Consider the following 121,896-nt stretch of genomic DNA (forward strand, 5'->3'; position numbering starts at 1 on the left):
GAACAAACCGTGCACACACTTTTCGCAAGCCCAAATGTTCGGTCAAATTGCGATAAATCGATGTTCTGGAGATGTTCAATTCTATTTTCATGAGTTTCAATGATGATTTCGGCTTTTTTTTAGATGAATTCAGGCAGTTTCTATGGAATTTCCGTTGATCACGGATTTTTATTGGGCCACATGTTGATCGTTATTTATATCTTCACGACCACTTTGAAAACGTAAAACGTAAAAGTTTTACCAATTTTAAAACAAAATTTATTTCTTTGTTCGAAGCTCATTTTCGCACCGATAACACAAACATACTGACACTTAAAACGCAATAACTTCACTTCCAATCAATGAAATGCCATGAAATTCTCACTGGACTATCGATAAAAATAGCAGATTCTAACGCACCAGTCGACATATAGATGGCTCCACCAGGCGGTCCTGTTTACTTTGGAACCCACCTTGTAATATGTACAAAATATATTTTCAATAATTTTTTTTTTAAATTTTTCTATAAATGCGGGTTGAGAGGAGCTGTCTTTCTTGGATTCTCTATACTCCAACTTAAAAAATTCTGAAATTATTAGAATCATAAAAGAACTTAATCCAAAAAGGCGCCAGTGCATGATAATATTACCCCAAAAATGCTAATTGAGTTACCAAATGTTGCTATAGACGTGCTCTCTTTGCTCTTCAATGCAATACTGAGTTTCGGATACTGTACAATTTTATGGAAAAAGTCGCAGATTAACTTGATAGATAAACTCGGGAAAGACATAACACAGCCGTGTTCGTACAGACCAATAAGTCTTCTACCCTGCATTTCCAAAATATTTGAAAAAGTGTTACTACCAAAATGTCTCCTTTCCTCCACGAAAATAATATAATACCTACGCACCAATTCGGATTTCATGAAAAACATAGTTCGATGGAGCAAGTAAATAGAATTACTAACGAAACAAGAAAAGCTTTTGAGAACAGAGAGTACTGTGCAGCTATATTTCTGCCGGAGCATTTAAGTTCTATCGAAGAATGGCTAGCGAACTGGCCTAAATATGAATGAACAGAAGTGTAAGCATATTACATTTTCGTGAAGACCAAAAATGTGCCGGCAGTAAAAATGAACAATATTTTAGTACCCCAAGCGAACGAAGTAACTTATCTTGGTATTCACCTAGATAGGAGACTTACGTGGAGAGAACATTTATCTAGTAAAATAACTTGCATGAAAATAAGAGCTGCAAATTTAAATTGGCCTTCAAATAAAAACATTAAACTAAGCATAGACAACAAAGTGCTTTTATATAATGCGGTCATAAAACCGATGATGTATGACATGATGTGTGGCATATAACTGTGGGGTATGACCTGTACAACTAATATTGATATTATAAAAAGGTTCCAATCGAAAATGTTAGGAACAATCCCGTGTACTCCATGGTACATGCATAATGAAAATATCCATAAAGATCTTGGTATTCCTATGCTAGAGAAATAAGTAGAGGATAATATAATGAAATATATAGCTAATGCTTTAGTACATTCCTATGAATGATCAAAAACACCTTCAAAGAAGAGATATGTATGCCTGCGTACTAAATAGCAATTTATAACTAAAACAGTTCAATCACTTGCTTGAGCTTCTCCAGCTTTTAAATATATTTAACATACTACATTATAGCTTATTGTTAGGCTTTAAAAAAACAAAAAGCAGGTTCAATAAATAAAGAAATATTGCAAAAGAAAACTTAAAAGATGTTAGGTAGTTAGGATGGAATAAGGCATTTTGTAATCCACTGAGTTTCTGAACACGGCTAACTTGTTACAACTTGGGATCACAATAGGTCTAATGTGGACTGTCCTAAATTCGGGCGTTCAAGCAACCAACCAATGAAAGTTGATGGGATATGATTTGAAATGAAGTTTCGCAATTTTTGCTATGCATTTTGCATTGTTAGATGTAATAAAGTAAGTTCTGTCGATCTCAGGATTTCGTTTTCTAAGCTCCAGCTCCACCAATTATATTCGATGTGTTAGTTAATCGTAGTTAAGGTTTCCGGACGGCTGTAGACTAAAAAAAATATATATAAATGCCGTTTTGTTGAAGAATGCAAGTTATGTGATATCTAGTAATCTGGTAACCTTCCAGAGTTTAACTCCTAGTAATAATAGTAGAAGAAAATAATATAATTAACAATTCTTTTAGAGAGGACTTTGTAAGCGGAATGAACTTCTACCATCTTTGTTGCAAAAAAAAAAACAAAAAATACAATAAAATTGGACTAACAACCATAAAAGTTACAAGAACACAGTTCACAGAATTTCAAAATGTATTTGGATTCAAAACCATATTTCTGCTGAACTCGCAGCAAAGTAATGTTTGCGTTAGCTAAGTGAATGCGTGCCAAAGTCAGTCAGCAGTGAATGAATGACGATTATTCCGTTAGTTTCGAGGAAGCCACCACAAACCAGACGGCGCCAGTGTAATTCAACTTGTTTGCAGTGATCATTTTGCGTGTTGCTTTAAAAAAATGTTTTGTTTTATTAAAGTATTGTAATAAAGTTATAGTTACATTTCATTCATATAGCAACTAGTGAAAAATGTAAATTAACAAGCAATATTTTTTTAAAAAGTAAACTTTGTTTTAAAAATTAAAGATTATAATATTTGTTATTTGCTTAGAAGGTCATGAAACGTTGTTTTTTTGAGTATGTGTTGATTGTGGATTGTTGAGATATAAATCCAAATTTATTAATTGGTATAAGGTATTTTTCTTCAATTATGTTCTGAAGTCTTCTTATAGTTACAGATCCAGGTAGCTTGGAGAAAACAGGCAACAGTGAGATTGGAAGATATGACGAGGACTCATGTGGGATTTTGCCATGTTTTTGTACCATAATGATTTCAGATACCTTCCATGATAATGGGACGCATCTGAGATTTAAGCAAGCATTTATTGTCAATGTAATCTTCGTCTTACTGCTTTTCGCGTTAGTTTTTTAGTACAGTAGCTGTCACCAAGTCGAAGCCGGTTGGCTTTTTCGGTTTAAATCAATTTTTAATGATATTTTTTACTTCTTTATTTGTTGCTGGTTGGATTTCATCTACGTATTTCGATCCATTCAGCTGCGGTAAAGTGCCATAGAACACAAAAAACTAAAGGTTTTAGTTAGTTTCTATGAACGGAGTTTAGAAGAAGTAAGACTTTCGCTTTTTCTTCTTCGCTTTTGGTCCAGGATCTCTTTGGCTTTCTGAGGGGTGTATTCGACAATATTAGTTTTCTTACATTTCTTACAGCTTTCCAAAGGGAAAAACTGTATTTTGTTTGGCGCTAGTTTTCTCTTTTTTATGAGATCTGAAATGCTTGGTGGATAAAGTATAAAGTTTTTTTTTAATATGAGTACTTTTCCAGGCCGATTCTTCAATAGTTATCGTAAATATATGAACTTCATCTTCTAAAATATCTTGAGTTTATATGTATTTATTTTAAAATCAAAAGTTTTGTCGAGAATAACTTTGTAATACTCCCAAACCGTATGTCTATTAGAAAGATAAGGCGGTATGTCGATTCCTTTTTGATGGTCTTTTAGGATAAGATATACTGGCGAGTGATCCAAACTTAACTTCAATCCATTTTCCATGGTAATGAAGGTCTTGGTATATATCGAGTGATAAAAAAGTCGACCACGTCAAGTAATGTTCTTACGCCGGAAGGCCAGTAAGTCAGCTTACCAGTATACATGGATTCATTCAGATTTTTTTCTATGTTTAAGCAAGCCATTTGCATACGAGGTCATAATTTGAATGGGTTTAATTTTTGTGCCTTATTTTCTATTTTCTATTTTCTGTTGTTCTAGTTGACGTTCGTGGGTGAGTCTATTTTGCTCGTGCAGCTTATTAAGCTTGTTGAGAATTAACGAGAAATTACCGGCAATATCACACATGTTTCGTTTACAGACATTTGTTGTTGAACTTGGTTAGTACCTTTAGTTATGCTGGCAAATGAGGGTTCTGCAGATTGCTAGCTTACATTAGTAACTTCCTTCTGAGGAGCAGTTGAAGCGGTTGTACTTAAGAGTTTTGGTAGATGGTTTTGTTCCTTATTTTTCTCGGTCATGTTTTTATTTTTCAAGTTGTTTTGCCACTTCGTGTGGCATATATACATAGTTCGCAGGGTGATTCTGATTGCAGCTACAGCACTGTGGCGTTAGTTTGGCTGGTTTTGTGCAGATTAGAGTTGTATGATTTTCGACGCACTTCACACACCTTGGTGGCTTACAACAATAGTTTCCAGTGTGACTGAACGTATGACAGAATTTACACTGCAGCACAATATGAGTGATTAAGGTGTTGCTTGCTTGTCCTCGTACGAGTACCAGGAAATTTGCGATTCGTTTAATTTCCTTGTGAGTTTTCTACAGTCTGAACTATCTGCGTTTATCAGGGAACGCATCAAGGGTTGATTAAAATTTTCTGATACAATTGGCCGAGTGAGCGTGGATATCGCTGCTTTAAACTATTCTAAATTTTAACTCTGGGGAACCTCCTCACTGCCTTCTCCAAATATTTTTCATTTGAAATTAAGGCGTGTTTTCAAGTATACAAAATTAAGAATAATAATACCTCTGCCCCATTTTATAAACCCTTATGTGCAATGTGCGATTTAACTCCAAGTTTACATAACTTCTCTTCTGAAATATTGAAGTGATAATACTTAAAAACTCCTAATTCTACAAAAACGGCGAAATATCGTAAAGTTGTAAGTTGAAAATCAAGTTGCGCAGTCACGAGCTCTTTCCATACTTATTCTTGTTTTGCTGCCAAAAGTGGCTGACGATGTGTTCCGCATCCGAAATGACACAGTAAAGTTTGGTTAAACAAAACGCCCACACTTAACAAGTCTATGCACGCACACACTTAACTCTGCATATTTGTATGAATTTGTGTGCGATTAATATGTAAAGCAGAAGCGTAATATTGCTCTGCGTCTGGGTGTGCTTGCCACTACTTGGTCCACAACGGCCAATGTTGCTGCAGTTTCAATATAAAAGTATGTGTGTGGGTCTCAGATACGTGCTCATATATATATATTATTCATACATGTGCACGTACACACACACACATTTATGTATGTCAAATGGTGTAATATGAATTTGCTGTCGTGATGTTTTCTTATCTGTCCGCTTGTTCATCGCATTACCCGCCTTGCTGTCTGGGTTTCTCTGCCACGCGTGTTCTGAGTAACAACAATAACATGGAAAATTAAAAAAAAAGTAAATATCACACTGAATATCTACAACAACATGCAAAACAGCATTAGTGACTTTTCAGCGTACAATGCGAATGAATGTCCAACACCACAGTGTCGCATCGTGCCACTGGGATCGATTGTAAGATCCGTGCGACCAAGGCAGTGTTTTTGGCCAGAAACAGCAAGTTGTACTCTGGGTAGTTAATATATTTGTGTATTAGTAGTGGCACGTCCTTCGTAAATGTTTAATATGAAACAAAGGTTAGGTTCAACGAAGCGCTACAAAACCAATCTTTGTTACCGAGTTGATGTGGGTGTTCGCTTTCTGCTCTGATGGAGACGCCTTTCATAATAAATGCTGCAAAGAGAGCTTGCTTACAACGACGGTGAAACCCACGTCCATTACTATCGATTCGGATATTGGAACACTGATTATTATAAGCTGCATCTGCGAACATGTTTGTGTTCAACTGATTTGTATATTGAAAGCTACCGTTATTTTTAAGTTGGCGAAGTTATCTCCTAAACGAATAATCTCTATTATATATTAGGTAATGTGGGTTGGGTGTCGTTACAAATACTTCTTATTTTTGCCAAATATGTATTTTTTCATATGATTTCCTCAAATATTAAACCCAACGTATGCCCTCCATTCCAATGATAACCGACTGGGGGCCTTAAACATGAGAAAATAACTAGACACTGATCCATTTAGCAGTTTTATAAAGAATGTTAGGCCAAGGTTCTCCTAATCATCTAGCATATGGAAGAATATTTAACTCAGAATACTATCGGTATGCGAACTTTAAAGTAATACTTTGTTAGACGATGGTGGTACAATCAGGCATATTCAAAGAAGGCCACTGCGGAAGGAGAATTGATCGGACTCTCCTAGTTTGTTGTACTGTGGACACCTGGGCCTCGCAAGAGCTTTTGGCAGCGCTGGAATCGATCGGAAGAGATCCATTGTACTCTTCGTTTTCAGTAAGGTAATTTCTCCCTAGTTGTGGGTTTTAGTGGATACCAGCTGCAGAAGCTGTATGAAGGAACACGAGGCGGAAAATTTCAACACTCCTTCCTTCCTTTTTGTTTGTACAGCGTTTGTGAAATCAAGAATTAAATACTTGGGAGCACACACTTTCAGATATTCTATCGAGCTGATGGAAATATAAATTAAACGTCTGAGTAAATTTGTTTTGGTCATAAGACGCTTTTCTGATCTATATAATCGAATATAAGTGTTTTGTTTTTTTGTGGCTTCCCAAGCGACTTTCTCCTCTTCCTAAAGTGTGATTGTTCCTAACGTTTCGGCTTTATAGATATCCGCGTTGTCGACATTACAACACTTGAAAATCCTTTTCGCACCTTCGTAGGACTTTTTTTTCAAAAATAGTGTTGAGGAATCTTGACAATCGAGTGTAATACTTTCTGCTACCATAAATTCTGCATAGGTGGGCGTGGAAGCCAAAACACAAAAACAAGAAAAAACAAATTACAAACACAAACAAATCGAGTATTTTCTGCAATGAAAGGTATGTGTCCTTTAGCTCTTTCGTTTTTCGGTTTTCCTTCTCCCCCTGGTTTTTTGATGTTCACTACATTTAAGATTGCTCTTATACCGTTAGTTTCTTGTGAATTTTTTATGCTTCACTTGCAAAATTTAAAAGTTACTTTTGTCGATTTTGGCAAATGAACTCGGCGTGAATATGACATTGCTTGGCGTTGCCGTTTTTTCAACTTATCGCCGGCGCTGTGTGATTCGCGTTTATGGAATTTGAAATGAGCACATGCAGGTTTAATGAATTAGGACGACACCAAATTTAATATGAATGCACCACGGAAAACAAAAACAACAATAATGAACACCTGTGGTCACCGAACATTTGGGTGTATGTAAAACGTATTAAAAAAATGCTTTCTCAGCCATCGACGGTGATCAAAAGCAAAGGTCCACTATGGCTGAAGTGATTTGTTATTCCGGCTTCCTTAGTGGGGGAAGTCTAACAAATATAGAAAAAAACCGGGAAAAATATAAACTTTGGTTGTGACGAAACTATAATATTATTCACAAATATATTCCATGTAAGAATTTAATTTCGAGTCTGCTTGTATGTCCGTTATATGCTATAGTGGTCCGATTTGAACAGGACGTAAATCGTTATGAGGACTAGACCCAGTCTAGACTAATTGAAATCAACATGGAAAATCATTATAAATTAAAAAGTATATGGGTGTACGGTTGATGAAAAGATTTCATAAATTCTCGGCAACAAAGAAAATGTGCCCAACTAATTTCTTTAAAGGGCTATACCAGTGAAACCCATGAAAAATTAGCCGATTTTCGTTAATTTTTTAAAAGGAAGTACGCGATCGAATGTTCCGAAGTTATTTGAACAAAATAAGGCATATTTTCAGCTATATTTTAAGATCTTTTTTTTTTTAATATTGAAAATCAAGTAAGAAAGGGCTAAGTTCGGGTGCAACCAAATATTTTATACTCTCAAAGCCTGAGAAATACTTTATAATGTAAAACCTCAACCCCAGGATCGGAAACCAAGCAATTTTATATATACATTCACCATATATGTACATATAACTTATACACTAACCTACATATGTATATATTCAGAATAAGATTTATTAGAAAAATCAAAATCATTATACATAGTCACTTTACAAAATCAGACGAAAAAATCAACTTTAGGCACTGGGGTCCCCATATTCTCTAGCTAGGGTCTTGAACTGTTTTGCTTGGATTTGATTTTGTTTTTAGTGGCATGTATAAAGGCATTAATCGTGCAAAGTTTAATCCCATTATATTAATAGCTTCTTGATTTGTGTACTGGAAAGTAAAATGATCAAGAGGGATTTAAAAAGTGGTGCCACGCCCATCGTCCAATTTTTACCACGGCCCCTATAAAGCCTCGTCATACTATCGCGGTGGCAAATTATATGCTTCTGCCGCATTTAGTTATTGTTTTTTTGCGCTTTTAGTAGTTGTGAACAATACCGTTATTTGGGGAGTGGGCGGGGGTTTTCATCCAATTTCATAAATTTTTACACTATCGGTAGGAACTCTTGTAGTATTCGTGGAGGGCAAATTTAGTTGTTGTATCATTAGTGGCTTAGGAGATATGCACGTTAAACGTATTAGGGGGCGGGGCCACGCCCACTTCCAAAACTTTTTATCCACAAGTGTCCCTTGCTACTGCGATCCTCTGTACCAAATCTTTACATTTTAAGGAAGTGCTTAGTTACGGCACCTTAAATCTTTTTGGTTAATGGTGATTTGTGGGCGTGGTAGTTATCCGATTAAGCCCATCTACGAACTCGAAATATTTTTTTGTACTAAAAAACCTGCACACCAAGTTTCATACAGTAATCTCAATTTATACTCAAGTTACAGCTTGCACGGACGGACGGACAGACGGACGGACAGACAGCCCATCAACCGGATTTCAACCTTTCTCGTCATTCTGATTATTTATATATATATATAACCCTATATTTATCTCGTTTAGGTTTAGGTGATACATACAACCGTTAGGGGAACAAAACTATAATACTCAGTAGCAACTGGTTGTAAGAGTATAATAACGGTGTCTTCGGAAGTGCCAAAAAAATGTTCTGCAACTGCTGACACGATTCTGGCCGAATGAGTAGCTGAAACAATGAAATTCATAAAGCTTATTAAAGTTGAAGATATTTCCTATACAATGACCCACGACTTTGAAAATATCAAAAATTAATAAAATGGCGTAGTTCTGAAAATTTTTTAGGTTAAAAAAATGGTGTTTTTTTTTGGCATTTTTCCACGAATCAAAAAGATCATAGGTTATTGTATGGTAAATGTATTTAAGTACACTAAGTTCCAATTTAAAGTCGATCGGTCAAATTTTTCATTGACTTATGATGTCAGCAATTTTGAAAAATGCCGTTTCGGGAAAAACGTGTTTAAAGTTTCAACCTCCTGCGAAATACCTGCGAGCGGTTGCTTTTTAGAACGCTGCCATTCCAAAACAATTCAAGATACGACTTGCCGATTTTAAAGGATTTTTTTTAAATATAAACTGTCGAAAAAGAAAAACAAATCAATTTTTTGAAAGGTAAAGTTCCTTAAAGTCTTAAATTCTTGAAGGAAACTAACCCGAATTCTTCAACCTTGCAGTGGCTTGTATATTTCATTATAAGAAATATTGATTTTCTTAATTACTTGCCTCTCTTATTAAAAATATTACATTTTCATACATCAGCCCATAGATTGGTATCAGTCTGTAAATAACCTAAAGGAGTTTCAGAAATGAATCTAAAAAATCTAATTAAATATGAAAGTTTTTCTGTATCGAATATAATAATTCGGCATAATAGAGACCTGTAACAGTGTTCGCAATCTTTAAAGCGGATTCCTTGGGCCTCAACCCTTTCAGCAGAGGCATCTCCTAGTGGATCTTTCATAATCATCTACGATCACGAGACGACGCAGAGTTTCTTTCATATTGCGCTTAAATAACGCCAAGTACTACTGGAATGGATTTTTAAGAGATGAGTAAATACAGCACCATCGCGACTACAGCTTTCCCTTTTCTATTATTAAATACAGTGTTTGACCAACTCACGCTGCCTACTGGCTCAGGTATTTTTATAGCTTGAACAGAATATGTTAAGTTTGCCACTCTGTAAACGGTCAGCGTGATGAGGTAAGTCGGCTTTGCCATGCCCTAACGAAATCGATTCCAAATTCTGCACCCATCTTTTTCTCTCCAAGATGCTGATTCTTCGCCAGAATAGCCGATATCAGACCACTATAGCATATAGCTGCCATAAAAACAGAATAATTGGAATAAGGGGCTTTTATGAGACGCTTCTTCCTTTGGCCGAGATATCTACAAGAATTTTCGTTTATTGCCTGAAGTAATGGAGCAATCTCTGAAGAAATTAGTCAGACCATACCACTGTAGCTCGTAGCTGCCATACAAACTGAACGATCGGACTCAAGTGCTTTTGTGAAAAGCTTTTCATTTGACGAGACATATTCATCAAAATTGGCAGGTGTTATTGTCTAAAGCAAAGGGGTAACCTCAAAAAAATCATTCAGATCGAGTCAAACTGTGCTTAAGCTTAATACTTTTGGACTTACCGATCAGATCTGATTTCACTTTTCAAATATAAAATACTCCTTACATTTTATATTTGAAAAGTGAAATCAGATCTGATCGGTAAGTCCAAAAGTACTATGCTTATTTAACAAACTATTTCTGTATTTGCTCTATAGACGAGTGTAGATAATTTTGGAAAATAAAAAATCATAGTAAGTTTTAACCTATCCTAAACGAAAGATAAAGAAGTACATAATATAGCAAAATAGTTTGCGAGTGATCTAAAGTCGGGAAAGGGAAAGGCGTGGTTGATTTTTAAGGGTTCAGAATGGTTTATCTCGATCTCCGGCAGCACTACCAGCCCTAAAGAAAAAGTTGTATCGTAATGTTTTAGATAAAGAAAAGATTTATAAATTTGTTTATAGACCTTTTCACTTAACCCCAAAATTTTTCTGAAAAAATCACCAAGTTTTGGTTTTTTTTTATTTTTATCTTGTACAAAATTGTATTCTTTCATGAAATTTGGTATAAATTTAAGGCAAGAAGGTTATTTGCGTTATTAATGGGTATGTACTGCCAAAATGTGTAGTAAAGTAAAAAATGCATTACTTCTCCTGCCAAGAAAGTTCATTACCTTGGATTTAAGTACATTTACTGATTTGTATTACCTCCATTTAATTTCTAGGTAAAAAAATATATCCTGAAATTTAAGTACTGTTTGTGATATTGCATATTAGTAGCACTTAACTAATTAGTTTTAATTTAATAAAATCGCGAGTTTCTGAGCAGTCGCCGCCGGCCTCCACACTAGTCTACAAGCCTATGTATTATACACAGGATTTGCTTGTACAAATTTTTGTAACAGAGGAAGAGTTAATTCCACATCGTGGTCTAAAAATTCAACTTTTACGATATCTTAAAAGTTAACAGAAGAAGGAAAACCAATATAAAATATAAATTATTCATATTGAAACAAATTTAGCTATAGTTGTATAGCTATATGAATAGTTGATAATATTCGAAAGCAGAAACTTTGTACATAAACATAATATACACATATATACAGTCGTGCACAATCAACAAAAAACTAAATTCAATTTTTAAAGTTGCGTTTTGCTTTTTATCTGACAACATTGTTCATACGTACAGATATTATTATGGTCTCTGTTATTTATCAAATTGATTTTTTTTCCAACCACCCCTTGAATTTTCAGTTTTTTCCCAAAAGAAAGGTTTCAACGTAAACCGTCTCTTTATTTTTATTTTAAGCCGTGCCAAAATTATTTTACATTATTTTCATATTTTCCAATAAATTTTTAAGGGAATTTTTTATCTTTTGCAATAGATTTTTTTCGCCAAAGCCAACAAATCTGCAACCTTGAAAAACTGATTTTCTAATACGAAATTTCCCCTATCTTTTTTGTAAAAACATTATTTTAGTGGTTATACTCAAGTAATATTATGCATCAAATTTACCATATGGACATAGTACACCATGTCGTATGAGCAACATATTTTGTATAAATCACTTGCATGAAGGCTAAGGTTTTATATACTACTAGGTCATCCGGCCACGCGTTGCTGTGGTATAAATTTTATACTATTATTCATGTTATAAACTATTCAATATAGTGAAAATTCTATTTACGAATAAAGGCGTAAAAGTTTTTGTCGGTAGAAGAATCCAAGGGATTGAGATTTTATTTTGAATATGTTCATAGAAATAAATTTGATTGGAAAAAATAACGAATTTAAAGCTGCTTTCTTAATGGTTACCAGCGTTTCTGTCAGTTAATAGAGTTGTCCTCTTAAAAAGGCGTCCATTTAAGAGAGCTTTCACGGAAACCTTTATTTATGAATTGTTTTAACTATCCTTTCTTCTAGGTTGGTTCGATCGTTTAGGTAGATTAGGAGTCCATCGCGGACAAACAACGTGATACGTACTTTTTATATATAAAGATAACTGTGTATAACCTTTAGAAGAATTTTTTATGACAAAATCTCTGCGACCTTTTCTGTAGAGTGGAGACTTTTGCATTAAAATGGTATGATAGATAGTACCGTCAAAATTAACCAAAGCGGTCAATGCACTAGTGAGGCCAGTGCTGGAGTATGGATGGGTAGTCTGGGATCCAATCTATAGTTGTCAAATTGATAAATTGGAGTCAGTACAAAAAAAGTTTAAGAGACACTTAAAATATCGTCACAATATGAGTAAAGACTCAAGAGTTGCAACTGATGCACTAGAATCTAGTAATCCCACACTGGCCAATAGAAGAAAATATCTAACTTTCTGCACCGGAGTTAATATCATTAATGGACATTGGGATGTTCCAGAGTTGGTGGAAATATTTGAGTTCGTTGAGTACAAAGTAAACTTGCGAAAGTCAAAAGTTATTGAAGTACCAATAGTTAGATCGAGATACAACACTCGTGCACCGATCTATAGGATCGCGAATGTAATTAATGAGTATGCTGACCGTAAGAATGTTTTCGACATGTCTGCAGAAAAAATTAAATGTGAGGCTAAACGTTTAATTATTACCTGATATTCTGATAAATAAATAAATTAATAAATAAAGAAGTGATATTGCTTAAGGTTTTCTGATTCTGATCTTAACTAATTCTAACATTTGTTATTTTTTTCTTTTCTTCAAAGTATTGTTATTTTTCGAAAATTTCTCTCTTAATACTCAATATGTAAAAGAAAAAAAAATCTATGTATAATTGCTGAGTGCGTTAATAAATAAACAAATAAATAAATAAATAAATAAGAAATTTTTAATTTTGTATTAGACAGATTGAAATATTGATATGGTATAAAGTTTTTGAATGTGTAAGATAGTCAACCAAAACTCTAGAGTATTGAAGAGGATGGCTCTGTGCGAGCCTTAGTCCATAATAGTAAAACAAGAAGTGCGCAATCGCGGAAATATAAAATTTCGAAACACTTTATTTTCTATAATTTTTATTTGCATTATTCTGATAGTAATCAACCCACTACTTGGGATTTGAAATTTAAAAACTACACCAGCTTACAGTAGGTAATTTTGTGAATGTGATCGCTGTTTCTTGGTTTTTTTGGGTTGCTAAATTCGAAAATGATAGTAAAAATTTGCTAAGACGTAGAATTTGTCAAGAGGTGTAGGTGTCAAACGAACACTATTTACTAAAATAGCAAAAACAGCTGTATGTAATTAGAAATTTTTTACTCAAGTTCGTAATCAGGATACCTCAAATACATCCTTAGCATATCAGTCGCCAATGTTTTATACAAAAATAGGCGTCATAATATAAGCTTTAACTATCATATAATAAATAATAAGATCTCATTGCATCGTTCCATTTTAAATTCCATGACATTTCTTGGTGTTATTCGAGAGAGGTTTTGAGTTATATACAAATATATAAATGATTAGGACGACTAGATTAGTTGAAACTCGGTTGTCTGACTCTCCGTCCGTCAGTCTTTGTAAGCTGTAACTTGAGTAAAAATTGAGATATCGTATTGAAATTTGATACAGGAATTCTTTGGCAAGAGAGCACGGGTTCGTTGATGAGCGTAATTGAAACTTTGCTACGCCGGCAAATGCCATTAAAATAAAACTTATCAAATATCATAACTAAGCTCTAAATTAATATACAAAACTTGAATTTTATAGAGGAGATCACAGTAGTAAGATGAGCTTGTGAATTGAAAAATTTTAAATAGTGAGCGTGGCTCCGCCCTTTAAATGGTTAAAGGTACATCTATCAGGCTAAGTTTTATATAGTATGTTGGGAAAATGGTTACAATCATCCACGTCCACTCCTCAGATAACAGTTATTATGAAAATTATTAAAAGTGCGATAACTCACATGAGCCGGGAAGACAAGGAAGAGCTAAATGAGAGCTTTTGTAAAGATTGACCACTTTGAACCAATATTAGTATGTAATAAGTCATTCCTATCAAACACTGTAAAAATGCTCGAAAATATGAATATGAATGAATGACATCATGACGATACTTTTAAATTCAATTTCAACTTTTATCAATAACTGAAGATGTTCTCTTTGATTCTTGCAAGTCGCACGAATATGCAATGTTTGATTACACCCGAACTTAACCTTTCCTTATTTGTTGATTTTAAATTTCAGCAAAGTATAAAGCCAGCCTCATTACCATTGGTTCTGATATTTGATATGAACGCTCTTGAAAAGTGGACTAATTACGAGTTTTGCAGCCATGCAAATTTCTTTTGTGGATCCCGACCAAGAAGAATGACCCTACTGTGCGAAAATTATAATATCTTCGTAATATTGATAATGTATAATTGAAAAGTTTAGAACCAATTACTTCAGTTCTTGCAAAAGCCGTATTTTTACTCTTCCAATTTAAGATATGTACGTAAAATGAGCAAAGTCGTTCTTCAATCCGAGTTGCTGGAAACTCCGCCGAATCGGCTCTTCACGGTCTTCTTGTACAGTTTCTGCCGGCTGTTATATTGTCTTCAATGCGTGCTGATCGTGTTCTTTTTGGTCGAATAATGAATGCTAGGTCTCAAGATGGGTGATGGTGTTGCGAAAAGTACGCTCATTAGGCCGACAATGTTGAGCATAAGTTGAGCGAAGCCCGTGAAACACATGCTTTACAGAACGTGAATTTTCTTAATAAAGTCGAACGATTTGTAAACGTTGTTCAGACATAAGTCTTTCCTCGATGAAATGATAAATAATACTGAACAGAAATAACATAACAGCTACATATACACGATTCACGCGTGATCAATCAAAAAGGGCAATTGGAAAAAGTATCACTCTTCATATTTATAATAATAAGTATAAGTACTTGAAATTACTAATTTTGGATTGAGAAATACATTATATATATATTTGTATAACATGTGGCTTTAAGACAGCTAAACGTGCGACTGTAGTAAGCATGCGTGATTTCTAACAAAAACTGCTACAGTTCAGCTACTTAAAGAATGTATAAACGAATTAATTTAATTGAAAACGCAATCCAGTAAATTTATTTGGAATTCGCAGCTTTGCGGCTACAATTCACAGTGGAGGACATTGTGTTTGTGCAAACGTGTGCGTGAGCATTTCGCTGTCGTTGCACATTTATGCTTCAATGGCGAATTTAATTGCTGCGGAAAGCAGTTGGCAAGAACATGGTAATCCTGCCACTTTGCAGGTCACCAATGTTGTATATATGTATATATGCTATATATATTTATTAAGAGTACATGGACACATATGAATGTATATCTGCATGTCGGTATGTCCGTGGATGTAAAGTTGAAAATGCATAAAAGCGCAAATATTCATTTGTTGCTGTGGTTGAAGCTCTTTTATGGGCATTTTTGTTGTTTTTTATTCGTGTCGCTAACGGTTTCTCAGCCTTACATTACATCTACACATCTTATTCAAACTGCATATACTCGTACATATACATACATATATTTGTATATTAGGGTGTCCTTATTTCCATGTTGAGTAATTTTTTGAAAAATGTCCTTGAAGTATAAATTTTTACCCTAAAGTTATACATTAAGGGGCATGACGCATGAAAAATTAGGCGATTTTCGTGATTTTTTTTTAAAGAAAGTACTAGATTGAATGTTTCGACATTCTATGGACGTAATAAAGTATATTTTTAGCTATATAAGAAACATTTTTTTTACAAAAATATTGAAAAACTAGCTAACCCCGCAGCCGTTGTCCTGCGTGAAATTATGTGTTTTGAAATGGAAACAAGTTGAAATTATATTGTGTCGAAAATGATTTATTTATGATTTTTCTACTTTTTGTTTAATGTAGCGCAGCTTAATAAAAATAATTTTTTGATTTCTGTTCTGGTACGTAAATATACAGGGAAGAGGGATTTCCAACTCGTCAACACGCCACATATATCTGGCCGTGTGAAAAACATAGCATTTCCCGATTTCCTTGTGTCCTGTTGATTGTCAACGCAAAGGCAATTTTCCCTGGAAATTGAATACGTTTGAACTGAAATGGCTGTCCCTTGTATTCGATAACTGCGTCATAATCAGTCCGGTTCCATTACACAGTTTCGGCGCATGAAGATTGTGAAACATAATAATGACAGATCCAGACACAAATGATGCTGGGGCATACCAATCCTCTTCAAAGAATTTGGAAATTCCCCTGTATAATTCACGACGTCGTCTTCATTGTCAAGACGACCGATCGATTTATATGAGCGCGAACCTCCCGAAATTTGACTTTGAATGTTCAAGTTTAAGTCATTAACATTGGTATTTTTGGCAGCTAAAATTGCGAGTGCACGCATTCACGCGCACGTCAAGCAAGCATTTACGATAATATGGCCAATGTTCGGATAAACATTCGTGATGAGTTCATCTTCCGTTGAAGTGAATTGACAAACGGGAGGTGAAATTGATATCAAACCACTGGAAGTATCAACCGAAATTTGCCCATTTCCAATCCTTAGCGAATACAATGTAAAATATCATCGGCAATGTCATTTTTTCGTATCCCATAATTAACGCGAATTTGAAGGCTGATATGTCGAAATGATCTTCGCGAAAAGTATGCGAATTTCAGTGGCATGCGAAGTAATTATTGGATTGTCTTTTGTCTGTTTCCAGTGATTATCATGTTCCAGCAAATGCAACTGCTGGCATGCTTCTCAAAAAGTTGCGCACACTGTACCATCCACAATACGCAATGACTTAAATGAAGTTGAACCGCGAGACGCACAACAGTCGGAGAACTTTCATGAATTGCAAAAGTAAATATCCTACAAAGCGCTTTATTGCGCTTCATTTGATACTGCTGATCTCATATCGTTTAAGGCCAATAACCGCTATGTTGCTTTCTTTGGTGACGTACTTGCAAACGTATTTGATCGATTTCACCAATCTGCAATATTCAACATTGACATGAGTTTTGAATGTGAATTAGACAAAAGTGGCGAATATGGTACGATCCATGCGTAGTCAACTTCGATGTGTTGTTAACGTCGATATTCACGCCTCTAAATGCTAAATGTGCTGCCATTGTCGTCTGGTGAGCGACGCCGATACAGTGAATATCCATCATTTCCCATTTCCGTTTCCGAAAGAAAAACACATCAGTAGTGTTTCGTGAATTTATTGTCAGACATACAAACCAATGTGGGATTGTAAGGTTCGCAAGGTCCATGAATCATATTGGTTTTCACCACTTCGTATAATTCTGAATCTATCTCTGAAATGATTTCATCAATTTGATCTGGTGTAATCACCATCCGCATCCAAAGAAGAATGTGTGCGTGCGGCAAACCTCTTTTTTGCTACTCAACCGAAAATATTCAGCATCTAACAGCACCATATATACCATAGGTTGCTTCAAGATAATGACCATCAAACATCGCAGCAATTGTTTAATAAGTCGTGCTGTGATATCGTTACGATCGCTAGCTGATTGACCGCGATCCATAATTCCGCACATATGTCATCGCATTTTGGGTGTACTTCTTGCCTTTCCTTGGGCTGCCATATGTTGATGGCAAAAAGAACGCCGACCGATATTACGGCGAGCTCTTCGTGGCTTCGCAACAAATTTCAATCTGCAATTGATCACATTGTGTGAAACACACATAAAGTTTTCACTGAATAATTTTCAATAATTTTTCCTTTGGATAGCTGGAATAAAAAAGCAAGCGACCGCAATTGAACGATTCAAATAATTTAGAAATCAAAATATTGAAAAACAAAACAAACAAAAATTGAAAAAAATGTGTATGGAAAATGTTACTTTTTGGAATTGTCCAATTTTCCGACTTCTCCTCATGAAAAGTATGAGGTATTTGTTTCTAAACCTTTCCCGATCCACAAAAAACAACCTTTAAAAATTTCATCACGATTGGTTCAACCGTTCTCTTAGTGTTACTAACATACAAACATTCATTTTTATATACATATGTACATACATACATACATATGTACATATGTGACGTTTGTATGGGGAAAAGAAAAGGGCTTTTTTTAGGGGTTTTCCGGAAACTATTCGAATTTTTCTCGCCGTAAAAACCATCTCTGAACTTCAACGAACATTTTAGAAAAAGAATTTACCAAATTGGTCCAGACGTTATTGAGTTATGCGCGTAAATACATTTTTGGTATTCATTTTTATTTATATAGATAACAGAGTTATGTGCTGTCTGCGGAAGTGCCGAAAAAAAAGTGCCTCAACTGCTGGCATGATTCCGGTCGATTGAGTAGCTGAAATAAAAAAATTCAAAATGTTTATTAAACTTACATTTTTTAATGCCAAATTGACAATTTTCAACCAATCAAAAACATCGTAGTCTATTGTATAGCAAATGTATTCAACTATATCCAGTTTTAATTTGAAGTCGATCGCTCAATTTCTCGCTGAGTTATAATGTCAGCAATTTTGAAAAATGTCGTTTCGAGAAAAACGCGTTTAAAGTTTCACTTATGTATTCATTCAAAAACTATTTAAGATACGACCTCGCCGATTTCACAGGATATTTTTGAATATATAAACTATCGAAAAAGCAAAAAAAAAAAATTTTTAAAAGTGTCCCACTGGTATAGCCCCTTAAATGATTTGAGTATTCATACGAGTGATTTACTCATTCTGGGTTGCTCGGTTGCTCATGCGACATGGAATACTATAAGAATACATACAGTACATTTGATGTATAACTCTGACTGCGTATAACTTTTAAAGGAATGTTTATATGAAAAAAATCAATAAAATCTTTTTTGTAGAGTGAAAAATTTTGCATAAGAAAATATATAAAAATCCCATATAAAATTTATCGAGAAATTAAAACTATTCAGGTCCAGTTTAAATTGAAAATAAATGGCTTTCTTAGGTAGTATCCTTATTTTTAGGGCAAAAACTGAAACATCAGAGATTGTTTGCCAAGGAACAATGAACTTAGCAAATAACGGACACCCTAATATATATGTATATACCGCTCTAGTAATAGCGCCATTGTCGTTGCCTTTGCTGTTGCCACACTTCCTGCCATTCGTTTCTTTTCATTATTTGCCTTTGTTGCTATTGTTGTAACGTGGACAATTTTTGCTGATTTATGTTAAGTGTAAGAGTTTGAGCGGAGGAAAATGGTTCCCACATGTGTACGCAGTGCACACAATGAAACCACCGTTAGTTAGTTGGTCAGTCGGGCGTGCAGTGAGTTGGTAGGTCAAACAGATGGCTCTGCACTTAGCTCAAACAAACCGAACTGACCTAACGACCGGCTGACCGAGCGTCCACACGAACCAAACAGCCGATTGGCACCGCGGCAGTGGACCAGCAGCAAGGCAGCTTCATCGTCGCTTCCGTTATGCCTTGTCTTCTCTCAGCTCTACCGCCAACTGCCGCTATGGCAGTGGCCATCGTTTGTCGCTGTCATCGGCAGTGTGGCTGCTTTTAATATCCTTTTTCTTCGACTCCTTCGTTTGGCTAGCCACTCTTGATTGTTATCAACCCTTCGCTCGTATAATGGCGCGTATAGTGTTGCACATCGTCACGAAATATAAATATACTCGTATAAGCTCTGTATATAACGAAGCACACTTTTCTTTGGGTTCTAGTGTTGTGCACTCAGTTTTCAGTTGGCTGGTAAACGAGCGGTTCCTTGAGTGCACATAGCAAGTTGTTGTGACCGCTCTCTTTACGTAGACCTGCGCTAACAACAAATAAATAGCGTGTCTGTAGTTTAGTTGAGATAAGATCTTGAGTAGTTGATGAGTGCGATAGATACAATAAAAGTTAACATGAAAGTGCATTTATGGAGAAAAAAGTCCTTGCTATCATATATTTTCAAAATTCAAATTGCTGTTTTTTTGTAGAACAAAGTAACACCGAAAAGAATATAGCGCCAATACAAAAAATATTGATAATCATATTGATACCAATTAATTAAAAGATTTTATGAAAAATTAAAAGTAGAATTTCAATTAGAACATTCCTTCCTAAGCGTTTGTCTTGTTTTTGAATAGCATTAATTCTAAAGCGTTTTTAGATTGATTATTTATTATTTTGGTGCTAATTTCCATTTCGTTATTTACGGTTATCATCATCGTTATCAATATATAATATTTTTATACTTTAATACCATGTTTTAGCTTCGCCTATATAAGCCTAAACAATAAGGAAAAAGTTGAGAAAAGTAGATGATTAGATCACCGTGCATTAGTGGTTATATTCGCGCGTATAATAAATAAAAAATGATGATTTGCAAAAATACATGTACCTTAATAATCGGTGATTCAGTTTTAAAATTTTTGGTTTGCCTTGTTTTCTAGATGATGTACAGGAGGACCTTTGAAAAAAGATCACAGGCGGCAAATTGTCTGCTGTAAATTAACTTAAATTCAAACTAAGTAAAAGATATAATTGTCACATATTATACTATAGGTTTTGAAGGACTAGGCATAAGTTTGATTCTTGACAAAATGGCGGCTTCCCTAAAAAACACGGATTTGATTCTGATCGGTTAGTTTGTATGACAGCTATATGGGATATATATTTCTTTGAAGTATGCAAGATTGCTATAGGTAATAATCCATGCCGTATTTCGTGAAGTAGTTTCGCCAAATGAAAAAGTTGGCCATATAAGCACTTCATTCTTCGTGAAAGTGTACATGATATATTTTACGAATATATGCGTATGTGGAACGTGGTTGTCGCGCGAACTTTCTTTTGAACAAAAAACATCGTGGTGATTATTCGGAGCAGTGTTTGGCACAGTATTCAATCGTAATAAACCCGACTTTTTGCGTCAATATGTGACAGTGAATAAAACATGGCTCCATCATTTTACTTCGAAGTCCAATCGACAGTCACTCAGATGAACGCGCTCTAATGCATCATTAACAGCGAAATCGCCGAAAAACGTTTGAAGAAAAATAAAGTACTGCAACTAGACAATGCAATGTGTCACAAGCCAGTGAAAACGATGGAAAAAATATATGAATTGGAATTCGATTTGATTTCGCGTTAACCGTGTTCTCTAGGTGTGACCCCCAATGACGATTCTCTGTTCTCAGATCTCAAACTAAGTTCATTCGGAAGAAATCTGGTGCAATGAAGAGGTGAATGCTGAAACTGAGGCCTATTTTCAAGCAAATGACAAATCGTACTACAAAAAGGGTATCGAAAAGTTGGAGAGTTGCTTTACTTAAACAGTGTTCTATATCAACCTTGAAGGAAACTATGTTGCTTGAAAAAGGAACGAATTTTGCAAAAAAATAAGTTTTACTTTGTTAGGCCGAGAACTTTTCAATTTCACAAATCCATAAGGTGCATTCCAAAATAAATAGGACTTAAAAAATCAGAACAAATGGTTTCTTTTCGGCAAAAACAATTTATTTTACTCAAAATAGTCTTCTTCTGCTTCAATACGGAAAGTCCAAAAGCATCTCGAACGAGTGTTTTAGCTCGATGGCCGGTATGCCGGTGCAAGCCTTTTGAATGGCCTTTACGTCTGCATAACACTTTATTTTCATGGGCAAATGCATTTTTCCGAAAAGGAAGAAGTCGCACGGTGCCATATCAGGTGAATACGGGGGGTGGTTAATAGTTAAAATGTGATTTTTGGTCAAATAATCGTCTTTCGAATGATGAATTCTGAGTAATTTTTGGTCGTCAGTCAGTTTGTACTGAACAAACCGTACACACATTTTTCGTAAGACAAAATGTTCAGTAAAAATGCGGTAAAAGTTTTACAAATTTTAAAACAAAATTGAATATTGGCTCGTTGTTCGAAGCTCATTTTCGCACCGATATGAAAACATACTGACACTTCAAACGTAATAACTTCACTTCCAATCATGAAATGTCATGAAATTCTCACTTGACAAGCGATAAAGATAGCGAATTCTAACGCATCAGTCGGCATATAGATGACGCCACCAGGGGCGCTAGATTCAAATAGTTTACTTTGGAACGGACCTTGTATATCTAAGAATATTCCTTGAAAATTCAATTTGATCGCTTCAGCGGGAGAAATTCGGGTCATTCAACCAATATTTAGGCGGAAAATCTATTTTTTTTTATTATTTCCATTATTCCTTAACGATTTGCAAATAGGGGATATTTCATTGTCTTTTTGAATATAACAAATATTCTGAAATAGGGAATGGCGTTTAAAAAATTTTCCTCCCTATCTTATGATTGCAGGGCGTCTACCCGCAGGTATTTGTTGCGTTCAAAACATATTCCAGCAAAAATTTGGTTGAAGGTAAAGAGTAAGAAAGGAAACGGTTTCCGAAGCATGCTGGGAATCGATGCGGGTATTTAACTTAGATTGTAAAATTAGGTGCTTGCTAGAAAACTCATCTGTGTAAATTCAAAATTTGAGCAATGAGACGAGAACTTTCTAACAAATGAGAAAAACATGAGTTTAGAAAGGTTTAATTTAAACGTGATTTATAAAGCGTCTAAGCGGTAAAACAAGTTTTAAACTCAGTTTGAATTCAAAAATTTGAAATGGTTGGCAATTCGGTTGTTATCTCAACAACTCAGCTGGTATTTCATATGCCGAACAAAAGTCCAGGAGATAAAATCGCTGACACCAATACAAATAAAGAGTTGTATAGGCAAGCGAGAGAGCACGCTTTTTACGGTAAGGAGACTTACACATATACACACTTATGCAAACACATAACCGAGTATATTGCCGTATGGCATTTGAAATTTTGGCTCCTCTTTACTGCCTACTCTTTGTTGCTATTGTTGTAACGTAGTATATTGTGAGCCGACCAGCATACGACTAGGTACACGAATATGCTCGCCAACCATCGTTATTGCTGCTACGGCAGCAGCTGGACGCACCCTGAATTTTCTTCGTGATGTAAGTTCTGGGGCAGTCGGTCTTTGCATATTCGCTTGTATTACACACTAACGGCTGGTCGTGCGCTCGAATCAAGTGAAGAAAAAAGTTTCATGGAAAAACTTTGGATTTTACTATGAAAATTGATTTTGCAATGCAAAAATATGGAAAATTCTAATTGCAATCAAAGCAACAATATACAAATTAGTTAAATTTTCTACTACGGCAATAAAAAAGTAAAGGAATTTGTGTTAAACTACCCGTTTATATAGCTACATATATGCCTACATATATGCGCTGTGCAAAACCATTGATTTGAAATTTAGTTTAAAAGTGTACTTATGATGAAAACCTGTCGAAAATTTATAATAAAATTGGTGTTATTTTGTGGAAAATGGATTAGTGAGGAGAATTAAAAAAAAAATTGAATACAAGTGACCATTCAATATATATTTTGCGATTCAACAGAAATTTAATAACTGGCGTATCGAACAAAAATTTATGCAAACCCCATATATTAACCCGCAATCGAAGCCTTGGCAGCTTTTGAGAAAAAAATTAATATGTGTTAATGCAAAATTGAAAAAAAAAACAATTGGTGCTTTTCATGGAAATTGGGCGTGTCTTATGCTGCATTGAAATTAAAAATAAGCGTTTTAATATATTTTTTTCAAGAATTTGTTTTAAAAATAGCACTTTAGCGAACTTACTTATACTTGTGTGTGCGTATGTACCAATAAAATTCTATGTATGTGTTCGTATCCAACGGCACACATACTCGTCTATTTTTGCATACGAATTTGTGTACTCCTTGTTGCCTACTCGGCCAGTCAAGCCAGATTTTTGTTGTTGATTTGATTGAAAGCGCATAACAAAGCTTCGATACTATCTTCATGTGTATATATTTATGCATATACATACATACTTTTAGGCACCCAAATGCGTGTATGTATGTGTATAAGTGATAAAGGACAAATTCGACCATATACCGTTGTAAAATGTGAATACGCTGCAGTGCATTGTCGATCGCTTAGGCAAAGCGTTCCAGATTGAGGCTATATGCACACATACATACTTGTACATACCAATACATATGTGTTCATGCATGTAGTACACGTATATGTGTGTGTAGATATTTTCCAAATCACAAAGGCAGCGTACACCTTTGCCAGACAACCATTTTGCACACACAGACAGTCTGCTGCATACGTATCCACAAGCTGTTCGTTTGGCACAAAAAACGCCTTACACTCAACGGGAGCACAAGCAAATCATAGCTCTCCAAATTCACACTCAGCAGGCACTCATTCGGGTCACAGCAGTTGCTTTTCCACTGTCTCCAGCACATTTAGCAAGTGTTTATTTTCTTGCTTATCGCCTTCTCGCCATTCCTTTGTAGTTGTTGTTGTAGTTTTCGGTTGGGTTTTGTTTGCAGATTTATTGTTTTTTGTGTTTTTGTCTACATCGGCGACGACGTTAAATGCTTTCAGAGGTTCATTCAGGTTTATAGACACACGAACGGGCGCGCACTAATACCAGCGCCCATAAAAGGGAAACGTTCGTTAAACTTGTAGGCCGTATTTTATACACTACTGTGCGTGCGTATGTGCGCATTTAAGTATTTGTATTGCTTTGGTTTCCCGTATGTGTATCAAGGAGCGCTTGCTCTTTCACTTGTACGTGTCAGCAAGCAATCGGCTGCCCTAGCTGACGGCCTCTTTGCATTCGGTAGACACAATTTTGCTCCGGCGTGCAATCAAACTCTCAATTGTTTGGAAGCCAGTCAAAGTGAGAAGTAAAGGAGGAATTTTTCGTTTATTGCCTGCTTTATTTTCAACTGCATTGTTTCGTTCTTACTCAACTTGATTTACCAGTAAAGTTTTGTGGTACGCTTTGTAGCGCACAAACCAAGTTCTGTCAGAAATTGAGCTCAAAAGTTGTCAAATTCCTGGCATTAATTTTTTAAATTCTAATTACTTTTTCACTTTTATTCAAAACTTGAATTTTTCTATATTTTTGGTATAAGAACCAGCGTTCGAAAAAATTGTAATAAAAACGCCTTTTGAGTTAGTTTGTTTTTAAAACCGGATAATTGATTTTGTTTTTTTCATCTTGGTTTTATGTAAAGCGGTTTTCCTTTTATGAATTATCAAGACCCTAATTTTTGGAATTGAGAAGCACAGTCCTCTCTCGACAAACAAAAACCAAACTCTATAAGTCACTCATAATTCCCGTCCTGTTATATGGTGCAGAGGCTTGGACGATGTCAACAACGGATGAGTCGACGTTGCGAGTTTTAGAGAGAAAAGTTCTGCGAAAGATTTATGGTCCTTTGCGCGTTAGCCACGGCGAATACCGCATTCGATGGAACGATGAGCTGTACGAAATATACGACGACATCGACATATGTAGTTCAGCGAATTAAAAGACAGCGGCTACGCTGGCTAGGTCATGTTGTCCGGATGGACGAAAACACTCCAGCTCTGAAGGTATTAAACGCAGTACCCGCCGGGGAAGCAGAGGAAGAAGAAGACCTCCACTCCTTTGGAAGGACCGAGTGAAGAAGGACCTGGCTTCGCTTGGAATATCCAATTGGCGCCACGAACTGGCGCGCTGTTGTTAACTCGGCTATAATCGCTTAAGCGGTGTCTACGCCAATTAAGAAGAAGAAGAATTTTTGAATATTGGTTCTCCGTCCTAATTACATAAATCAAGCTTGATATAATGCAGAAGTCAGTAAACACAATGGAAAAAATATATGAATTGGGCTTTGAATTGCTTCCACGTACATCGTACATTCCAGATCTGCTCCCAGCGCCTATTTCCTGCTTTAAATCTCAAAATATGCTCACTGTGAAGACATTTTGGTCTAGTGAAGAGCGGAGCACTGAAACTGAGATCTATCAAAACAAATTCGACGAGAGCGCTGAGGTCGACTGACATAAACAGCTGGTGTAAACACACTGGTTGGCAGATCGCGCTAATTTTTGGCATAATAGTAAAGGACAGTTGCAACAACCAAGAAAAAAAATTTCCTGTCTTCCATGAAAGCCGGAGATGATAGGGAGAAATGAAAAATTACCGATATTTTCTGGATAGGGTGTACTTTGTAGTGAATTCCAAAGACAGGACTTAAAAAAAAGAACAAATGGTTTTTTCGACAAAATCAATTTATTTTACTGAAACGTTTCGGTAAAAGTTTTACCAATTTTGAAACAAATTTCAATGTTGGCTGGAGGCTTATTTTCGCACCGATAACACAAACATACTGACACTTCAAACGTAATAACTTCACTTCCAATCATGAAATGTCATGAAATTCTCACTTGACAAGCGATAAAGATAGCGAATTCTAACGCACCAGTCAACATATAGATGTTGCCACCAGGGGGCGTGGGATTAAAAAAGTCCTGTTAACCTTGGAACGCAGCTTGTATATAGAGTTATGTAAAGACGACGAGTTGAATTTCGAGTGACTATTCCATCGTATGCGATGACTTGTGTCTAAAATGAAATCTATTTCGCCCAGATACATGATACACATTTCTACAATTATTATGGCCTGAAACAAAGCTACATCATTATGACATCGCAGTATATAAAAGCGTTGTTTCCTGCCCCTAAATAAGTATAATGCATATGCCTCATGAGCAATTAAGGCTTTCTGTTTCTCCTCCTACAATGTAAAATCGCGTTAGAATCGCACCTATCTCCCCCTATAACTATGTTGAAAACTACTAAAAGTACCATAACTCTCTAAATAAATACGAGAAGCATTAAATTTCATATTTAAGATCGTTCGTAAAGGCTTAATTGGAGCGGTTCTAAACATTGATCAATGGACATGGCAGCATCTGCCCTCAGGTGAAAAGTGATCTACTAATTTCAATCAAACTTGGTGCCTAACATCACTTTAATATTCGTTTGTTATGTTGTGAAAATTGGTGATATCGGAAAACTGTGCCTGTTATATGTGTATGGGTATCACATTTGGAAGTTTCATCTGATTCTTTCGCCTAACAATAAGCCACCTTACGGATCAGTGAAGTATGCAAATAGAGGCGCGAAGGTATGCCGTCTCGCGTCTTAAAATGATCGGAATTGGACGATAACTTGTCAGTCTCTTTCATAAAAATTATATTAATTTTAGTACTTCTGACTGAAATTTTTCCAAAATTATGGTACAGTCTTTGCGACAGATTTTTCCAATTCATATACAATGCTTCCCGATACTAATGTATTGATGTTTAAAAGTGGGGCAATACTTACCCGAGCCACATCATAACAAGAAAACAATTTTTAAAACCGCCGGTTTGCCTTATACAGGAATTTTATACCTTATATGTAAGATATCTTATAAAAATTAAGCAAACTTAAAAATAATAGGCTATATTATAGTTTATTGCCAAGAATGTTTGCAGTTGAACCTCGAATCACCCTAGCTCCCATATTACATATCGTCATCTGAAATGCAAAATAAAGTAGCATCACTTTTCATAATATGACAAACGAAGGAAAAAAGATATAATTGAAACCACTCATATTGAAACTAAATTTGAGTTGTTGATGATGTGTTGTTTCACATTTTAGATGACGATATAATGATATATATGCCGAACATATCAATTTGTGTACATGCACCTAAAATTGTTTTAAATATTTTGTATTGATTATTTTAGTTATTTTGATTTCTTCTGCTTTGATCCTTGAACGTTGCGAGGGTATAAAATATTCGGTGGCTCTGGAACTTAGCATTTTTTTATTTTTTTGTATTAACATAAATGTTAGCTGGTTTGTCGGGGTACACACGATTTCTCATAGGCAACGCGGGTTTTCTGTTATATGTATAAGCTCGATCGAAAATGTTATACACCATTAAAGTAAAGGGAAAGCATGTTACTTAGACCTGACTGTCGGGGGAACGGAAAGTCCTCATTATTTTCACAAGAGTAAAGACTAAATTAAGTGCAGTACCTGCAAATGCTATTGTTTAATTCTTGAAACAGAAAATTAAAAGCATTTCTGGTCGATACAGCCTTTGGGCGACTTTAATTAATCATTCTTCTTCTTCTTTAATGGCGTAGATACCGCTTACGCGGTTATAGTTGAAAATTAATCATTATAATCATAATTACAATAAGACTTATGCACAAGCTTTACTATTTAACTACTTATATAATATAAGTTAACATCTGTTCCATATAAGTAATATATATATATATATACATATATTTATATGCGCATATATGCAATGAGAATTGCTTAAAGAAGACAGTATATATATGCATACACATGATGATATCAATACAACTATTTGACGCTTTCATGCCGTGCACATCTGTTCGACATAGTAAATAGTTCTTCCAATGCCTCAAAGTATGCTACACTTGATGGTCATGCAACGCTATGATGTTGCCATATTTTCAAATGCTCACTTGCATAATTCACTGCGTCATACCTGTCTTCGTTTCGCCTCTTTAACTTACGAAATCCGTTTTGTGTTAATATATTTGTTTGACACACTAAAGGTGTGCTTGCAAAAGAGATTTACTCACACCTTACAACTGAGTTAACAACAAACACAACAACGCTGAGCAAAACACTGAGCAATTGCAGAGTATTGTAAGAGAGGACAAAAATACTTGTAAATGTGTATGAGAAATTGAGCAAAGAGTATTAAAAGGATATATTAGTAAATGAAACTTTTGCCGCTTACTCAATTTCTCTTGAATAACTGCAGGGCTCTCTTCATCTTCGCCTAAAATACGTGTGAGTACTCACCGTTACCATTGTACTGCCCCAAGTTGTTTTGCACTAGAGTCGATCACACTGGTTGACGATGACGGCGACGACCTCGCCAAGCATATTGTTATAGTGCGCGCTGCTGAGTGTACTACTTGCTGTACGTTACGGTGGAAATCCTGCGCGCAAAAGTATACTTCCAAATTGTGCTGCATTTTTATTAGGGCCTGTGCAAAGGTGGGGGTATTTTTAATACACAACATAAAGATTATATGCAAAAATTTAATATAGGTTTAAAATAATTTAGAAAAAATAAATTGAAAAGTGGTAAAACTGTGGCATATTAAAGTTGCATTTATAAAATAAAAATACAAATTGTTATTTGCTGCTATAAGGCGCGCCCAGATTAATTGGTGTAGAAAACAACAAAAAATCGAGAAAATAAACCGTACTTTCTTGGTATAGCTTTTCAATAGCAAAGATTTTAAATTGTGAAAATAAAATACTACCAATGTGTTGTTGAAAATAAATGTGTGCATAAAATACACGCAAAACCTGAATTTATAAAATAAAATATAATTCGTGGTAATACAAAAAAATGTCGTAAATAAATGTTATTGAAATTAAAGTATTTTGAAGAAAAATAAAGTAAATTTCAAAAAAAAAAAAAGAAAAAATTTTGTTCAAACAAAAAATTACTAACCTGATAAACTGAGTTTGGGTTGTTAAAGCCGAAAGTGAATTTTCCTAACACGAAGGATTCTTTGGGTTGTAGTCAATGATTGGAGGGGTCAAACCTCAACCAAAATGATAAAAAGATAAAAATATTTATACGTGACGAAAAATTTTTGAGCTCAAATTCGTAATCAGGACAACTCAAATTAGTGAAGAGTCATATCCATTGATGATTTTGATGACACATAGCTTAATTTTGATGCCTCGAATGCAGCATGATGGATGATATTTTCTATGCCTTGATGTTTTTTTAGATGCAACCATATTTTTATTGGATTATATTACTTATTTTATGCAATGGTTGGCTAAATAATTGTCATACTAACAACATATTGCTGGTAATAGACTAAAATTTTTGTGATGTGACAGCTCAGTTTTCAATTCTACAAAAAAATTAGAGCGGCAACATGTACAATGTTTTAGTCCCATAGTCCCAGTGTGGTTTTTATAAAACTGAAAAGACATTTAGTATTAGGACATATCATCATTAGTTATTGCAAAAAAAATGGAAGATAAACAGGAACAATTTGTTGGACATGTCACATAAGCTATCCATATATATATGCATTATAATTGGAAAGCTAGCAGAATTTCTGTAGGTACTACGGAAGGGTTTACAAACACAATAACTTTGGTTATATAAAATGCTTTTCAAATACTTCAGTTCCATCCTAACGTTAAGTTTGGAAAGCTAGTCAGACAGTGAGCAAAGAAAAATAGAATACAAAAACTTAATCAAACGAAAATAATTTAATACGAAATCCGTACACAGATTTCTAATACAAATTATTTCCGGAAATTTAAGAAAAATTGTAATTCAAGCCTCTCGAACGCTTTGTTTTCATGTAAAGCAATAGTTTTAATATTGAAAACACCGCCTACTCAGAGGTAAGGTATATACATACATGTAGGTACATGCAAGGAAAAAAAATTATAATATCGACAGTCAGATTTTATATATAATTGCTAAACGCTGAGTATAATTATGATCAACTTTATATTATACTAAAGGTATGGAAATGGAAATTTAGTGATTTTTTCAGTAAAATAACTCTACGAACTAATACTTATATAATAATCAATATGATTTTCTTCTTAAAAACAAATAAGAAAAATACGAAGATTTAACCTAACCAATTTTTTAACATCAAATTTTTTTCTAGCATCTCAAAATGATATTTAGATAACAAAATTACGAAATATTTAAATTCATAAACATGTCATCAATTAGCAAAAATAAGAAAAAGACTGTAGTGAGAAATAAAAAATGTGGACTTCAACAAAAATGTGAAACTTGAAGTGCGCTAAAAATCAAGAGACACCGTGTACCGTGGCGAATGTAGAACTTTTATAAGTACCGAAAAAGAGAAGTAGCAAACAAGCAAATCGAAAGTTGAGTGGTGCAGAGAAGCGGCGCAAGTGAAATAGATATTGAAAATAAATCTGAAATTATAGGAAAATAAAAAACCCAAATAAAAAATAAACAAAAAATATCTACAAATAATATGAGAAAAGTGTAAAATTGTGCAGTTGAATAAAACATAACTGCCACTAAAAAACACATATTAGGACTCAAAATTAGCAGCTCGGTCGAACGAGTTCACAGGCAAATAACTGAAGATGAAATTAACCTGAAAGCACTGCACGCACACGCAACACCTGCAATTATAATAAAACTAAGCGACACCGTTAAGGCGTGGAGTAGCCAAGAAATTTCAGTCCAACAATGCGCAACAACATACAGAAAAGTCTGCGAAAAGAGTAATTAAATGGAAATGAAGCAGGAAAAGTAAACTGGAACTGTGAACCGAGGTATTTGATAAAAATCTGTAGCAAATGCGAAAAGGTGGTCAAACAGAAAGCCAAAAACAAAAACAAAAATAAAACAACTGCAGTCTTTACGCAAAATTGTCGTTGGCGCTTGCGTATACGCAACAACAAACGAATTGTGCGGCGCTAGCCAGCGGGCTGCTAATGTCAAGCCACGCCAGCAAACTTGTGTAACACAAACAACAATTAAAATTCGAAGGCAAAGCCTGACTGCGTGTAGTTGCGTTTGTGCTTGTTGCTGTTGTGTTATTAATTTTATTGCTGTACCCTAAAAACGTTTTGACTTAGCACGCACTCATTCCGCTGACTGCGCGCAGCGAAGACAATTGGCAGTCGCACGTCTGTGGTGGTCGGAAGACTTGCACACGCGAGTTGTGACTGAAAGCAAAACGAGCGTTTAGTTTTGTTTCAGTTTCAGACAACTTTTTCTTTTATATTATTTTTATATTATTTCGTTCTTCTGTAATCTTTTCATGCGACGCGTGGTTAGAAGCGTAAAGCATAACGCACGCCGGCAAAGCACGAATAACAGTAGATAAAAAACACATAGAACAATATGCCAATAAGCACGCACTTAGTAACGAAAATAATACCGTAACAAAATAAAAAATAATAAGTTACAGTGGAAGAAATAGTTGTGGATATATGCGACGAAGGACGCGCTCCAAGAAGCAGCGAATGCATGTGTGTGACATATTTGTAGCTAGCTAGTCAAATAGTTGAACTGTAGCGTTAGAACCTGAACCTTTAGGGAGGACACCAACGCTTGCAGTGACAAACGGAAAGCAAGATAATATTTTACCGAGCACTATTTGCTAGCGAGTACCAAGCGAAGCAATCAGTTATCCTGCCATTAAAATAAAGCACGTGCAACAAACATAACAACAGCGGAAGAAGAAGCACCAATATTACTGCTAATACAACGGCCGCAGATTGGCAAATATTTCCTATTTTTGCTGTGTCGCAATCACAAATAGGCAAGCGTTATAGCGTTGGCAAAATACTTTTCCTTTAGTATGCAATATCTTGACGCTGACGACAGTATCGTGAGGGTCTTGCGGCATAATAGAAAAGTAATATAATACGATCGTATCCCCACAGAAATGAACAGATAAAATTGTGCTAAATATTCATAAGCACAGCAGAGCGAGTGCATAAAGCAGACAGCGTCAGGGCGCCAAAAGGAAAGCGATAAAAATAGTAAACGGAAGCTGCCAGCGTCACTGCAGCAAAATAGACCAAATAAAATATATATATATACATACGAGACAACAACAAGACTTGCACATCGACATCATCAATAAAGCTAACTAATACTTGAACAACAAAGAAACAAACACAAAAGGCCAGAGCACAGCAAGTGGAGCAGCAAAAAATATTATAAAAATTCATAATCAAAGTTATAAAATACACAACGCCCACAGCAGCAGCAGCAACAAACGTCAACAACAACAAACAATAGCAACAAACGCCAATCACAACAACTCATCCATCATCGGCCAGCGTGTGCGCGTACATGTGTGTGTGTGAGTAATATGCTGTAACAAGTAAGCTCCTCCTCCCTCCACCCCGACATCACAAGCAAACGTCGTCAACATCCACAGCTTTAACTTTATTAATACAAGCAATTGCCATTTCATTCCGTTAGAACGGCAATATCGGGCCCCTCGTTATTGGTTATATTGGTAAATATAGCGTCGTAATACTTCGATTCGCATCAATATGGCCTTTAGCAGCAGTAGTAGTAGTAGTCGGTACGGTATCAGTAGTGGCGGCGCTTACGGCAGTGGCAGCATATCAACGTGGGATAGATGCACAACAGCGTTGCTATTGCCGCGAGCACGTCTCATCACCCTCTGGCTGGCATTCAATTTAGCGCTGATCGTACAGGAGCCAATGAAGAAAATCGCCTCAGTCGATGCAGCGTAAGTACTCACATAAATTTATAACCGTACATACATACATATGCATGTATTCACCAACATTTATGTAGTTACGAGTCATATACTGTTATATGTGCGCGCTAAAATAGTTTAATAAGCGTTTATGGGTTAACTACTACTGAGCATTTATAGCATAATTAAGTCCCCGCTGCACACATGCTTTATTAAGTTATGCAATTTTCTAGGAGAAAAGTGTGGACTTAATAATGATTTAAGGGGTCAATAGGGTAATCTGACCTGTTTTTTCACACTTTTTTTCATAGACATTTTTATTCTATAATAGAATTTTTTCACATATAATGAGGTATGTATGTATATCGTGGAGTGTATAAACAAATTTTTTCGGAATTTTTTAATGACATCTGTCGGAGAAATGGATGGGTGAATGAGATGCGTTTTTTCATTGGCGGACGCGATTTCTCATGTTTGGCTCATCTGAAACACAAAAACCCAATTCTTAAAAAGTACGTGAATGGTTATCGTCCCTACTAAATGATACTCATGAGAAAATGTTGATAAATAAAAAAGTAATTAACGTTTTTTTTTGTAATTTTTCCCCATATTTTTGCACAAATTTTGTCAATAAATTACAAAAAATTATGAATCTAGTAGCGGCATTGAAAAAAAAATTTAGCAAACAGTTGAGTAGTTCGACCCGAATCATGTCCGACAGTTTAAAAAAGTGTGTGTTTGAGAAAAACGCGTTTAAAGCGCCAGGGGTGCGCTCCGAGCGCTCCACACGACGAGCGGTATTATTACTTTTGGGCATTTTTGAAACTTTCCAATGGTAAAGTGGGTTTCTACATTAATTCTAAGGGTATAAGGGAACAGAAAATGCAAATTTTTGAAAAGAGATTACTCTACTGACCCCTTAATAATAAAAAAGTTAACCATGCTCTGAACAAATGCAGATTTTGAAATCATTAGCAGTATAAGATGAGCTATAATATCGCCACAATTTGATAGCGGCTTAAAAATATAATACCTTGTTTAGTGTTTAAAATAATCAATATTTTGAAAAACCTGTGAAAAAAGTCTAACTAATTAAGATAGAGTTATATCTTCTACGAAACTCTTCCAAGAGCAGTTTACACAGCCGTAATAGTTTTGCGAACTACTTGCTGGACGGGCAATGGAACGTCTGCTCTTCGTAATCGATTGGGGAAGCGGTTTTACCATCTCCAGGTGTTATGCTTTCACTGCCTTTTCTGCTGGAGATGTGATCCCTCCATAATAGCATTATATTCTGGGCATCAATCACCAGATCAGCTCCGAGGGCTCTACAAAAGTATGCTCAGGTCTTGAAACCTTCTATTAGTCGCCGCATGTCTTCGTAGAATTTTCGAGCATTACTCCTGGTCAGCTTGCCAAACTCTTCGTACTTATGCATTTCGGCCTCTCTTTTTTTTGTCTGCAAATGCGTCTCGCTTCCCTCTTCAACTCTTGGTATCTATCCTATCCCGCATCTGTTGTGGTCGATTGTAATGGCAGTCTGTTTTCTATCTCCTGCGATACAGCACTCCTTATCGTACTAGATTTTCTGTTGGCTTTTCCGAAAACCAATGGTTTCGGTTGCAGCTGTGACTTTATACAGAGTTGCTGATGAGTGCTCTCTGTGAACAGGAGTGCAAGTCGAGCAGAAAATCGTTTGGCTGTCTGTTAGGATTGCTTCTTCTCGATGTCGAACCTTGTCCTTGTATTTGTTGACGTGCGTGTTTTGATGCACAGAGGCGGGTGCGTATCTTGGTCTAAGTCAATGTTAGGACCTCGGAGTGTACGCACGTACAAAACACTGGAGGCGAGTCTTCCGTCTATTATAACATGATCGATGTGGTTGTTGGCTTTTCAATCCGGTGACATGTAGGTAGCTTGATGTATTTTTCAATACTGGAATCTACTACTACAAATAACTATATGTGGTATACCGGAGAAGTCGATCAGCCTCAACCCATTTGGGGACGTTTCATCATGAATTTAATGACTGTCAGAACAAATATACCTTATTTGCCCACCTTGGTGTTAAAGTCGCCAAGCACGATTTGGACATGGCTCTCATATGTGAGCTCTAAGCACTCATAGAAGGCATCTTTGGTCACATCGTCCTTCTCTTCCGTCGTGGCGTGGGCGCAAATCAACGATATGTTCAAGAACTTCGCTTTGATGCGAATTGTGGCTAGACGTTCATCCACCGGAGCGAATGATAGTACTCGGTGAAGAAGTATCTCTCTCACCACGCATCCCACACTGAATTTGCGCTCCTTTATGAGGCCACCTTAGTAAATGCCACCACGTTCTACTCGTTTCAGTACTAGTCCATCCACTTCCTGCACGGCGTTGATGTCAACCATTACTCTTACGAATGCATCTATCAGCTGTGCAGCGGTACCTTCCCAATTAAAGGACCGGACATTCCAAGTGCAAGCCCTTATATCGTAATCTTTAACATGTTTGCAGTGGTTGTCATCAAATGGGGGTGTCTCATCCAAGGCTGTTTTAATACTTTCAGTTGGAGTATTTTTTATGTGGCTGGTCACAAACCGAGCGCACAAACCCGGGGAAGGATGATTCGCCTTCTCACTTTGGTTCTCCTTCAAACGTTTTTTGGCGACCCAGAGGATAGTTGAACTAAGACCATAAGTCGTGAGCTGTTTGTGCCATATGTAAAATAATCGTTTCTGGCCACTTCAAAGTAAATGACAATCAGAAAACTATCCTCATTTGCGTGAATTTTTACACATGGTTCAGTCCTTATTGAAGTAAAGTATCTGCAATATTGAGTTCGTTTCGTAGTGTTAGGGAGATACTTAAGCTTAACGTATCGTCTCTGGCCGTACATTAAAGAAAAAAAAGCATTTGTCAGGATTATTAAGCAGTATATTCTCTAATAATGTTTGTTTCAGTGTATGATTGTTAAATTAAAGTTAATACATATTTCATTTTATTATAAATTGATTTAAAAGAAACGGAAAAATATTAGATTATATCGTGGTATACGTGTCACGGCGTCGGTTGTTGATTGGTCACCACCCTTCTTCTCGTTGACGTTCTGTACATTCGGTTACAGTACTCACTGCTCTTCTTCTTACTGATGTTTCTAACATTCATTTACAGTAGATATATCAAAACTTTGTGATGTGAATATGAATATATTCCATGCTGATACATAATGCCACATACTGCCGACATAATGCCGGCATGGTGGCAGTCAGTGCCAGCGTTAAAAGCATTTCTAACGCAGTTATTTTTATTATAGTCGCGTTTCATTATAGCTATGGCATTCCTTTGCTTTTGTTCTTGGGTTGTGACTATTTATTTGTTGTTGGTAATAAACAAGTACTGCAGCAGTTGTCATATTAGAACACTTTTACAACTATCAATTAAGCTAACAACTTTATAAAGTGTTAGTAAGAAATAAAAAGTGCACAGTAAATGATGACGTCATTAAAAGCGATAATGATAGTCTTGATATGATATTTATTATGCGGAATTGTAAATGAAATGTGGATAAATAGATTAATATAATTTGGATTATCGCTATCGAATATAATGATTAGAGAATCAGTAGACCGCCTTTTGAAGGGTTTGGTTTCTTTTTGAGTGTTTAAATCTTACATGCTTATTTATCGGATGAGAGTACTCAAATTGTCGGAAAAATTTAAAGCACATTTTTCAAATACTTTAAATTTAACTGTAAATATAAGTTTGCAACATTTTCAATACAAATTTAATTCTAATGAAAATTGCTAACCATAAATTTTACGCAAGTTTTTGGAAATTAATTACTTTCTCTGTTTCTTATCCTCCCCACTAGCAAACATTTAGCGAAACATGTGCCATATAACCGCATAAATCTGCTATGTATTTATTATAAAAGTGTCACCTTAAATAATACAAAATGGCGGAAAAGTCACGCTGTTAACAATGAAATAAATTTTTGTTTCTAGTGCTTAATTGTTATTGCTCTTGCTGATGTTTTGACATTTCGCATACAGTTTTTGTATAATAATTTGTATTAATTAATGATTCGCAATGGTGAAATACACATATAGTGATTATGTAAATAAATGCTTCTAATTAACTTGACAATGTTTTGTGTTTTACATCATTAACATTGTAAATGTGTCCATTAATTTATATTTTTTAGCCTCACTGCTGAATATATGTACATAAAACACGCGCTTCAGACTTATTTAACTATTTGCGTAATTAAGTTTGAAATCAACGCTCCAAAATACCTCTGCTACAGTAGTTCTTGATTTGATTGTTTATTTTCTGTCCAGCTGTTTTAAGACATTTTATCATTAGTAGGCCGCGTGAATCCACTCAATCGGTTTTTCTCAGCTGCCTCTGGATTGTTTTTGAATTTTCGGTTTGCGTAAAATTTTTTCAGAAATTGCTACCCTTGTGGGAAAGCCAGTATTCGTAATACATAATTGACACGTATCATCGTATTAACAAGAAAATAACGGTTTCTAATGAAATGCATTTTTATCCTTCCATTTCGTGTAGACTAAAAGGAATTCATTTGTTGAAACAGTTGTTTAATATTTCGATGAGTGAAATGCCTATAAAACAGGCATTTGGCGAATATTGTGAGTGGAGAACTAGCTCATAACAAAATCGCTTCAATCTAGCGGTCATACCACGAATTGTATGATTGTCGGCTGCAAATGGTGCATAAAGTTGTCACATTGTAAAGGCGTGGTCTGGCCTTCATTCGCGGTGACAATAGGTTGTCTTCTGAAAATGATTTTGTTCTGTTACATCGTATTGGAATAGTCAAGTACTAATGGACTAGTGTTTTGAAAATATCGAAACATTTCCCACACTCTTTATTCTTGATATAGTCTTAAGGGATCGTATCAGCCTGAAACTCTCGAGAAATCAATTTTTACATTATCGGATAGTCTCTTATCATCCTCTCAAATCGAAAACCAAACTATTGCGGTTGCTACAGCGTTTTTTGCGGAAAGGAAATAAAATCGAGTGGGGAACACTGCAACTCCAATCTTTAAACGCTTTTTTCTCAGAATGATTAAAAATGGTTTCCACTCTCAGCGAAAGAGTTTTGAAGATATCTAGTTCTAATTTTAACGTAACTCGCTATCGCGCTATGGAAGCTTTAATTCTTGTTTTTCAAATCTTTCTATTTTTTTCTACGATAAATTGTCGAAAAGAAGGTCAGAATTCGATACTCTTTTTTTAAACCGCCGCCATTTTGACAAATTAAAAAAAAAAAACAAACAAACGCTTCCATAGTGCGAAAGCGACTTTCCTACGTATTGATAATCTGTTTGAAACTTTTATTTTAGACCAAAATACGGAAAATTTTTTTACATGTCATTTCAACAATTTATGTAGCTATGATGCACCCAATAAATAAATGTAAAAAAAAATAATTTTATATTCGTCGGGAATGTATATATTTATAAAACAAATTAGACTGATTAGTTTATTTCACACTGAGACGATTTGAAGAAAATAGTTTTAGCTAGGTATTATTTTTCATTTTTTGGGTATTTCGGTGTTGATATTCAAATGCTGCTTCAAAAAAATATTTTAACTTGCCACTAATTTAAGATGAATTAAAATTGTTTAAGGCACACACAAAGCGTGAAAACTGAAACAAAATCTATTATTGTTTTTCATAAATATTTTGAGAGTCTATATCGTTTGAAATACCAAAATACAAATTTTAAAGGATTTCTAAATATTTTGTTAGCTTCAGGATTATAAACTGTAACAGTTTTGTTCGATCAGCTTCAACGGTTTAGTTTTAAAGACGTTTTTCCCCGAAATAGCATTTTTCAAATTTGCTGCAGTGATTAGAGGTTTGTTAAAAAGGTATCGCGTTAAGAAAGTGTTTATATGTTCATGAATATCTAAGTTGTCCCCCCAAATAGCGTTAGCGTTTTTTCAATCCCCAAAGTACTTAAAAAGTCATTCTTGTGATCTTGTCGGTTCCTCCTTTGATGCAGTTTTCATTTTCTCAATCATAGCGTAGCCTCTTGGGCCTCTTAAATTTTGGGAACAAGAAAAGTCACAGGCTGCTAGGTCTAGGGAATACGGCAGTTGCAGCACCAGTAATCTGTTGTGCATATATTCGCGTGTAAGTAACGAACTGGTGCAAAAGCAAAAGAAAAGAACACGTTTATTCGACCCTCTGAGAACAATTTTTACCACCGACAAACGTGGCTTTTGTCTAAGGTAGTTTCACCAATGTCACAGTCAACAATTGTTTTTCACACAAACTATTATAAGGACTCTTTATTAAATTTTTTGCAATTTATAATAGTCTGTATATAATTAAATTTTGGGTGGGCGAAAAAATATTTTTTTTTTTTTATTTTTTTTTATTTTTTTTTTTTCAACTTTTTGTTTAAACATCGCCACTTCATGAACTTTTGATTTTTTTCGACCGTAGTTTATTGTAGGGACAGTATCGTCGTCAGCCATAGAGAAGGCAGGAATCACTGCAGAAGTAGAGGACCCTGTTGTGTTTTAGTTCCGCTTAAGACCGCTTGTAAATCGAAAAATATTTAATCTGTTTCCTCAACAATTTTACTGTGTAGTTTTAAGTTACGAATATACACTTATAATTTTAATATTGTTACAGTTTGTTTGCCATGAAACAGATTCGTTTTTCCATACACACGTGACCTGGTGCCTCAGGTTTTGAAATTGACCTATCGAAAGTAAGGTCTTGTAAGAAATTGGTTGTATATGTGAAGTGTATTATAACCTCGGATTTTTTAGTTGACACTTTCAAAATTTCTTTAAGTTAATTTTCTTGGTTCCATGTATTAGAAATTCGAATAATATTATTAGAAAAAGTTGTAATTAATAGTAATTGTATGGTTCAGATTTACAAAAGAACATGTGTATCCATTGATTTCAGTGTTTTCATCAGGGTTATATATATTATAATTTGAATGGAGTGCACTATTGCGTGAACACTTAGTACCAAATTTGACATTAAAATTGTCGAGTGCCCATTAATCAACACTAACCATGAATTAGCGTAGCACGAAAATTTATTAGCATACTTTGTGTCAAAACTGAGTGAGTTTCCAAGAATTTTTTTGCCTCTAAAAACTGAATTGCCAAGAGTGACGTTGCAATTACTGTCACGCACACAGCCACACATATTTATTTGGTATAAATGCTTACATTGTTAATAACTGGCTTTGTGTCTTGCACTGCAATCAGCATTTTAATACTGATTTATTTTTTATTTTTATTGTTTATTTTATTTATGCTCATTTTGTACCCCACCGAACTCAGCAATCCTTTGAACGAAGTTAATGCGTTTTCAGTTTAGCTCTTTTGACCTGGCTTTTGTCGCATTATTAGCGCATACACCGTGGCAAGGGACGTGCGTGTGTAAAAGTCACATGACCCAAAGTGGACTCATACATACATATATGTATAGGTATATGTGTGTGTTGGGACATGCGGCTAGCTTGCGTTTGCAGTTGCTTGGCTGGTCCTGCAGAGCAATTTATGAAATATAAATACGGTTTTATATGTATGTGTACGCATGTAGTCTTATAAATACTTTTCTGCAATGGTCGGCAATTTCATGCTTGAATGAGTTACGGTATGAACCTTATTAAGCCGTTAGCTGGCAAAGCGAGAGACGGAATCAAGCGGCGGCACATTGGACGATATTGAACGATAAAACTGCGAGAATTGCTTGCGGCTGAAATTGTGGTTCGCGAAAGTAATAAATTTTCATATTTAAATTTTTTTGTCTCCTTTCGATACTAAAAATAAATATTTAAATGCCTGAAAATTTATGAGAGCTGCAGCAGAGCAGAGGTGAGATTTTATGGTGGGGATTTTGATTATTTATATTTTATAGACACGAGTACGCTTATTTGCTATTTCGAAATATGGTTGAAGAAGCTTTTTAAAATATTAATGTTTATATAATTATTTATTAATGAAATCATAATTAAAAAAAACTATTTTACTCAATCATACACGAAAATTATATAACCAGTGCTGCTCAGTAGATTTAAGAAAGTGCCGCTGAGCTTCAGCGGTAGTGGCAATGAGCACAAAAAAAAACAAGAAGTAGCTCTACTGCAGTGGAAGTACACGCAATTAAATCATACATTTGCATGTTTGCACGACAACACAGCCTTTTTTCTTTACTTCTCTTTCTTATTATATTTTTTTGTGTTGACCTGTGTATCTGGCGTTCTTCTTGAGTGCCAAAAAAGGAAATACTTGTAAAATGTGTCACATGCTGTTGCCCTGTTGTTTGCTCTTTGCTTCCTTTGGCAGGGCAGTAATTGTCAGTGACACTGCCAATGCAGGCCTCTTAAAGGCCTCATCGTAATCAAAATAAGGCCTATAAAAGCGATGTGGCGGCCATACGGAGAAAAATAAAGTAGCACAAATTTACCATTGCTGGATTACGCGATCGCGTGCTACAAAAGGACATCCGCAATGCCGTTACATATTCATTTCTCTATACATGCGCACCACATACTTGCACGAAAAGACCTCAGACTACTTCCGCACATTGTAGAGGAATGTGTCATGCTAAAGAAACATCTCTCATATATAAAAGGTTGTAGTAGATATATTCAAATAATACTATATAATATAACTGAATTGTTGAAACCTACGATATGTTTCCTTAAGTTCTAATTAAAATCTTAAAGGTGCTGGTTTGATTCTGATTTTGTTCAATAATTTATTGTAAATTTGAAGCGCACTTCAAAATACCATATTTACTTTACTGTTTTGCATTTTTTGTTATTTGTCACAAATCACCAGAAGTAGGCTTCTTAATAAATTTTTTTCAATTCTTTTGAAGATCTGGTGAACTTAGGGATATAGTGCAATGTTCATTCTTGCGTAGTTATAAAATGTGCCTGAATATTGGCCTAGTTCTAAAAATAATATGCTAAATTCTCTGTTTACATTCCTTTGCTCTATGATTGGATATATTTCCAGATCACAACTTTCGCAATTTAGAACACTTCATCTCAAAAAATCAATGCAGCAGTTCGCCTCGCTTGTTCGCTTTCCCTCTGACAGCCTATAGCATCGCTTCTCGCATGAGCGAGTATCGCTTCAAACTTCGTACCGCTTTTCTCGTCTATTGTAACATCAACGTTCGTGGCATCCATAAATCGAACTTCTTTTGTATGCAGCCTTATTTAAATGGTTCCATGGTTTTTTGTACAATGGTTGATCCATGGGTAATTAAAACAACGCTTACATGACGGTTGGACTCGATGAGTTTCATTGTTTTCTTGATAATTTCGACAATTGATTATTCAGAGTGTGGCTCATCTTTGACTTTATAATTACCGGAATAAAATCGAGGAGCCCAAATTTTGTCATTTAACTATAATATATCCAATTCAACCCATATTAGACATACATACATACATACTGCTAAAAGGAAAGGATTTCCTCTGAATTTGAATTATATATCTCACACATTGAACGATATTTTCTGTTAAAATTTAACTATAGTTACTGGGGTCTATAACTAGATAATGCTAATTTAGAGGCGTGTACACAATTTGAATTAAACCGGCTTAAACATTTTCTAGAAATCGTGTCCACCGACTTCAAAAATGGAGTTTTGAGAAAAAAGGAGTTTAAAATTGGTGCGCTAAACCGACGTGAACTGATGGGCAGAGCTTCCGAAGGGTGTATATTTTAGAATTTTACTCGGATCGATTTAAAATTTTAGGAGAATATTTTTAACATATTGCACTATTTAATAGGACAAAAAAAATTGATTTTTTGAAATTTTCCAACCCAATTAACCCCTTAAGTAGTTCAAATCTACCAATGCTTCCGCTTTCGAATTTAAATAGACGTCTTTAAGCTGTGCTTATCAAAAGAGTGAACTTGTTATCGGTATTTTCTCGTATACGGAGGTTAGTACACATAGTCATTACTACATCCTGTTACAATAATCCAAGAACTAAAACTCAGGCGCTTTACACCATATACGAAATAGCAGACATACTATACTTCGAAAAATGAGAAAAAATAAAAAAATCAGTTATATTTTTTAGTTTCTCTTCAGTTCTGATCATAACTGCAAAGTCCAATAATTTGACTTTCTAATGCTTGCCATTTGAAATAGCCATCTTAATACTGTTCAGATATCATTCCCCTGTTAATCATATTTTTGTATTATACGCCATTTCCACATCCACCTCAGTTTTCAGCGCTCAACTTGTGCGCAACCATAAACTATGTCGCAATTCAGCTTTAATCTACGGCAATATCGATAATGTCAATTGCCTGCTTGCTAATGTACCTTAACCCCATGCGATTTACCACCACAGCTACGGTCATGCTCTTGTAGTTGCGCCTCACATCTTCGCCAGAGCTGAGTGTCTTTGAGCACAAATTGTTATTCCTTTTCAAGTATGATTGAAAAATTGAAGTTGCAACTTGACGGCTGCTGCGAACTGTCATCGAGAATCAAGTGTGCTATTTATGTCGATAGCAATATTTCTTTGAGCGGAAGAGACAGCAACTTGTGTACCATTTTCTTATATTCTTTAGTACGAACTAGCTATATCGCCAAATGCAATATTTAGAAGCATTCAGGTCAAGGATTTAGAAGACTTTTGGTAACTGTAACCTATTGGTGCAGCACATATTTTTGGATACTCTTAATTGTTGATATATGGAATAAGTAGCTCTGATACCGAAGTGTCAAGGTGGAAAATTATCATTCAATTCATCAATCAAATATGTTGTATGTTGGTCAATGGTTTCGGGAGCTAAGTTGGGAAGTTGTTGTGCATTCACCTTAAAGTTGGAGCCAACACCAGTAGTCTTAAACTTGTCTATGATGAAAAATTTGTATGGTAAAAATTTCGATTCCAGAAAAGTTTTAGATTTCTTATGAGGTGGTATATTTTATCTAAATAGTCATATCTATATAAAAGTTGCTATATAATTAGATTTCTTACTGACTGATTTGTCAATTATATAGACTGATTGCTACCAAAAATTGTATTTATTTTATGCTAAGTATGAGATAAAAAGTATTTTACTTAGTTGAAAAATGGTGATGTTGGCAAAAAATGCTAATACTTATATTAACCTTAACAAATCATGTTAATTTTTTTTTTAAATTATTAGGCGGATATATATATAGTATATCTATATCGACTCAGTTCGTCACGTTTATAACTTATAAAGGGTATACATATATACCTACGTCTATTTCTGGTTGTTACGAATTTCGTGGCAAACTTAATACATTGTGCCAAAAAAGCACCAGGAAATTGTTAATTGTATCTTCAACTGATGAAAATCTTGCGAAAGTTAAGAATATAGTGAATGATTTTGGTGGATATTTTGGGTATGAAACGTGTTCGACTCGTCCCGATAAAGTTTAATTTTTTCAAAAAGGGTATGATTGTGACCGAATTTATAGCCAAAACGCAATGAATACCATCGATAAACCGCCGTATTCATCAGATTTGTCTCCGTGTGAATTTTTCTTCTTCCCCAAACGGAAATCGCCACTCCATGGGACCCGGTTTTATTCGAAGAATAGCATAGAGGATATAAAACAAAATTCGTTGAAGGAGCTGAAGACCATCCCAAAAAGTGCTTATAAAACGTGTTTCGAGGCGAGGACTGGAAAAATTGTTGGTATAAATGTATTACATCTAGTGGGGAATACTTAGAAGGCGTCAAAATAAATATTGTCGAATAATTAAATATTTTTCATTCTAGATTATATTGCGTTTAGAAATAAATTAAATAAAAACATATCCCTATTTGTGAAAACTGAACGTTTCTTGTACACGTTTTTATATAATTTCAATAAGTAGGTAGTAATACTATTATTATTTTTTATTTCTAATAAATTTATCAATTAGTTAATGCATAAACTTTTTAAAACTTACATAATTCTCATTGCTTCCGAACAAATGCAAAGTGCCAATAAGTATCTTCCAAGCTAAACTGTTCATTTCATTGTGCTTTTTGATATGTAAAAAAAAAAATCACTCATACGTCACGGAGCACCTATTGGCTTTGCTTTTACTTACTCACGTACGTGGATATTAGAGTGGGTCGATTTTTTTCTATAGAATAGCATATGCGGGAAATCTTCTATGACTCATTCTGAACAAGTTTGAATAAGGACTACCGGTCTGACACAGCGATTTTTAAGGCGAAGCTTAAAAAATCTGTATAAATGGTTGTATGGGAGGTATGTGATATAGTTGTACGATCTGACCTAATCGGTCAGAATCGGACAGTCACAACTTTTCGATATCATTATGCGTATTAAATTACATATGGATATCTCAAGAGCTGACAAACAAATTTTTCCCAAAAAATCTTCAGCTTGAAAATCGCTGGCTCGTAACCGGTTTTAGACCTTTAGTCTCTTAATCAAAGTTGTGCAGCATGATCCATACAACTTTTCCCGCATACGTGATTTTTCCATTTTTTTGGCTCCCTGTAAATCAACCCGCTCTAGTGCACACACACACAAAGTCGCTTGACGTAAACAATAAAACAAAACAGCCGTGCAAGTAATTTATAAAGCAAAATCTGGTATCATGCAAACGGAGAGACGGAGAGGGGAAGAGAGAATGGGGTTAAATTGACGTCGAAGATTGTTTGTTCGATTGAAAATCTTTACTGTTTGCCCCACACATGCATTAGTTGGGGCAACAGAGTTAAAATGTGAGAAAGCACGTTTTCTTTTGTGTGTACATATATACACACTATATATTTATTTATACATATATATGTCTATAATATATGTGCATATTTGGTATAGTATGTATATTGGTGAGCACGAGCTGGGATCGAAACTGAAATCACTTCACTGCGTGACATATGCACAAAATTATAAGTGCGGATGTGTGTATGTTAGCAAGAATAAGTTTTGTTTTGCATGTTTTGATAGTACCCATACTTAAGTGCACTTACACAACATACTTATTGTATGTATGTGCAAGCACTCGCTTTGTACATATTCACATTACTTGCATGGTAGATAAATACGTACAGAAGTGTGTACTGAAGTGTACTTTATGCAAATGAACGCGCGCGTACTTCCATTCAATCTGATTTTGACTACCATAGTCCATACAAGTGAACATATCTGCATATAACTATATATGTACATGTGCGTATGTATATTGAGTGCTGCAGTTGTGGTGTTGGACCTGAGTTGAGGTCGCGATTGAGTGAAACAGGAATTATGCGAATACTATAATTTATGCAGCACAAGCGCAAACAAGTATGCCTTCATCTGCCACATGTACCTATATAATTTGAAGACTGAACAGCTATAAAGTTTGTTATTCTAAATATAATAGAAGTTATGCACACACACATATATGTATATAACCTTATAATAAGTGCATATGATTTCAGGCAAATCGCACGAGTGAGTATCGCTGTTGTTCCTTGCTGGCACACCATTTTTCCGAAATTCAAATTCCCATATTCACTTACTTCTTAGAGCTTAAGGTGCTTCAGTGCTTATTTGACTACTTGCATGTTTGGATACTTTTGAAATTTGGATCGTTGAATCAGAACCAGTTATCAAAATTTTCATGACTGTACCAAACGCGGGCGGTCCGGGAAATACTTTGTTTAGAAAAGACAAAAACAAAAAATTTGGAAGAAGGGCGTTTAATTCGATAACCATTGATGCTACTTTAACCCTTCCTGAAGATCTGCAGAGTAAACCTATTGGACTACTTTAACTGGCTTGTTGTTGTTGTAACGGTTACCTGATCTCCGTTAGGACGGTAAGGATTAGATAAGTTGTCATCGAGCTTATCCAACGGTAGGCCCAGGAAACTTGCTGTTTCGATGGGGTCGGAATAGAGAGAGAGGTGTCAGATGTGTAGGGTTAGCAGCGCATGCAAAGAGGTGGTTAGTGTTATGCGGAGACTCGTTGCACGCTGTAAATATGTTTGATATGTCAAGGTCGATTTTAGATAAGTAGGAGTTCAACCAGAACGAAGCTGCGCAAGTGTCTTTCAATTCCCACAATAGCCGGTTTTGCGTTACCGGAATTTACCCGGATTTTATCCGGCCAAGGGCTGTACTTTCGGAGATCTAACCTCATTTATATTGCGTTTAAATGACGTCAAAAACTCCGAAGCAGTAGTCATATGGTAGCACTTATTTTTCGAGGTAAAAAACGAGTCACCATCGTGCCGTCATCTTTATCATATCCCAATATTTCATGCAGCTTACGTTTCATGTATTTTTTTACCTACTAAGAACCATACCACCAAATCTCATGCGCTTTTGATAGACGCTATGGTAAGAATTCACAAAATTGATCCAAGCTACAGGAGACACTTCCTATTTCATACTCTTTTACTTATGTCACGTTATCTTTCATAGTAGCCGATTTCGGAACATCTTGGAAATCGGCAAGCTATCACTTTGAAATTCCTTATAGTAAGTTTTCCGGTCACCACAAGAAGAAAGAGAGTCACCACAAACAATATTCAAGTGCTCATCGATTTCACTGCATAATATCCTTTTCGAAAACAAGTTTCGAATAAGCAACCGAAATCTGATTTTCTAAAATCCGCATGCACGCCCGTTTCCACATTCGGTAAACAAAACTAGGAATTCGTTCGCTCTTCCGTTCTTGACAACGTCAAGTTGTGAGGCCTGAGTGTTTATTGAACACATCTCGTATATACTCTCTGCTATATTTATAAATAGATTTATGTAATTAAACTGTGGCTGGATGCTTAAGCTTATTTGCTTATATATGTATATACGTGCGAATATGTATGTATATACTTGTATATCAGTCATAGGCAAGCCATTAGTAGGTTTACGTATCGTGAAATACAGATCTACACTAAAGTGATATATTTCAACATCTTTGTGTTTGAGTGTATGTGTATATATGTAGGAATTTGTGTATCTATGGCTTTATGTATTTGAGTTGATGTGTTTGCGTTTGCTTTCAACGCTGTCTTTGCCGAATGTCAAGTGGGCGTTGTGGTTCTGCATAATGCGATTGCTCCTTCCAGTGCTACGGAGAGCATTTACATACATCGTTGCTGATATTACTGACAAATATTTACATATTCTGTGAATTTGTCGAAACCGTCAAAGTGAATTATTGTCAATGTTAATGAAAACATTTCGCTTACCATATAATTTGGCCATTAATGTTTGTGTCAGGGAAAGCGTTTAGGTCAGATTTTCCTGCTGTAACTGTATTACATTAAAATAAGTCCACATAAATACATATATTTCTAATATAAGTACGCAAAAGTTTCATTAAATCCACATACAACATATACGTTAATGGTTTCATCAAGTTAAGCAATATTTTGCTTCAAGCATAAATGGGTCAGAAAAAGTTTTGGCCAATGGATGGCATAGGTCCAGTGGCTATCAAATACATTGCTTGCCAAAAATAGCAGCCATACATTTAGCACAGCTTAACACTTATCAAAACGTAAAAAAGTTGGCTACGACTGCTAGTGCAAGCGATAACATGTGACCAAAAAATTTTATTACACGGAAAAATTTGGCACAAACTCCAGATATGTTTTGCACTTGGTCAAGTTGGTATTGTTTTTCTTGTTTTTATTACCACTGCCGCAAGAAAAGCTGAATTCTTTTTCTTCGCTAAATTTATATGGAAAATTTTCTTACACAGAAATCATGAAAAGATTTTTGTTGTGAGAACATATTTTATAAATAGCGCCTATGCTTTTAATATAAATATAAAAGCAACCACATAAATGGGCAGGTGACACTTTTAAAAAAGTGCCGTATTAAACCCTTTGAAAAAATACAATGGTTTGAATGATGAGGACTACGGGCGCAATGAACAGTACTTCGATTAAGGCTCTGGATTTTGTTATACTTGACATCCGGCCAATACACATTCACATCACATTCAAATGAGTTTTGAGGCAAAGCTTACGGCCAGCCAGGTTATGATTTTTGGCCACTGGCGCCTCGACCTAGTTAATGAACTCGGATTAAGCTGGCAGCAGTAGGGAATATTCGGCCAGTGGTTCTGTGATCGACAGTTCCAACGGCTAGGTCAACATATTCACTGATCAAAGATGGAAACACGAAGAGGAGCGGGCTTTTTCTGTAGTAATCCTGACACGGGATGCAGCTTCAAACTAAACGAGTAAGTTACTTTGGGTTAGTGTTGATGGTAGAAAGACCAAAACGCTCCTATTTTTAAGCAAAAGGGAGCTTAGCGACATTGTAGGTGTCATAAAAGGGCACCTATCCTTAGGGTCCCACATTCAAAATTGGAATGGATTCAGCGAAATGCAGGGCATGCGCAGAGGATGATGAAACGCTGGAACATTATCTATGCGAACATCCAGCCTTTAGCCCCTCTTCAATACGATTCGATGTACCAAATAAAAGTTTTGTATTCTTATTTTTAGCCTTATTATGGCACTTTATAGGTCTTGCTTAGTGGAGTTTTATGTGCGTGGCAGTAGTCCGGCTCCCTCATCTACAAACCAAACTTTTTATGGTGCGATGGAATATTTGAGTAGTCCAAAAAGATTTATATGTTGCCTAAAGTAATTATTTTATATATGAAAAACTAAATATTTAATTGGGCTTTCCTCTATATGTCAAATAAACTAAAATCGTTCAAAATATATATCGCAATATATGTGCCACATTTACTTTGCTTCACCCATCAATAATAACGCACACGCACACTACTATGGAGTCAGCGAAGCACAAGTTATAACAACGCTTCACCATTATCTTGATTGTTGATGGTGTTGCCACTTGTCAGCTTCTTGAGCGTCAGCACCAAAACACAGCTAACATTAGCCGGCAGTGATGTGAGTGTTACCACTTGCAGTTCCCGTTTCGCCTCCATGCTCACATACTACATTACCAATCAAAACAAATCAAGCACTTGCCTGCTGTGCATTGGACGCCCACCCATGGATTTCACGTGGCGCTCAGGCAGGCTGATAGTCAAGCAGCCTGGCGGGTAACTCAAGTGACACTTCTCTGCTGTTTGTCAGTTGTGTGTCAACGCCAAACGTGTTCTGGGCAGTAACAAAAAGGAAACTGTCATCAAAATGTAGTTTGCGCTACAAAACAGAGATACAACATTTTATGCAAGTACAGTAACAACAATGGACAACACTTTCGCAATTGTCCAAGCAATTTTCGAGCAACTGTCGTGTAACTGTCATTTGCCCCCGCCACTCTGGCACCGTTTTTAATAAAACATGTCCGAATTTACAAGTAGCACGAGTTGTGTTGGTCATTTGAGAGCCTTGAAGTGCATAACTGAATTTCGTACGAATACAATTTTTTCCTTTCAAAATTTCCAGCTTGTAGTAGCCATTAACGTCAGCCCAATTTTCATTCAATTTACAATGCTTTTTGCTGCAGTCTGGTGAAGACTACAGAAAATTTGTTCCAAATAGTTCTCAATTGTATAATAAAAGCTGTAGCAAACCTATGAAAATTTTATTGTCCAAGTGTGTGAGTATTAATGTATACGTAATCGGGTAAATCCGAGGAATGATTACTGTACAGTTTCATGTTGACTTTAGGTTAGTGAAAGCATAATATTTTGGAAAGGGATAATAAAAATTTTATTGATAAGGTGCCATCAAAAACATGTCCATATGTTTCCAAAATACGATTTTTTCGTGAGGTATCGTGATCTTTTTTAATGATGCAAGTTGGTATTTTGAAAAAAGGTTATGAGGTCGATCATAACTGTGATCTCAATTGGACACCTTAGAGCATTGGTTCTTTGTGGTATCAAAACCACCTATATAATTGAACATAAAACCCAAATCGTCCTACAAATTTGTTGAAATGGCTAATATTAGTGTCATCTATACCTTATGGTCGCACAGGAGCGAGTCGTTGACCAGCGCCAGTTAAGCGCACATGAGAACCACTCGTCCAGTGGTAGAGCGCAAGATGCCAATAACTCGGTGCCATTCTGATGAGAGTGCGGCAAAAGTTCCTCCTCTCGCTAGCTTGCCGGCTTTGTATTTGTTAGCCTTTCCGCTATGACCAGGTACCCCAAAGGGTCTGATGATGAAGTTCTTCTTCTTCTTTACTGGCGTAGACACCGCTTACGCGATTATAGCCGAGTTAACAACATCGCGCCCAATCGTTTCTTCTTTTCGCCTGGTGGTGATGCCCAGTCGCGAGTGCGACGACTGTTTGTTTGATGACAGGAGATATTCCGTCTTACCCTCGTTGACTGCCAGACCTAACTGCTTTGATTTCTTGTCCAGTCTAGAGAAAGCAGAACTAACGGCGCGGGTGGTGAGGCCAATGATATCAATATCATCAGCATACGCCAGTAGCCGTACACTCTTGTAAAATATTGTACCTGCTCGATTAAGTTCTGCAGCTCGAATTATTTTCTCCAGCAGCAGGTTGAAGAAGTCGCATGATAGGGAGTCGCCTTGTCTAAACCTCTTTTGGAACCTCGAACGGTTCGGAGAGATCCTTCCCGATCCAGACAGAGCTTTTGGTATTGCTTTAGTTTTTTTCACCTTATTAACAGGTTGAAGATGTAAGCCTGCAAATGAGGGGAGAGGCCTGTCGATAATCGTTTACCTTTTGTTAAAGAAAACCATTTCAATTTAACTTAAGTTGACGTCTATGCCCCTCTATTCCCCCGGTTGGATACGATTTGGTGGCACCATTCGATTAGTTCCGCCACGAACGTTCTGTTGCAAATAAGACTAAATATGAGGAGTGAGATGATATAGTATTACTTCATACTATTAATAGAAAACTATGCTCTTTGAATTAAACTGGAATGGTAATATCAATATATGCGAAAGAAAAACAGCCGGCTGCTCTAAAATCCTGATATTAGTTTTATGGTGGCGGGACAAGTGTTGCACTTTTAGGGAAAAACACGTTCACATGGAGCGCCAGGTCACACAGTCATTGATGATAATAGTAAAAAGCACGAGATTGTCAAGAGTGGTATACGGCAGTCATTCAAAAACGTGACCAAAACTGATAAAGCCGTGCATTGTTTTTACAAGGAATGTAAAAACTCGATGAAATTATCTATCGGGTTGCATAGCAGCAAAACTCGTGAACAAGGCAGTATGTTAGAACTGTACGATTTGAATAATCACTGGTCGCAGTTTGGTGGCTGACAGATCGAGATGACTGCAGGAAAAATCAAGAGTAAGGTACTTGAAAAACAATAGAGCATCTCTTGTGAACTTGTCTCGCTCTAGCAAGGCAACGCTTCAAACAGTTAGGGTGCCAAGTGTGAAACGTTGAACTCGGACCTATTAAAATTCAAGTCAAGCGTAGACATCCTGAAGGATATTTCTACTCATGAACTACGAAACGGCACATCGTCAGGCATCACTAACTGACCAACGCGGCTATTTGGCTCTTGATAAGCCAATATTTCTTCAGCAAAACAATGATTTCGTTCAGGCAAACACATTAAGGTTTACCAAGTTTTCAAATCAATTTTCTACCTCTAAATTCACTCTTTTAATATTGTTTTTAATGCACATCAATATATGTATGTACAAAGTTGACGCAATAAATTTTATTTAGCGCATGCCTTACTGTATTACTTAAAAAATTAGATATTAAAGGTGAAAAAAGAAAACAAAGAAAAAATAGTTGTTCTCAATCAAAGTAAGATTGAACTCGGTTGAACCAAGTGAACTGGGCGTGTATTCGTGTACAAACACTTAAGGTGAGAGAACAAACTGTTTTTGCATCATTCTTAATCTACCTGTAGTCAGCAGCTTTGTGAGAATTGTGAGAACCACAGTTGCTCCTTTGTTTTTCTTACTGAGCTTTAACGATATATTTTTTAAAATGTATACATGTACCACGATGGTTTGCAAAAAGTTAATACGAAGAGATATACGAGTGCTATGCACCATCGGTACTCTTCGTTGTATTACACGCTCTCTTCTCTTCGTATTTTACGCTTGCTGCTCTAAATGTCTGTTTTGGTATGTATAGGTATTTATATACAAGTAACCACAGCTCATCGATACATGCGCTCTACTGGTGAAAAAGCTACAATTTGCTGGGAAAAGCTTTTACCATTCGCTTACATCGTCAGCCGAACACAGGCGGCTGGCAGAGAGGTTCCTTTACGCCCAACTTTCCAACACTCTGGCGATTGTGCATGTCTAACATTGTTATCCTTTGAAGTATTTAACAAACGAAAAAGCGACGAGCATAATGAAGGCGTCGGTGGTAGGTGCGCAGAGACGGTGTTAGGGAGTTCCTGACACGAAATTTCTTTGCTGGCGCTACACCGAGAAATATTGCTCAGTTGCAGCTGTTAATTTAGTATTCTTTTTTTACGCTCGTTCTTTGGCATTTATTTACGCCTTGCCAACTACGTCCTTTTTGTTTTACTGCAAAAATTTTCGGCGCTTTTATTCGCTCTATTTTTGCCTAGTTTTGCATTTGTCTTTGTTTTTGGTTTTTCTTTCTCGTCTGTTTTGTCCTTTGCATTGGCATTTAACCTCGTGCACGAACACAGTGCGCGCATAATGCTGGCCGCCTGGCTTGGCCTCAATTTAATCAAGGCTTTTTGTTGCCACTAACTTTAGCGAGCCTCTCCACCACAATCTCTCTGCCGCTCTCTAATTTCGGATTCTAAATTGTGACACCGTTCTTCGGTCATACATTGTATGCCTGGACAGGTCTACAGCACTGCATGCGCATACCAGCATTTAGAGGTACTTATGTATATATGTACATACATACATATGTTTGCTATTCAGACGTCATAGCTGTGTGCGTTTGCTTTGAAAGTCCTTGTGAAATATTCTTCTTTTGTTTTTCAAACAAAATTTCATTTAAAAGTTTTTATCTGCGTTTGCATTTTACTTTCAGTTTTGCACAATTCCAGTGCGCAGCTTCTCATGTGTCTTCTATCGTTGTAGCCGGATTTCGTTCTTTGTTATTGTTGTCACTTTTTTGGTTTTCGACATTCTTGCCACTTTGTTGCCAATTGTGAATTTTTTGTACTTTGTTAAAGGCTATGCTTTGGTTGGTTTTTGGTTTTGTTGTTGGCTTGTTACAATTTGTTGGCGTTTAAAGTGTAAAACTTTTGTGCTTTCAAGTATGCGCTGCAAAGTCTTTTTGCGTACCACACTGCGTATGAGTAATGCGCTAATGAACTTTTTATTTGCTATTGAAGTTTTGTCTATCCACATTCTACTTACTCGTGTTTGAAGATACCAACACATAAGCGTGTAGGTGAGCGCGTGTCTGTATGTGTGCATATTTGAGCGATGGCGATGAAAGGCTTGAAAGCAAAACTTTTTAATTGGAAAAAATGCAATAAATGAAATGAGTGTTTGAACTGATAAGCACTAATGAGTTAGATGCTTTTGCGTAAGCACTTTTGTGGTAAATAACTTTTAAATATACCACTTTGTGGCTTAGTGCTCAGTACACATTAGAGGAATGAAATTCAAATTGAAAGTCTAACAAGTGAATTTACCGGCACACATTCGAAAAAAATTACTCGGACTGTTCATTTGAGCTGCGAGGGAAACCTGATCGTTAAAAAATGTTTTTCTAGATTGGTGAAACCCTTTGTATTTGCGTGAAATTTTATTTCCATATGCCAATTAGTGTGCGTTTGCAAAAACAAAATTAAATTAAATGAAATAAAAATTATTCATTAATGGAATCGCAAAGGGAGGTCTTGAAAACGTACCACATCAAATATTTTACGTCATAAGCTGCTGTTCAGCAGTTGAATTGCACGGCCTAAGTATTACCTTATAAAATAACGACTTATTCTTCAGACTAGCCCCGCAAACTTAGACCTTAGGTGAACTCTTCTTAGTTTTACGTGATCTGTTCAAGTGCGCCTCTTATCAATTGTAATCCCCAACTATTTTGTGTCTGTGTATGTTGGTGACAACCGAGCATATAAAGTCGCTTGAGCAAAATTTTTGGGCGATTTTAACTGTAGAAAAAATTTGTGAACAAGTTTCTTTGAAATTTTTTTATTTCCATTGAAATCACGACTACAAAGATGTTTTGGGAAGCCAAGTTTATAGCGAACATAAGAGCACCAATTATTCAGTGCAGATCGTGAAGTCATCGGAAACTTGGATTTTGTGATTTTTCCTTTGTTAATGACAATAACATCGAGAAAATTAAAAGACCAATGCCTGAAAATCGTCTTGATTGTGGTTAGTGTTGAGGGTACGAAGTATGTCAATGGTAAACTCGTGCCAAAAGACTTTAATCTTTTATAAAACTGACACAAAATAGAAAGTAATACTTATCAAGTTTTGGGTTTAAGAATATGACTTTGAAACTATCCAACAGTCTAACGAATGGCCCTTCAAAAAATGTCGAAACACCAACTTTAGTATTCCTGCGAGGCTTATAGTATAAAAAGTGTAAGGAGATTGGCTGAGAGGTCAAAGTCTGAAGCTAATAATAGAGAGTCGTATTAAAATTTGTGAACATTTTGTTTTTCTCTGGGCAAATTTGATCAGCTTAATGAGTTACATGGGTTTCCGCGAGTAAAATCTTTTTTCAAAAATTTTTTCTCTCATTAAAAATTAAATATTTAATTGGAATTTTCTATTATTTAAAACAAACACTATTAACAATGAAATTCTGAAATTTTGGAAATTAATATTTTATTAATCGAAAGAAAGATGCGCCCATGTTGGCAGGATAACTCATATTTTAGGTAAGTCATTACCATAGAACTTGGAGGAGGGAAAAAAACTGAAAATTGGATTTTTAGCAGACATTTTTATAAAAAAAAAATGAAAAACTCGCAATATTTTTTTTCAAATAGTTGTAATCGAAAAAATCTATATTCCAAATTTTTATTTTACTACTCATTTACTCTTTTCATGCATTTTCATTTAATAAAATTTTGAAAATCTTTAGCTAAAATACTTGTGCAAATAAATTTTATTACACATACACTATTACACAGACACAATAATTTAAAAAAAAAAACGAGGAATACAATTAATTATGATTACATCATTGCACACTAAAAGCTCTCATAAGTATAAGACTAAAAGATTTTTGAAAAATATTTTTTTTAAGGACCTGTGTAAAATTTATCTAAGATCGGTGAAGTAATTCTCGAGAAATCTTGCCAACGTACTTCAAAAGCAGAGTTTCCAGAAAAACGCGTTTACAGACGGCGCTTTAAGCCTAGGTAGCGTCAATGGCATAAATTCTCAAGGCTGTATCTCTGAAACTATTACTCAGATCAACTTTAAAATTTAAGAAAATATTCTAGTGGTGTTGTAGAATTTAGAAAGATAAAAAAACATTTTTGGAAACGCGTAAGCCCATGTAACTCCTTAATTCGCTCTCTGATCAAAAATAGCAAAACTGTTTTTTTATGTTTGCTGAAGAAATTTTGGCCTATGGTTATTAAAAAATTTTGTTTCTTCTTACAGGACTGGTGGCGGCAGCATGTTGGGTGATGTTAATATATCCGCTATTCTCGATTCATTTAGTGTTAGCTACGACAAAAGAGTAAGACCTAACTATGGAGGTGAGTTCCACGAATTCAAATTTTATAAAAGACAAAGCTAAAAGAATCAAAATTTTAAACAACAATATAGTATATGATAAAGTGCGTCGTTAGTGTCTTATATGAAAGTATGAATACAATTAAGGTTAGCCATATGCTGAACTTTAGATACCAGATCCAAAGGTGCGGTGATGCACCAATATATTTGCCGCCTTTCACTATATTACAAAAGAAATATAAGAATTGCCATAACCGTTTGTTTTACGGTCATACTATATCAACACACACATAAACAAACGCAGTGTTTTAAATACACTCACTTTCTAAGTACTCATACAATACATAATCTCTGCCTAAATATATCATATCTTATAGCAGTAAAATTAATGATTTTCTTAAGGAATGCGTAACTTTTCTGCTCTCAAAAATCAAATACTTAATCAATTTAATTTTATTTTACTACTCATTTACTCTTTTCATGCATTTTCATTTAATAAAATTTTGAAAATCTTTAGCTAAAATACTTGTGCAAATAAATTTTATTACACATACACTATTACACAGACACAATAATTAAAAAAAAAAAACGAGGAATACAATTAATTATGATTACATCATTGCACACTAAAAGCTCTCATAAGTATAAGACTAAAAGATTTTTGAAAAATATTTTTTTTTAATAAACCATGTTAAAATAAAAATAAAAAATTAACTTTAATGCGGATTTGTTTTTGTAAAAATTCGTAATATTGTAAGAAAATGTTATTTTGTTAACTTCTTCAACTATTTTGTTCACCTTTGGTAGCGCTCTGAGTTTTACTTTTTCTAATTTAATTTGCCTTCTTTAAATTGATGCAACATATTGCTGTTTCAGGACCTCCTGTTGAAGTCGGAGTCACCATGTATGTGCTATCGATCAGCTCGCTGTCAGAAGTTAAAATGGTACACAATACGCCCAAAATGTACCTTTTACTAAGAACACAAAAAGTTGTCTCTTTTCTTGTTTTTACAATTAGTTGATTTTAGTTTCATAGTAATGTTAGCATTTAGTTTTGAACGTACTGTCTTCTAACTATTTGCGTCTGCATTTTTTACACTTTACTTTTACATACTTTCTCTTAATTTGTTACATTGAATAATATTGCTAATAGTTGTTACAAATTTTGAACATTTAATATATTTTCTACATATCTTCAGTTCTTCGTTTGTTGTGGGAGTTTTATCTATTTTGTTAGTTCGCCTATTGAAAAACATACATTTGTGCGCTGTACCTTTGCATATAAACATATTCCTTTTTCATATCTTGTTTTTTTATTAATTTTGGTTGACTATCGTTCTCTTTTGCCGAGTCTATCTAGTTTTGTTGTGCTAGCATTTGCTCTATTCATAAAATGTTTCCTATTATTGCTGCGTTTTCATTTTAATACTAATAATTCTTAGAGGTCTTTCTATATTGTGATCCTAGAACTACTTATTTGTTATTGCAAAATGGTGTTTTGAAAAATTATGCAAAAATAGTGTGTTCACGATAAAGAAAACTGGGTTAAACTTTAGGTGCTCCATGAAAAAAGTTTTTGAAATAAATATTGCTGATTTATATGCGTATGTATTATATTTTATGCATCTTTAGATTTTTTATAACCACGTACTATACATTAACTCTGATTTCTTCTGACCATGGTTGACTAATACTTACACTAAAAGGTGATCCATTTAAATGTTCTCAGCTGTTGTAAAGAAATGCACAGAAACTTAAAATCTAATGGGGAATATTTATTATTATTCGAACGAATATTATTATTTTTAATTATCTCATATGTTCCATCCATTAAATCCAATTTTCGATGAGTATTTCTATCATTTCGACAGGTAACTGACTAACGAATAAGCGGAATTGTACGCATAGACTTTATACTTTACATATGCCGACGGCAAAAAGTCTAATTGTGTGACATCACACGATCTTGGTAGCCAATAGACCGGCACAAAAAATGAAATTAACGGCTCATCGAAATGTTCTCTCAATAAATCCATTGATTGATGCGAGATGTGGGAAGTCGCGCTGTCTTGTGGAAACCAAATATAGCCGAACTCATGAGCTTCAATTTCAGTTATCAAATAGTGGGTTATCAAAGCGCGATAACGGTCGCCAATGACGGTTATGTTCTCACCGGCATCATTTTTGAAGAAATATGAACCGATAATTCCATCGGCCCATAAACCACAACAAACCGTTGTTTTTTCCGAATGAAAGGACAGCTCTTAAATTTCTTCAGGTTGCTCTTCGTCCAAAATGCGGCAATTTTACTTGCTTTCCTACCTATTAAGCCAGAAATGGGCCTCATCGCTGAACAAAATTTTACTTGTAAACGCCGGATCTTCTTTCAAGAGCCCATAGAGCGAAGCGATGTTGCTTGGGAAGTTCGAACGGCTTTCGTTCTTGCACAAGCTTTATTTCAATTTAAGGTCTCGTAAAATATCTTCATGTATACTCTCAGTTAAGGCTGTCATATTTTCTCTACTGCGTGCTGGACGTGGTTTATTCAGTCAGTACTTTCAATTTTGTGTTTAAACTGATATTAAATGATTTCAAAGATTTCAAAGTTCAGGAAATAAATTTTTTATGAATTCTTCCAAATAAATTTCATCTGCTTTACATTAATATTCGTTCGCTTAAACGCACTTTTGCCAACGCTTTTTCCAGTCCTCGTATCTCCACTATCATGTCAAAACGGTATACATGAATTTCGCTGAATAGTTAGAAGTAACACTTAAGAAAATCAGGTGAATACTGTGGTTGCGGAATTACATGGTGTATTAGCGTGATTATGGAACCAGTCGATACTTGACGCATATGATATATAAAACATTTTTCAAAATGGTGTGAGCTGAGCAAAATGAGCACCAAATCTTTGACGGGGCCCTCGTCGGCCGAGGACGGTCTTCGTCCAAAACGCAGTTAGTCATTTACGAGTTCTCGGCTCGCTTTGAACTCATTGCACCACTCATAAACGTAATTTTGCTACTTAGTTTGATCACCAAAGGCTTTCAGCAACATAGGTAGCATGTTCGCACAAAAAATTTCCGTCTCGATGAGAATATTAAATGTAAACACTTTGCTCGACAAAATTCGCTTTTGCTTGTTTACAAGAAACAAAACGTGTAACTCGGAGATAATCTTTTGACAAACAGATATTTGGAAAATATTATAGACATGTCTAACAACAAAGGAAAAACATTTACGTGCCTTTCTGTTAAATGAAGTTTCTTCTTACTTTTTGATCAGATATTGTCATCGACCATGCACCATATAGGTTGAGTGACTTGTAGAGTGTTGTGTTTGCTAGTCGAGAGGACTTTCTATTGGGGGTGTTTTATACGTGGTGGGTCTCAAACCCAGCGCACAACTCTGGGGAGGGATGTTTTGTCATCTTACTTTAGCTGGCCGTCAAACTGGTTTTATTTGGGCTACCCAGAGGATACTGGGTATAAGACCGGCGGTAATGAGCTGCTTGAGCCATAAGTGAAATAATCGTTTCTGGCCGACTTTCCTCACTTGCTTGAGCTTCTACACCTGACTCCATCTTCCAACTTTTAAATAATAGTAAACCACATTTATTACTAAGAAATTGATTAATTCAAATCCCGATTTATATTCTTACATGTGTCGACACTCCTCGATTCACTGTGTATACATATAATCAGACCTGATTAAAAGTCAAATGCGTTTTTGACCGTCATTTACATTTACGCAGAAACAATTGATCTTTATATCTTGATAATATTTTCTACAAATCTTCAGGTTAATACATAAACTTGTAGTGTTTAGAACTGATTATTTCTTACGAAAATTTCTTCTTCAACATCTGGTTTTTATTCCCCATTCTATTGTCAGTTATTAAGAGTGTATAAAACCATAATATTGTGCAAAGTAAATGTTTTAAAAGGTTTGACTTTGAATTGCAAATTTTATATAATTTATTTTTTAATAAAAAAAAAAAAAAAAATTAGTTACGTATGTATGAACACAAATAAGGTTTAACCTAGTTTTCGTATCAGTGAAAAACATTTGGGTGATTTAAATAATGTTATGTGCTTTGGAAAATTTATAAGATTATATGAGGTTAAAATTCAACTAAAAGGGCACTTTTTAGATTAAAATTAATTGAGAACTGTTGCTGTATCTACTGGTTTCAGAAAGGGAGCTAGTTTTTAAAATCCAAATTATTATCTTTACAATTTTTGACAAAGAGTGAAAGGCAATTAAAGAAATCTCAGTTATTATTAGGTTTGCTCAATCAGATTGCTTCAAAGCTTTTAAAGTGATGTTGTTACTTTAATTTAAGTATAATACTTATTTCTTAAAGAATTCCCACAAATGCAGGCATTCCATATAATAATCGTTAACAATTACGGATCACAGTTAATTCGGTAAAGTTGTATTAATATATTTTATAGAGCACGAATGTCGGTCGAAATATAAATAAATTTATTGTATTTCAGAAATAATCACGATCACGTCATTAACCATTTGTAAACGCACATCCAAGTTTTCTCGATAACTACCTATTTTTATGCAGTCATTATTGCATTACACAAATTAAAATTCACGGCCTAAAAAACTCTGAATTATATACATAGACTAATTGTTCCTACATGGATTCACCAAAATTAAAAGCATTCAATATATTGGCACGAAAAATTTTAATACACTTACACTACGTACCTCATGACATATATATATTATATACGTATAAACTTTTATTTAGTGTACACACCTTTTGCCATTTAATTTAATATTAATCTAAATTGTCTTCTACTTATTTTCGAAGTATGTTTGAACATTAAAATTTCACGTCATATTTTTCTTTCTTCGAACTCTATGATTACGTACAAACATTTTTATATAATTATCTGCAAAATCGACACATTTACAAGTTACAAAGGGTATATACAAAAAGCAAGAAATGTATAAAGATATGAACTGCCAAATATTTGCCAAAAAATAATATTTTTTTCTTAAAGTATGAAGAGAATTTAGATTGATTTGGTTTTCATTCGACACTTTGCCATTCATATGACACGTTGATAGGTGAACATATGTTAAAAAATCTGCAGCTGTGAGCAGCAGATGTAATGTGTGTCAAATATAAATAGTTAAGGTTGAATATTGCTAGTGAAAGCGGCGTACAGTGCGTATGAGTAACATTTGCCTACTAGTGTATGGGAAGGTGTGCTTTTGAGGCATAGAGCGTAAGGTAAAAAATCTTAATAATTGCATATACATGTATGAATTATATACATGTTATACAACAACTTTCAAGAAGAACATGTAGTTGTTGCAATATGATTTATCTCTTTCTATACAAATCAATTCAGTTGAATATATGTATTTGTATTACAGTGCTTTGAACGTACTTCCGTCTACCGCTTTCATTAACAGTATTTTGTGTATGCTGATAACGGTTAATTTTTATTTATTTGTACTACTCTACTCGTCTCGACATAGTCTTCGTCTTCGCTGCTTTCAAATAGTAACAAGAGATTATGCTTATAAAATAATACAATATGCGTTTGATAAATTAACGGCTTATGCAAATATCTACTTTTTTTGGATTTTTGGTTTTTACATATAAAATGCCCCGACATCCTTGAACGTCAAATACACATCCATACCCCAATTCACTACCACTAGCCACGGCAGAAAACTAAAAGCAACGATGAATGCAAATTTTGTCCAACAATGCAAAAGGAAATTAAATGTTTTTCCCCCCAAACACAATTCACTAATGTAACGTACTATAATATTAAAAACTTGTAATAACAACTATAAGAAAAACAAGCAACTATACAATTTTATAACTTTATATGTATATGTGCTGCAATTACAACAAAAACGTGTGTGTGTATGTTCCAGGTCCCCCTGTGGAGGTTGGCGTCACAATGTATGTCCTCAGTATCAGTTCGGTTTCGGAAGTTCTCATGGTACATATCGCAAAATAAACTAAATACTCGTACATACATACAAAGTACATGCATACTTGTGTAACCAAATACACTTTTGTACGCAATTATAACAAACTTAAACCGTACTACAAACACAGCTACAGATATATACATAAAACCCATACAAAACAGGTCAAAAGTGGTGCTTTGTGTTTATTGTTTTGTTTGCCATTTGGTTGAATTTTGTAATTTCCGTTTTACTATGATTTTGATTACGTACAATAAAAATAAAGTAATATTGCAATTAAACAGAAAGTAAATACTAAATTAGCGGTGATCAACTAAATACAGTGGGGATAAAAAACACGAGAGTTAAATTTCCAGAGAAAAAAAATGTTTAATTTTATCTCGATATCATTGAACTATACATATAATTTTTTGAAAAATGGGGAGAATTATGTTTTCATGCATATTAAATATGCTGAGATAGTTTCCGTTTCCATCCGTAATAACAATCGCACTAGCACGGGTTTATATTTCATGTACCTAAAATACATAGCTCTTTCCTCTAAAATAACTGAAATTTTTACACATCCTAGCGTTTTTGTTTTGTGATGCTCATGAATTATTTCCACACAAGTGATCGAAAATAAAAATAAAAATAGCGTTGAAGAGAAAAAAAACGAATGCCACACCAACTCAAAGTAAATACTACTATGAACAAAAAGCAGTAAGGCTTTCTGCATAATTTTAAAGTTCTTAATTTATTCTCCAATATCTATGCCAACGTTTTTTCCAATCCTCGAAACAGTCAATTTCCCGAATTGCCTTCAATGCGAGTAGCGATTTACCTCTTAAAACGGTTTTCCCGGAACGAACCTTTGAGTTTGATGAATAGCCAAAAGTCACACGGCGCTAAATCAGGCGAATACGGTGGTTGCGGCACGATATTGAAATAAAATTTGACGAAAAACTCATTTAATATCAATACAGAATGGGGCGATTATCGTGGTGCAAAAACGGAGAACTGTCGGGTCATAATTCCTACCACTCTCTATGAATAGCTTCGCGCAAACGACTCACAACGCTCCAATAGTATCGTTGTTGACAGCTCAGCCGGCCGGAAGATATTCGGTGCTCACCACACCTCGATAATCGAAGAAAACTGTCGGCCTTAGTTTTTGACCAGCAACGTCAAGTTTTTTCGGCTTCTGCTCACCTTTGCCACGATATTCGGCCGATTCTTAGTCTGTTTTCAGGTCGTAATCATATATCCAGGACCCATAGTCAGTGATAATACTTTTCATGACCATCGTCATCTGATGATCTACACATAAAAAAATTAAAGAAATTGGTGCTTCAGTATCGGCGATTAAGAGGCAGAGTTCTTACTGGCATCGATGGAATGTCGGAAGGATTAGTGAAAACCATTTTGAAAGATAGTTTTTTGCTTATGTAAAGTGGTTCCAAAATCACTAAATTTTTTCGAAAATGGCAGTCTTGGACGTGATTGGTCATTTTTGAATTATTTGTACCAATCAAAAACACTTGCACGCGACAAACAGTTATCACCATTTTTTCCAACATTGTGAACGTTTCAACATCAGAAATTTAATAATAATTTTTAATTCAAGAAAAAAATATTTCGAAGAATGGGTTATCGCGCGAAATTTAAATTAAAAAGCCTTACTGTGTTTTGCTCACAGTAATGTGTTTTCTGCAAATAAATTAAGTGACAACAAACAAACTTTTCACTTTTCTCCCGAAGAGGGGATTATGACTCTGCTGAGATCAGCGTAAAGATAAATGCCTTCCATATCATTGCATAAATTTGAATAACATGATTTATGAGTAACGAAACTAGCGTCCATCAATCCAAACTCAAACTCAACTCAAATCTGATAACCATATTTTATTAAGATTCTAGTAGCTTTATTGCCACAAAACCTGGAAGAGGTGCAAACATGAAGGTTTAAAATTCCATTTTTTATTGTTAGGGAGCAAATAAAAAATCATCAAATTTAACTAATTAAAGAGAGAAATAAATTAATTCTCAAAAACGAAATAATAATTTTGTATGGACATTTCTGTAAACTTAAATTAACTTAACACACTCACTTTTATAGAAAAATTTATATTTTTTAAATTTAATTTTTTTTTATATAGTTTTATTCAAGTACTTATTTTGCTCACTTCTCGCTCTTAACTTGCATTTTCTTTAAAAAGCAATCGAGTCCTTTGCGACTTATTGCATTTTACACTGTTGTAATTTACATTTAATATATTCTAATTTTAATTAGCTGCTTTATTTGGAGTTTACTTAATTGATGTATATTTACGTGTATAAATATATAAATCTATATACATAGTTTTTTCACTACCGCTTTGCGAGCAAGCGCAAGTTTAAATAAATAAATATATAAAACATAACTACATACATTAAATCACTAAGCCAATGTTGATAATGGAAAATTTAACACACGTACTCGCTGTGAGTTTGTAAACAACTACAAATAAGTTGAACATTTTTGCATATGAGAACTTGTTTTTTTTGGAATATTTGCAATGAAAGCGTAATAGTTGTTGTTGCCTTAATAACTGAGTTTTGTTTAAACAAACATACAAATATTTATCTGTGTCACTTATAATTCTATCCTTTTAACTAACGCTGTTGCTATTGGCCTTCTCTAACTATGACTTTCTATGAGCTCTCTTTCTTCTATTCCAACTCTAACTGAATCACCTATCCAACTTTCCTACTTTTATGCCAGCTCCAGCTCTCTTTCTACAAGTATACATACCAACATATAAGATTGTCTATATAAAAATATTTTACTCACATTTTATTCAAAATTTTCTAATTCATGTGTAATTGAATTTCTGTCATCTCTCTTCCTTATTGTTTTTTAAATGAAATGTTTTGTGCAACCGCATTACTTGTTTTACTTTATAATTTCTTATTGCGTATACACGTTTTTTTGATATCAGCGTAATCATTCATTTTATATACTGTCAATACATAACGACATAAAATATCATACTCGCATTTGATAATATTTTTTAATAGTTTTCGTTTGTTTTTCAGCAAAATTGTCGCATACTCTATATACATATTTTCGATCAAATGAAGATGTGATCAACAAATACTTTCATTTATCAAATTTATTTAAAAAAATAAAAAAAAACTTATTTATTAACTAATGCTTGCTTAAAGAGAATAAGATACTTATCTCTTAAAAAAACTACACTCATACAAAAGCATAAATATTTAAAAAAATTGAAAAGCAACGAAGAACACTTGCAACATGCATAAACACCCCTTAGTGTCTTATTTACTTTTTCATTACAACAAAAAACATATATACCTCACACATTATTTAAACAAATACACTACATCAAATAAGTTACAGTTACTTTTATTATTTTTACATATATTCTTCATTAATAAGTGTTTCGATATTTAATACCACAAACAGCATAACAATGGCTAGTTTACATATATATTTGTGTGTGTTTGTGAATATTGATTTATGAAAAAAATACATATTTGATTTATTTGAAAATTGTGTATTTTAAATGTTTTCAATATTTGTATATGTATGTGCGTCTGTTAAATGCCGTATATAAATCACAACACATATACATAATTATGTGCTAACTACATACATTCTTCAACAAAGAATTAAAAAAGAAATTTCCTAATTTGCGCATGATCAAGTCATACACATTTATTGTATAATGCATCAGTCAAATATTTACATAGTTCATACAAAATTTGGTGAATACTAGACTGACCTAAACATAAGTCAAATAATTGAGGGTTACATGCCGGAAATAACCAATTTAAATATTTTTCCATTAATTTTGAAATCTATAACTTCATATTTTTTTTAACATATGCATTTTGTTATGTTTTTCTTTTTATAATTTTTCTTGCACAAATTTTCATAAACTTTGTTTAATTTTACTTTTCCTCCGATTAACTTGAAGTTATAAATTATAGACCGGTGCCGAAGCCTTTGGAAAAAGTGGAAGATAAAAATAAAATAAAGTTTTAACTTTTTCTCTTCTACTTTGAGGTTATGTGAAATAGGTGTAAACACAAAATATGTAGTTTTTTTTATTTTCTGCAACTTGTCAATACAATATTTGTCTATGGGGTTAGTAAATCTGCTGGAAATTGAGATAAACCGTTTTTAACCCTTGAGAATTTAACAAAGCCCCTCCCCTTCCTCTTCCCAACTTCAGACCGCTCGTAAATTATTTTTCCCTTTATTTTTCGCTTCAAATGGATTTCATTTCAACTATAATTTTTTTTTACTTTTAAAAGTTATCTATTATACTTTGGTCTATTAGGAAAATGTCATACAATATCGTGTAAGATTTTTTTACACTTGTAGGTACATAACATAACGAACGTGGCGCAATCCTTAGGTGTTAGATATGTAGGCTAACACTCAGCAGTTCCCTGGTTTGAACTGAATGTTCCAAATATCATTAAAATGCATTTTCTTATGAAAATTAACTTTCATTGATTAATCACAGCTCATTACAGACTTTTTGAAAGATTTCTTAAGGACCAGAATTACTTCTCTTTTTAAACAGAACATTAGAGTCGCGCTAAATACATTTATTCAATGGAACCTGCCTTTATGACACAAAACTCTACAACTAATCCATAGTTTAAAAAAAAATGGCTACTTCAATTAAAATGTAAGTATCTTGCTGTGTGTGTGGGACTTTCTGGCCTATTCAAGTGAGTTAGAATGCTGCTCATACACCTGGTCAGCATGTTTGACAATATAGCGCTCCACGATTTTGGCTGCTAAGCGGCGACCTGCCTTCTGCTTCCTGGCTACCTTTGTCCACTGTAGAGCATATCATGAGTGTCTAGCAGAGGTTCCCTTGCTACGGCCAACAAATCCGCCGCGTATATCGTTTAAGTTTCTATCTATTTCCACTGACCTTCTGTTAACGCCGAACTACTTGCGACTGGGGTAGCAGACTCCCTAGGAGCAGCACTCCCCCAGGACAGATTTGGACTTCGGGCTCCACATACTTTCACTTTTAATTGTCACCTGTTCGCCATCGTTCTTTTTATTTTTTTGCTTCTCCATGCTGAATGTATCCCCATTCCAAGGCGATGGTTGTTGCATGCCCTTAGGAGGCAATGAGTTCAGAGTCGACCAGTGCCATATTAATAACGAGGGAAGAGAACCTGCGGACTGCAAGGGTTTTAACAGGACGGGGAGTTGCGACATTAGTCCGTCAGCCTTCTCTCATGGGTGTGACTCCATCATAGTCAGGTGGCACTATGCCGCAACCACTAGCCCAGAGTTCTACCAAAGCACTGAAAGATGTAATTCTACTCACAGTCAAGTTCAAAGCTGATATAGAGGCTAGAAATAGAAAGCCCGAGAATGCCGCTGGTCATTTAGCTTTACCTAAATGCAGAAATAGCATTTAATAAACTACAAGAAATCGTGAAAAAATTGCAATAAGTTAGGGATGAGTTCACGTTTAGTGGTTAGTTAGTAATACCATTTTTTATCGTTTTATATTTAACAGACATTTCCGTTTTGTTCTGTGAAGGGGTTGTATCCACTTGTGCAATTCAAGGAATATGTTTTTTGCATTTTGCCTTATATAAGGATATCTTTGAGAATACTCTCTGTCATTTTTGGGTTGATCTGGGAAATATTTTCATTATTTTGTGAGCGTTTAAGTTAACAGAACTTTTTCAAAAAGTTGGTGAGGAAAATTTTGCTAAAACTTATTGACCGATTAACTCAAAATTTTTACACGACTTTCTCTGATGTATTTGTCGTATAATAACTGAAGAAATAAGACTTTTGAAATTAATTTCTGTTTTTGAGCCAATAGTTCAAACTTCTGAAAAAATTACTTCTTTTACTAGCAATTTAGACTTGTTTGCTTTGATCATCCTGTTAACCGCCTTCGGTATCAAGGGAATACACAAATTTTTCAAAATGAATTGGCGCTTGTTTTGAGGATATTACAGTAGTATCTATAGAAACTAACCAAAAATAATGATTAAAGAGTGAAAAGAGAGTGAGAGAGCATGAGCTCTGCACTTTTCAATTCAGTTATGCCGAGTGATCTCCAAAAATTTTTCTATGCCTGAAATAAATCGACATTTTGATTGCATTTATACTCAAACGTAAACGTACGTAGAAAGATGTCTAGCTCAAATCAAATTGGCCGTGTAAAACATTTTATTCCATTAGTTCATATAAACTCACTCAACTAGTGGCTCACACCCTGCAAAGGCTTCTAACATACTGTCAGTCATTTTTGCCTTAATGCAAATTTATGATTATGCTGTACATTTTGCTTGGCCTTGAGTTGTTATTTAAGTTTTGCTTTTGTTCGTTTGCATTTTTCGTGTAATGACGAGTAAAAGGCGCCGCTAGCCGTGTAAGACAACATGAACGCACGAATACGCACACACGTTCACATATCGACATTCATATATTTTTATCAATATGTTGTCAAGCGTGCAAGCTTTTACATACAAAAATATTGGCATACATAAATATTAACATAAACACGTGTAGTCGTTTCGCTGCCAGGCAAGCACAGGCACAGGAACTGTTTAATATTTAATTTATGCATTCTTAGTTAGACATTAAATCATAAACTACAAGCTGGAACAAGTATTTACTACATTCAGCTGTATGGTACGTTTGTAAGCAAGGTTATTGTGTAGGTTAGAGCACAATCTAATACATACATATTTACATAGAATAATTCATAGCTGTATAAGTGAAAAAGTTGTGGAAAATATTTACATAAAAGACACGAAGATTAGCGCCATCATTAACCCTTACACCACTTGCTTTAGCTTTCATGTCCTAATGTAATTCATTTGCGTAAGTCTTTGCATCTCATGCATTGCTTAATATTAGCATAACTTATGCATTCAACCTACGTAGCTCATGCATACGATCATTTACATGCAAGTGGCATTTTTTTAAATGTATATGCAAAACCAAACGCACATATAAATCAAAAGTGCACAACGTTTACTTGCAATTTTTCTGCACAAATTCTCGCTTGGGGTGTTAAGGTAAACGAGGTAACAAGAAACGCACTCCTCCTTACATAACGTAATTTTAATTATTATAATAGCTAGTCAGGTTCAATTTATATGCTAATTTTTTTAAGTCTAAATCGATTTAAAAGCTAAAGCCCCACCAAGAACGGCATAAGTTTACAAATTTTTTACTGTGAAAACTGGTCAACTAGTTCGGACAAGAAGTGAAAATAGCTAAAGTTAAGTATTATTAATACTAGATATAAGTATTATCAATTAAAATTTGAAACTTCAATTTATAGGCAAACTATTTCTTGATAATTTGTACTTCCAAATACTACTCCAATTACCACCACCATTACCATTCTAGTTACAGTGCTGTTACCAAAATATTTAAGTATCTGTACATACTTCAATCACAATTTTAGGTTTTATTATCATTACTCCATAATATTAATTTTCGAATGCAGTTGCATTTGAAATTATAAGTAATTCAATGTCATTACCTCACTAATCCGTTTCCAATATTATTTTTCTTAATTGATATAAAAATGCAAATACTGCTCACTAACACGGTATCATTTTTGAAGTCCTATTATATTACCATTGCATTTCAGTTTATTTTTGTTAAGCTTTTTTTCTAACTTAAGGCCACATTACAAAAAGCTACTTAAGCAATTTTCACATGAATTACCTTCTGAACACTACCATTACTCAAAGCTTTACTTCATTTTTTCTACATGATTAGCATTATTTAAATAAATTTGATTTAGATATCTGTTTAAATACGCTAAACTTACCCATTGCCGGTACAATTTCGATAAGAGTTATCATTACTATTGTTACTAAAAAATGTTAATCGTTTTGTTTTTTTTTTTTTTTTAGAATACCATCAAGTACTACTATGAGCAAAAAATACTAAGACTTTGTTTATTAATTTAAAATTCTTCATTTATTCTTAAAAATCTATGTTGCCAATCTCAAAGCCTAATTTATCCCCAATACACTTGTACTAACGTTTTTTCCAATCTTCGAATGTGTTGTTGAAGTCAATTTCCGGAAGAGCCTCCAATGCGTTTAGCGAATCATTTTATTCTCCTCAATGGACTCAAATCGGTCTCTGAAAATTTCGTTTGAGTTTGCTGAATAGCCAGAAGTCACAAGGAGCTAAATCAAGCAAGTACGGTGTTTGTGGTTCGCTATTCGTTGAAGACTCGGCGATAAACTAACGAAGAATCAAAGCAGTATGCGGCGGCCCATAATTCCGGCCTTTTGTTTAACGTTAGTCACCGTGTTTTGTAGAATATCGGCAATAATTATGTATACTCTGCCCGGCCTTAGCTGCACAGAACATGCGGCATTACATTCTGAATAGTTCGAAATGAAATAATTTGGTTCTTAAGATGCGAAAAGGGTGAAGATTTGTAGTCGGCTGGTTAATTTTATAAAAAAATACTTTTCTTGGTATCCGTATATGGAAATATATAGAGGTATATTTCAAGCGTTGAAAAATTTTTAATAAACAAATTTTTCATGTTGTGTCTACATAAAAATATCCGTGTGTAATATTTTGCCTTAAAACACAAGCTAACAAAAAATATTTTACACAAAAAAAAATTTATTTGTAAATTTTGGATGGAAAAAAGTAAATGATCAGGGTGATTAGCTAAGTCGACTTCTTTCTGTCTGACTGTCCGTCTGCACATATGCGAAGTAGTCCCCCAGTAATTAATATACTAATTTGAAAACTTTCAAACGCTGTTTTCACCTAAAGAGGCTCCACATTTTTTGGAATCGATACCGGTCTACTAAAGGATGTAGCTGTCATACATAATACACGACCAAATCATGATTTGTGGTTGCAAACTTTTTTATTTGATGAGGTATTATACCAAAATTTGGTACTGATTATTGTCTAAGACAACAGTTTGATGAAGAAAAAATTGCATAGCTCAGATAAATATAGCATATAACTTATTAATATCAGGCTCTTGAAGGGAAACTTTTGCGAAGGGTATTAAAATATTTTTTATTATTGTTACTTAATTTGCATTTATTTTTTGTATATATATACAAGTAGTTATGTACACATAGATACTCATCTCATTGTATGTAGACTATTATTTCTTCCTATGAGCTTTCATTCAGCCATATCCCAATGAAACTTTTACTAAGTTTATATTAACGCTATCTTATTTATAAAACATTTGAACCTACAAATTCAATTTACGGATGTTCTGTTTAGAAAACTAATGTGAGAACACCATAAGGATGTGTGTGCGTAATATTCATTGAAAATACATACATGCAGACATTAATGGTTACAGGTTCCATTTCACCCCAGCTTGTTTTGCGCAATTGCAATATCTACATATGGTATATAAATAATAATAAATATATAAATATATACAAATATATTTTATATTATAAGCGCGCAGAAATATTATAAATACACACAGTGCTGAGTTTTACGGTATTTATACTACACATATATATAAACAGACTGAATTTCAAATAAACGCACCAGTATATCTTTACGTTTAAAACACATGCAAACAAAATACGCAAAGCACACACACACATTAATTCCAAAAATAAAACGATATCACTTTTTATATTATGGTATACCTTAGAAGTATGTTTTTATTATAATTTCAGCCAGATAAACATAGATATATGTAAATACATACCTACATGCGGACATTCTTGTACATTAGTAGGCAGGAAGTTAAACTGTGCCAAAAAATTGCAAAATTCCTTTTTACTCGTCTCATAAATAATCCCCTTAATTCACCACAAAACCCAGAATTGTATATTCATTTAACTAGTAGCAATAATTTAGTTATGCCATATAGTGCGTACACTGCTTATTTTATTCCTTATATGCCTTAATTTGTTAGGAAATAGTTTATTATTAGAAAGCGATTGTGTTTTTGTTTCATTTGATTTTGCCTACATTTCGCTATCGTTAAGGAACTCGAGTGGAAACCAAATCAATTTCTTGTATTAACTATTTACCATATACATACTATAGTGTATATTGTGTAATAATTCGTTTAATGTATATTATGTACATATATACATATCTGTAAACAATGAGAATAAAGTGTAATAAACGTTAATAATGTGCATTTATGCCAAATAAAGATGTATAAAACGTATACAAATACATTTACATAATGTAATATAAATAAGAATACACAAGTTAAACAAATAAAATAACATTTGCTAATTGAATACATTTATTAATAAAGTTGCATAAATAGTCTTTAGTACATATAATTTTTTAAACATCAACGTTGAGCTTTATAAGACAAATATTCTCATATTTAGTTAAATCATCAAATTTTACAAGCATATTACACAATTTACCCATCTACCAAATATCAATGAGATATTCACCATAAAGTTATTGTATATATACGCAGTGACCAACAACTAGTTGTATATTGCGAATACGCAACATTTACTTGAGATCAATGCAATCAGAAGGTAGACATAACACGAGCTGCGTAAAAAGCACGTAGTTGCAGACATGCTTACACTCATAAAATATTCACTTCCTGGTAGATGACGAACGGCAAAACTTTGAATAATTCGATATTTGTTTATTTATATTTCTTTTTTTTATTTGTTTTTGTAAAATACATATGAAATAAACCTTTCTATTGGACGAAATTGCTTACTGATAGCGTTTATTTTTGATGGGAAATTATACTTTACTACTGTATATATTTTGTATTTACTAGACACCTACACCAACTCAACTAACAGAAATTAGAATACTCGTCATATTAGTGCTGGGACAAGGCCGTTACCACTATTTTAATCTCACATTACGGTAGCGGAATTTTCCGCTTAATATTTTAGGAATACTCGTTATACATGAAAATAATAATACTACATATAATCAAGAAACTACAGGTATACACACTTAATTCTAATGAAATATTTACCGATAACCACACAGAGAAGGTATGGAATCATTATAGCGGATATATTTGGGGTTTGAACAATTTTTGACACCAGTTTTGTTCACTGATTTAAAACTTGATCAGAGTAACATTATCCAAACATTTTTATACTCTCGCAACAAAGTTGCTAAGGAGACTATTATAGTTTTGTTCACATAACGATTGTTTGTAAGTCCTAAAACTAAAAGAGTCAGATATAAGGTAATATATACCAAAGTGATCAGGGTGATGAGTAGAGTTGAAATCCGGATGTCTGTCTGTCCGTCCGTCCGTATGACCGTCCGTCTGTCCGTCCGTCCGTGCAAGCTGGAACTTGAGTAAAAATTGAGATATCGTGATGAAACTTGGTGCACGTATTTGTTGGCTCCATAAGAAGGTTAAGTTCGAAGATGGGCAAAATCGGCCCACTGCCACGGCCACAAAATGGCGGAAACCGAAAACCTATAAAGTGTCAACTAAGCCATATATAGAGATATTAAAGTGAAATTTGGGACAAAGAATCGCATTAGGGAGGGACATATTTAGACGTAATTTTTTTGGAAAAGTGGGCGTGGCCCTGCCCCCTACTAAGTTTTTTGTACATATCTCGGAAACTACTATAGCTATGTCAAAAAAACTCTATAGAGTCGTTTCCTTCAGGCATTTCCATATACAGTTCAAAAAAAGAAATCGGATAATAACCACGCCCACCTCCCATACAAAGATTATGTTGAAAATCACTAAAAGTGCTTTAACCGACTAACAAAAAACGTCAGAAACACTAAATTTTACGGAAGAAATGGCAGAAGGAAGCTGCACCCAGGCTTTTTTTAAAAATTGAAAATGGTCGTGGCGTCGCCCACTTATGGACCAAAAACCATATCTCGGGAACTACTTTACCGATTTCAATGAAATTTGGTATGTAATATTTTCTTAACACCCTGATGACATATACGAAATATTCATGAAATCGGTTCACAACCACGCCTTCTTCCAATATAACGCTATTTTGAATTCCATCTGATGCCTTCTCTGTAATACTATATACATTAGGAACCAATGATGATAGCGGAATAAAACTATACACAAATTCGGTATTTGAAAAACATGTAAATGACGGATAATGAAATCTCGATTATCACTTTATCATGCGAGAGTATAAAATGTTCGGTGACACCCGAACTTAGCCCTTCCTTACTTGTTTTATAATTCTTTCTTGCTAACAAATATCAAGTAAACCAACATTTCTATAATATGACAATGAATGTACGTAGGCTAGGAGAACGTGTCGCGTGCTTTTACTACCATGTTCACTATTTTCAAATTTATTTAACTTAATTTTATTAAGATATCATACATAAATAAATGAAAAATAAATGACAACATAAGGTTCACCAGAAAGATGATAAACATAGAACTTGGTACATCGGTATCCAGTTTTTGGTCTCTAGCAACAAGCCACTTCCCTAACCACTTAGAAAGACTCAACTGTTTAATTTCTTAATTTCAGTAAGGTTGCTCATATATTGAGAGATATGTATGTTTATGAACTTTAGCTACATGAAACGTCAGAAACTAATTTAATAGGAATTTGTGTATTTCCCATTAATGTAAACACTCTATTGCGTAAGGACTTTCTGTCTATTGAACGATAGGTTGGGTTAGGTTAGGCGAATCTTGTAGGCCAGTAAGCCACGCATAGATGCGATACCAGATGGAGAGTTCAGTTGCTACGTCCAAGAGGAGGAGCCATTCTTTAAGATACCTGCGCTTGATGCGTATTTTAGCACACTCTTTGACTTCACTATCGATACCTCGTCCAGTGTATCATACAGCGGGGAACCCAAATTCTTAAAGCGTAGTCTTGCCAATGCGAGACAAGTGCGCAACAGATGCTCCATTATTTCCCTAGTGACTTGCTCAAGACATTCACTGCAGTTTTCTCAATCTGTGACCAGTTAGTATTTCCATCATGTTCCTCTCTCTATCGAGTGCTAATATGAATTTTGTGTCTTTCCGATCTTACAGTTGGTGACTTTTGCCAACGCGTTTTGATTTTCTTTACCATGCTTTTGTTAAGATCGTCGTATAGACAATGCATGGGTTTCCCAATGTTGATCACGTTTTCGGATGTTAGCCATACATCATTCTTGGACATCTCGTCCACTATTCCATTACTCTCGATGACTTTGTGGCCTGGCACCCAGTAGAAGTGAAGTTGCTTACTTCTGAAAACACTTTTCACTGGTGCTCTGCTTCCCAAGACACTCTGGCTGATATACGATACAAGGATAATCGATATGAGTGGAATAAAGTGGACTGGAAACACTAAGATTCCCATATTCCGGTATTCCGTTCGTGCCGTGCTGAAAGTGTGACTGGATTTTAAATGAAGCTGTTGATAACTGATATGCTAAAATTTCTATTTTGAATGCTGTTTATTGTGATAGCCATACCTAAAAAGGAAGCTTGGAGGTATAAAGTTTAGTTTTTCAATGCTAACTATATAACAAATAAGTCATACTACGAAAGAGTGTACAGAGGACAGTTCATGTAAACATTTTACTGAAAGCTATTGGCTTCTATAGGTGTTAAATTATGAAAATAATGCAAACAAAACTAAAAAAATAAAAATAAAAAAGGTATAAGGTAAACTATTTAAAATATTGTAATAAAATAGTTATTATAGACTCTTTAGAAAATCGCCAGGGTTAGTAACTTAACCCTCCTAATGACAAACTTGCATGTGTACTTATCCTCGCAAAGGCTGAGGGAATTGAAGTATACACAAAAACTAAAAACGTTGTTTATTGTTTAAGTAGATTTAGAAAATTTTGATAATTTTGTTGGAGTGATGATATCAGATCAAGTTATAGATCTGTATCAGGTTGTAGATCTAATATCATTCCTCTCACTTTCTAACTGAGATTGCTGAAGTACTTGTATTTCGTACCGGTTGCATACACTTATCTACGTATTAATTAATTATAATTTTATACATTCACTAAAACAAGATACATTTTTTCCACAACTATGAATAACATAATATATTTAAAATATATAAAAAAAATTAAATTTAAATACAAAAGAGGTACTTTTTAAAGCCGATTGCTCTACTTGAAACCTTGAAAGTTTAAGGGATAAGTCGTTATAAACGTGTAATTTAAATCAATGAAGATTAGCTAGCCCATAGATAATTTCATTTTTTGCGTTTTTACGCAGCATACGATCACAAAGTGTAAATATATCATAACAGTTAACCATTTCTAATTAGAAAGTTTTAGTTTTTTCATAAATATAATAAATTTACGTTCATTAGCTAATTCAGGAATAATGCTTGCTTGCTTTTTTGAGCTTTTCTATAATGTTCTCTTTCATGCTTATGGGATATCACGCATGTACCGTTGCACGGAATTTCGTTAATTGTTTCATGCTCATAAAAAAATATAAAAAAGTACTTTAAAAATGTTTTAAAAGAAATGAAATGTTCTTCATTTTATAAAATACTCGTTTAAATTTTAAATGTAGGCATATAAAATAGTTCGAGAATAAAGGCATGTTTTCACGGTTCGTTTTCAATTTCTATGGTTACGCTGGATTTAGATTGAAATTATTATTTACTTTGCTTGAAAATTTTTTCAATTTTTGTCACGTGTAGCCTTTATATGTATGATTTATAATTCTTATTCTGTTTTGTTCGATATTAAACACAATTTTGATTAGAACAGTTATGCTTTTACTACTCTTGATACAGAAACAAACTTGTTTATATTTTAGCTTTATGCATAACATACTAATAAAAGTTTTCTTTGTTCATATTTTTGCAAAATTTGCAAAAACTTTTTCCTCTTTCAAATCGAACTGGCTCTACGCACAATCGGCACGTTAACTACTACCGCTATGTCTACTCGGCCCCACGCCCATGTAAACCACCAACAACAACTGTCGTATTATTTACTGTATCTGAAATGGCAAACAAAATCAATTAAAAACCAACCAAAAACGCTCGAAATTGCAAATTGGATATGCGCGAAACAAAAATCTATAAAATATTTTATCAGGACTTTACATTGGATTTTTACTTTCGTCAATTTTGGACCGATCCTCGTTTAGCGTATAGAAAACGGCCTGGTGTAGAAACACTATCGGTTGGATCTGAGTTCATAAAAAATATTTGGGTACCTGACACCTTTTTTGTAAATGAAAAACAATCATATTTTCATATTGCAACAACAAGTAATGAATTCATACGTGTTCATCATTCTGGATCAATAACACGAAGTATTAGGTAACAAAACAAATTAAATTTCTAACTATTTCTTACAGAAAACGAATTTTTATGATTCATCTTTCTAAAACAAAAGTTTAAAAAATATCAATATTTTTTCATTTAAAATAAATGTCGTGTGATTTTCTTGAAACCAACTGAAACAAAAAAGCAAACCAAACAATAAAAATATTAAATTATTTATTGCTGTCTTGTTCGGTGTACAAATTTTGGTTTTTCTATGTATATATACATACATACATATGTATTAATACTTACTAAATGTCGTTCTATGTGTTTAATTATAATTTCACTTTATTTATTATTTTATATGATCAAAATGGGCACATAATTTCATTTAAAGTGAGTTCAATTGGCAAAAGTGAATCATTTTATATACATATATGTATTTATACTAACTAAGGTATAGATATTACCAACATTATTATAGCTGATCAATATGATTAAAATTTGAAAACAATGGTAATTACTGTCTTCATGCGCTGTGTCTTGAAAGCGATTTTAAGGCAACCATTAAAATAACAGACCAAGTTAGTAAGGAAACTTCAATACATATATACTAAAATAAAATAAAGTAAAGTAAAGCCTAAGTTTGCTAAAATATTGTTAAAAATATTTTTGCTCTTCATTCATATATTTATTTGATTTAAATTTTGAGGGAAACTATTACAAGCTAAAGTTAGGTCGATGGAATTGCATTTTCTATATTAATCATTCGAGAAACATTTCTTTTTTCTTTATCCAGTGATTCTCTATACAGTTCATGCCTAAAGCCTTCAAATTTTTAGGGAATGAGGCATTTAGTATAACCAGAAAATTATCATTGATTGTCTATCTGAAGAAGTAAAGTTTAATCCATGTCGAGGCTACCTACTTTTTTTTTAAGAAAAAAAATGCAAAAACTTCTAATTTATTGCGAAACTTCTAATTTATCATCAGTCGAAAGATTATTATTTGGCATTTATGTTTTGAAAATTATCTCTCTCAAATGTTGGGCGCTACGTTTCAGATGGTCTGTTCGTTGAGTTAAATTTTCGATGACTCGTTCCAGCAATTCGTCTGGTAACTTGCAAATTACACGCGAGATGTTTTCCTCCCAGCCCTGAATCGAAACGGGATTGTCTGCAGAGGCCTTAAACTTTACATATCCCTACAAGAAAAAGTCTAAAGGTGTGATATCACGCGATCTTGGTGGCCAATGGATCGGCTCAAAACATGAAATTATCTGCTCACCGAAGTGTCCACTCAATAAATCCATTGACTGATGAGATGTGTGGAAAGTGGCGTCGTCTTGTGGAAACCAAATGTTGCCCATATCACAAGCTTCAATTTCAAGCATCAAATAGTCAGTTATCATGGCGTGATAACGGTCGCATTTGGCGATTACATTCTCATCGGCATTATTTTTGAAGAAATATGGACAGATGATTCCACCGTAATTTTTCTGATGAAATGGCAGCTCTTGAATATCTTCATGTTGCTTTTCGTCCCAAATGCGGCAGCTTGGCTTGTTTACATACCCATTTGACTCTAAAACCTCGGATCTTCTTTGGCTTCAGTTCTTGCACACGTTGTCGTTTCGACACTTTCAAGTTAATGCGCCAAATTGTTCCATACGTCAGTCCGAGTTACTGCGAACGTAGCCGAATCGACTCTTCACGGTCTTCGTGTACATTCTCAGCTACGGCTGCTATATTTTCTTCACTGTGTGCTGAACATAGTCCATTCGGTCTAATATTATCCAATAATGAATGCTGGGTCTCCAGATGGCTGATGGTATCGCGAATAGTGCGCTCAGTAGACCATAAGTTGAGCGGAGAACGCGAAACATTCTTTACAGAAAGTGAATTTTTGTAACAAAGTTGAACGATTTGTAAAAGTTGTTCAGGCGTAAGTATTTTCATGCTGAAATGGCTAACAATACTAAAAAAAAATTACGTAAGAGATTGACACGACTCACGCGTGATATGTGTAGCCCAGATAAAAAAGTACCTCTACTTGGATCACCCGTTATAACCCATAGTTAGCTATCATAGTATCTGTATTCTTTTGTGGCAAGCACTTTATAGATGGTTGGCTTAACTTCAAGATTGTAGGTTAAACAGAATAATTATAGTACAGATGGCTGCAGCAAATGAAATCCTAAAATACACGCTGTTACACAAAAAATCAAAACTGATCTTCTAGGTAGGTACAGAAGGGATTGCATAAACGGACAAGTTTTTTCTAGTACAAGGCCGCTCAGGAACTCATTCATCGTTCAGCTACATCGAAGGCTCCTAAAGTCTTCTTTACGGCGCCTTTGAAATAGTTGAAAGAATTATATATGGTAGGCAGATCAAAAAATGATGGAAAACTAAGTAGCATAGGAGATATCACCATAAGACACCATTATATCTTGGGTACCCTACGTTCTTACAAACCAATTAAGATTTTAATTTTTATACAAAACCCAATCTCATAGTTTCGGAAAGTTCAACTTATATGTGAGTTGAAAGCACTGAGCATATGAGAATTTCAGGTACCGAAGTAAATGTATACAGTTTACGGCTTATCTAGTGTTTGGAACAATCTCGAAGACCGTGAGAATAATTTCCGGTCTGTCTAGTTCATTAAAATCAATTATCGAAATCAGCTGTTTAGCGGCGGTGTTCTCTCAAGTCAACTGACTAAAATTCAGATAAAAGCATTTTTTGACAGCTAAGTGAACAGCAGAAAAGCTGAAACAGTCGTCGGTAGAGACATAGCGCATGAAGTACTTAGCTTGAACTTCTCACACATTACACTTACTCATTACAAAAATTGAATATGCACTAATACTTTGTACAACAAAAAATATACAATAAAGAAGAGAAAGGTTGAATTAAAGCTGGAAGGAAAAAAACCACAGTGTGCAGTGTATTTTACACCGTAAAAAGGTTTGCACTCTCTGGAGAAATATTTTCTACTACCTTTAAACAAGAATCTGTCCAAAAACAAGAAAAAAAAAGAAAATAATTAAAATGAAATAATTGAAATGCACAAAGGCAAGGAGCAAAATGCAAATTTGAAGGAATTCGCCACAACAAAGGATATGCACATGAAGTTGCATGGTTTGGCAAATGCAAAGAGGACATGCAGTGCGCATGTAGTGAGCGTGAGCAAGTGTTATAAAGCAAAGAGGTGATGGCGTGTAAGTAAGTCGTTCGTTAATAAGTGCTTGGCACATATTCCATGCTCATACAATAATCTTATGTAAATATACATACCCAACCAAAATGAACCAACAAAGAAAGACGAAGCAGAAAGCAAGGTATTGTCAATGCAATATGAATACGTGCATACACTTGTGTGTGTGCCTTTGAAACGTAGGTGTAATTATGCATTATTTAGTTTCATTTGCATATAAAAGCTATAATATATATTAATATATAATATATATATATATATATATATATATATATATAAACATAAAGGCATATAAACACTTACATCTCATATATTGAAGTATGTGAAAATAAGCACGCAAAAAATATTATTTAGAGATTAAATACTCTAAAAAACTAGAGCAGACTGCATTATTTTATAAAAAGTAGTTAAATATTTGCGAAACTTAATTTATATTTTCATTTAAACTCATACTTAGCTTAGTGCAGCTTGCCAGCATAACTCACAAATATATCACAAACTATTCTAATATGTAATTAGTTACGAATTAGTGCCCATTAGATTATTAATACATTACTTATATGCCGCAACATATCAAAGATGTGAAAAACACATTTTTATAAACATATTGTAAACAGTAAAATACTCTTTTAACAATCCAATTGAACTCGCTGACTTTACAATTTCACCTTTATGTTTTTATAGGGAAGCATTTATTGATACTAATGAGCTCAAAAAGAAAATGTATATGCTTTAGATAAGAAAAGGATATTCAGAATATGTTATTTGTGGATGAAATTCTAAAGCTATAGAAAATTATTTATGCTTTTATTTTTTTTTACTAAGATGCACTTAAACTTCAAAATGTTTTAACGATGTTTGCATCGTTGTGCCTTGAACAGTGTACATACAGCTGCGGTCAAAATAATAGTAGTGCCCACACATTGAAAAAGAAATGAAGAAGAAGTAGAATGTTTTCATTTAAATACTTTCGTTGTTTTTATTTTAAGGAACAACCACTCTTATCAATCAAATCATAAAACAAAACTTAGGAAAAAATTCATTACAACGTTATAAAACACGTTTGAAATCATTGTCGTTGAACAGCCGATAATTTCTTCAACTTCTTTGTAAGTTTTCCCGTTTGAAATTAGTTTTTTGATAAGGTTGCGCTGTTCAGCGGTGCAGTGCTTTCCTCGTCCCATAGCTGAACGATCTTTATCAGATTATCAATTTATGGAAATACATCAAAAAATACATTACTTACCTTTTTGTAAATCTTGGACACAAATAAATATTTTTTATGAATTTTTCGGATGCTTACTCCTTGCACTACTATTATTTTGACCCACTCAATAGCCAACACATTTGAAAGTAAGTGAAATAACGACACCACGTGCTAACGTATACAGTTATAACGGCACTTTTTTAATTGAACTCTGTCTATAAAACATTATATTAAGGAGAATAAAAGGCAAAGAAGAAAACGCGAAAAAATAGAAACATTTTACTATGTGCAGTAGTAGCACTACTATTATTTTGACCGCAACTGTATATTACGTTATCCATGCAGTTTGTAACACACTGAAGGAAATGTCAGAAACTATATGCAAGCGGCTCATTCAAAAGCGTTTTGTCAACGGTAATCAAATTATCCTTTTTAAAAATGAACAAATTGTCACTGTTAAGAATTTTAAAATAATTAGAACAATATACGGAGGTATTCTGTCTAAACGCCTAATTTTAAGCAATTTTACACTCCTGCAACATGTTGCTACAGTGCATAATAGCTTTCACCTAAAACTAATCGAAATCCTTGGAGAAAAAAGTACGAGTTCGTAGATGCGCTTAATCGGACAACTGCCACTCCCACAAAACGCCATTAACCGAAAAACGTATAAAGTACCATAACTAAGCACTAAATTAACAAATTAAATTCTAATTTAGCACAGAGTATCGCAGTGGCAAGGGGCACCTGTGGACAAACAATTTTGAAAAATAAGTTTAATGTACATATCTCCTAAACTACTAACCAAACACTATAAGCATAATACTATAAAAACTCTTACCTACGGAAGATAACCCCACTCATTCCCCATCTAACGCAAAAAATCAATAACTAAATATCCGGATGACTTTTACTCTGATGATTTTACGTGGGTTATCTTAATAAAACGAACGTCGATACTACCGCAACTCCCATATATGTACTATATATAATGATGAGTATATGTATTTAAAATTGCTTGGACTCCGATCCTCTGGTAAACCTTTTACACCTTAAAATATTTTCCTGTCTTTAATTCCTGCTAGTTGCGAGAATAACAAGTGTTCGGTTGCAGACGGACTTGGACTTTATATATTCTTACATTCTACATTATTCTTTGTATGGATATTATTATACCCTGAACAGGGTATATTAAGTTTGTCACAAAGTTTGTAACACCCTGAAGGAAGCGTCTGAGACCCTATAAAGTATATATATAAATGATCAGTGTGTTGAGCTGAGTCGATTTAGCCATGTCCGTCTGTCTGCATATATACGAATTGGTCCCTCAGTTTTTAAGATTTCGCCTTGAAATTTTGCAAACGTCATTGTCCCCTCAAGAAGCTGCTCATTTGTCGGAAGTGCCGATATCGGATCACTATAACATACAGCTGCCATAGAAACTGAACGATCGGAATCAAGTTCTTGTATGGAAAACTTTCACATTTGACAATGTATCTTCATAAAAGTTGGCGAAGGTTATTTTCTCAGGCAACAATGTAATCTCCGAAGAAATTGTTCAGATCGGTTAACTATAGCATAATGCTTGCATGAGAAACTTCTTCATTTGACGATATATCTTCACAAAATTTGGTATGAGTTGTTGTTTATAGAAATAATGCTATATCGAAAGAAATTGTTCAGATCAGATTACTATAGCATATAGCTTCCATACAAACTTGACACATAGTTACTAAAAGAAATGCACCTGTGAAGCTTAAATTAACTTCGGTGCATTTGGAGTTAACGTTTTTTCTTGTTTTGAATAACTAAGCTATGGAGTTATGAATATCTGATTCTACAGGGATTCTGTTTTTCGAGCTCTCATTAATTAGTTTCCCTGCTTATATATTTTTTTTAATTTTTAACGCTTGTTTACAATTAAGTGTGAGGCAAATAACTAATTGTCATTGAGAAACGTATACTTAAATAAATAGCAAAATTATTGAAGCGAAACTTAAAGTAAGAAATCAAACACATCGAACATGTCTGAATATCCTTTTAGTAGTTTGTTTGTACGTTACAAAGCTTAAAAATAACTGTGCTTTATATTCTTATTTTAATATTTACGTAACATTTAAGTTACAACAATAAATAATTTGATTTATAAAAACACTTGTTTACGCCATTTTCTAATACTTTGATTTTTTGGAAAATTTTCTTGCCGGATATATACTTACAGATTAACAATTACCGCATCGTGTCCAATGAATCTACAATACTTTCCTATGGATCGACAGTTGTGTCACATAGAAATCGAAAGCTGTAAGTAATTATTCAATTATTATTCACATACATATGTATGTTTATTAATGCATAAGGCTTATTCCAATAAGGTTTTTTGCTTATTTATAAGAGTACGTGATTAATGGTGGTAGTATTATAATATATACGTAGATTATGTAGATTAAAATTGAATGAAATTCTATTATAGTGAAGCCAAAGTGAAGTTAAATTTTACTTTACTTAAGATTGTTTGAAAGATGGGTCCTTATTAAAATAAACTCAATCCATAGGTTTAAAGAAGTATGCAGGCAGTTTATTTTATATAGAATGGAAATTTCCGTTAGTTCAGATTATGTGCACGAATAAGGATCTTTTTAAAAAAGAATGCACAATAAATATATATAAGCAAAGAGGAATATATAAAAACTTTTATTTAGACAAGCTTTTAGTGAAAGCTTATGCGCTTTATATTCAGATGTATTAAAACTTATTTCATTAACAGCACACTAAACGTATTCCACGAAACCGTTACGCAATTTGTAATTAAGTATTTCTATATATAACTAAGTGTTTATTTAATATTATAAAAAGAAATTTGTAAAATTTGCAAACTTATCAAATAATTTAGAATGTGAAAAACGGTGGCATGGAGGTACTCCAGAAGCCACAGTAAGGGTTAATATTGAAATTACTTTAGTTAACCTTCGACTAAATAAAAATGTCAACTTTAAACAAGATAAAGTTATGCCATCTCCAAATTTCGCGAAGAAATTTTGCACAAGCTATATGAAAGCTCTTTGTCGATTGTTATGTTGTTTTTAAAGGCTTGAATAAGCTCTACAGAAGTACATATACTTTTGTATGGTAGTTGTTTTTGTTTTTAAATTGCCTATATTATACTTAAACGAATCCATTTGATTTATAAAAAGAGTATTTCGTAATGACAATATTTTCTAAAAACAACATTAAAAACCAACAAAAAAATAAATTAGGTGATGTTTCATAAAGCTTTTTGTGAAAGTTAGATCATAACATATACTTATATATATACTTCATATATACTATAGATGAAGGGGAAATTCTTTAAGACATACCTACATAAAAGTCAAAGTGTTTCTTGATGTACAGACGCCCCAGACTTACTTACTAACAAAAAACTGCTTTATACACGAGCTAAAAGCAAACATATACCACCTCAAAAACAATAAAAAATATTTTTGGAAACCCAAAACATTTCAGAAATAAACTACCTAGTGTATTGAAGCGCCGACAAATACAATCACCGCTGGTTTAGGTACATCTATGCCATAGTCAAAGGATTATCTCTTTATACAAAAATATACTATATATTTCTTTCACTCAAACTATTTCGAAATTTCAGAACTAACTATTTACCTACTATGTGATGAACAATATTAATTTTAAATTTATTTGATAATGAACGCTTAGTAATAACAAAATAGCAACAATGAAGTTGAAAATGCGTGTTATGGTCTGTCAATATCGGACTCAAAAGAAAACGGCACAACTTGTGTTTGATTTACGACAGGCTTATGTTGGAAAAAATATGAATTATTTATTATTTTGAGGCAAAATACGTATTTTTTTCTAATTATACTTTTTTCAATTAATTATTATTATTTTTTATTTTTTCAACTACCCAAACCTAAATCATCAGCGTTAAATTGAGTTAGTACAAATATTCCTCACTTGAAACAGTTTAATTACAAATACATTCAAAATCAGCGTTCTTTATGAAACTACCATTTTCACTTTAGCAACTATCCAACAACCAATCGTAGTCTTCAAATTCATTACAAAGCTCTTTTAGCCAATTTTTGCATTTTATTTGTATTATTTTAGCAAAAAATACATATTCTTGGAACTTGCAGTCACAAGAAAGTAACTTACAGTATTTAGCAGAGATAGTAAATAAATGAAATCAATAAGATAAGAAAGAAACGTGTTGCAATTGGTTGGTTTTCGGTCGCCTTCTTTTCTTCAATTGTAATGATAGAAGGAGATTCGCTCGGGCACAGTCAGGTGCATTATCTGTAGTTTTGGGAATATTTTGTGATTTTGCTAGTATCTAAATTGATAGAGAAGAATACGTATAAATATAAAAAAGGAAACTACATAGCACCAACAAAGTCTTAGTAAAGGCATTTCCGTAATATGAATACATAACAGTAAAATAATGTATATCGAATCATAAACTTTCTTGTTTATTTCCTTAAACATACCTGTAGCGTTAGAATAAGTAACAAATAACACAGGCATCTCTTAGAAAATTTAATCATCATTGCGATCATTTATTGTTTATTGAGTCTTCATTTCGAATTTGTGTATGTTACGATTTAAAAATGTGAATTGTTAAGTAGGCAGACCTGTATCATTCAAATAACAGTATATTTTTATTTTTAATACACTTGGAAAGCCCTAAGAAAGAAAAGAAAGTTAGATTCTTCTCTTCTTTACTGGCGTAGACACCATTTATGCGATTATTGATGAGTTAATAACAGCGCGACAGTCGTTTATTCTTTTCGGTATTTGGCGTCAATTCGAGATACCAAGTGCAGCCAGGTCTTTCTGGTCAATGGGGGACTTGCAGAGTTTCGTCCTTGTACGTCGAGAGATAACTTTACTTTTCAATTGCCTACTAAACTCAAAGTAGCACCTGTTGGTAAGAATAATTCTGCGGTGGATGTCAAGGTTGATATTGTTTTTGGTTGTAATACTGGTTCTTAGAGAGGCGAAATTATCTACCACATCGAAGTTAGGACTGTCAACATTGACGTGGAAGCCAAGTTTGATGACAGTAGACATTTCGTCTTGCCCTCGTTCACAACCAGACCCATACGCTTCGCTTGGCGTACGCCAGCAGCTGCACAAACTTATCGATGATCGTACCTTCTTTGTTCAGCTCTGCAGCTCGTATTATTTGCTGCATAGTGGCATAGAGACATTTACTTTTCGTACTGTCAAAAGTAGCTTTAAAATCGACGAAGAGGCGGTGTGTGTCTATCTTCATTTAAAGGGTCTTTCCAAGATTTGGCGCATGGTGAAAACCTGGTCGATAGTAAATTTGCTAGATCTAAAATCATACTGATAAGGCCCAATCAGTTTGTTGACAGTGGTTTCTAATCTTTGACACAGTACGCTCGATAGAACCTTATACGCGATGTTAAGGAGGTTTATCCCGCGGTAATGGGCGCAGATAGATTGTGTAGAGAACACTTAGGTTCCAATCGTCGGGCATGCTTTCATCCGACCATATCTTGAAAAGAAGTTGATGCATGCAAATTAGCAAATACGGAGTGTCAAATAGACACACCTGTGTGATCTCAGTGGTAGTCCCTCCTTCTTTTGAATACACTTCAGAAATGTTAAGAATACTGAGATCCTCCCTGATTATTATTTTTAAGAATAAAAAAGCTGTACCGAAGCATTCTTCTTTTTTTATTGCAACTGTATGTATCAGGCACATGGTTTGCATTCGACGGAAAAATTTCACAGTTGGACTAGTTCGTTTAAGCCGTTGTTTGATATAAAAAACCTTAGTAATGAAAAAAGAAATTACAGTAGCCATCTACAAGAACTTTCAAATTGATAATAACTTTTCTGGTAGTTGCGGCATAGGGCGGTGAATCGTACGCCTGATTGTTACGAAAGGTACAATCTATTAAAAGTGCTAGTAAAGTCAAAGATCCAGTTTTAAGCCAGTGTTTTCAGAATAATTTAAATCAAAGAAGAAGAGATTAAGCTTCAATGCAAACGCGTTTAAAGGTCGCAGGATTTTAAATATAATTTTGTGTGTCGCTTAGTAATAATATTATAATTTTTTAGAAACATGGCTCCATTTAAGAGTAGGGGTGCCTTATTATATAATATTTACTATCAATTAATATAATTTATTTAGAGGATTATTGAGTAGGGATTTGAAGCATAAACAGATAAGGGACTGAATAGAATTGTGCTGTGAACGAGTTTTTAACCGTAATATGAAATTGCTTATGAAATTAATCAGAAAATAGAAAACGATTCAGACTAGTAAAGAAGGAAGTTACGAATAAATATACTACGCATAGGTCTACCGTACAGTTTAATAAAGAAGCATATATCCATGCAATGTGTTATACACGTTACCTAATTCACAGTCCTATGAAAGTTGAGTGTCTGAACGTTTCCAAAGCATGTAAGTGCTCTTCATCAGATAATATATATTTTCATTCGTTTTGCTTTTATTTACATTTTTCTATAATTTTGTGCTTCGAATGTTAAATACGAAATTCTAATCAAGCATTTTTAAAACTTCACTACTTGATACATACCAATGTTTGATTAACGCTTAAGTTGAGTTTGTCATATTTTATTACTTTTCCCACTTTCAATTCGAACATTATTCAAATATCACAATCAAACGTTCAATCATTATATTCGTATTCAGTACTTAAGCCATATAAAAATTATAGATAAGTTTTATTTTTGCCAAACGAAATCATAAAAAATATTTAAACAAATTTTCATATTATAACCACAAAGCTAAAGTTAAATCGTTATAAACAAATACACTTAAAAAAAATTTTGAATTGACCAAAACAAATTGGGAAATGACGTCTTTTTGTATATATATATGTATATTATTTTGTAATATGAAGTCGGTTACACGATGCGAGATATCCGGTACTTCTGGAGAGATGGACTGAGTAGTGTTGGCATGAGCAGTGAGGTCGAACTACCGCAGTTCCGCGTTTTGGGACACAGGCAGAGGGCGACCGAAATAAACCTAACCACAGGTACCCCAAACAAAACAACAAATATTAAACTAACTATAAAAAAAATAAAAATCAAAAACAATTAAATGAAACATACCAACTCAAATATTCAAGCATTCAATTTAATGTATGAATTTCATTTTGTTCGTAACAAAATTTTTTTCCAAATAAACAATGCAAACATTTGACAATTGCGTTTTTTGTACAATTACGTCACAACACACACACATCCACGGCAACATCAGAAATCTTTGATTCATTTTTAAGCGTATTCAGTTGATACATTGTTAAAAAACATATATACATATATATGTACATTTTCACCGCAAATCACTCACCGCTCACAATCGCAAACTCATAACACCACTTTCATGCAAACAAATATAATTTTTTACAATTTTCTCATGCGTACATATGTCACACACGCGCATACACACCCATACACATTTTTGCATCTTCATGTCACGTGTTATTTCTATGCATCAACCTGTTCGAGCCCATATGTCATACACCCCACTCATACATACATGCAGCATATGTATTTACGTTCACAAGTTAAGCAAAAAAAATACTAATTTAAGAACATTTACATTTTTAACGAAATCTTTGTTAAGCATATTCAATCAAACATTTTTGAAATTGTATATTTTTCATTATTGTCAAGCGCTCTTTCATTGGTTTCGACGTACACCCACATGTACACATCCCTTTTGTGCCATTTTTATGTAAACCTTTTCGTTGCTCTCACTTCAACTTCTATATATATATACCTTCATACTATGAATATTGCATATAGCATTACATATATCTGCATTTATCTGTGTTACTCATTTCACATACATTCATAAGCTGTTTTAATATATACGTGAATACATACATACATATATGGCGCTCTGTGCAAAATTGTTGTGCGGAATCGGAAGGATCGGTGCTGTCTTTTTTTCTAGAAACGGCATTTTGATAAACAATATGTGTATTAAATACTGCTGTTTTATAAAATAACGTGTTATTGAGTAAAGCGTAATATAAAATATATTTTTTTAAACCAATTTTTTTATAAAAACCCTGCTGTTCTAAGTGCCAATTATATATATACTGATATATGTATAATCTTTTCCATTACTTGTCGGAAAATCTAATTTTTTCGTGGCGACCCTTTTATCAAACTTGCTGAATGAAAAAAAAAAATGCTCAAAACAGGCTCAGCTCTTTGAATTGTACTGAGTAACTGATATACGTACTGGAAAAAATAGTAATCGCGAAACGGCTCCCTAAATAATGCAATTTTTTTACAGGCCTTTTATTACCAGTTCTAGGACTGCTTTTCTTAGGAGTTTTTATATTAGAGTAAAAGCCAAGTTCTTTCTATGATTTGTACATGGCACTTAACAAAATTATGTTAATATCAAACAATTGAAAATATTTCCCTGTTTATGCAAATAATTCAGCTGTTCCAGAAATCCTGAACGCACAACTACAAAAAAGAGTATTATTTTGAAATCATTCTTTAATTCTGTGTCTGAAATCTTCGCAAGTTCTCTTCGTTTTGTTTGAAAATAAATTTGAAGCAGATCAGTACGAATATAGTATATCCAAGAGGAATGCCCAGCACACTCTCTCTTTGCCACCCTTTTGAAAGACAGAGATCTTCAATATGAAGGTTAAGAGTACTGTGACAGTTGTCGTAAAGTCAAGAAGATTTTTCTTGAATAAGAATGTCATTAAGGATATAAAAAATATTGTGGCTTGCGCGTTCGGAGTAAGATTAAAGTTATGTACTCAAGTTTAGGTTAAATTAGGTTAGATAGCTGATGTAGAGAGCTCGCACGTGGACTCTATATGTGGTCCTTTGTGAAGTCATAGAAAAGAACTCCCGTGCTCGATCTTCTTCTTCTTCTTAATTGGCGTAGACACCGCTTACGCGATTATAGCCGAGTTAACAACAGCGCGCCAGTCGTTTCTTCTTTTCGCTACGTGGCGCCAATTGGATATTCCAAGCGAAGCCAGGTCCTTCTCCACTTGGTCCTTCCAACGGAGTGGAGGTCTTCCTCTTCCTCTGCTTCCCCCGGCGGGTACTGCGTCGAATACTTTCTGAGCTGGAGTGTTTTCATCCATCCGGACAACATGGCCTAGCCAGCGTAGCCGCTGTCTTTTAATTCGCTGAACTATGTCAATGTCGTCGTATATCTCGTACAGCTCATCGTTCCATCGGATGCGATATTCGCCGTGGCTAATGCGCAAAGGACCATAAATCTTTCGCAGAATTTTTCTCGAAAACTCGTAACGTCGACTCATCGGTTGATGTCATCGCCCAAGCCTCTGCACCATAGAGCAGGACGGGAATTATGAGCGACTTATAGAGTTTAGCTTTTGTTCGTCGAGAGAGGACTTTACTTTTCAATTGCCTACTCAGTCCGAAGTAGCACCTGTTGGCAAGAGCAATCCTGCGTTGGATTTCCAGGCTGACATTATTAGTGGTGTTAATGCTGCTTCCTAAATAGACGAAATATCTACAACTTCAAGGTTATGACTGTCAACAGTGACGTGAGAGCCAAGTCGCGAGTGCGACGACTGTTTGTTTGATGACAGGAGATATTTGTTTTGTCCCTCGTTCACTGCCAGACCCATTTTCTGTGCTTCCTTGTCCAGCCCAGAGAAAGCAGAACTAACGGCGCGGGTGTTGAGGCCGATGATATCAATATCGTCGGCATACGCCAGCAGCTGTACACTCTTATAGAAGATGGTACCTTCTCTATTTAGTTCTGCAGCTCGAATTATTTTATCCAGTAGTAGATTGAAGTAGTCGCATGATAGGGAGTCGCCTTGTCTGAAACCTCGTTTGGTATCGAACGGTTCGGAGAGATCCTTCCTGATCCTGACGGAGCTTTTTGTGTTGCTCAACGTCAGTTTACACAGCCGTATTAGTTTTGCAGGGATACCAAATTCAGACATCGCGGCATAAAGGCAGCTCCTTTTCGTGCTGTCGAAAAGCAGCTTTGAAATCGACGAAGAGGTGGTGTGTGTCGATTCTCCTTTCACGGGTCTTTTCCAAGATTTGGCGCATGGTGAATATCTGGTCGGTTGTTGATTTTCCAGGTCTGAAGCCACACTGATAAGGTCCAATCAGTTTGTTGACGGTGGCTTTAATCTTTCACACAATACGCTCGATAGAACCTTATATGCGATGTTGAGGAGGCTAATCCCACGGTAGTTGGCGCAGATTGTGGGGTCTCCTTTTTTATGGATTGGGCATAGCACACTTAAATTCCAATCGTTGGGCATGCTTTCGTCCGACCATATTTTACAAAGAAGCTGATGTATGCTCCCTAATAGTTCTTCGCCGCCGTGTTTGAATAGCTCGGCCGGTAGTCCGTCGGCCCCTGCCGCTTTGTTGTTCTTGAGGCGGGCAATTGCCATTCGAACTTCTTCATGGTCGAGTAATGGAACGTCTGCTCCATCGTCATCGATTGGGGAATCGGGTTCTCCTTCTCCTGGTGTTGTGCGTTCACTGCCATTCAGCAGGCTGGAGAAGTGTTCCCTCCATAATTTAACTATGCTCTGGGCATCAGTGACTAGATCACCTTTGGGGGTTCTACAAGAGTATGCTCACTAAGAGAGTGCTCGATCTAATAAATTATAAATTAGCTAAAGGGTTAGTACCCAATACAAGTTTGCAGAGGCGTTGACACTCTCGCCAACTCGGTGGGATGTCTGAAGGTATGCGTTCTCAAGTGTTCAAGCCTTGATCTCCCAAACGCGGAATAGTCAAGAAGGAAGTGTTGAGTTGTTTCCACCTCCTTTTCTTCCATGCAGCTTCTGCAAATGGCGCCTGGTAAGATTATCAACCTTAAAAGCCGCACCATTAAGGAGACGCTAGTCTTACTGAAGGCAAAGCGATCATAATGGCTGCAACCGCGGCTTCAAAGATAATGCAATTGTGAGGAAGTCTGAAGCTGGAGTTCATATAGAGCTTTTGACAGTAAATCCCTCTACCAATCTTCCCCCTACGCTTTCACCATACCGTAAAGAAGCTCACTGTCCCTCTCTTCCAATGGCTTCTTCCCACCTACAGCTCCCTTCGCCGGTAAATGGGCAGAAAAGGAGCCGCCAGAGTTCGGTATGGCGACTCAATGATCTAAGTGGTCCGGTATGAAGTCAAAATGTGTCAGGATATCCGAATGTTCACATACGTGTTCATTATAATATGTTTTGAAAATAAAAAACTTAGGACATAATTATTTTTATTTATTAAATAAAGTAATTTATACTATGTTTATAAGGAAAGCAAATAGTATGGAACCAATGATCAGATACAAAAAAAAAATATATGCAAAAATAATGAATATTATTTCTAAAATAGCAATATACTAAACATAACAAAACGCAATGTCTTAGTATTACAGCCGTTACGCGTTTAGTCACATTAACATGATGCGCCTACTGATTCTACATAATCAATTTTGTCATTCACCAATTTTGTGTTTACTCGCAATGCAACTCTACTCTCACACTATTTACTTCGTTCTCCAAATTCTATCTCTCGCTCTCTTACTGTCTCTCTATCTCTCTTACTCTAAATATAAATTCTTTAAAATTCCTTAATGTGGATTAAGTTTTGTATCAAATTTTTAATTTCGTATTACTAACCAAATTTGAATAAACCGTGTGTTGTCCCATTTATTATATTTCTTTAAAATTTATTTTCAAAAAAAAATTATAAATTGTTGTCGATAATTTTATTTAGTGTAATTTAAGAATTCGTAACTGATTTTTTGTCGGTATTGCACTGGTTTTTTCTTTGTTCGTATACTTTTGTATTTAATTTTTTCGGAGTAGGTGCAAATCGCAGCAGGACAAAATTGACCAATAACAACAAGTAAAGCAATTAATGAAGTTAGGCTGTACGCTTTTATTTTCACAATAAGCTCAAGTCTACAAAACGTAAAATTTCCTACGCCGAAATAAAAGTGTTTTAGCTTTGTGTTTCAAAACCCACAATTAGTGTCAAAAATTTAATAGTTAGTATATAAATACAACTATGGATTCGCAATTGCTTGGGCAGGCTTGATATATTTTTTCTTTGGTTTGTAAATATATAAGCGTAAAAACCAAACTGTGAATATACCATCTACAAAAAGGAAGAAAACTATTTGCAAAAATTCAAAAATGTAAAAAGCAAGTAGTGCTGCCGCTCGCCAATTTATTTTTAATAAATGCAACCGCTAAAATACAAATAAAATAATAAATATATAAATATATTGTATATGAGTAATTAAGAACCGAAAAATAACACCAACGAAAAATTGCTTACAAATTTAACCTCTTGAAGCTAAAGCCCCCATCCAGTGCACAAATACACACACACACTAAGCATAGGCACACACACTAATTACCACGCTCACAATCAGGTTAAACTTGTACTAAAATACACAGCTGGATTTTGAAATTATGAAATTTGCGAACACCTACTTATATATATATATAGTAGTACCAACCTATGCGCTACAACAAAAAACTTTCTGCGTAATCTATCGCCTCTACTATCGCCTCTACAAAATATTCGTTGAAGTATATATTTTTTGCTGAATACTTTCGACCGCCTTACAACTCAATGCAATTGAACTTTTCGCTGCGAATATTTGTACATATAAATCTATCTAATTGCTAATTAATTACAGGCAAGGTATAAGAAATAATAAGTACTCTATTTATAAATATGTTTGTAAAAAGTGAACCGACCTTTAGCATTTGCGTATAGCGCACGGAATTAAAAAAAATATATCTATATATCTTATTTATAAATAATATATAAATTAATGTAGACGTGAGGGTTATTATATAGGTATTTGTCAACTAGAAGTTAAAATTTTTTATTAATAATTTTTAAAAAATATTGTAGATTCATTTACTGAACAAGGCCTAATCAACCGTCTATTATGGCAATTCTGGGTCGCTTAAATCTACTTATTCAAAATAACTCAACTAATTCTTTTTTTTATATAACCTTTATTTTTATTAACACTAAGCAACAATATATTTCTTCCCGAAGTTTATTGATTTTTTGTTAAATATGTTAATTTATTTGAGACAGCTGTGACCCAAACAACAATATTTGATTCCTTAACTTACATATCGTCACCTCAAATGCAAAATAACGTATCATCAAAAAATTCGAAATTGAATGTCTTATAGATTACGCTTCACTACTTCAAATTACATACATAATATTACATATGTTCAACATTTTCCGGTTCTCCGATCAAATATAAACTAGTTTTAACCAATATTAAAATTTTGTTTCACTCATGTTCCATTTTATTTCGTGTTTCATTCATGCTACTGTAAATTTCCGAAAATGTTGTTACGTTATTTTGCATTTCAGGTGACGATATATACAATGTATGAAACTTAGAGAAAACAACCCCTAGTACAGTCGAACTTAGCTGGTAACTCTGTAGCGATCAGCTTGATGTGATAGGCTAAAATTTGTTTGACAGTTAAACGATGCTCAGAAATAACTTATCCACCGCACTATACCGTAAGCTGATGAATCGTTTTGAGAACTAGACCTATGGAAAATCGTATATAATATCTTAATGTTTCCCAAGCGGGACAAAATTAGTTGCTTGCGCATTTGGAAGCATATTTTAAAGTAGAAAAAAATTAAAATTTTTTAATCTGAAAAAAATCCATCATTCAAGTCTTTTAGAATTGTATCTCAAAGACCTGTGTAAAATTTCATGAAGATCGGTGGAGTAGTTCTCAAGAAATTTCGTCAACGGACTTCAAAACCACATTTAGTCTAGCAAGCCTCGAGCTCACAAGTTCTCAAGGCTGTATCTCCGAAACTATTACTCGGACCCACTTGAATTTAGAACAATATTCTAGAGACATTGTAGCATTTATTAAGATAATAAAAGAAATCGATTGTTTTGAAACCCGCAAACTCATGTAACCTCTTAATAGGCGACCACCGTCAAAAAAAGATGTTTGCCGTCCTGCTATCTCAGAATAGAATGCAGCTTCAAGATAACTAAAAAATGTAAATAAAATTACACATCACTATCCACATCTTCCTGTTAAGAAAGTGCAAGGGCGTTATTTGTCCTGCTTTGTTAAAAAAAATAGATATTCGTGACAACCTAAGCATTGGAAATTGAAAATTGGAGCAGTGATAATATTTCAGATTAACGCGTAAGCTGTTAGTAAAGAATATTAACGCGTAAGCTGTTAGTAAAGAATATTAACGCGTAAGCTGTTAGTAAATAATACTATATACATATATATATATGTCTAGAATGCTTTAGGAAAGAAGATATCACTTACTGGAAGTTTTAGGGTGCCTTCTAGCTATATGAGAAACTTTTTTTCGTTTCAAAATTACACACAATGACTAGCCGGTTTTTCCTTTGTAATTTTCAGTTTGTTGCTTAGTGTATTTCGAAAATCTCAAATCAATGTAGTCTTGATTTGAATTGCGCGTTAACCAATAGTTGATTATATATATGTAAGAAATTTAAGAGCCAAAAGCGTGTATATATATATTATATCATAAAACTGTGTATATAAATATATTTTAGTTAATTAAGCCTATCTGAAGGCGTGAACGAATTACTACTTACATTGGTAATAATTTTTTAAGCGAATGGAATAAGACATACGAATTTCTTTTAGGTGCGAGTATAACTATTAGTGATATATACAACTTTAGTACGCATACAGCAAGGCTTTTTTGTTTCAATATATAATATATATATATAAATATACATAGTATGAAAACATGCTATGAACTTGTTAATAGTCTCACCAATTTATTCTTTGTTTGTGCATATTTTTTCAATCTTTATCAAATAACAACGACCACTGAACGAACCAACTAAACTCAAACCCAAAAACATGTTGACCACATTATCAATGGTACCATGACTTAACGACCAATATGAAAATCATGCGTATATATACCTCCAAACTACATTATACATTACAATATTGTTTTATTAATATTAATTTTTATATAAATATTCTAAATATTCATTTGGTACTCGATGTGTGAAATAATGTAATATTTACAATTCACTTTATACTTAAATTCACTCTAATGTTTAAATAATGAAATATATGTAATTTTTAACGTCACAAATCATATAAATGTATGCCCCTCTCATCATCGCAATGCTAATGTACATACACACAAATTATTGGACGATTTCGCACAAAATACAAATCTCATAAAACAATCGTGCTATGCTTTCATTCTTACGACGACGTGACACACGACTTACTCGTTTGACATAAACCATAAACAAAACACAAAAAAAAAAAATACACAAAAATAAATAAACAAACAGTCGGCTATACAATGCGTGACATTCGTTATAAATGGAATGAAGGTCCAAACTCGGTTGGTGTTTCGAGTGAGGTATCTCTGCCCCAATTTAAGGTCTTGGGTCATCGTCAGAGGGCTATGGAAATCAGTCTTACAACAGGTACCTGTAGACGGATACCGATTTTTCCTTTATTCCAGCTATATTTTTATTTGAAATCCAATTTTACTTTCAATTCATACATTTCTTTTATTACATACTACTATTTTTTACAGTTAGATTCCATGACTTAAAGCATACAGTTATATTTTAGTTGTGATTTCGATTCGATTGTCATAATTTCTTATTAAAATTTATACATGTGATTGTAAAAAAGCCGAAAAAATGTAAAATGAAAAGTATAAGAAGCAAATCGAGTATAAAAAATACAATTGATAACAATCAGAGAATACAAAAAATTAAAAAGTATTTATTTTGGTTATTCAAAATTTTTGCTAAAAATAAAAAACAAAATCATTAAACAACAAAATTTCAATTTAATATGTATGCATATATAGTTCCACTTCATCTGCGAGTGTAAACAAGCAATAGTCAACAGCATCTTGGCAGAGGAAAGGCATACCACCATCTGTCATCTATGAAATTTATTTCGTCCACGCTAATACATTTACCATATTTTACCACAAATTAAGTAGTAGTAATTGAAACAGAGTGAAAAACTAAATTATGCATCTGAAATTTGTTATAATCCCCGCTACATTCGTAATGCTTACGGAGTTATTCGAAACATTTTTTTAATTTTTGATTATTTGATACGTCACAGTTTTCATGTACGTTCGTTTCGCTGGCAATTTCAATATAAAATTCCAGTTAGCTATTTCAGAGAAAACCTCAACTACTTGTCAAGAATAATGTACATATATACGTACTATATGCATCCACAACTTAACGAGTTTTGTAAACGGCACACTAGGCTTAAACCAATTAATTCGCGTGAAGAGAATTATGGCTGTTCAATAACAAAAGTTTTACTAAATCTTTCATGTTAGCCTCCTTTTTTCAAAATTTTCCCTCTAAGGTCAATGAAGTGGTTCGTGGTAATGTCAAATTACTTGAGCCTACTTACTCACTTAGCCAAATTTTTAACGAAATTTTTTTAGTTTTTCACAAGTCCAACAAGGAAACATAGTGCTAATTTTTATTCAATTCTAAATAAAATTATATATACTAAATTTTCGTGGCAATTACTTACAAATTACAATTGGCTAATTTAGAAACATAATTTTACCAAAAATTATATGAAATAATACATACCAGTTAACTAAAGTATATTGGCTAATAGAATTTACATATATTGAAACACTGCCATTGAAATCGAATTCAACCTGTAGTTACATATTTAATTCATGAACAAATTGTGCTTTAAAACTGCTTTCAAATAATGCTTTGCTTACCGAAAAGTAAGACACAAACAAAAATGCTCCAAATGCATACCTTCATATCATACATCGTTGTACAATTGTTAGTCACTCATCCAAAAAAAATATAAAAAAAACAACACAGGGTTTCATAGCAACCCTGAAGCGTTTTACCCGATCCGACAAGGTGCCCTCAAGAAGGCTTCTTCTCACAGTTAATGGCGTGACCCAGAGCTCCTCATGGCTATGGCTGGGTTACCGCAACTCACTCATGCCTCGTTGCACAAACGACATGAGCGTAGGAAATGAGTGTGGTAGCCCAGCTAAAACTGGAAACCAACCGTAATTCTACAAGACAATATATTGGATATACCGTGGCATACAAATTCAATAACATCTGCGTGTAAAACAAAATGAAACTTTTAGGCTTAGAGTCACAAATTGATGACAAATTTAATATATTTGTTGTGAGAGTATCAAATAGGTTATATTTTGCTCTTGCGACTTTTGAAATACATACACAACTTAGGCCCGGCGTTGGTTCGTTGGAATGAAGCGTAAAACTTGTAAGTAAGTATATGAACTTCATATAGTTGAGAGAGGTTTCGTGTTTCAATTTACAGTTGAGGAACAGCTGAAGTTTAAGTATAAATTTATGAAGTATATTGTTTTATAAATAGTTTTTTTTATGTTTTTATAAATAACTAATAACATTTAAGCAATTTTAGCGTTTTCGGGTTGCTTGCTTACCAACGTCGGGTTATAAGTGATTCTAGAAAACCTTTCATGAAATCAATGGTTTTGTGAATTGTTTCATTATATTTTTTAAGAAAAAATCGAAAGACCAAGCTCAACCTTAAACCATTTTTGTGGCACTTGCACAGAAAGTAAAGCTTTTGAGATCATTTTTATTAATTCGCGAATTGAACGAATCCACTGGACAAACTTAAAATTTTACTTTTAAAAATATTTAGTTCAACCGCTAAGGTGTTTCATTGTTGACATTCGTTTCGAAATAATAAGCTTGAAATAACTGAGAATTTAAATTTATTTTACTTTGTTTAGGGTATTTTATATACTATTTCATATTTTTTTTTAAATTACTATGTAATTTGTAAATCTGATCGATGTATTAAGTGGATATATATAGTTAGAAAGCCAAAAACAGCGAATTTTCCAGAATTATTTCTGAGAAAACTTTTAAATTTATTAAACCGAATTTGGTAAACATATTATGATAGCTTTTAACTGTATGTTAGGACTTACTATAAGTATAAATATTTATTTCGAAAGGCACTACAGCTGATCTCCGTTAGCTCCTCTCAAAGAAGACGTTTTGTGGCGACCACGATATCTCTAAACTGGTTTCTCTGAAATTAAAAAACCAAACAGATTTCGTTAAAGTAATGTTAAATCTAGAAACTAATCGAAAGAATAAGCAAAAAAAGTTTCACAAAACGGCGGTTTCTCAAAAGAAAAAATCGATTTTTGACCAAAATTTCGGTCTTAAATTGTAAAAAAATATTTATCCGTGAGAAAAAAATTTTCTCAAAAATATATTTAAGAAGCTCGTGTTAAAATTTGAGGCTATGGGCTTAGCCGCTTTCGAATAATGTTGGTCACCGGCATTGAAAATACCATTTTTAGAAAAACATAAATATATGTACATTAAGAAAATAAGAAAATGATTTTTTGAAAATTCTAACTGTATATAACTCTTTAACACAATCCGACCAACTAGAGTAATATACAGTTAGAAAGCCAAATTGCAAAAATGCTTTTGCTCTATGTCTCATTGACATAAATTTTCCGACTTCTATTGATCCACCGTTTAGACAACGCAGCATTATAGCAAATTTCTCAAATTAAAGCTATTTGAAGCTGCTAAAAACACTTTTTGTGTTGGAATACGGCCACCAATGATTTCATGAAAGGTTTTCAAACTACTGCATAGCCAAAACTATTAAATTTTTAATTTATATATTTTTATTTTATAATATGTAAACCAAGTCAATATGACGCTATATATACTTGTAATACTGCTAATATATTTTTAGTTTCTTATGTAATATTTTTATAATGACTGAATATAAAGTTGTTTACATTCGCAGCTTGAAAGCAATTAGATGTCGATTGATACCTATTGATACATGCAGAAGTATTACAAATTACAAAAACAAAAAGAAAATAAATTAAATTGCCTACTAAAAAATTAAACCTTTGCTGACAATGCAACATTTATTATATAAAATATGTAAATATTTGCGCAAAAAAAATAATAACTTGGAGAGAATAATTGCATTTTTCCTAATAAAACTACTTAACTTTAACGTGCAGTTGTATTTATACCCAACTTATCGCATGTTTTTTTCCTTACAAATAATCATACTCGTACTCTTATGCAATTACTGGTTCGATTTGACAATATGATATACAAGTGCAATCACTTAGATAATTAATAAATATTTGAAAATCAAGCAAATATAAAATAAAAAATAAAAATAAGAAAATAAAAAAATTAAAAATTAAAAATTACGATAAAACGTATTAATTTTGCATCTCTATTTCTCACAACATACATACATACTATGTACTACTTATATGTACCTAAAGCTTTAAATAACATGCATAAATATGTAACTTACCAGCGATTACTAATTTGAAAACAATCAAAAAAATAATAATTACAGATTTTTAATTTTAATTAATATTTATTTGCGACTTAATTTATATTGAATTGGTTTTCATTTTGAGTTTTGTTGTACTTATGTATTGGAAATACGTTTGTATTTGCTTAATGTGTTCAACTTAAATTCGTAATGCAAAAAATTGTAAATTCTACGCATACAAAATGTGAACAACACGTGCTCCTTGCTTTACTAAAATGTTAAAAATATTTTTGTTGTTAATTTTTTCATAATCTGACATTCGAAATACACAACTAAAATACAGTTACTGAAAAGCGTTCAATGCGTTCTTCCTCAAACTCAAACTCTAACAAAATAAAAAAGAAATATTTTGAACTAGTGAACATATTAATATATCCAATGCATGTTTCGCTAGCATAATTTCACAAATAGTTATAACAATGTATTTCTATTTTTGTCATCATTTTTTAATATATTAACATTTTTTTTTTATATTTTGTACTTTCATTTCATTTTATGTACTTCGATTGATTTGAAGATAAGTTTTTCTTCTAATTTTTCATTTTAAATTTTCATGCATTTTTTTAGTTTTTACTTTCATTTTTGTGTTTCGATTTTTTCAAATATAATTCAGTACGTTGCGACTGTAAAAATATAATACATTTAGATTAGTAACCATTCGCCACCTACATATATACATATATATATAACTATATACTAACTGTATGTAGGAACTCCAGCATCACAGCCGTCTCCAATACCATTAAGCATACTAACAAATTTAATTAAATTAGCGAGCAGTTAATAAAATTAGAGAACCCATAATTGCAATTAACTGAAGTAAAAACCTCAACATGCATATACATACCGACATATATATATATATATATATACACATATTAGTGAACAACCGTGCTAAATATGAAGTCAACAGATCAGAGAACTAAATCGCAAATTATATCATAGCCAAAAATTAAACGTTACTAACCAAAACTATAACTAATTCATAAAATATATACATATTTCTCACACTTTCTTTGTGCACTCACTATTAAAGCAAATATTAGCTATAACCGAAAGCCCGCTATATATATACTTATATATAAATGGTAGTTATATATTAACTTCTCCTCTCACACATGCTCACACACTATGAAAATTAGTTAGGCTATATTTCACGCTAAAACAACAAAGCGCTGCCGTTGTAGTTCACCAAATCCTATCACGCAAACGAATCGATTTATACTCAAATCACTTTGATTCGAATCCAAACGTATCGCATTGCATCAGACAAAGTTATGTGATTTTATTTATGTTTTTATTTCAATGTTAGCGTAAAGAAATATTTAAATTGAAAACCACTGAAATAATGCAAATTATTTGAAATTTTTTAATAAGCCAAAAAATATGCAATTAAAAAAGGCATAAAACGAAAACACTAATCGAAAATTCAGAAAAATTAAAAATATTGCAAGTTTTTATAATAAAATAATCGCATAAACATAAAGATTACTACGAAAACTATTAGTATGAAAACGCCCTCCCAAGCATGCTCTCTCTCTTACGCTCTAATTCGAAGTACGTACGCAAAAGCGTTACTAAACGTAATAATAAAATTTAATAAAGTTAACACAACAGCAAACTATTAACATAAAACTAAATAGTATAATTGAAGCAACTTGCAAGTTTCTTCTACTACTACTCGTACTACAACTTACAACAATCATTAACCCTTAGGTTTTACTTTTAGTTTTAGCTCCTTACAGTTTTCTCACATTCACTATAATATTTTGTTTACATTTTTGATAACTAAATAATGATGCGTACTTTTTACAGCAATTCTACATTTAGCGTTACCTAAGTGCTTTTTTGCCAATGTCAGTTAGTAAATAACAATCAAATTTAAACAAACAGCAAACAAATATGTTTTTGCAATTTTTGGCGTTGTTGTCATGATAAATAGATATTTTGTTACTTTATACCATCAATATAATTTTGTATTCTCTCAGCATTAACCACTCATTTATAAGCGTTAAGAATTTTTGCCCTAAACTACTAATTTTTTACCCTTAGGCAGCAGAGTTTCACAGTGTTAAAATTGTTTATAATATTTATTTATGAATTATTTAACTTTTGATTTGTTTACTTAATATATTTCACCATCACCGTTTTGATTCGTTTTTATTTATCCGTATGAGTTAATTTATTCTATATATTTACCTATATGCAAGCTTTATTCGTTTTTTGTATGCTTGATATATATTTGTAGAAAAACGCTTTTCGAATGGCAAACATTTTAATATATACTTATAAACTTAATTGATAAACTTACTTAAAAAAAACATAAAATTAAGAAAACAATAAAAAAAGGAAGCTTAAAAGCAATATTAAGCATTAATATTAAGCTGCAGCACGTTTGTAATAAATTAATCTTGACAAGGAATGAATTGTTTAAGCCACATTCTGTAACTTGTTTTTCAGCAGTTACGAAATCGACTTCGGTTTTAAGAGATATGCGCAACTCGCTTTGCCTTCTCCAAACTCTAAACTTAAATCTTTTTTCCAAAACATGTTATTCCATATGAAGCGTGTTAATCAAACCTTTGCAACTAATAAATACCTCATTATACATATGTTCTTAAGGGTAATAAATCACTCTAATTCGATCAAAGAAATTTCAAATTTATTCTTAATTTTCATTAGAACCTACAAAAATAATATACTACTGTGATCAAATTCAAAGGTGAATTTTTAATTTATACTTCGCGTGTTTTTCGAATCGTTAAGTTGGTAGTACTGTTAGTGACATCTATGCTCAATTTCACGCCAAAATATTCATTAGTATTTGAGATACGCGCCGTTTTGTGAGGCTCTAGGAGTGAATTCTTCGATTTTTACTATGTCTGATTTTACTGATTTCCCTTCGTGTAACACATGATCACTCCGTGGACACCGTTTTGACTCAATTGAAGATATAAAAGCTGAATCGAAGGTGGCTCTGATGGCCATCACGACGGAGGATTTTTCCAAGTGCTATGAACTCTGGAAAATTCATTGGCATAAGTGTATTGCAGCGGGAGGAGAAGATGAAATGGACAAAAGTCACCTTTTAATTTGATCACCGTTACAAATTACAAATTTTACTTAACTTTAAGTAAATGAAATTTATTCGAAAGATTTTCAAAAATGAGACGTTTTTCTTGCTTTGTAAACCTTTCATTCAGAATTGAAACTTAATACGTGTCATGTATTCAATTATTATTGGTTTGACGTTCGACAGAAACAGAAACCGAAATTGAATCGGCTATGGAAGTCACGGAAGAAAATCTTGTCGTTTTTGTTAATCGAACCTCTCCGAGAGCATTTCAATCAGGGGTGTTGTAGAACCGGATTCAGAATAGAAACTTGTATTCAGGTATTAATGGTTTACCGTTCAACAGAAACAGAAATTGAATCGGTTTTGAATGTCACGGAAGCACATTTTATCGTTTTTATTAATCGGACCTCTCCGAGCGCATTTCAATCAGGGGTGTCATGAATTCAGGAATTAAGTATTGATTTGAGGTTCGCTAGAAACAGAAACAAAAATTTTATCGATTTTGGGTGAAACGGAAGCCAATTTTATAGGTTTTGATATCAGACAGAAAGAAAGTAGATGGTCGCTAGCAGATTTGAAAAGTAAGTTAAAATGTCAGTTTATTGAATAGTTACGAATTAATTTATGTATAAATGGCATAAGATATCAACCATCATTGTTTTATACAATTCTAAAGGTAGAATGTTTTTAATCGTTTATAAAAGGTCTTCATGACACATTTTATCCAACGCCTGTGCTACGTCTAGAAATATAGCTGAACAGTACCCTCTGTGCTCAAATGCTTTTCTTATTTCGTTAGTAATTCTATTTACTAGCTCTATCGAGCTATGTTTTGCACGATACCGGAATTAGTGCGTTGATATTATATTATTTTTGTGTAGGCAAGGAGACATATTTGAAAGTAAAACTTTTTCAAATATTTTAGAAAGACAGGGTAGAAGAGTGATTGGTCAGTATGAAGAAGGCTGTGTTAAGTCTTTCCCAGGTTTATCTATCAGGATCATCTGCAACTTTTGCCATGAAACTGAATAGAATTGCATTGAAGAGCAAAGTTAGCACTTCTATAGCAATATTTGGTAACTCAATTAGCATTTTTGGGGAAATATTGTCATGTCCTGACGCCTTTTTGGGTTAAGTTCTTTTATGATTGTAATAATTTCAGAAGGTGGTGTGTTAAAAGACTCTTGCGTCTCGTTAGCTGTGACATTGAAAATCGGAATTTGTTTGCAATTCTGACAACTACTAAAATCTGTATTGGATTCCACAACATCCTTGAATATATACATATATATATATATATTAGGAGTACATTTATTATGTTGTAACGACAGATATTAAACAATGAATTTTAGCTGGGTTAAGTTAAAGTTTAAGCTATATACAAGATTTCATACTCATATAAGCAAAATAATTTATTAATAAATAGAAAAATATATAAATAACAATTAAAAGTTAAACAAAATTTTATGTAGTTAATTTAGTGCTTGCGAATGATACAATATTTCTGGTATAATGTGACTTATTAAGAGAAAAGAAATATTATATATTTTTTAAACAACAAATACAAATATAAATTGCCATATTATCAAAATAGTACGCATGCAAATATGGGTGAGATACAAATTTCCTATAATGCTATTAAAATATTTGCCAACGAAAAGTGATTCAGCTGCTTTATTCCAAATTATACTTTCATATATATTAGTGCCAAAGAAATTTTTAGTTAATTAATTCTCTATGCAAGTAAAAATACATACATAAAATAAAAGTTTTTTTTTAATTTCAATAAATCACACAGAATTTGTCTTAGTTTCCTGAAATGTTATTTGCTATAATTTATTTAAATATTTTTAACTACTAACCATGTGATATGCAATATTTCCAGTAAATTAATCATTTTTTGTTACTCTCAATAAAACTTTCTTAGATTTTACAAAACTACAAAAGAAAACATAAAAAAAATTACCAATACTAGTTTACTAATCTATTTTTCTTTCTCTTCATGCGCGCCTGCTGTGCTCAACGTTGCTAATGCCGCTATCATCAACACGTTCATTAACAGGAAATTACTCGCGACTCGCATGTGAGATACAATTCGTGCGTTCGATGGGTTACTATCTCATTCAAATATATATACCCTCTGGACTGATCGTTATTATATCATGGGTATCATTTTGGCTAAATCGTAATGCCACCCCAGCTCGTGTGGCGCTCGGTGTTACCACCGTGTTGACAATGACCACACTGATGTCGTCAACAAATGCAGCATTGCCAAAGATTTCTTATGTCAAATCGATTGACGTATATCTAGGAACATGCTTCGTTATGGTCTTTGCCAGTCTTTTGGGTAAACTAATATAACGATAAAAACATCAAAACCAACTATGTCACTTACAACTCTTACAATGTTCTCAGTGTGTACATTACTTTTCTGTTTCGTTATACTCGTACTTGCATATGTACATACATTCTTTTACAATACATACATGGCTTTAGTTTATATTTTCAGTTGTTACCACATTCTATAAAATTTACAGACTAGCACTGTACTATAATCTGATACAGTTGTCATTAATAATACTATTTCAATATTTATATATTTTTGGTACGACAAGTTAATCAATGTGAAATTTTCAAAATGTGCTCAGAACTTTAGGTTCTTCCGTCAATAAACAAATGATTACAGACTCTGCCGAGGGATGACTAAAGATATTATGATAAGATACTTAATATTTCGAGAGAGAGGTTCTCAATCAAAAAGTTTATTTATTTAGATTTCAGCCGAAAAAATTTATTTCTGCCAATTCTTCAATGTTTACAGAAATATTTAAAAAAATATAATAAAAAAATGCAAATTTTGGCTGCAGCGCAGCTATTAGACCTTCACAATTGCCTTTTTAGAGCATAAAAGATAATTTTCTTGATTTTAAGTGGACAGTTTAAATGGTAGCTTTATGCCATAATATCCGATATCGGCTTTGGTTTCGAAAAGTGAGCAGCTTTTTGAGGAGAAAATGACGTGAGCAGAATTTAAGATCGATTTCTTAAAAACCGAGAGATTAGTTCGCATATACACAGACATACAAGCAGATGGGCATAATATATATATTTTTATAGGGTTTCCGACGTTTGTTCTTGGATGTTACAAACATCGTGACAGACTTAATACGTCCTGCTCAGTTTATAATAATTAATTACTACATGTAGTAAGGCCCTTAGCTTAGACTTAACTATGTATCTTACGTAAGTATATGTATATTGGGTGCTACACAAAATTGATTGTTATCCAATAATTGTGGCTTTTGGCTTAGATTTCTGGTAGCAAAGCTTTCTTGGTGACGGCTCCTAGCTCGAGAGAGTAATACGGGTGTCGTTTATCATGTTATCCCTAGGATGATATTAGTGTACTATGGTGGAGACTAGATAGACCAATATTAGATGAGAGAATAAAGAAATTCAATATATTTTAGACTCTCCAACGGAACTACATTGGAAGCAACTGATCTGATAAAAAGCGATGCTGGTTCAAAATTTTGTAAACATGACGCTATTACAACTTCTAATTACTACTAAAATTTTATACGTTGGGACAGTTTGCGCTACGTCGAAAGCATACTTTCAGCTTTTGTTAAACTACTACATCGAAATATTTTCACTAACTCTCTATCAAGACCTTTAAATTTCGAAGCCGTAAATTAACAAATCCTGTGTGCTCATATATCACCTACAAGTTTCCTTCTGTCGCACCAAAAACATATAAATATATGTCTGTTTGTTCAAATTGAGTTATTAAATTCCAAAATACAAAGTTTTATTTCCTTCTTCATTATTTATGCTAAATCGATATTGTTGAAAACAAATATTAAAAACGCAAAAAAAAAATCATTACGTAAATTACAGAAAATATGTTTATATGATTTTTTAAAGTTATAAGTGCTGTATATGCAAAATATTTTTACAAAACTTATAAAATTTTACAAAAAATGCTTTTCGCTTTTGTCAGTTTTAAAATTTCTACTCACCGACTTTTCAACTTTTTCACACAAGTTAATTTATTATATGAATATTTTAATAACTTTGAAAATTTCTCCTTACTTATTTACCGTTATAAGATATTTTTTACTATACAGATTAACAAACATGCATATTTCTTAAGCTCAAACCTAACAGAAATATTAACAAATAAAAAATACTTTATTATCAACTATTGAAACACCTCCAAAAATATTACTGAAACAAAAGAAAACAAAACAGTTCAAACAAAATTAAACAAACAAAACCCAATCCAAACAAAAATCTCTTTTTTCGTATTTGTTAGTTATTGTTAATTTTCAATGCAAATTATACATTGAATGGCTAATATTATCATTTTGAAAGAAAATAAATGCAGGTTTATTGATACGCGCTTCCCAACGTAAGGTCAACGTAAAGCATTCATAAACCCTGCCATTTCATCACTTCCTTAAGCATCTATGTATATATTATATATACCTTATTTAAAAATACATAACCTACATATTTGTAAATACACCGAAACCCCGAAACATACTATACATATATATTTTGTGTTGTTGCATTTTTCACATATACCGCATATTTTACTCATACTCACTTCAAATATATGCTATTATTGTACACATCAATCTGCAATAATAACGGTGTTAAAAGTGCCCGGCGCATAGACGGCAATAACTTCAATGCACATTAGCACTCTCCAATCGCAAAGACCACTACTACAAATGTAATAAAAATAATAATAGACCAACGGCACCGCTAATAACATATATATATCTGCATATATATTTAATGACACCAGCAAACACCTTAATGGTACCCAGATATTAATATACGCCCAGCTTCAGTTTAACAACAGTTGTACAGCATAGCAAACAATATGGAGCACTACGTCACACACATGGCACAATGTGTCGTAAATACATAATATATGAAGTAAAGGGACATCCACGTATGTCCCTTAGAAAAATACGCAAACTTGCTACTGTACTTTTGCAAGCTTTTCTGTGTTAAGAACTGATTATGCCTCAAAGCACAAATCAATTCATGACACAAGAAAAGCTTTGAATATACCAATCATATACTAGAAGTTTAAGCTTTCATTAGACGAAAGCTGATGGTTTATGGTATTGATTGATAAATTTAGTTTTTTCCAGATTCCTTTGATCCAGTTGACACGAAATAGCAGGTAAGTATAGATATATTACTTTACCTAAGGCACTCCGCTACTAATTAATATCAGACTGTTGATATAACAATGAAGAGCTTAACATTTCTCAAACTTACCTGAGAATAACAAAGACAATTTCAAAAAACTCGGATTGCCTTTCAAACGAACTACAACATCAGCTTCATAATTTAAATGTCATACCTAATGCAGTATTATTATTTATTTCATCAACAAGCTAACTGACAATTTAAGCAACATTTTGAGTCCAATAATTCACTTGCAGTTTGGAAAAGCCATAACATAGCCTTTCAATTTATGGCAATTTGTCTAAAATATCCCTCCTGTCATGTGTGATACTACATAGCTTTCTACCGTTCTTATGGTGTTTAAGCTGGTTCGGTGTTACGAAATTGTTTGCAAAGCATACATATCTGATAACAGTGCTTCAAGATATTTCGTCTCGCCTTCGCTCATCAACAGATTCAATTTTCATTAATTGTAGAAAATCATTTGGTATCATAATATATAGCAAACTGTATATAACTTTGCTTCTAGGTTGAGGCATACTCACAATTAAATAGTTGCTTACGTAACTAATAACTTTAGCAATCAAATTGTGATCCGGGCATAATTGCTTACATTTGGGTCGAGTCTTCATTTTAGGGGGGGCACCTGTGGGGAAATTCTTTTGAAATAGTGTTCATTACCCTGCCCTCTAATAAGTTTAATACACATGTCTCCTGAATCACTTAAGCAACAACAAATAAGTTTACCTAGCGCAAATATTATAAGAACTCTTACCAACAGTGAGAAAATGAATGAAATCGGATGAAGACCCCACTTTGATGGGAGCCGGGGCCAAATAGGACGAAAGGAGCTCTTTTAGGTGAAAACACTTATCCCGAGACCGAACCTATTCGAACAAAATTTGATTATGATAAATTAAAAATTGTTCCAACCCCTGGGTACCGAAAATTTGGACCCCATTACCTATAGTTACCTTTTTTCCGAAAATATTGGTCAATGTATTATATTTTTTTAGTTTAAGTTTAGAGAATCATTTCCTGATAGTATTATATCTATGTCTCAAAAATTGGTTAAATCGGGACAATAACTCCCTTATCCCCATATACCTATAATACAAATAAAGATTTTCGAACTTTCAGGTTAAATTATACCCCATATATCGGCCTTCCCTGGTTTTAATCCTTATAAGTTGAAATGGTTAATTAAGATTACCTTGAAAATAATTTCGAACATATTGTTACTAGGATCGCAGTTGCGAATTTTGAAAACCATTCCTCCGACACAAGCTTGACACATTTATATTGTCTTTATATTGTATATGATTAAGCTTAGGTTTTGTACTGATTTTTTTCTCACAAGAACCTGCTCATTTGAGTAAATCAATTTTGGAGCAGGACTATAGCATATAGTTGCCATATAAGCTGATCGATCCAAAAATAATTTGAATGGAAATATTTTTTATTTTTTGTTTCTGTAAGTTGGTAATACTGTTAGGGACATCTACGCTAAATTTCATGTTAAAATATTTATTAGCTTTTGAGATACGCGTCGTCTTGTGAGGCTCTAAAAGTGAATTTTTCGATTTTTACTATGTCTGAATTTATTGAACAAAGAAGTGCGATAATGCACCATCTGAACAGGGTATATTAAGTTTGTCACGAAGTTTGTAACACCAAGAAGGAAGTGTCGGAGACCCTTTAAAGTATATATATAAATGATCAGTTTGTTGAGCTGAATCGATTTAGCCCTTTCCGTCTGTCTGTCTGTCTGTCCGTCCGTCTATCTGCATAAATACGAACTAGTACCCCAGTTATTAAGACATATTTTGTAAACGTCATTTTCTTTTCAAGAAGCTGCTCACGGACCACTATCGGACCACTATAACATATAGCTATCATACAAACTAAACGATGGGAATCAAGATCTTGTATGGAAAACTTTCACATTTGTCAATGTATCTTCCCAAAAGTTGGCACAGGTTATTTTCTAAGATAATAACGTAATTTCGAAGAAATTGTTCAGATCGGCTTACTATAGCATATAGCTGCCATACAAACTGAATGATCGGAATCAAATGCTTGCATGGGAAACTTCCTCATTTGACGATATATCTTCACGAAATTTGGTATAAGTTATTGTTCATAGAAATAATGTATTATCAGAAGAAATTGTTCAGATCGGCTCACTATAGTATATAGCTGCCATACAAACCGAACGATCGGAATCAAGAGCTTGTATGGAAAACTTTCGCATTTGACGTGGTATCTTAACGAAATTTGACATGGATTACTGCTTAAGGTAACAACATAATCTCCGAAAAAATTGTTCAGATCGGATTACTAAAGCATATAGCTTCCATATAAGCTGGACACATAGTTACTAAAAGAAATGCACCTGTAAAGGGTAGATAACCTTCGGTGCAACCGAATTTAACGTTTTTTCTTGTTTTCAACTAAAATCGTGCCGTAACCACCCCATTCGCCTGATTTACCTTCGTGTAACTTCTGGCTATTCAGCAAATTCACATGACCATTCCGAGGACACCGTTTTGACTCAACTGAGAATATAAAAGCTGAATCCAAGGATTTTTCCAAGTGCTATGATGACTGGAAAGTTCGTTGGCATAAGTGTATTGCAGCGGGAGGGGATTACTTTGAAGGAGATGAAATGAACAAAATTCACCTTACAATTTGATCACAGTAGTATCTTCAAAAAATTTCGCATGGAATATTAGGTAAAGCATATTGTAGTATCTGAATATTTCTTCAATCTGGTGACTATAGCATCCTGCTAACATACAAGCTGAACGTCCGAAATCAAGTTTTTGTTTGAAAACCATTTTTATCTGGCAAGATAATGGCATGGATTATTACCTAAATTTTTACAAAGACAATATCTGAATAATTCTTTTTTAATCGGACGACTTTTCCATATAACTAGCATACAAATTGAACCATCCGAATAAAGCTCTTTTATGGAAAACTTTTTTATTTGTAAAGATATTCTAGTTTCTGTGCAACGAAAGTTTGCGTTTTTTCTGGGTTTTAACTAAGTTTCGACAGGTAAGTAATACACTAAGTTATATCTGATAATATTTTGTTATAAAAAAATGTTCAATGAATCAAATATACTTGTATATAAATTTTGTTGACGGTGTTGATATATTCAACCCAAATAAAGGGTGATTCATATATGAAGTGAATTCATAAATTGTTTATAACCTCACTAAACATTAATATATTATTAACATAAACACTTATTTCCTCGGTTTCGCAATGACATATTTCATGACATACTATCTTATCTACTACTAAATCGCTTTATGCATTTCGTTCCCTTACGCAAGTGCCTGTTCGATAAAAATGCATTTAGATTGTAATGTAAGCTGAACATACTGCAGCAAAGTGCAGCTCAGCAAACATAACAATGCATTTTCTTAAAATGATAATATTGAAAAGAGAAGAATTAAGCTGAAATTCACCCACAGTAAAAGTTTAAAACTAAAAACTTCATAAATTTTGCATCATATTTTTGACAAAACAATTCTCATATTTAATTATTAAATATTTTTATGATTATTTTAAATAGTTTTTGGCTTCCAATTATATTTTAATAACACAAACACAACTCTTTATTAATTGTTTTATATAAATTACACTCTTTACTGCCTTATCTACCTTTGTAGAAAATTTGTATATACAAAAAAATGTTTATTGCTTAATTTATGCCTTTATTGTTGTGAATAGAATACTAGTAGCTTTAAAATTCCAATAGAACTCTGCACCATTTTAAATATGTGAATGATGAGATAAGTTTTGCTATTGCTGAATTGCATACTTTGGATTTTTCGAATATTAATTTTCTCTCGGATAGATTGGAATAAATTAAACTGAAATAAGTATAGTATTCTCGTTTACGTTGAGCATAATGATAGTAAATATCTAAAAGTATAAACATTGTGTATATTAGATTTCTGTTCACACCGTAAAATTCTTGACCTTAGTGCTAACATTAAATTATTTATTTCTGATATTTGCTATACAAAGAGCTTTCTGAAGGACAAAGCGAAAAATAATCAGTCCGATTACAAATATCGCTCGCACAGTTTTTTGTCATCGAAACATAAGAATATGCGGGTAGTCAATTAAAGAGCTACGTTATATCACCTATCATTAATGACAATTTGTTTTATATAACTTAGTTTCAAATCAAGTGGTAATACGCGAAGTAGCATATCTGGCTTTTAACTTCTTTGGGTCTTTTTTTCGTATTAAAGCAAAGATAACTCTGTCCGTTTATTTCTAACAGATTACGTAGTTTAACTTTTTATCTAATACTTGTACGATATTTCCTAAATTTACGCATGATTGCTAGAAAAAAATGACCGGCAAATATAAAACTTATTCCATTGCCTCTTTGTAGATACCTCCAATAAGTGGAGGCTTTCTACAAGAGCTAACACATGTTGACACTGTCCTTCTGAAACTTTCTTACTGCGTAAATGTAGCATTCAGACTAAACACCCTTTCTTGTTCTTGAGTTATTTTTGGCGGTAAGGACTAACAGTTTCGTTGTCAAATTGAAACCGGAAAACATAAAGAAATTACTTTCATTCTTGCATTTCCTAATGGTTGAATAGTGTGACATATAAAAATTTTTGTTAATAAAACTTTGAGCTAAATATACATATTCGTTAATTTAACGAATCCCATTTATAAAATATGAACTTCAGAAAGTAGAACATTTAGAAGAAAAATTAAGGTGTACAAATTTTTTGGAAGAAATTTGCAAGGTTTTCGCTTAATCTTCGAAAGAAGACATTTTGTCGTGTTGTGCCAACGTAAGCGCTCGACTTAGTCCAGTAGTTAGGTAGCGGTACTAGTGACATGTTTGTTAGCGGTTTTTAGATTTTACGTTTCCGCTATCTTAGTTAAAGCCACTAATATAGGTTATATGGATCCATCACTGTATTGTTATCATTGTAATGAGCGAAGAGCTAAATTTAGTGTGTGGACAACAACCCACAGAGTTGCATTAATGTTTCAATTCGATTTCATTTCGATTAAGAATTAATGTAGTAAAATTAGCATTTCAATCGAGCAAAGGTTCAATTAACTCCTGGGCGAAAAGGATGAAGATGTTTTGTTGGAACATTTTTCCTTGCGCATCGCTAACCGCTACCAAATTTTCGGAAAAAAGTTTAAATGTGAGTGGAGGTGGTGGATATTAAGGAACATGCGATAACCCACTTTGAAGTAGTGCTCGATGAATTCTTTCACAAGTTTTTTTGCGTCAATTCGAGCTCAATATGTAATGGAGGTGATGCAACTTTTTTGGTGTCAATGAGAGCTATGTTTTTCACGTAAACGATCTCTATAAATTCACTTTTTTACACTTATGTATAATGACTTGCAATAACTCCATTGTCCCAAAGACACAGAAAACAGGAATTCTTAGTAAATACGCCAGGAAGTCTTTGTAACAATCTTATGACATTTAGGTCACCACATATTGGCCACTTGTGAGCATCATTGTTTATTGAATTTAGAATCTGTCAAATACTTTTGTATGTTTCTTTCATATCAACTACATGCGCAAGAGTAATAGAAAGCCTTCTTTTGCCGTTATGAAGGAAAGCCGCCTTCAAACTTATTTTTGAGACGTCTACGAAAAAACGGCACTAGTCCGGATTAGGCGCAACGCCCAATATTTCCTTAACACCATCATAAACACAAATTTTGTCGTACATGATGAAAAACGAGGATATCTTCTGGTTCGGCTTCAAAACTGTTTACTTGCGTTCCTGATGCCAGTAAATCCCACTGTTGTAGTCTTGAACCCCACAGTTCAGCATCATCTAAGAAGAAGTAAAGGTCTGTTGCTAGGTCTTTAAATTCACCTTTTTCGATTAAATCGTCCTTTCTTTCTTTGTTTTGGTCAATTGGTTCTAACCAAATCATTGGAACCGCAAAAGGAATAAAAGATCGTTTACCATCTAACCAGTTACTTAGATTTGCAGCACGAGTTTGACAACACATAAAACTAGCCCACTTCCGAACTTGATCGCCAACAACACAACCAAATTATTTGCGATAAGCTATTTTTCTCATTTTAGTAATTGTCCTCTTTACTGATTTAAGGATAAACTGACCACATACATATTTTGCAAAACAAATCCGCGTGAGAGAAAGAGGAAGCCTTCTTCTTCTTTATTGGCGTAGACATCGCTTAAGCGGTTTAAGCCGAGTTTACAACAATACGCCAGTCGTTTCTTCTTTTCGCAATGTGACGCCAATTCAAGATGCGAAGTGCAGTCACGCCCTTCTCTACCTGGCACTATTACCAACGGAGCGGCGGTCTTCCTCTTACCCCGACTACGTCAAATACTTTCAGAGTTGGAGTGTTTTCATCCATTCGGACGACGTGACCTAGTCACCGTAGCCACTGTCTCTTAATTCGCTGAACTATATCAATGTCGTCGTAAAACTCGTACAGCTCATCATCCATTGATCATTCATCCACCGGGGTGAATGCCACGACTCGGCCACGGATACTTGTCTAAGACCGGAAGTCGAGATCTGCTTGAGCCATATGTAAAAGAATCGTTTCTGGCCACTCCAATGTATGCCGCTCAGAGAACTTTCTTCACTTGCGTGAACTTGTCCACATGGCTCCATTCCCCTCCTATCAGGCAATAAGATTAATAAGTATTTGAAAATTTTCTGAATATTACTTCTTATTATACCTTTTGTGCGTATTATTGCCTTTATGAGATGAACTTTATGGAATAATGCTCTCAATTTATGGAACGGCTGTTTACCAAATTCATAACAACATTTGCCCCAAAATAAAATATTCCTGTTGGTATACTTCTAAATATTTCGAAAAACTCATAATTCAGCCATGTACGTTTGGTATGTTCACTCTGTTCTAAGTGAATTGAAATTTCTTTTTAATTTACATATATTAAATGCAGCTACAAAATTTCATATATGTATATTAAAAAGGCTTAGACAATTGAAAGGCGTATAGAAGGTTTTTAGAAAGAGGAGGGTCTGATTATTTAAAGATGTAGATAAAGAAAAAAATTTAGACGTAGTATTTAGCAATAAAATTATTTGTTTTTAATAAAATTCCGTATCCTCAAAGAATTAAATAAAAATTACATAATTTAAAATTAACAAATATTTTTCCAAAAGTATAGTTTTTAATTTCTGCTGTAAAAACATTTGATTCGCCAAAACTAATCTCATCATTTAATATTTATTTATATGCAAGAATTAGCTTTTACTTACACGAATCAAGTAGTATCCAAACCGTAAAAATACGGTACATAGAAATCGTCCAGTCCTTTAACAAAGTTTCTTTCCACTATTGTACATTGTATATACTAGAATTGAACACGAATACTTTAGTGCGCCCCTTTTTCATTTTGCATAATTAGCTAAAAAAAATTTGCAAGATTATTTGTTGTATTATTTAATTTTCTATTCTTCTATTTTTCCATTTTATGCTCCTGCTCCCCGCACAATCCGAAAAACACAATTCGAATTTTACAAAATGAATAAATTGTATTTTTCTTTAATTGATATCAAAAATTCAAACGCCCAACAAATTGAAATTGAATCGAAATGAATTAATCGAAAACCGAATGGCTAACGAAATCTGCTCAAAATTACCAACCAATTTCAAATGCTTGCTTATCTACCAACCATTTCATTGATCAATTGATATTTATTACAAATTAATTGTTTTCAAATACCTATTGATGTCATAAACTATAATTGAATATACTATTTGATGATCGAACAAATTTCAAATGAAAAAACAAATTTGAAAATTAAAACGAAAAAAATACAAAATCTATAGAATACGCCACCGTCGGCTATATGGCAAAACGAATTCAAATGCGAAAACAAAGATTTATGGCGATCCAAAAGATAGCTGAACAAAAAAAGCAGCAACTGGATGGGGTGCAACCACCGCCCAATCCGAATCCGAGTGCGGGCGATCATGGACATGGGCATGGTCATGGCCATAGCCATGGTCATCCTCATGCGCCAAAACAAACAGTGAGTAACCGACCAATTGGCTTTACAAATATACAACAAAACGTTGGCTCGCGCGGTTGCTCGATAGTGGGACCCTTGTTCCAGGAGGTGAGATTCAAGGTGCACGACCCCAAGGCACACTCCAAGGGCGGTACACTGGAGAATACTGTGAATGGCGGACGTGGCGGACCGCCGGTTGGACCACCCGGACCCGGACCTCAAGGCGGTGGCGGTGGAGGCGGCGGTGGCGGCGGCGGAGGTGGAGCGCCCGAAGGTGGGGACGCCGAAGCGGCAGTACCATCCCATTTATTACACCCGGGCAAGGTAAAAAAAGTAATTTCCAACCCAAACATGTACACATTAAGAATTGTGTGATCATACTAATCGCTTATTTCTCTCTCTTCCCCCCACTTTGCTCTGTTCATTCATCATATTTCCTCAAATGTAATTAAAATATTTTGTATATGAAAAAAAATTAAATAAAATCGCATAGGATATCAACAAGTTGCTGGGCATCACGCCATCAGACATTGACAAATATTCGCGTATAGTGTTCCCCGTGTGCTTCGTTTGCTTCAATCTGATGTACTGGATCATCTATTTGCATGTGAGCGATGTAGTCGCCGATGATCTCGTGTTGCTCGGCGAGGAGAAGTAAAACAACCAACAGTTAGCATACAAGCTTACTATTAAGCATTGGCTGTATGTAGCAGTGGCAGCTTGTAGACACGCTAGGCGTGTGGCAGCGTCGCAAAGAGACGGAAGCAAGCGCACCGTAAACAGGGAGTATAGCAGAAGGCGATTCGCAATAGTTTAGTTAAGTTTATATTTTAAGTGAACACAGCATAGCAAAACAGAAAAAATTAGCATAATTATTGAAAAAATAATACACGCACGTGAAGTTAGATTAATCATGTATTAGCAAAAGCAGTCAAGAGACGACGAAGGTATTAGTTAAACAATTAATAATAATTTATACTGTGCAAAAACAAAAAATATATATTGTTATAATTAAAAATCATGAAAAAATAGGAAAATAGTAAAGGGGAAACACGGAAAGAAAATCAAAATTAAAATCAGTTAAATTCTAAACGAAAGCATGTCAACGTTCGAACACAGTAAAATCATACACATACACTGGAAAAAAATTAAATACTTTATAGACATATAACAGTTCACTAACGAGTAAATAAACAGCGCAACGCTGAAGCTCATTAATAGCGAAGAAGTTGAATGGAACAATTTAAGCATAAAATACATGACATTGTAAGCGGTAAAAGCTCAAATTACTTACAATAAATATAAAAATGAAACAGCGGTGCACATAATAATGGAAGCATTATAAGTAGTTAACGAAATGCCAGTGAAATGCGTAAAAAATTACAACTAAATAGTTAATAGTTAAAAATGTGAGGAAAGATAAAAAAATCAAGCACACTTTCATATGTATTACAACTAAAATAAACACCCACACACTTACATAAACTATCATACATAAATTATTGTCGCAGGGATACATTAAAATTTCCGTTGTAATCATTTTTTTGTTTCGAATTTTTCAACTTACAAATTTTAATCCCGAAAATAGTTTTCGACCTAATCTCGAATGATAATTCACGTATTTTAATATTTTCTAAAAACAGTAAAGGAAAAATATAAACTTACTAGTGGATCCGGCCACGCGTTGCTGTGGTATACATTTTATATAATTATTCCAATAATAAACTATTCAATACAGTGAAAATTTTATTTACGAATAAAGGCGAACACGTTTTTGTCGGTGTAAGAATCCAAGGGATTGTACTTGAGATTTAATTTTGAATATGTTCATACATATAAATTTAGTTGGAAAAAATAACGAATTTATGGCAGCTTTCTCAATGTCTGGTTAACAGCCTTTCGGTCCACTTTATAGAGTTGTTCGCTTAATAGAGCTTTCACTGTACTTTTTATTTATGAATGTTTTTTACTATCCTATCTTCGAAGTTGGTTCGAACCGGACACAGTGTGCTAAATTTTACTAAAATCGGTTCAGTAGTTTAGGAGTCTATCGCGGACGAACAACGTGACACGTGATTTTTATAGTATATAAAGATAAATTCTTTAAAGTTAATAAACCATCTACATGACTAACCCTTTTTATAAATTGCGCCGAGATGTATGCTATGGATATTTTAAAATTCAACTTAGGTTTATTTATTTAAATAAATTATAACTGATCTGCGTTTGGGCAAAGTTTTTTTTCATGTCCTCACTTAAATAACGTGCATATTGTTACTTGAAATGTTGAAGCCATCACTCCTGTTTATGGTTTCAAAATGCCGTCACTCTTTATACATCTAATTCCCCATAAAGAAGTTACCATTTCAGTTTCGTTCGGAGTTGCTGAAGTGTTTAGTTGAAGAGCAAGGTTATTTCGATTTTCGACTACTTTCAAAGAAAAATAATTAATCGAGATCATAGACACAAGCATGTTGATGATCTTGATAAATGAGCGAATCCCTCTTCCTAAGTTTTTCTGCGGGTATTTGTCAAATTTGTAAAATTTTAAGTATATGAGCAGATTCTGTCCAAGAAATGTGCTTTGATTTTTCCATCTGAAACACTTGGAAAATCGTAAACTGATAATACATAGCATGTGCTCAGGAAAACGAAGGGTACCTAAAAGAAATTTATGAAGCTGACGTAAGTTTGGATTGTTAAAATTTAACAAAATTATCGATTTTCCGATAAAAGCAATGAGCCAAATGTTGGAGAGACATTTTTTCGACCTCTTCTTTCAAACCAACTGACCAAGCGTTTGTAAACATTTGCATGAAATTTCAAAATTTTTCTTTTTAATATTACTTAGTTGACAACTAACAATAATTAGTTTCAAGCAAAATTCGGTAAATTATCACATAGTGATAAATAGTAGTTACATACAGACTCATTAAAAAACTAGCAAATATTTGCACTCGAGAATAAGCTCAATTATTTAGTATAAAATTATTTAATATAAAATTCGTTAGCACACACAAACACAAGTTCGAAAACACTTTCGTCACACGATTAAAATGAATATCTGAATTATTAAAAAAAATTTATTTATACACTGTTGCTGCAAACTGTTAGGTTTTTACGTTGTTTTTTGTTAGCGTTATTAACAAATTTTGAAACAATTAGCTAAATAGTTTAAAATACTATTAAAAACGTATGTACATACAAACTTATAAATTTCTACACTTTAGCGCTTCCAAAACTATTTGCCAAATTTTTTAAAATTGCAAAGAAAGAAATTCCTTAAATTAGCACAAAACGTATAGACGTCACGGCGGAAGACGCACACACACACACATGCACATGGACGAAAGTATGCGTGTGCGTAGTTAAGCTCAAAGGTGTATATGCAATATATTTAAGTTAGTGTAACTTACGGTTATCTCAATGCATAGCTAATAAATTAAAACAAAATTATTGATTTGTTTGAGTATTATAAATATTTTTTTTTATTATTTATTTATTGATTGTTCATTGAAAACACAAGCTAACATTCGCACCCTTAAACCAC

At 33.8% G+C, this 121,896-nt stretch overlaps 1 protein-coding gene across 6 annotated transcripts; it reads left to right on the forward strand.

Moving 5' to 3' along the window:
- The first annotated feature begins 29,058 nt into the window (after positions 1-29,058).
- LOC120776837 (gamma-aminobutyric acid receptor subunit beta) lies at positions 29,059-120,030 on the forward strand. 6 transcript variants are annotated; one of them, XM_040107859.1, is made up of 11 exons: positions 29,059-29,145; positions 30,807-33,398; positions 56,861-56,958; positions 57,812-57,879; positions 77,955-78,181; positions 84,778-84,860; positions 97,945-98,082; positions 107,146-107,430; positions 118,165-118,367; positions 118,452-118,679; positions 118,840-120,030. In XM_040107859.1, the coding sequence occupies exons 2-11, from the start codon at positions 33,196-33,198 to the stop codon at positions 119,002-119,004; spliced, it is 1,698 nt and encodes a 565-aa protein (XP_039963793.1). In that variant the 5' UTR covers positions 29,059-29,145; positions 30,807-33,195; the 3' UTR covers positions 119,005-120,030. The 6 variants fall into 6 exon arrangements, with proteins under 6 accessions (XP_039963793.1, XP_039963796.1, XP_039963795.1 ...); XM_040107862.1 differs by having other exon boundaries at positions 118,455-118,679; XM_040107861.1 differs by lacking the exon at positions 57,812-57,879 and adding an exon at positions 62,855-62,922.
- Positions 120,031-121,896: the final 1,866 nt, after the last annotated feature.

This window comes from Bactrocera tryoni, chromosome 5, assembly GCF_016617805.1.
Source record: "Bactrocera tryoni isolate S06 chromosome 5, CSIRO_BtryS06_freeze2, whole genome shotgun sequence".
In the NCBI taxonomy this organism is placed as follows: Eukaryota; Metazoa; Arthropoda; class Insecta; order Diptera; family Tephritidae; genus Bactrocera; species Bactrocera tryoni.

Bases quoted from the DNA above. Each gene is read 5' to 3' on its own strand.
- LOC120776837 (XM_040107858.1), top strand. From the start codon at position 33,196: ATGGCCTTTAGCAGCAGTAGTAGTAGTAGTCGGTACGGTATCAGTAGT. The intron at 56,959-62,854 runs GTGAGTTCCACG...TGTATGTTCCAG, and splicing joins AGTAAGACCTAACTATGGAG to GTCCCCCTGTGGAGGTTGGC. The intron at 84,861-97,944 runs GTAAGTAATTAT...ATAAACAAACAG, and splicing joins TCACATAGAAATCGAAAGCT to TCGGCTATACAATGCGTGAC.